This window comes from Notechis scutatus, chromosome 3, assembly GCF_049901735.1.
Source record: "Notechis scutatus isolate UNSWTSFEM ecotype Mainland chromosome 3, rNotScu1.2, whole genome shotgun sequence".
In the NCBI taxonomy this organism is placed as follows: Eukaryota; Metazoa; Chordata; class Lepidosauria; order Squamata; family Elapidae; genus Notechis; species Notechis scutatus.
The window spans coordinates 209,249,198-209,387,991 of record NC_142011.1 but is presented as its reverse complement, the minus strand read 5'-3'; the positions used below and the strand labels follow the sequence as shown (position 1 = coordinate 209,387,991).

General features: G+C 48.9%; 5 protein-coding genes across 18 annotated transcripts in view; 2 read left to right on the top strand and 3 right to left on the bottom strand.

Annotated features, from left to right (window-relative positions):
• CPSF1 (cleavage and polyadenylation specific factor 1) overlaps positions 1–26,213 on the top strand; it is a 45,088-nt gene extending 18,875 nt beyond the window's left edge. For 2 of the 4 annotated variants that reach the window (XM_087958912.1, XM_087958910.1), the window contains exons 16-38: positions 756–836; positions 1,329–1,424; positions 2,437–2,547; positions 3,467–3,608; positions 4,245–4,423; positions 6,227–6,363; positions 7,155–7,329; positions 8,730–8,936; positions 10,946–11,035; positions 11,252–11,395; positions 12,267–12,419; positions 12,661–12,777; positions 13,091–13,181; positions 14,513–14,597; positions 15,248–15,389; positions 15,709–15,861; positions 18,576–18,752; positions 18,874–18,940; positions 20,256–20,303; positions 22,078–22,233; positions 23,113–23,242; positions 23,354–23,492; positions 26,044–26,213. In XM_087958912.1, the coding sequence (XP_087815038.1) occupies positions 756–836; positions 1,329–1,424; positions 2,437–2,547; positions 3,467–3,608; positions 4,245–4,423; positions 6,227–6,363; positions 7,155–7,329; positions 8,730–8,936; positions 10,946–11,035; positions 11,252–11,395; positions 12,267–12,419; positions 12,661–12,777; positions 13,091–13,181; positions 14,513–14,597; positions 15,248–15,389; positions 15,709–15,861; positions 18,576–18,752; positions 18,874–18,940; positions 20,256–20,303; positions 22,078–22,233; positions 23,113–23,242; positions 23,354–23,492; positions 26,044–26,091 (2,868 nt within the window). In that variant the 3' untranslated portion in view covers positions 26,092–26,213. Of the gene's footprint in view, positions 1–755; positions 837–1,328; positions 1,425–2,433; positions 2,548–3,466; positions 3,609–4,244; positions 4,424–6,226; positions 6,364–7,154; positions 7,330–8,729; positions 8,937–10,945; positions 11,036–11,251; positions 11,396–12,266; positions 12,420–12,660; positions 12,778–13,090; positions 13,182–14,512; positions 14,598–15,247; positions 15,390–15,708; positions 15,862–18,575; positions 18,753–18,873; positions 18,941–20,255; positions 20,304–22,077; positions 22,234–23,112; positions 23,243–23,353; positions 23,493–26,043 lie in introns of all 4 variants that reach the window. The other 2 variants (XM_087958911.1, XM_087958909.1) reach the window with 1 other exon arrangement.
• A 3,546-nt stretch (positions 26,214–29,759) lies between these two features.
• Positions 29,760–66,540, bottom strand: ADCK5 (aarF domain containing kinase 5). Its single transcript, XM_087958893.1, has 15 exons — positions 66,457–66,540; positions 62,696–62,796; positions 61,405–61,554; positions 58,752–58,827; positions 57,609–57,809; positions 52,728–52,868; positions 50,670–50,783; positions 44,924–45,055; positions 43,561–43,644; positions 42,507–42,588; positions 37,837–37,915; positions 35,919–36,010; positions 34,650–34,908; positions 32,117–32,233; positions 29,760–30,332 (listed from the first exon to the last, which is right to left on the bottom strand). Exons 1-15 carry the CDS (start codon positions 66,520–66,522, stop codon positions 30,218–30,220), a joined length of 1,809 nt encoding a protein of 602 aa, XP_087815019.1. The 5' UTR covers positions 66,523–66,540; the 3' UTR covers positions 29,760–30,217.
• Positions 66,541–72,455: 5,915 nt separating this feature from the next.
• Positions 72,456–85,792, bottom strand: SLC33A2 (solute carrier family 33 member 2). 2 transcript variants are annotated; one of them, XM_087958899.1, is made up of 7 exons: positions 85,216–85,792; positions 84,380–84,416; positions 81,971–82,656; positions 79,852–79,999; positions 78,081–78,184; positions 75,610–75,719; positions 72,456–72,753 (listed from the first exon to the last, which is right to left on the bottom strand). In XM_087958899.1, coding segments are annotated over exons 2-7 (1,203 nt in total). In that variant the 5' UTR covers positions 84,382–84,416; positions 85,216–85,792; the 3' UTR covers positions 72,456–72,600. The 2 variants fall into 2 exon arrangements, with proteins under 2 accessions (XP_087815025.1, XP_087815026.1); XM_087958900.1 differs by lacking the exon at positions 84,380–84,416 and having other exon boundaries at positions 85,216–85,746.
• A 2,708-nt stretch (positions 85,793–88,500) lies between these two features.
• On the bottom strand, positions 88,501–121,754 carry RECQL4 (RecQ like helicase 4). Of its 3 annotated transcripts, none has more exons than XM_026689996.2 (25): positions 121,391–121,754; positions 116,849–116,958; positions 116,683–116,716; positions 115,783–115,892; positions 115,065–115,208; positions 113,003–114,063; positions 112,780–112,879; positions 111,613–111,742; positions 109,967–110,089; positions 109,639–109,785; positions 108,777–108,869; positions 106,919–107,055; positions 105,248–105,331; positions 103,766–103,954; positions 102,738–102,920; positions 101,634–101,832; positions 100,478–100,755; positions 98,812–98,949; positions 98,276–98,432; positions 97,388–97,517; positions 95,210–95,382; positions 93,803–93,989; positions 91,779–91,938; positions 89,895–90,003; positions 88,501–89,240 (listed from the first exon to the last, which is right to left on the bottom strand). In XM_026689996.2, the coding sequence occupies exons 2-25, from the start codon at positions 116,930–116,932 to the stop codon at positions 89,119–89,121; spliced, it is 4,272 nt and encodes a 1,423-aa protein (XP_026545781.2). In that variant the 5' UTR covers positions 116,933–116,958; positions 121,391–121,754; the 3' UTR covers positions 88,501–89,118. The 3 variants fall into 3 exon arrangements, with proteins under 3 accessions (XP_026545781.2, XP_087818416.1, XP_087818417.1); XM_087962290.1 differs by having other exon boundaries at positions 111,619–111,742; positions 121,391–121,509; XM_087962291.1 differs by lacking the exons at positions 109,967–110,089; positions 111,613–111,742; positions 112,780–112,879; ... (4 more) ...; positions 116,849–116,958; positions 121,391–121,754 and having other exon boundaries at positions 109,646–109,771.
• Positions 121,755–121,876: 122 nt separating this feature from the next.
• LRRC14 (leucine rich repeat containing 14) lies at positions 121,877–138,513 on the top strand. 8 transcript variants are annotated; one of them, XM_087962287.1, is made up of 6 exons: positions 121,877–121,925; positions 124,424–124,549; positions 131,063–131,337; positions 131,883–132,244; positions 134,827–135,462; positions 137,236–138,513. In XM_087962287.1, exons 4-6 carry the CDS (start codon positions 131,922–131,924, stop codon positions 137,804–137,806), a joined length of 1,530 nt encoding a protein of 509 aa, XP_087818413.1. In that variant the 5' UTR covers positions 121,877–121,925; positions 124,424–124,549; positions 131,063–131,337; positions 131,883–131,921; the 3' UTR covers positions 137,807–138,513. The 8 variants fall into 8 exon arrangements, with proteins under 8 accessions (XP_087818413.1, XP_026545777.1, XP_026545774.1 ...); XM_087962288.1 differs by having other exon boundaries at positions 121,900–122,144; XM_087962289.1 differs by having other exon boundaries at positions 121,906–122,021.
• Positions 138,514–138,794: the final 281 nt, after the last annotated feature.

The window sequence follows — 138,794 nt, the reverse complement described above, 5'->3', positions numbered from 1 at the left end:
GACCTTGGAGGTCCAACCTCCTGCTCAGGCAGGAAACCCTATGTGCCATTTCAGACAAGTGACTGCCCAGTCTCTTCTTAAAAACCTCCATTGATGAAGCACCCATAACTTCATGTGGAAAGCTGTTCCACTGGTTAATTGTCCTCACTGTTAGGAAGTTCCTCCTCAATTCCAGGTTGCTGTTCTCCTTGATTGGTTTCCATCAGTTGTTCCTTCTCTGGCCTTCGGGTGCTTTGGAGAATAGCTTGACCCCCTCCTCCTCTCTGTGGCAGCCCCTCAAATATTGGAAGACTGCTATCCTGCCTCCCCTGGTCCTTCTCTTCACTGTGCTAGCCATTCCCAGTTTCTGCAACCGTTGATCATATGTTTTAGCCTCCAGTCCCCTAGAAATAAGGGAAAAAATGGTTCATCACACAATCAGCCAGATGTTCAGTCTAGATTTGGCATTTTGGTCTACCTATCGAGTCCTTCCAGGGATCTGGGATGAGCAAATTGGATATTTGATGGTGTTATTATTTATTAAATTTATATGTTGCCCATCGCACGGTTCAAGGCGACTCTGAGGGGCTTACATTATAATATAATTTAGAGATATAAAAACGATACAAGTAAAAAAACAGATTCAAATTGCCAAAGATTACGTGTCCTTAAATGTCCCTGAGAAAATTGTGGAGGGCTTCTTGGATAAATGAGGGGGTTTGCTGTGTGAAACCCACAAGGGAGGCAGCCGGCTTAATGCAGCTTTCTTTCTCCAGTTCCAGAATAGTCCTGAACCTGATCTAGAAATTGTGGTGTGCTCGGGCTACGGCAAGAACGGTGCCCTCTCAGTCTTGCAGGTGAGAGGGGAAACATTTGGGGGGTCCCTGCAGACCTGTCCCAGGGAGGAAAGTCAGGGGTCGAGCCCCATTCACAGCACAGTTTAGGGCTGCCCCAAAGAACATTGGAGCATTGAGGGAATATTTATAACTTTGGGATTGAATTGTGGGATCCTTGGTGCTCTCTGAGTTTTGTGGGGTTTTTTGCAGACGTCTCATTACCCAACTAGATAGCATCATCGGTGCTAGAAGGAAACAGGGTTTTCAGAGGAGGAGGAGCAAGATAGGATATTGGGGGAAGGAGGAGGAGGAGGAGGATAGGGTCCTTAGTGTTCTCTGAGCTTTGTGGTTTTCTTGCAGATGTCTCATTGCCCAGCTAGGTAGTATCATCAGGGCTAGGAGGGTGTGAACCTCATTCCTTAAAGCCACGAATATCCTGACAGAAAATGTAAGGCGTCTCACTCCTGAGCAGGAGATGCTGGACCCCGATGTCTCCCTCTCCCTTCCTTGCAGAAAAGCATCCGTCCTCAGGTGGTAACGACCTTTGAACTGCCCGGCTGCTACGACATGTGGACCGTGATCTCACCCCGGAAGGCAGAGGAAGCCCCTGTACGTCCAACTTTTCCTTTTGGAGGTTTATGAAGTCAGTTGATTGGTTCTCCTTCCCAGTGCCAACGGAGGACAGATATGCAGGTTTTCCAGGACAAGGATGTTGGCTTGCTTGCCCAGCCTCGGTCTGTCCCAGAGTGTTGTGCTAGACATCCCAAAGGTGCTTTTTCAAGAGGCAACTGGACTTTCTGGTTTTTTTTTCCTTTGGAAGACCTTTCACTTCTCATCCAAGAAGCTTCTTCAGCTCTGAATGGATGGTGGGGAAGGGAAGGATTGATACTCCCTGCCAACAGCTGGTCCTTTGCATCCTTTTTTAGAGAGGCATTGAGGTCACCTGGAGGCAACGCAAATGAATGCAAATGACCATCTGTCTGCAAGGAGTATATCACTCCTTCCCTTCCTCACCATCATCCAGTCAGAGCTGAAGAAGCTTCTTGAATGGGAAGCGAAACGTCTTCAGAGAAAAACCAGAAAAGTCCAGTTGCCTCTTGAAAAAACACCTTTCGGACAACCATGATTTGAATGACTGAGAATATCCATAGACATTGTGCTAGGCATGTTTTGGGTTGTAGGTAGCTCACCCTTCAAGCCAGAGATAAAACAATGTCAGACCAGCACTCCTGGATGCTGAAGCCTAAAACCTGGGGGGTGGGGGATGAACAGGGAGGCATTTTATCTCTCTCTGACTGCTTGCTTGGTCAGAAAAAAATCTAGGTTCTTTTGGCCTTGGCTAGTGTCCTATTCACCTCCAGGAGGCCTCCAGAGATCCATGAAGAAGATTTGAAGATGGTTTGGTATTCTGATTCTCACTAATGCTGCCTCCCACATGAGTTTTGATTCTTCTGTCCTCAGTGGTCTCTGCTAGGCACAAAAATTGGGGCCCTAATTGTTTTTTTGTGGAGTCTTGTTAATACAATGACCTGGGCTGGTTCTCACCTCTGACTATGTCAAGTTTATTGATCTTGAGATGGAGTGTGGGCCCTGACAGCATCCTCCATGTCTTTTCTAGCAGGAAGAAGATACTCAGGAAGAAGGTACTGAGAAGGAGCCTTCTCCACCTGAGCCAGCAGATGATGGGAAGCGACATGGGTTCCTCATCCTGAGCCGTGAAGACTCCACCATGGTGGGTGCTTCTCTGTGGCTTGGCTTGGCTTGATGTGGGTTGGATTGGCTTAGAGTAGAGTGGGTTTGGATGGATTGGGTTTGGTTGGGTTGAGTTGGTTTGGCTTGGATTAGATTTGAATGGATTGGGTTGGAGAGTATTGGGTTGAGTTGAAGGGTTGAAGGGTTGACTTGAGTTGGATTGGGCTGGGCTGGGCTGGGCTAGGTTGGGTTGGAGTGGCTTTGTTTGTCTTGAGCTGAGTTGACTTGCCTTGGGTTTGGAATGACTTAGTTTGACTTGAGCTGTGTTGTGTTGGCTTGGCTTGAGTTGGGTTAGGTTTGAGTTGGCTTGGAATGGTTTAGTTTGGCTTGACTTGGGTTGGGTTGGAATGGCATAGCTTGAGTTGGGTTGGGTTGAGAAGTTGAATTGGGTTGGAGTAGCTTGTTTGACTTGAATTGGGTTGAGAAGTTGAGTTGGGTTGGAGTAGCTTGTTTGACTTGAGTTGGGTTGTGTTAAATTGGTGTAGAGTGGCTTGGCTTGAGTTGGTTTGGGCTGAAGTGGCTTGGTTTGATTTGAATTGAGTTGGCTTGGCTTGGACTGGGTTGGGTTGGGTTTGCCTTGGTGGACATGAACTCTCTGAGATGCCCTGACATACTGAGCATGTCCCTTCCTCAAGAGGTCCATGGCAGTCCAAAGATCCACCTTGGGCAAGTGAGGGGTTGACTGAAGGTTGTCAGCAGAAACAACAAAGACTGAGGACTGAATTGGGGGCGCATGAGGTGACTCTTGGCTAGGCAGGATGCTTTTGTAGAGAATCCATCTCTGCCAGAGTCACTGGCCATGTCCCTTCTCAGCAAGGACAACCAACCGCTAGTTCATCTGGCTCTCAGCTATGTATATTTGCCCTCTGTTCGTCTTCTCCCTCTCTCTCCTCTCTCAGATCTTGCAGACCGGCCAGGAGATCATGGAGCTGGACACCAGCGGCTTTGCCACTCAGGGCCCCACCGTATATTCCGGCAACATTGGCGAGAACCGCTACATCGTCCAAGTGTCCCCTCTAGGTATCCGCCTGCTGGAAGGAGGTGAGGGCAAAAATGCTACCTGGCTCACCTTTCCAGGTGGTCCCCATTTTGGAAGTCCAATAATTCAGAGGAGGAATTGTCTACACCCAGGGTTCTCAACTTCAACAACATTAAGATGTCTGGACTTCAACTCTCAGAATTCCCTAGCCAGTCATGCTGGCTGGGGAATTCTGGGAGTTGAAGTCCAGACATCTTAACGTTGCTGCAGTTGAGATCATGGTGTAGACCAGGGGTGTCAAACACAAGGCCGGATCTGGTCCACGATGTGGTGGGATCCGGCCGGTAGGACCATCCTGGGAAACGTAAGGAGCCAGCCAGCGTGGCTTTGGCCCGGTTTACCGAATGTGAAGATGAAAAATGCCAGCAGTTTGAGGAGTGGCATCAAGCTGGCCACTCCCACCAGTAGGCCACGCCCATCTGGCCCCCCGAGGTCAACCACAGTCCTGATGTGGCCCTCAATGAAATTGAGTTTGACACACTCCTGGTGTGGACAGTTCCACGCGCTACTTTGGAGAGCACCACACAGTTGGCATGAGGTGGCACCGTTCAGTCCCCCTTAGGAGCGTGGCATGTTCCCCTCAGGCTGAAGCACCACAACCCACCAATTCCTCAGCTGTCCGTGCCTCTTTCCCCCAGTGAACCAGCTACATTTCATCCCGGTGGACCTCGGCTCCCCCATTGTGCACTGTGCCGTGGCCGATCCCTACGTGGTGATCATGAGTTCTGAAGGCCAAGTGACCATGTTCGTGCTGAAGAGCGACACCTACGGAGGCCGGACGCACCGCCTGACCTTACAGAAACCGCAGCTGCACCACGTGAGTGAGAGACTTGGATCTCAGGGAGTTGTGCCCCGAGTCCAGTCATTCCAAGGTGGCTGGAAAGAAGTTGCCAAAGCAGCAGCAGCAGCTTCTGGCCAAGGGATGGATCACGCAGAAAAGAGCCCCTGGGCTTTGAGGGACCTCTTGAGTCCCTGTTGGCTGGCAAGAAGAAGCCACGTAAATGGTGTGCGGCTCAGTCACGTTGGCTCGGTTTCTATCAGGGGGCAGCAACCAGAGCCACTTGTAAATGGCTAGAGCAGTGATGGGGAACCTTTTTGTTGTGGGGTGCTGAAAGCGTGCACGTTTCGGCACCTACAATGCAATGCCCCCGCGCATGCATGTGCAACACCCACCCCGCCCCCTTACCTGCCCTGCGGATGCATGCGCCTCCCAGCTGACTTGCGTCCTGTTTGAGGCCGTTTCCGCCCTCCCAGAGGCTTGAAGGAAGCCTCTGCAGCCTCAGGAGGCCAAAAAAACAGGCCCGTTTTGGCCCTTCCGGTATTTCCAGAAGGCCTGTTTTTCAGGCTCCCGAGGCTTACCTCGAGCCTCCAAGAGAGCCAAAATGGCCCAAACGGGGCCAAAAATAAGCTGGGAGGCCTGTGCATGTACAGTGCAGGTGAGCTTGGCTGGGGCTCACGTGCCCACACAAATGCCAGAGGTTCACCATCAGAGAGCTAGAACAAACCACTTTATTGTTTTCTGCCTGAGTTACCAGAATCTGCTTGCCTTTCCATGGGAGGTTTCATGGGTCTAGAGGAGGGGTCTCCAGACTTGGTCACTTTAAGATTTATGGACTTCAACTCCCAGAATTCCCCAGCCGGCAGGGGTCTTATAAGTTGGCACCTTTAAGACTTGTGGACTGTGGACAGCATGGCTGGCTGGGGAATTCTGGGAGTTGAAGTCCACAAGTCTTAAAAGTGGCTCAATTTGGAGAGCCCTGCTATAGCGGGAGCTCAAGCTGAAGCATCTTGCGGCTTCACAAGGATTCCAAGCTGAGTCCCTTACTTGACGCCTCCTTCCAGCCTCTCTGGCGGTTTCCCAACTGTTTCCTTATTTAGGCTTCGGGGTGGGGGATGTTTAAGCATGCAAGACAGGCAGTTTGTTTAGATACGAGGTGACTCACCTTTGGGAGGTGGGTTGCAGGAGCGGTCAGTCTTGATGGTTGTTTGGATGAAGGTAGCCAAAGCGCTGGCAGATATAGGCCCCGTTGGGAAGAGGGTGGTGTTTTTAAAAGCAGAAGAGGAAGAAAGCGAAGGGCCTTGTCTTATATTTCATTTCATTTCATTATTTCATTTCATTCCATTTGATTCGATTATCTGTATTCTGTACATTCTATCCTATCCTATCCTATCCTATCCTATTTTCTATCCTATCTATCTTTTCTATTCTACCCTATCCTATATATTCTATTCTATTCTATTCTATTCTATTCTATTCTATTCTATTCTATTCTATTCTATTCTATTCCATTCCATTCCATTCCATTCCATTCCATTCTTATTTCATTCTATTCTTACTCCATCCCATTCCATTCTAATCTTATTTATTTTAATTTATTTATTTTTTATTGTACTATTTTATTTAGTTTAGTTTAGTTTAGTTTCCAGTTTAGTGATTGTATTTAAGAAGTGCCGGTCCCACTCACAGAGGGAGAGAGAGATCGAGATCGAGATAGATAGATAGATAGATAGAGAGAGAGAGAGAGAGAGAGAGAGAGACGGAGTTTCACCCCATTTCCCTGCTTGCCATCGCCCTCCCTTGGCGCTGACCCTCCGGCCCTCCTCTTGTCTCCCTTCCCAGCAATCGAGGGTCATCGCCCTCTGCGTCTACCGGGACGTTAGTGGGATGTTCACCACCGAGAGCCACTCGTCCAGCTCTCGCGACGAGCTCTCCGTGCGGAGCCAGTCGGAATCAGAGGCGCCCATCCAGGACCTCAGGTTGGGGGCACCTTTGGGAGGATTGGGAGGCGGTGGGGCAAGGAGATGCCCACTTCTTAAAAGCCCTCCCCTTGGCTTGCAACCCTCCCAGGTAGTCCTCGAGTTATAACCATCTGCTTAATGACCATTCGAAGTCACAGCGGCCCTAAACAAAGGGACTTCGGACCGTTTTTCACACTTGCCCCCATCATCGCATTCCCCCACAGTCACGTGATCAAAATCCAGACCTGCTTGGCAAAGGACGCCTATTTACGACGATCACAGTGTTCCGGGGGGCGGGAATGGTTTTACGACCTTCTGAAGAGCCAACTCAAGGGGGGGAGGAACCACTGTGGCAGGAAAGGTCGTAAAAGGAGGCACTGCTCACTTAGCAGCCGTCTCGCTTAGCAACACAAATGCCGGGCTCGTTTGTGGTCAGAAGTCAGTGCCCTCCCATATCTTCAATGCCGCAGGGGTCTCCAACCTTGGGAACTTTAAGCCTGGAGGACTTCAACTCCCAGAATTCCCCAGCCAGCTTTGCTGGCTGGGGAATTCTGGGAGTTGAAGTCCTCCAGGCTTAAAGTTCCCAAGGTTGGAGACCCCTGTTCAGTGGAGCCAAGAAACGTAACACCCTTGAGACCTGGAGCGTGGATCTCTATGGTCTTTGTGGGGGAGGAGGGTCAGGGGTCAAGCTTTCCCCCACCAATGAGCTTCCTCTCCTCCTTCTCTTCCCTCCCCTTGAGAGTGACCTGGAGGTAAGATGGCCGCTCCCGTAAACGTTATATAAATGCCCCAAACTCCACCCCCTGCAGCAACACGGTGGATGACGAAGAGGAGATGCTGTATGGGGACTCCAGCACCCTCTTCAGCCCCACCAAGGAGGAGCCACGGCGCAGCAGCTTGCCCTCGGCGGACAAGGACTCCCACCAGTACAAGGCCGAGCCAACCCACTGGTGCATGCTGGTCCGGGAGAACGGCACCATGGAGGTGAGCCTGGCAGCTCCACCGGCATAACACAGGGGGAAGGGGACCTCGGAGGTCTTCTAGTCCAACCCCCTTGCTCAGGCAGAAGATCCCATGTACCATTTCAGACAAGTGGCTGTCCAGTTTCTTCTTCTTAAAACCTCCAGTGACGGAGCACAGGGTTGGTGTAGCGTTGGGGTGGTTTCCGGTTCAACGTGTGAAGGGTGAAGGATTTGTGTTTGTGTTTATTTTCATGGTCATGATCATGATGTGCACTGGAGATGGTGTTTGATTTCGTTGCAATGACAATAAAGTAGAGTAAACCCACAATTTCTGGTGGCAAGCAGTTCCACGGGTTGATCGTTCTCATTGTTAGGAAATTTCTCCTTAATTCCAGGTTGCTTCTCGCCTGTATTAGTTTCCATCCGTTGCTTCTTGTCCTGCCTTGAGGTGCTGTGGAGAATAGCTTGACCCCCCCCCCTTCTTTGGAGCAGCCCCTCAAATACTGGAAGACCGCTACTGTGTCCCCACTAGTCCTTCTTTTCTCTAGACTGGCCAAACCCGATTCCTGCAACCATTCTTCATATGTCTGTGGAGGTTCTCAGTCATCCAGGTCATGGTTGTCCCAAAGGTGCTTTTTCGAGAGGCAGCTGGACTTTCTGGACCAGAAAATCCAGTTGCTTCTTGAAAAAGCACCTTTGGGCGTTCCTCATATGTTTTAGCCTCTGGCCCCCTAATCATCCTGGTTGCTCTTCTCTGTGCTCTTTCTAGAGTCTCAACCTCTTTTTTTTTTACATCATGGGGACCAAAACTGGATGCAGGATTCCCAGTGTGGTCTTACCAAGGCCTTATAAAGTGGCATTAACACTCCACATGATCTTGATTCCATCCCTCCGTTGATGCAGCCTAAGATTGCATTGGGCTTTTTGGCGGCTGCCGCACACGGCTGGCTCATATTTAAGTGATTGTCCATTAGGATTCCAAGATATCCCTCTCACAGTTACAACTATTGAGCCAGGTACTGCTCAATGCTGCCTTCAGGAGCCTTGGAAAATAGCTTCATCCCCTTCCTCTTTGTGGCAGCCCCTCAAATATTGGAAGACCGCTATCATGTCTCCCCTGGTTCTTCTCTTCCCTAGACCAGCCAGGCCCAGTTCCTGCAACCTTCCATCGTATGTTTTAGCCTCCAGTCCCCTCATCATCCTGGTTGCTCTTCTCTGCACTTTTTCATAGTGTAGTGACCAAAACTGTAAGCAGTACTCTAGGTGTGACCTTACTAAGGCTTTATAGAGTGGTATTAGTACCTCCCTTGATCTTGATTGTATCCCTCTGTTAATGCAGCCCAGGGCTGTGTGGGCTTTTTTTGGCAACTCCACCAAGCGACTTTGTGGGTTCCTTCGAGTGTCGTCTTGTCTTTCCCTCAGATCTATCAGCTGCCCGATTGGCGCCTGGTCTTTCTGGTGAAGAATTTTCCCATGGGGCAGCGGGTGCTGGTGGACAGTTCCTTTGGGCAACCCGCCAGCCAGGGGGAGACCAAGAAGGAGGAAGTCATGCGCCAGACAGAGATGCCGCTGGTCAAGGAAGTCCTGCTGGTAGCCCTGGGGAATCGGCAAAGCCGGCCGTACCTCTTGGTGAGTCTTGTTTGTTTTATTTTATTTTTAAATTTTTACTATATAAAGAAAGAGCAACAGTTTCAATGTCTATATAAGCAGTGTGTTGTCTGGTTACAGTTAACTCTTGGTGAGTCTTGAAGAGGGGCTGTTAGGGATATACACCTTAGCAGAACCTGCACGGCAGTCAGGCAGGCAGGCAAATATGTGAGACAAACGTTGTTGTAGCTTACACTCAGTAAAACAGATACACTGTGCTAGTTAAATAGTTTATTCCAGTAAGAGTTTTAGCATAGTCAAACAGTCCATATATCATTCACTAGTTCAGTCCGTCCGGGGATTATTCAGTTGCAAAGTCCAGTGTCGAAAAAGAGGTCATTAAACTTACAAATATCAGTCCAGTAATATATCTCTTCACAGTAGAGATATGAAGAAGTAAAACCTCCTTTCTTCCTTCACCAACAGCAGAGAACACGCAGTTAACAATCCATCATCGTCAGCAAGCAATCCAGTAAGCCAGCAATCAATCCAGTTCTCTTTTTCCCTCTTATGGCGATTTTACAGCCGCACCCAAAATTACAAGCTTTGCAGTTAAAGTGACACACACTTAAACTCACTATCATAGTCTATATATATTATTTTACCCAAACTACGTTAGGTAACCTATGTTATTCCTAACAGGGGCCTTCAAACTTGACAGCTTTAAGACTTGTGGACTTCAACTCCCAGAATTCCTCCTCCTCCAGTCATGTTAGCTCAGGAATTCTGGGAGTTAAACTTGCCAAGTTTGAAGACCCTTGGGCTTGAGGGTCGCTTGCCCTGAGGGATCCTGGCAGCTGTCGGGACCAAGTGAGGTTTCAGGTCTATAAAAAGCCAAATTAGAGTCAGGCGCAGAAGATCGAGCAGCCATTTCCGTGAAGCAGTGGCGCTATCAAAAGAATGTGCAGCCAAGATGACTTTGACAGAGGGAGGCATTAGATAAACCTTGCGGATTCCGTGGAGATTCTCCATCGTTCAGGTCACCGTTGTCCCAAAGCTGCTTTTCCAAAAGGCAACTGGAACTTCCTTGGTGTTTTTTTTTCCCCTTGAAAAGGTTTCGCTTCTCATTCCAGAAGCTTCTTCAGTTCTGAATGACTGAAGAAGTACTTCTGAAGAACTGAAGAAGCTTCTGGGATGAGAAGCGAAACCTTTTCAAGGAAAAAGAAACCAAGGAAGTCCAGTTGTCTTTTGGAAAAGAATCTTTGGGACATCCTAGGCAGGAGATAAGAGAAACAACTGGGCACAATAAGTTCTGGTCACACTTAGAAATTAACTTGTTTTGTTCAAGTTGTCCCGTTACGGCACCAGCTGGCATTTAAAGCTTGTCTAAGCTCTGATTTTTTAAAAAAAATCTAAGAAGGCTTTCAGAAAGTGAAACCGGGAAGACTCTTCCTGTAGAGAGCCAGTGGAGAAGGATCTGGGATCTGTGGTGATCTCTTTGTGGGTGACTTCCTTATCCACGAACACATCGCTCACAGGGGAACTCAGTCACTTCATTTACGCTCTTTATTTCTGTCCACTTTTATTATCTTATTTATCAGGTTTTATTTGCCACCCATCTTATGGTTGAAGCTGACTCCGAGTAGTCATTCTTATGTAATTCAAGGCATGCTCCTTCATCCTCCCATTTTCCCCAGAACAACAACCCTTTGAGGCAGGTTGGGCTGAGAGAGAAGAATGCCCGAAGTCACCGCCAACATTCATGCCTAAGGCAGGACTAGAATTCCCTGTCTCCTGGTGATTGGCCCAAAGTCACCCAGATGGCTTTCATGTCTGAGGCAAAACTAGAACTCACCGTCTCCTGGTTTCTAGCCTTCACCACTGGACCAAACTGGCTCTCCCTGTAACTCGGTCCCCTTGGGAACGGAGTTGAGGGAGGGCGGTTCAGACCAAGCACAGTTGGGTCGCCAGCGCCTGCAGCCCCAGAGCTGCGCCTTGCGAGCCCCGGGGTTGGAGTGTCTCTCAGATGGGCTTCCCGTTTCTCTTGCCAGGTTCACGTGGATCAAGAGCTGCTCATCTACGAGGCCTTTAACCACGACTCTCAGCTGGCCCAGGCCAACCTCAAAGTGCGATTCAAAAAGGTAACAACCTCCGCAGTTGTGACATCCCCACATCAGCAAAGGGGGGGGAGAGGGAGAGAGAGAGGGCAGCCACCTCCTTCCTCCATGTCTCGGTGTTACCTTACCAGGGAAGGGGCAGATCGGAGGGGCAGCCAGCGGGGGCTGCCATCCCACCCGTAGGCCACCTTTCCACTCTTCTTTCTTCCACACCTTTTCTCTCGGTTCTCCTCCAACCAGGTGCCCCACAACATCAACTTCCGGGAAAAGAAATTGCGGCCGTCCAAAAAGAAGTCTGAGAGTGCGGGGGGCGAGGAAGCGGGAGTCCCTCGAGGACGGGTCGCTCGCTTCCGCTACTTTGAAGACATCTACGGCTATTCGGGGGTAAGTGAAGAATTCTTGGGGGCACAGAGGGACAGGCCAGGAGGGGCTTTGGGAATTCTCTTAGGAGCAACTGAGGCCAAAGCGTTGGGGGTCTCCTGGTGGAGTGGGTCAGTGTGATGACCCAAAGGAGCGTGACACAAAAATAACCAAGACACAAAAATAGAAGGAAGCCCCTTGAATGCCTCCAACTCGGCCCCAATGTCCAATGATCCTCGGCAGGATATCAAACTCCTAAAGAAAACAGTTTACGTGAGGGAGTAAATGCCGTCCGCACCCAAAGTAAAGCTAATTCGAAATAAAAAACCCAACACGAACCACACCGAAGGAATTACTACGGCAGGCAAGGATGATGAATTGCAGACTTCTTCCAGATAACGCAGCAACCACAGTTGGGAGGAAGCCAAAACACAGATATAAGCTCCGACAACTTTGCCATGCACAATTTGTCCTTTTAAACAGTCCTCCCAGCTGCAGCCCATGAAGGGGATCAGGGCCCCTTCCTCCCACGTAGACCGCGCCATTCACATTTCTCCCTTCTCCGCTCCTCTCCGCGTGCCCTAGGATGAAGAAGGGATGGGCCTGGGTCTTCCTCTGAATGGCCATCCGGCCTGTGCCCTCCCCAGTTTCCTCCACAGCCACCGGAGCCACGCTCCCACTCCCTGTGGGCTGTTCCTCCTCTCCCTCGGAGTGAGACTCCAACAGGGGCATGATAGTCCGGGAAGAGCCTCTCTGGGACATCTGCTGAATAGGTCTCGGGGTGGGGGGTGGGGGACTGTGTACAGATCCGAAGGAGTCGAGAAGGCCAGCCTGGAGAAGCAGGGCGACTCTCACCATGCCTTGCACAAGAAGCACCTGTGTGTGTTTTTCTCAGGTGTTCATCTGTGGGCCCTCTCCCCATTGGCTGCTGGTGACGTCTCGGGGAGCCCTGCGCTTACACCCCATGACCATCGATGGCCCCATTGAGTCCTTTGCCCCCTTCCACAACGTCAACTGCCCCAAGGGCTTCCTCTACTTCAACCGGCAGGTAAGCCTCCTCGTGCCCAGAAGGTTAGAACCAGGAAGGTCCCTCTGGTTGGAACCCCTGCCTTGCTGAGTTCCTTAGAGCGGATCCAGAATCTGGTCTCTCCAAACCTGGAGACTTTAAGACTTGGGGGGCTTCAACTTCTGAGGAATTCTGGGAACTGAAGTCCACCAGCCTTAAAAGTTGCCAAGGTTGGAGACCCCCGGTGGTAGAGGGAGTTCTGACTTGTTGTTCGGTCCTGCAGGGGGAGCTGCGCATCAGCGTCTTGCCCGCCTATCTTTCTTACGACGCGCCGTGGCCTGTCCGGAAGATCCCGCTGCGTTGCACCGCCCACTACGTAGCCTATCACGTGGAGTCCAAGGTAGGGCTGAGTCCTCCGGGTCATGCTAGATTGGCTTGGAAACTGAATTGCTCCGGTCTCGTTTCCTCCTCTCTCGAAATTCCTGCATTTGTTTGCGACACGGGTTCAGATGACGCCCTGAAATGTTTCTACAATATCAAAAGACGTTTTGTTGCTCTCGTGTGACCGTCTTCAGGTTGTGGATTTCCAGATCCTCAGCCTGCAAAAGCTGCTTCACGGGATCTCACAGGAGGGGATCTCATTCTTCTTCCGTGCCACGTATTCCCGCCTCTCTCCCCTGAGGTTTGAACCGAACTCCCTCCTCCCTCCCTAGGTGTACGCCGTGTCCACCAGCGTCAACAACATTTGCAGCCGCATCCCCCACATGACGGGAGAGGAGAAGGAGTTCGAGACCATCGAGAGAGGTGGGTGTGAGGGGGGGGCCGAAGGGCGGCATCCTCCATCCAGGGGCCTTCCACGCGGGGAAGCCTTGCCCGACCTGAGGGTGACCCCTCCAGAGAGATTCTCCCAGGTGCTGCCCCGGGGAGGGTCTTTGGGATGAGGAGGAGCAGGGACGGAGCTTCGCCAGGCTGTCCACGGACAAGGGTCCCCGAGCTGCTGAGTTAGCGTCCAGGGAGTGGAGTGGGTGGTGGGCCCTTAAGTGGGGCAGGAATGGCTGGATTTCCAATGCAGTGACTCTCTGGGCTACACATGAATAATAGAGCGCCAAGGGCTCCCCGTTGCTCTCCTCTTCCTCTTCCTCCTCCTGCTCACTTGATGGTGTTCCCTAGTAGGGTCGTGAAACGTCTGCAAGAAAACCACCAAGCTCAGAGATCATGTCCTCCTCCTCCTCCTCCTCTCCACACACCCCACTCCCTTCTTGCATTGATGATGTTCCCTAGATGGGTCATGAAACGTCTGTGGGAAAACCTGAAGCTCAGAGAGCACCAAGAACCCACCCTCCTCCTCCTCCTCCTCCTCCCTCCTCCTCCTCCTCCTCCTCCTCCTCCTCCCTCCCTCCTCCTCCTCCTCCCTCCACAAACCTCACTCCCTAGATGGGTCCTGTGGGAAAACCTCCCAAGCTCCCAAGGAACCCACCCTCCTCCTCCTCCTCCTCCTCCTCCTCCTCCTCCTCCTCCTCCTCCTCCTCCTCCTCCTCCTCCTCCTCCTCCTCCTCCTCCTCCTCCTCCTCCTCCTCTCTCCACAAACCCCACTGCCTTCTATCACTGATGATGTTCCCTAGATGGGTCATGAAACGTCTGTGGAAAACCATGAAGCTCAGAGAGCACCAAGGAAGCATCCCCCTCCTCCTCCTCCTCCTCCCTCCTCCTCCTCCTCCTCCTCCTCCTCCTCCTCCTCCTCCTCCTCCTCCTCTCCACAAACCCCACTGCCTTCTAGCACTGATGATGTTCCCTAGTAGGGTAATGAGACGCTGTGGGAAAACCTCCCAAGCTCAGAGAGCACCAAAACCCACCCTCCTCCTCCCTCTCCTCCTCCTCCTCCTCCTCCTCCTCCTCCTCCTCCTCCTCCTCTCCTCCTCTCCACAAACCCCACTGCCTTCTAGCACTGATGATGTTCCTAGTAGGGTAATGAGATGTCTGTGGAAACCTCCCAAGCTCAGAGAGCACCAAGGACCCCGCCATTTCAACCCTGAGCTACAGATTCGCCCCTTTATTGGTACCAAGTCCGCCTCCTCCCTCTTGAAGTGGGGGCGGGGGGGCAAAGGCCAGACACCCCTCGTCCTTCTCTTCCGCAGATGACCGCTACATGCACCCCCTGCAGGAAGCCTTTTCTATTCAACTGATCTCTCCTGTCAGTTGGGAGACCATCCCTAACACCAGGTGAGAAGAGGGGGAGGGGTTGGGGATCCTGGGGGTGGGGGTGAAGCCCTGGGAGGATTTCCGGGTGGGGGGGGGGAGGTGTTCCATTGGCAGAGCCCCAAAGGGAGGATCAGGCCGTTTTGCCCCACTTGGTCCAGTGTCCCCCCCACTTCCTGCCTTCCTTTTTGTGGGTCGTGGGGATCAGAGGCTCTTTGTGCAAGGAGGGCAGGCAGGAAACCCTAACCGAAAGGCAGCTGACCGGTTCTCCTTGACTGACAACAGCTTCGTTTTAGTGACCATTCAAAGTTACGGCGGCCCCGGAAAAAAAGTTACGACTGTTTCTTTTTCCACACTTACCACCATTACAGCCAGGGGATCAAAATTTAGAGGCTTGGCAACCGACTCGTGTTTATGACGGTCATGGTGTCCCGGGGGGAGTGTCACGTGAACCCCTTTGCGACCTTCAGACGAGCCGAGTCAAATGGGGGGAGCTGAATTCACTTAACGACGGGGTTACTAACTTAAGTGCGGCAATTCACTTAGCGACGGTGGCGAGAAACTGGCTGAGCGAATTGCTCGTTTAGCAACAGACGTTTTGGGCTCCGTGGTGGTCCTAAGGCCTTCCTCTCCCCCCCCCCCCCCCCAAAAAAATCCCATCCTCTGCTCTTCAGGATCGACCTGGAGGAGTGGGAACACGTGACCTGCATGAAGACGGTTTCTCTGAAGAGCGAGGAAACGGTCTCCGGCCTGAAGGGCTACATCGCCGTCGGGACTTGCCTGATGCAGGGAGAAGAAGTCACCTGCAGGGGGCGGGTGAGACAACACACACATACACACACAAAACACACACACACACACACAAAACACACACACACACACACCCTCCCTGGCTGCTCTTTGAAGCTCTTCCCTGCCCCCCTGCTCCAATTCCCAAGCTGTGTTTGTCCCACACGCTCTGGAAGTTTGGTCACTGAATGACGGAGTTTGAAGAGGGGATCAGTGAGCAAGGGATCATTATAGGGTCTCCCGCCTGAGCAGGGGGCTGGACTAGAAGACCTCTGAGGTCCCTTCCGGCTCCTGTTCTGTTCTGACTCTGATGCTTCCTCCTCCCCCGTTGACCCTCTTTGGGCAGATCCTGATCATGGACATCATCGAGGTGGTTCCTGAGCCGGGCCAGCCCCTCACCAAGAACAAGTTCAAGGTCCTGTACGAGAAGGAGCAGAAGGGGCCGGTCACTGCCCTCTGCCACTGCAACGGCTACCTGGTGTCGGCCATCGGCCAGAAGGTGAGTCGCTCGGGGACCCAGAAAGGGCCAAAGGCCAGGCAGCTGCTGCTGCTGCTTCCCAGCTAGGCCTTTGGTTGCAGTAAAGGAGAAGATTTGTAGCTCAGGGTTAGAACAGGGGTGTGTGTGTGTGTCCTGGGTGTTCTCTGAGCTGGGTGGTTTTCTTGCAGACATCTCATGACTCAACTAGGGAACACCATCAATGCTAGAAGGGAGAGGAGGAGGAGGAGGACTGTGAGGCCCTTGGTGTTCTCTGAGCTGGGTGGTTTCCTTGCAGACATTTCATGACCCAACTAGGGAACACCATCAATGCTAGAAGGGAGGGAAGTGTGGGAGGAGGAGGAGAAGACAGACTGTGGGGTCCTTGGTGCTCTGAGCTTGTTGGTTTTATTTATTTATTTATTTATTTATTTATACAAAATTTTATTGGATTACATATTAAAATATTGGACAAAGTGTCACCGTCCTGGCATTGTCCCTGCCATACACACTAAAATATAAAACAATGCTAATTTTATACTATTGCCTTGCTAATTTTATACTATTATTCTATCCAGGATGTACGTTTATATTTACAGCATAAAAACTATTATTCTATCCAGGAGACGCTTATTTTACGGCATTTAAAAGGGCGGGGGGGGGTTTGTTTTGGGGGTGTTTTTTTGTGGGGGGGGGGGTGGGGGGGGGGATCAGGACACAAGGGGAGGAAGCAAGGCCTTTTATACTGCCATTTTATCCCTCTCTACTCCATTGAGTTTGCCTACCTAACCTCAGAGGTCAGTTCTACAGATCCTCTAACGGGTTGTAGAGTTATGAGAGAGGACAGTAAAGAGATACTCCTTAGGAGGAGAGACAGTAAAGAAAATACTAGTTTGTGCAGAAATGGACAGACTGAAGTTAGAACTTAAAGATAAAAGGAGAGAGAGAATATCATGAGGTAGGGAATACATTTTATCAGTGGTTGGAATTGAGAAGAAGGAGACGGAAAAGGAAACAATGAGCCCGTTGGTTTTATTGCAGACATTTCCTTACTCGACCAAGTATCCTCATCAGGGCTAGGAGAGAAGGGGCTTTGTCCCTTCCGGCAGTGATGAGGTTACCTAGTTGGGTTATGAAACGTCTGCAAGAAAACCACGGAGCTCTGAGCCCACCAAGGAGCCCTGGGACTTTGGGGAGGGGGGGCCTCTGAGGGATCCTGGGGGTTGATGCCTGGGTGGGTCAGGTAGAGCGGAGAGAAGCAGGAGGATCTCATGGGGAATCCCGGCCTGCTCCCTCCCTTTCCTCACCCTTTAATTGGGGTTGAGTAATTTGATTATTATTATTCTTATTCACTTCCTCTTGTGTACAGGCGTTGTCAAATTTAATCTTTTTAATACAGAGAGCCCTTGACTTAACAGCCACGATCGAGCCCCAAAATTTCCATTGCTAAGCCAGGCGCTTGTTAAGTGAGGTTTGCCCAGTTTTACAACCTTTCTTGCCACAGACGTTAAGCGAATCACCACAGTTAAGTGAGTCTCACACGGTCGTTAAGTGAATCTGGCTTCCCCATTGATTTCGCTTATCCGAAAGTTGCAAAAGGGGGTCTCACACAACCCCCTGGAATACTGCAACCGTCATAAGTCCATGCCAGTTGCCGAGCCTCTTGAATTTTGATCCAGGGAACTCGGGGATGTCGCAACGGTCACAAAGTGTGAAAAAACGGTCACAAGTCTCCTTTTTTCAGTGCCGTTGTAACTTCGAATGGCCACTAAATGAATGGTCATAAGCCAGGGACTCCCTGTATCGTAAACCGCCCAGAGTAGCAAAATGGGCAGTCAATAAATGTAATTATGAATGAGGATAGTCGGTGAGCCCACGTGGGAGGCGAAGGAGATCCCGCTGGGGCCCGTTGGGAAGAGCCGGCTCTTGCTCGAGATGTTGACTCTGGTGGCCAAGGATTGTCCTGCCCCTGTCGAGTCTGAATCTGAGGAGGAAGACGAGCAGCTGACAGGGAGCGGAAGTGTGGCTCCAGTGGCTGTGGAGGAAACTGGGGAAGGGCACAGTCTGGCTGGGCAGAGCAGGGGAGAGGGAGAGCAAGGGAGAGAGAGTTCGGAGGAAGACCCAGGCCCACCCCCTCTTCATCCTAGGACACGCAGGGAGGAATGGAGAAGGGAGCAAGGTGGGTTGCGTGGCTTATGGGGGAGGAAAGGGCCCTGATTCCCTTCATTAGCTGCAGTTGGGGACACAGTGTTTAAAAAGGGAAGCTGCGCACAGTAAGTTGTTGGGAGGAAATCGTGAATTTATCTGGTCTCGTCGTGGCTTATCTGGGTTCCTGGCATCTTCCCAATTGTGTGTGTGTTTTGCTGGCCTTTCAAGTCTGCAATTCCTTCTCCTGCCCTGTCCAGTTAATTATGTCAACGTGGTTTGTGTGGATTTTTAGTGACAGTTTGTGTGTACTATGTTTTTGGACTGAATTTCCTCCACTTAGAGGCTGTTCCTGGGAGAGTTTTTTTCTCCAGCCGAAGGTAACCTGGACATTGGGGGCAAAGTTGGAGACAATAAAGGGACTCTCCTTGCTTATCTGACTGGGTTGCCTTTGTGCCATGCCCCTTTGGGTCATCACAAGGATGATGGGACAGGTGGCTGGGAGGGGGGTTCTTCTTGGGGGGGGGGGGGGCGAATCCCAGAGAGCCGAGGCTGGCCTGCCCACCGGCCTGCCCGCTTGTCCCCTGGCGCAGATTTTCCTCTGGAGCCTGAAGGACAACGACCTGACCGGCATGGCCTTCATCGACACCCAGCTCTACATCCACCAGATGATCAGCGTCAAGAACTTCATCCTGGCTGCTGACGTCATGAAGAGCATCTCGCTGCTGCGCTACCAGGAGGAGAGCAAGACCCTCTCGCTCGTCAGCCGGGTGGGACCCCTGAGCACGGCAGGGAGGGCTGCCACTCTTCCCCCCCACCCCCACTTCCAGCCCACGTCCTGGGCCTCCTCTGCTGACCCCCCCTGCTTCTCTCTCTCTCTCTCACCCGCAGGACGCCAAGCCCCTGGAGGTCTACAGCGTGGACTTCATGGTGGACAATGCCCAGCTGGGGTTCCTTGGTATGTCCCGGGGGGGGGAGGGCTTGGGAAAGAGTGGGGGTGGCCGAGACTCAGGGGCCAGAGTTCACTCTGCACCCCAATGCCGGCCAAGGGATGTTGGGGGAGGGCAGGGAATGAGAAGGAGACCCATCCCGAAAGAACTGACCTGGTGTGCACGGAGAATCTGAAAATAACACGGGACTGGTTTGGTAGAGATCTGCTTATGTGGGACCGATTGGTTTAGATTGCAGGGGTGACCCCGAAATATAATTTCACCACATTTTATCTCGATCTAAAATCATTGGATTCTATTCCCATTTGATTTTAGACTCTTCTTGCATTCCCATTTCATTTTAAATCGTATTTTATTCCATCTCCATTTTAAATCATGTTTTATTCCCAATTCCATTTGAAATGGCTTTTATCAAACTTTAGTCATAATTTGTTTCTGGAACTCTGCGCTTTGAGAATGGCCCGAGGGCTAATCCATCAATAAAGAAGCCGCTAATATTGCAAAGGAAAAGGGGCTTTGGAGCAGGGATCAATCTGTAAGGAATGCCTGGATTCACCAGGGAGCTCTGCAATCCCAGGAAGATAACACACAGTCCTCAACTTACAATGGTTCATTTAGTGGCCTTTCAGAGTGACAGATAATCGGATAATCAGAGTTGGAAGGCACCTTATAGGTCATCTAGTCCAACCCCCTGCCCAAGCAAGAGACCCTGCACCATTGGTGACAGATGGCAGTCCAGTCTCTTCTTGAAAGCCTGCAGTGATGAAGCTCTCACAACTTCCAAAGGCAACTTCTGTTCCACTGGTTGATTGTTCTCCCTGTCAGAAAGTTTCTCCTTATTTCCTGCTTGAATCTCTCCTTGTTCATTTTCCATCCATTGTTCCTTGTCTGGCCTTCAGGCGCTTTAGAAAATAGCTTGACCCCCTCCTCCTCCTCTCTGTGGCAGCCCCTCAAATACTGGAAGACTGCTCTCCTGTCTCCCCTGGTCCTTCTCTTCTCTAGACTAGCCAGGCCCAGTTCCTGCAACCGTTTATCGTACGTTTTAGCCTCCAGTCCCCTCATCATCCTGGTTGCTCTTCTCTGCACTCTTTTTAGAGTCTCTAACATCTTTTTCATAGTGTGGTAACCAAAACTGGATGCAGTACTCTAGGTGTGGCCTTACTAAGGCTTTATAGGGTGATATTACTACTTCCCTTGATCTCGATTGTATCCCTCTGTTAATGCAATTTAGGATTGGATTAGCTTTTTTGGCTGCTGCTGCACATGCTGGCTCATGTTTAGCTGTTATGATGGCACTGAAAAAAAGTGACGTTTCTCTTGCAGTGTCCGACAGGGACCGTAACCTCCTGGTCTACATGTACTTGCCTGAAGGTGAGAAGAAGCAACGGAATTTATTATTCATTAAATTTATCTTCCACCGTAACCCCCCATGACTCTGGGGGAAGAGAGATGGACTGATATATTATCTCTTTTTCTAGGGAGATTTGGATCCAGTTTCACTTGCCTCTAAGGGTATTCTCTTATCCCTCAGGTCAGGGTTATCCCAAAGGTTCTTTTTGCAAAAGGCAACTGGACTTCCTTGATTTTTTTTTTCCCTTGAAAACTTTTTGCTCTTCCTCCAGGAAACTTCCTCGGTTCTAACTGACCGGTGGCAAACGGAAGAATGTATATTCTTTGCAATCATCTGGGGTTGAGGAGAATATAAAGAAGAAAGAATATAAATCTTTTCGTTCCCCCACCAGTCAGAAGCCAAGAAGCTTCTTGGAGGAGAAGCGAAACATTTTCAAGGAAGAAAAACAATCAAGAAAAGTTGAGTTGCCTTTTGGAAAAAGCACCTTTGGGTCACTTTTGCTTCCTGTCCCTGAGGATCCCCTCGGCCAGTCCCAGGCTCCTGTTGGAAGGATGCTAAGAGGCAGGAGCTGGGATTGGAGGCATCTCAGGGGTTAGGTCAATATCCAGCTTGAGTATCCAAGTCTTAGGATCATTTCAATTGCAAAAAGCTGTTACTGTTTGTCGAATATATCACGGAGGAAGGATATGAGGTAAAACAACCTTGAACTTCTAAGGCAATATTTAAATGATGAATTTCCCAGCCCGAAACACCCCCCACTCCCAGGTTCCACTTAGATCAGGGGTGTCAAACTGGTGGCCTGTGGGCCGGGTGTGTCATGCACAGGCCACACCCCCAGCTCCGCGAAGGAAAAAAAAAATGTCGCGATACGTGATGTGACAGCAACGTGGCACTGCGAGTTTGGCACCCGTGACCTAGAATCCTATAAACAAGTTCTCTTTCTTATGGGAACCATCTGCCGCCTTCTGCACACCTGTTGACCAGACCTTGAATGGTTCCCAGAGCCTCCCGAGCTCCGAAGGAACGGCAGAAGTTTCGTTTCTCCAAATGACCGTATTTTTCAGACTAAAAGACGCACATTTCCAGCCCCCAAAAGTGGATGGAAATGTCTGTGCATCTTATACAGGAAACGTTGCTGAAGCCCCAGCCACCCGCCCAACCCCCTCCCCCTCCACTTTGGCATCTGCCTCCCAGCCATTGGCCTCCTGGCAGCAAACACCGTTTCAGCTTCAGCACAGCCTGATTTAGCACGAGCAGCTGATGGTCAGTTGGATCGGCCTCCCGACGATCGGCTGTTTCAAGCGGCAGGAATTGCCATCGCCTTTTGCTGCCTCTGCCCACCAAATTTTCCACCCGTTCTGATCCCCGTTAACCAGAACGGGCCAAAAACGGGATGGGGAGGCCAAACACGGGGCCCGCAGAGGCGGGCGATAGGCGATGTTGATCCTTGCAGCCTGAAACAGCTGATGATGGGGAGGCCAATCCGACTATCAGCTGCTTGTGCTAATCAGGCTGTGCTGAAACTAAGACAAATTGAAACGGGCCGTTTGCTGCAAGGAGGTAAATGGCTAGGAGGCAGATTTATTTTTCTCTTGTTTTCCTCCCCAAAAGCTCAGTGCATCTTATACTTCGGAGCGTCTTATACGGCGAAAAACACGGTAATCCATTTGTAGTCAACATTCCCACCCTGCTTTACTCTAATGACAAGTTGAAAGGAAGAGGCCCATGTTTCACCTCTTAGTTCCCCCCCAAGCCTGCAGCAGTCCCCACCGTGGTCTTTGGCTTCCTCCGCAGCGAAGGAGAGCTTTGGCGGGATGCGGCTCCTCCGCCGGGCAGACTTCCACGTGGGCGGCCATGTCAACGCTTTCTGGAGGACGCCGTGCCGGGGAGCCCTGGAAGGGCCGGCGAAGAAGACCAACGCCTGGGAGAACAAGCACATCACCTGGTTTGGTGAGTGAGGGGAGGGGGGCAGGCAGGAGATCCTCGGAGACCCCAGGATGGGGCGCTCTTCTCGTCCCATTCACACAACCTTCCCGTGTTAGGCCGGGGAATCCTGCCTCTTTGGGAGCGCAGGCAGTCTTGGTGTGGTTCGCTGGCAGCGGAGATGGACAGTGGGGAAGGGAGGGGACCAGTCCGGGAGTCTGGAGAGGACTCGGGCGAGGGCCCTGCGTCCGATGCAGGGATGGCGCCAGGACCATCTGGGAGTCGGGTGCTGCCTCCGGAGCCTCCGGAGTCTGGCAGCAGCGAGGCAGAGGACCCAGGGGAGCCTGGTCCTCCCAGGGTTTGTATGCACAGAGCTGCTAGAAGGCGAGAGCAGCTGAAACAAAAGAGATGACTCAGGAGTAGGGCTGGGAGGTGATGGCCCCTCCCATAAGGGATAAAAGTCAGGCCAAGGTGACGAAACCTTTGCAGGAAGGTGGATGAAAGCCTCTGCAGCCCGAAAAACAGGCTCCTTTCGTTACTTCCGGCCGAAAAAGGCCTCAAGGAGGCCGAAAAATCAGCTGTGAGGCCCATGCAGGTGCAGTAAGTTTCCCTGCAGCTGGCATGCCGGCACCAATGGCTCCGCGTGGCACCTGTGGCTCACGTGCCATAGGTGGCACCTGTGGCTCACGTGCCAGGTGTGCCATAGCAGGAGGAGAGAGAATTAGAGACAGAAGAGAACAGAGGGTTGGAAGGGATCCTTCCACAGTGAGGAGGGACGAACATTGGAACCATTTTTGGGGATCTGTCGTAACTCCCCAACGGCTGCAAAGCGGCAGGTTGCCGATCCAGGGTTCCCTGGGCGCTGCTGCCGTGAGTCCTTGGACAGGTGTGGCCTTCCCTCCGCAGCCACCCTGGACGGAGGCATGGGGCTGCTGCTGCCCATGCAGGAGAAGACCTACCGGCGCCTCCTCATGCTGCAGAACGCCCTGACCTCCATGCTGCCCCACCACGCTGGCCTCAACCCCCGGGCCTTCAGGTACTCCCCCGGGGCAGAGGGGTGTGGGGGGGCCCTGAAGGGAATGTGGTGGTGGGGGGGGAGTGGGCAGCCTGGGCACACCGGCCACATCGCCTCCCGCCCTCCGCCTAGGATGCTGCACGTTGACCGACGCATCCTGCAAAACGCCGTCCGTAACATCCTCGACGGGGAGCTGCTCAACCGCTACCTCTACCTCAGCACCATGGAGCGCAGCGAGCTGGCCAAGAAAATCGGCACCACGCCGGACATTGTGAGCGGCAGGGGAAGGTCGGAGGGGAGGAGGGAGGAAGAGGGAGGGAGGACCCCCCACACACACACTTGGGAGGTGGAAATTGGATGAAACGCAGCCGGAATGGGATAACTTGCCACGGCCAAGTCACCGCGGGACAACTCAAGATAACAAAAACAAAAACAAAAACAATAATAATAATAATAATAATAATTCGATATAGTTCTTGAGAGTCCTTGGAAACAAACAGGCCAAGATCCTGGGGGCTTTTGGATCCAGACAGACAGACAGACACACATCTGGCCCACAACACACCTGACGTGGAAAAGAGAAAAAAAAAAAAAACCTGGTTCCTTGACCCAAAGGTGCTTTTTTTCAGGAGACAACGGGACTTCCTTGTTTTTTTTTCTTTTGAAGACGTTTCGCTTCTCCTCCCAGAAGCTTCTTCAGTTCCAACTGGATGAAGGGAAATGGAAGGATTGATACTCCTTGCAGACGGAGCTGGTCATTTGCGTCCTTTTAAAGGGTTGTTGAAGCCACCTGGAGGTTTGTCTGTGTCCTCAGGGCCAGAGGACAGATAATCAGAGTTGGAAGGGTCCTTGTAGGTCATCTAGTCCAACCCCCCACCCAAGCGGGAGACCCTACACCATCTCTGATAGATGGGAGTCCAGTCTCTTCTTGAAAGCTTCCAGGGATGAAGCTCCCACAACTTCCAAAGGCAACTTCTGTTCCATGGGTTGATTGTTCTCCCTGTCAGAAAATTCCTCCTTATTTCCAGGTTGAATCTCTCCTTGATCAGCTTCCATCCATTATTATTCCTTGTCTGGCCTTCGAAGTTGCCCTGGAAAAGAGCTTGACCCCCTTCCTCCTCCTCCTGTCTGGAGCAGCCCCCCAAATACTGGAAGGCTGCCCTCCTGTCTCCCCTGGTCCTTCTCTTCCCCGGACTAGCCGGGCCCAGTTCCTGCAACCTGAGCAGTGCAGATTTTCCGTCCCTTGAGGACCCAGACCAACCTCCAGGTGGCCTCAACGACCTTCTGAAAGGAGGCAAGTGACCAGCTGTATCTGCAAGGAATATCAATCCTTCCATTTCCTCACCATCCCGTCAGAGCTGAAGAAGCTTCTGGGAGGAGAAGCGAAACGTCTTCAAAAGAAAAAAAAAACCAAGGAAGCCCAGTTGCCTCCTGGGAAAATCGAAGCCCCCCCCCCTTGGGGGCCCCCCCTGACCTGGAGGACGGAGAATCTCCCTTCACTGACGTTGCAAGAGCAGCTGAGGCACCAATTGGAGAGGAACAGCTGGAAAAAGTCACCGAATAATATCGCAGTTGGCAAAACGGAAGCCGAGTGATTGTGGCAGGACAAATCCGCGGTTCTACCAATACAGGCAGTCCTCGACTTATGACAGTCCATTTGGTGGCCACTCAGTTACAAGGGTGCTGAGAAAAAGCGACCCCTTTTGGACACCTCCATTGCTTCAGTATCCCCGTGTTCAAAATCCAGGCGCCTGGCCACCGTCTCGGATTTATGACGGTCCCCGGGGGTTTCCTTTTGCGACCTTCTGACAAGGAGAATCCATTGGGAAAAATCAGATTCACTTCACAACCGGGTTACTAACTGAACAACTCCAACGATTCGCTTAACAGCGGGGCTTGAAAGGACGTTACCATGGGACAAAACTCAACGTAATTCTCCCTCTGCAGCATCACTTTGGGGCTCAGTCGTGCTCGTAAGTCAAGGACGGCCTGGAGTTGCCTTGCGTGAAGTTCTCCTGCAGGGAGGGGTCGCTTGGCAAGTTGTCCGAATTCCAGGAATAAAAAGGCCACGTCCCTGGGAAGAGTTGGGGGGGTGGAGGTGGGACCCCCCTTTCTCCTCTCTCTCTATCTTTCCCTTTCTCTCCTCTCCTTTCTTTTTCTTTCTCTCCTTTCTCTGTCCTTTCTATTTTTCTCTCCTCTTTTTCTTCTCTCTCCTCTCTTTGTCTCCTTTCTCTCTCTCCTTTCTCTATCCTCCTTTCTTTTTCTCTTTCTCTCCTTTTCTCTCCTCTCCTTTTCTCCTTTCTCTCTCCTTTCTGTCCTTTCTATTTTTCTCTCCTCTCTCCTCTTTTCTTCTTTCTCTCTCTCCTTTCTCCTTTTCTCCCTTCTCTCCCTTTTTCTTTTTCTTTCTCTCCTTTTCTCTCTCCTCTTTCTTTTTCTTCTTTCTCTCCCTTTCTCTTCCTTTCTTTTCTCCTCTCTCTTTTTTTTCTCCTTTCTCTCTCTCCTTTCTCTGTCCTTTCTTTTTCTCTCCTTTCTCTCCCTTTCTTTCTCTCCTTTCTTTCTTTTCTCTCCTTTTTTCCCCTTCTTTCTCTCCTTTCTTTTCTCCTCTCCTCTCTCCTTCTTTTTCTTCTCCTTTCTCTCCCCTTTTTCTCTTTCTTTCTCTTTCTCTCCTTTTTTTCTCTTTTCTCCCGTCTCTCTCTCCCTCTCTCTCTTTCTCCCTCCCTCTCTTTCTTTCTAAGAGGCATATCTTACCTCCCCCTTGGACCCCCTCGGGCCTTCCTGGCTCCTTCACAGCCCCGTCTCCTCTTCTCCTTCCCCCCATACAGATCCTGGAAGATCTCCTGGAGATCGATCGCGTGACCGCCCACTTCTAGCGGAGGCAGTTCGACGTTTTTCCCCTTCCTCTCCCCAAGACGCTGCATCGGCTCGTTGTGTTGTTGCGTTCGTTTTTGGTACACAATGTAAGATTTGTATAAAATGTTCCGGGTTTGTACAGAAACGACCAAAGTGCCGTTTGTGGGGCGAGACCAAGTGCTGGAGGGACCCCCGTGAATATTGTGGAGGGGGGGGAGGGGATGAACTGGGACCCCCCCACACACTCCCAGACCTAAATCTGCCCTCGAGGGGGGAAAAGGGTTGCAGTTCCACGGAGGGAAGGATTCAGTCCCAAAGGTGCTCCCCCCCCCCCCAAAAGCAAAACTGGACTGGCTTTGTTTCTCCTCGAAGAGGTTTCGCTTCCCATCCAAGACGCTTCCTCGCTTCTGACTGAATGGCGGGGATTTGAATATTCGTTCTAGATTCCTCCAGAACGGAAGAAGCTCCTGGGACAAGAAGCGAAACCTCTTCAAGGTATTAAAATAAGAGTCCGGGGGTGGGGGGTTGAAAAAAAGAAGAAGCATCTTTTGGGACCAATTTCCAGAGATAAATGTTCCGCCCCAGAATGGAGTGTCCTCATTTTGGACCTTGGGACAGGCGTCCAGTTGCGTGGGGCTGAGTAGCCCACTCGGGTTCAAGGAGTAAGAGCTGGGTTTACACCCAGGTTTACACAGCCAATATTGCTTTAGTAGGCCCAAGGGGCAGCTTCCCAGGGATGCCCCAAGACTGGTGACCGTAGTCAATAACCTCTAAGGCAGAGAGAGGGGTCCAACCTTGGGCACTTTTAAGACCGGTGGACTCCCAACTCCCAGAATTCCCCAGCCCGCACCGCTGTGCGGGCTGGGGAATTCTGGGAGTGGAGTCCACCGGTCTTAAAAGTGCCCAAGGTTGAACGACTCCCTTATCCTATCGAGGTGCCACACGGAAGGAACGTTGGAACCCCTTTAAAGGGGGTGTTGGAGCACGGAGGCGGGAGGTCTGGTGTCTCAAAGCGTGGGCGTGGCAGGCCCTTCTTTCCAGAAAGTTCTGCCAGGCGGCAAGAGAAACGGCTGCAAGGAGGCCGCCAGCACCTGGCACGCCTTTTTTGGTGGTGGTGGGGGTGTCTTAAGTCTCTCTTTTTCTTCTCACGATTGGCACCTTGAAGCCTGTCCAATAAACTGGGGCAAGGGGGGGTATTGCCCAGGTTTGGAGGGGTGGATTAGGGTTTGGGGGGGCAATATTGTAGGATCCATCGGGGAAGGGCAGCTGCTCTGTGCAGGGGAGGGCAGGGGGACCTCTGGGGGGGGGGCAGGGGGGGGCTTTGGGTATCCTCCTTTGTGCCAAAACCCCTGGCGAAAAGAGTTTTAGGGCGTTAAGGGGGTCTCCGGGGCTCTCTGAGCCTGGTTGTTTCCTGGCAGACGTTTCCTAACCACAGTAGGGAACATCATCAGTTCTAGAAGGGAATAATTGGGTTTGCAGGGAGGAGGAGGAGGAGGACAGTGGGGTCCTTGCTGTTCTCTTGAGCCTGGTTTTTATTTTCCAGGCGTTTCATCGTCCCCCCCCAAATTAGGTTAACATCAGCAGGGCTAGAAAGTGCAAACGCCACTCCTCCGTAGCTCTGATGACGTGACCTAGTTGGGTCATGAAACGTCTGTAAGGAGGCCACCAAGCTCAGAGAGCCCCAAGGACCCCCACAGGCCTCCTCCTCCTCCCTAGCACTGATGATGTTACCAAGGTGGGTCATGAAACGTCTGCAAGAAAAAAATTCCTGTTCAGAGGACCCCACATTTCTCTCCCTGCAAACCCCTCTCCCTTAAAGCACTGATGAGGCTACCTGGTTGGGTCATGAGATGCCTGCAAGGAAACTACCAAGCCCAGAGAGACCCCAACAGTCCTCCTCCTCCTCTCTTCCTCCTCCTCCTTCCGTCCTTCCTTCCTCTCTGCAAACTCCACTGATGAGGCTACCTAGTTGGGTCATGAAACGTCTGCAAGGAAACCAACATGCTCAGAGAGCACCAAGAACCCCCCCAGTCCCTTCCTTCCTCCCTCCTTCCCTTCTCTTCTTCCTTTCTTCATTTCCCCTTCCCTCTCTTCTTTCCTTCCTTCCTCCCTCCTCCTCCTTCCCTTCTCTTCATTTCCCCTTTCCTTCCTTCCTCCATCCCTCCTTCCCTTCTTCTTTCTTCCTTCATTCCCCCTTCCCTCTCTTCTTCCTTCCTTCCTCTGTCCCTCCTTCCCTTCTTTCTTCCTTCATTTCCCCTTTCCTTCCTTCCTCCCTCCCTTCTTTCTTCCTTCATTCCCCCTTCCCTTCTTTCTTTCCTCCCTCCCTCCTTCCCTTCTTTCTTCCTTCCCCTTCCTCTTCTTCCTTCCTTCCTTCCTCCGTCCCTTCTCTTTCTTCCTTCCTTCCTGTCCCTCCTTCCCTTTTCTTTCTTTTCCTTCATTCCTTCTCTTCTCTTCTTCTTTCTTTCCTCCCTCCTTTCTTCCCTTCTCTTCTTTCTTCCTCCATTCCCCCTTCTTCTTCCTTCCTCCCTCCCTCCCTCCTTCCCTTCTTTTTTCCTTCATTCCCCCTTCCCTCTTCTTCCTTCTTTCCTCCCTCCCTCCTTCCCTTCCCTTCTTTCTTCATTCCCCCTTCCTCTCTCTCTTCCTTCCTTCCTTCCCTCCTCTCTGCAAACCCCCTCCTTTCCAGCCCTGACGTTACCTAGTTGGGTCGCGAAACGCCCGCAAGGAAAACCCCCAGCCCAGAGAAGGCCCAGGCCCCCCAGATAAAAGCACTGCACGCCCGTTCCCTTCTGGGCCCCTGACGCCGTTACCTACTTGGGTCACGAAACGCCCGCAAAGGAGACCCCGTTCGGCCCCTATAGCTATAAATATTCTCCTTTATTGGTGGTTGCAGGGCAAGGAAGAAAAGGAAGCGCTTTGAGCCTTTTTTTCTTCTTCTTTGAAAATCCAGCCACAAGAGGAAATTTGGCTGGGCCCTGCGGGACCCTGGCTAGGCCCAGCTTAGCCCCTCCCCCAGTTGAGGGGGGCAACATGGTTTATCTCCTTCTCTAGTTATTGGAAGGGCCTCCACAGTGCCCCCACCCCCAAATATCCCACCAACTATCTCCCACCTAAACTTTAAAGCAGGGGTCTGCAACCTTGGCGCTTTAAGCCTGGCGGACTTCAACTCCCAGAATTCCCCAGCCAGCTTTGCTGGCTGTGGAATTCTGGGAGTTGAAGTCCCGCCAGGCTTAAAGCGGCCAAGGTTGCAGAGACCCTGATCTATATCCTATATGCTAGCTGTGGAATTCTGGGAGTTGTAGTCCTGCCAGGCTTAAAGCGGCCAAGGTTGCAGACCCCCTGATCTATGCTAGCTGTGGAATTCTGGGAGTTGAAGTCCGCCAGGCTTAAAGCGGCCAAGGTTGCAGAGACCCCTGATCTATATCCTATATGCTAGCTGTGGAATTCTGGGAGTTGTAGTCCTGCCAGGCTTAAAGCGGCCAAGGTTGCAGACCCTGATCTATATCCTATATGCTAGCTGTGGAATTCTGGGAGTTGTAGTCCTGCCAGGCTTAAAGCGGCCAAGGTTGCAGACCCCTGATCTATATGCTAGCTGTGGAATTCTGGGAGTTGAAGTCCGCCAGGCTTAAAGCGGCCAAGGTTGCAGAGACCCCTGATCTATATCCTATATGCTAGCTGTGGAATTCTGGGAGTTGTAGTCCTGCCAGGCTTAAAGCGGCCAAGGTTGCAGACCCCCTGATCTATATCCTATATGCTAGCTGTGGAATTCTGGGAGTTGTAGTCCTCCAGGCTCCAAGTAGCCCAAGTTGGAGACCCCTGCTTGAAGTGCAGAGCAAAATGGGGGGGTGGGCTCCAGGGAAATTTGCCCCCCTCCCCACAGATTTGGGGGAAGAGAGACCAACCCACCCACCCTCCCATTGTTTTTAAGGGCAGCACCGTTTTCCGGCCTTCGTCCGTCGGATTATTTTGACATTTCCCCCCCTTCCCCCCCCAAGTCAAAAGTTTCTCCGAAGGGATCCAAACGGCCCCGACAGGCTCCGCTCCAGGAAAAGAGAGGAGGGGGCTTCCCCGGTCCCCCTCGGACGTCCCGGTTTGCAACGCCCGTCCTCTGCGGGCAGGACGATGGCCCCCAGCTGGGCCCCTTCCGACTCAGGCCTGCAGGAGCTCGTAGATGCCCTCCGGCTGTTGGCTGGGCTTCAGGAAACCGACGTAAACCAGGAATCGAAGCAGGGAGCCTGTCAGCTTCATGGAGGTGACCTGGAATCTGGGTGGGGGGACACAAGGCAAGAGCATCGGGTGGGTGGGTGGGTGGGTGGGGGCTTCGTTGAAGGGGCCACTGACTGACTGGGAGGTTAGAGGGCAGGGCAGCCACTCCCGTTGGGGCACAGATAACAGATAAATCAGAGTCGGAAGGGACCTTGTAGGTCATCCAGTCCAACCCCCCGCCCAAGCGGGAGATGCAGAAGGACAGTTAGTCCTCGACTTACGACCGTTTGCTTAGGGTCTATCCGGTGTTATGACGGACTGGGAAAAACGCCCTGCGACCCAGGAGGAGCAGCTCACGACTTACGACTGTTTGCTTAGGGTCTATCCAGTGTTACGACGGACCGGGAAAAACGCCCTGCGACCCAGGAGGAACAGCTCGCGACTTACGACCGTTTGCTTAGGGTCTATCCAGTGTTATGACGGACCGGGAAAACGCCCTGCGACCCAGGAGGAGCAGCTCGCGACTTACGACCGTTTGCTTAGGGTCTATCCAGTGTTATGACGGACCGGAAAAACGCCTGTGACCCAGGAGGAGCAGCTCGCGACTTACGACTGTTTGCTTAGGGTCTATCCAGTGTTATGACGGACCGGGAAAAACGCCCTGCGACCCAGGAGGAGCAGCTCGCGACTTACGACTGTTTGCTTAGGGTCTATCCGGTGTTATGACGGACCGGGAAAACGCCCTGCGACCCAGGAGGAGCAGCTCGCAACTTACGACCGTTTGCTTAGGGTCTATCCGGTGTTAACGACGGACTGGGAAAAACGCCCTGCGACCCAGGAGGAGCAGCTCGCGACTTACGACTGTTTGCTTAGGGTCTATCCAGTGTTATGACGGACCGGGAAAACGCCCTGCGACCCAGGAGGAGCAGCTCGCGACTTACGACCGTTTGCTTAGGGTCTATCCGGTGTTATGACGGACCGGGAAAAATGCCCTGCGACCCAGGAGGAGCAGCTCACGACTTACAAATCGTTTGCGTTGGTTCAAAGTTACGTCGTCGCTGGGAAAAGTGACTTAACGACCCCTTGTCAGGCTTCCGGCCACTGTAATTGTGCCGCGATCAGAATCCAGGCGCTCAGGAAGTATAAAAAGTGACTTGAAGGACCGTTTTTCCCCACAGTTAACGGCCGTTCTGATCGTCTCACACACCCACAGGTCAGAATTCAGGCCGTATTGATGACAGTGGCAGCGTCCCCAGGTGCCCTTTGATGACCTTCTGGCAGGCGGAGGCCATGGCGGAGGCCAGATTCACTTAACGACCGTGTGACGAAAACTGTGATTCACTTAACAACAGTGGCCAGAAAGGCCATAACACGGGTCCAAACTCACTTGACCCATGTATCACTTAGGCTCCATTCTGGTCGTAAGTTGAGGACTAACTGTGCTGAAGGCCTAATTTTTCTCCTCACCAGCTTGGTCCCATGGCACAAATATCCTCATTTTTTTATTTAATTTTATTTTTATTCATTAAACTTACAAGCCGCCCATCTCATTGTTTGGGGTGACTTTATAGAGCAACGGTATCCAAACGTGGCCCCTTTAAGCCTGGCTGGGGAATTCTGGGAGTTGAAGTCCACCCTTCTTAAAGGGGCCACGTTTGGACACACGTCTTCGTGATCCCCAGCCAGCCACGGGGGCTCCCTTTAATGGCTGCGGGGGAAAAAACATGGCAAAGTCACATCCGCTGATTCGGTGACTCGCTTTACGACGGGCAGCATTGGGTGGTACTTGACAGGCTCCGTTGGGGTCGTTAAGTCGAGGGCCAGCTGTGTTTGGACCCTTACCTGAGAGTGAGCTCGAACACGAGGCCGTCCCAAAACGCCCGGATCCAACGGAAGAGGAAGAAGTTGGCCAGTGCTCCGGATCTCTGGCTGACCGTGCGACTCCAGCATTTCACCGCACTGGGGAGAGACAGACGGACGGACGGATGGACGGGTGGGTGGGTGTTCTTGGTGTGGTTGGCATGAGGGGGACGCGGCTACGAGACCCCGGCAGCACAGAGACCCTCGTCCCTGACCCGGCTGGCTTCCTGCCTCCCCTATGCCCATAATGTGGGTGCCACCCGGAGTTGTGGCTGCTCCATCTCTGGTGGTTTTTAAGAAGAGACCGGACGGTCACTGGTCTGGAACGGTAGAGGGGATCCTGCCTGAGAAGGGGCTGGACTAGAAGACCTCCAGGGCCCCTTCCGATTGTGATGGATTGAACTACCGTCTGGAACGGTAGAGGGGATCCTGCCTGAGAAGGGGCTGGACTAGAAGACCTCCCGGGTCCCTTCCGATTATGATGGATTGAACTACCGTCTGGAACGGTAGAGGGGATCCTGCCTGAGAAGGGGCTGGACTAGAAGACCTCCAGGGTCCCTTCCGATTATGATGGATTGAACTACCGTCTGGAACGGTAGAGGGGATCCTGCCTGAGAAGGGGCTGGACTAGAAGACCTCCAGGGCCCCTTCCGATTGTGATGGATTGAACTACCGTCTGGAACGGTAGAGGGGATCCTGCCTGAGAAGGGGCTGGACTAGAAGACCTCCAGGGCCCCTTCCGATTCTGATGGATTGAACTACCGTCTGGAACGGTAGAGGGGATCCTGCCTGAGAAGGGGCTGGACTAGAAGACCTCCCGGGTCCCTTCCGATACTGACTGAACTATTTGCACATAACTCCTGCCAGGGGTGGTGGTAGTAGTAGTAGTCGTAGTCCCTTCTCCCCATCGAAATAGGAGCAGAGTTGAACCCGGCTCGCCCGTTGTGCCATGGCTGAGCCCTCCATGCGGATGCATGGCCGCCGGCTGGGGGGGAATCCTGGGAAAGGAAGTCCCCAAGTCTTCAAGGGGGCCGAGAGGTTGGAGAGCCCTGCGCCAAGCGACACGTCCCAGGCGTCGCTTCACCAAGAGAGGAAAAGGGGCTGACGCGGCATCTGCTAATGCCGAGGCGTAAGGATCTGCCTCTCCTCCTAACTCAAGGAAGGGAAACACGGGCACAGCAACCTCTTCACCCCGGCGGACTGGCTGGATCCGCCTCCGGCTGGAGGGAGGGGTCTCCTCTGCCTTCATTCTCCTTGTCTTGCCTAAGGGGAGTCAGACCCTGCCTTGAACCTTCTGCTCAAGGCCTTTCAAGGCTCCTTTTCAAGAGTCTTCCCTTTCCTGGGTTAGGAGGAGAGGCAGATCCTTACACAAGGGGGCTTTCAAATAAAGTTGTCCTGCCCCTCCCCTCCCCAGCAGCTGACAGGGAGCGGGAGTGCGGCTCCATTGGCTGTGGAGGAAACTGGGGAAGGGCACAGTCCGGCTGGGCAGAGCAGGGGGAGAGGTAGAACAAGGGAGAGGGAGGAGTTCAGAGGAAGACCCAGGCCCACCCCCTCTTCATCCTAGGGCACACACAGGGAGGAACGGAGAAGGGAGCAACATGAGTTGTGTGCCTTACGGGGGAGGAAAGGGCCCTGATTCCCTTCATTAGCCACAGCTGGGAAGAAACTTTAAAAGAGATCCAAGCTGAGTGCGGCATCTGCTGGGAACAAACACGAGTTCATCTTGGGTTGACTGTGGTTATCTGCGTTCCTCTCATCCTCCCAACTGTGTTGAACTACGGCCATTCCTTCACGTCGGGAATTCCTGCCGGACTAATGACCTCCTCTTGCCTTGATTGGACTTATAGTTACAGTTTTGTGCGGTAGGCATAATATATCTTGACTTCAGCAAAGCTGAAAACAATACATAAAATAGCTGGCTGGGGAATTCTGGGAGTTGAAGTCCACCCGTCTTCCAGCCCCATAGAACAGGGGTCCCCAACCGCGGTCCACGGACCGGTACGGTCCGGAACAAGTCTTACCGGCCGCTGGTTGCTGGCGCCGCCATCTTTTTGATAAAAAAGTGCTTCCGGTGAGCTTTTCCGGAAAGCTCACCGGAAGCACTTTTTCATCAAAAAGATGGCGGCGCTCAGCTTCGGTGAGCTTTCGGTAGAAAGCCATTTCTACCCGGAAAAGCTCACCGAAGTGCTGGCACCGCCATCTTTTTGATGAAAAGTGCTTCCGGTGAGGTCACCGGAAGCACTTTTTCGTCAAAACAAGATGGCGCCCAGTTGATGCCGGTACCGGGCCGGCGCCAGCTGATGCCGGTACCGGCCGCAGCATAAAAAGGTTGGGGATCACTGCCATAGAACATAGAATAACAGAGTTGGAAGGGACCTTGGAGGTCATCTAGTCCAACCCCCTCCTCGAGCAGGAGCGTCTATTCCAAATATTAGCCTCTGCCTAGGATCGAACTCACAGCCTCCTGATTGTGTGGCGAGAGCTCCGCCTCTAGGCCACGGCTTCTGGCTCCCACCTTCTGGCCATGATGTAGTAGCGGTCCACGGGCACCCCCAGTGCCACGTTGATGCCCCGCACGGTGTTGATGTTCCGGAAGACGAGCAGCATGGCGCGGGGCAGGTCCCTCAGCACCCGCATGATGCAGTCGAAGTGGTGCTTGGCCATGTCGCGCATGTAGGCCTCCTCCTCCCGGGTCAACACGTTGGAGAGCGCCAGCTCCGCCATGTTGATGGGCCGCTGCAGCAGGATCTCGCAGAAGAGCAAGTAATCCTGGGCTGGGGAGGGAGGGAGAGGGGAGGGGCAGTCAGGAAGGGAGACACGCCCCCCCCAGACACACACACACACACGCCAGGCCAGAAATGAAATGAGGGGCAACTGGAAATGAATTGCAAGGGAGGGGCCCTTGGGGCCCTCTGAGCTTGGGGGTTTTTCTTGCAGACGCTTTCATGACCCAACAAGGTAACGTCATCAGTGTCCCTTCCTCCTCCCTCCCTCCCTCGAGAACAAGCCCCATTCCTTACTAGTATTGATAATGTTATCTAGTTGGGTCATGCAACGTCTGCAAGGAAAGAACCAAACTCAAGAGACCAGCAAAGACACCCCTCCCCGCCCAGTCCTCCTCCTCCTCTCCTTCCTCCTCCTCCTCCTCCTCCTCCTCTCCTTCCTCCTCCTCCTTCCTCCTCCTCCTCCCCTTCTTCCTCCTCCTCCTCTCCTTCTTCCTCCTCTCCTTCCTCCTCTCCTTCTTCCTCCTCCTCCTCTCTCCTTCTCCTTCCTCCTCCTCCTCCTCCTCCTCCACAAACCTTACTCCCTTATAGCAGCAATGATGTTCCCTAGTTGGATCATCAGCAAGAAAACTACCAAGCTCAAAGAGCCAAAAGGACCCCACAGTCTTCCTCCTCCTCCTCCTCCTCTCCACACACCCCACTCTCTTCCTAGCCCTGATGATGTTCCCTAGTCGGGTCATGAAACGTCTGCAAGAAAGCCGCCAAGCTCAGAGAGAGCCCCAAGGATCCCTCACAACAACCCTGAGCTCCAAATCGTCTCCTTGAAGAGTTGCAAGCAGGGCAGCCAATTCAGAAGGGAGACGGCTTGCACCCCCTCCCGATTTCCCCCCCCCCCACAAAAGGGAGACCCTTCCCCTCCTGGGCCGTGAGATTTCCAGGGAGGTGTAAACAAACCAACGCGGCTTGATCTTCAGTCCTCAAGGGGCTGGGCTGGTGCAATGCACTGCGTGGATCCAGCCAACTCCTGTTACTCAACCAACCGCAGCCGCCTCCTTACTCACCTTTTACACCCAGTTGCTGGGCGTGCAGCTGCATGGAGGCGTCGTCACGCAGGATAATGGCACGCCAGAGCTTGCAGAGAGCTTCTCGGTTCCTGGGGGGGGGGGGGCAAGAGGAGCTGTCAGCGGGGAGGGAAAGAGGGCAATGCAGCTGCAGAGCCTCAGGGGTCCCAGGAGGGAGTCCTCGAGTTATGACGGCCACTGGGAATAGAATGCCCACTAAACCAGTGGTCGGCAACTAGTGGGCCGGGGACCACTGGTGATCTGTGAGAAAATTTTGCTGGTCCGCAGAGAAATGTGCCCCCCTCCCCTCCAACCCAATTAATCCAGGCTGGGAGGGAACACAAGGCTGCGCCACCCACATGGCCCGTGGGAACACCAGGCTTGCGTCGCTTGCATTGCGGACAACACGAGGGAGTGAGGGGGGGAAGGGGGGTACTTGCCCCATGCGCTCCACGCACCTGGCCTGGCCACTGGGCTGCTTCTCTCCGCTTCTTCCTTCTTCTGCTTTTGGCTGCACGCAAGGAAAGCAGCAGAAGTCTTTCTTTCTCTCCCCCAAACTCCGCCAGAAATGAGTCTTTGGGACCCTGCAAGGCCTCCTGCTCCAAGAGGCTGCGCCGGCAAAGACTCATTCCTGGCGGAGTTTGGGGGAGAGAAAGAAAGACTTCTGCGGCTTCTGCTGCTTTCCTTGCATGAAGCCAAAAGTCTCTCTCTCTCTCTCTCTCTCTTTCCCCCTGAGAACGGAGCTGGAGACAACATCCTGCGATCCCAAATAAAGAACGATCGGTCGGTAGGAAAACGGGGTGGGGGATTTTCCTGAAAACTTTTCTTAGGGGGGGGATTTTCCCAAGGTCTCTGGTCCGCGGGATTTAAAATGATGAGTTTGGTGGTCCCTGAGGTCCAAGAGGTTGGTGACCCCTTATAGCGGGACCTCATGAGATCACATTCCTTAGCGGTGGCAGCCCTGTGTTGTGAAGGGCCACATCCTTCACAACTTCCTCCAACAGCCCAAGTCATTGGGGAAGCTGGCAGGAAATCGCCAATGCCAGGTGGATGTCGAGCATCCTGGCAGGCAGGTTAAGTTACAGCTAGTCCTCGATTTACAGCCACAGCGGAGCCCAGCATTTTCTGGCATTTTTTTTAAGCGAGATTTTGCCCCATTTTCCGAGCCACTTGTCGTTAAGTGAATCTGGTTTCCCCATGGACATCGCTCATCGGAAGGTCGCCAAAAGCGGATCGCGTGACCCTGGGCACACTGCGACCGTCATTAAACATGAGTGTGCTGTCCAGCCAGTTATAGTTAATGGGAATTGGTATAGTTAGTTAGGAATTGGGAGCTGTCCCCTTAAGGGAATGCATCACGGTAAATGTAGTTAAGGCATCCTGGGAAATGTAGTTCATATCATGTGGCCACATCTGTAATCCTGATTGGTCACTGAATTGACCCTTGGTTGGGTTGGGGGAGGTTTCTTCACTCTTGCTCTATCATTATTGGGGTGAGAAATTACCATTTTTTTACACCATAAAGTGCAGCTATGCAGAGAATTGGACATTCAGAAGAATCTCATCCTAACCGTGAGTTATGTGAGGATGCCCGATGAACCAATAAAAAGACTTTGTGTGGATGCTTTGTGAAGTTATTCCGTCTGCCTTATATTAAGAAGCAGAACAATGAGCAAGTTGCCAAAAGTCTTGACCACAGGGATGTTAGGTGGGGGGAAAAACGGCCGTAACTCGCTTTTTTTTCCCCATGCCGTTGTAACTTCGGTCACTAAAGGAGCGGTTGTTAAGTTGAGGACGACCTGTGGCTGCTGGTCCCTGAACGAGAGGTCGCTACTTGGGGAATGCTTGCACCCCACAAGGGGATCCTCCTGCCTGGAGAGCCCCCCCTCTCCCCCCCGTGCTCCCCCCGGATCCTTACTTCTCGTGAAGGACCTCGTAGAGGCCGTGATCCAGCAAGACCAGCTGGGCTTTGCCATCCGGGCCCTTCTGCACCAGCACTGCAAGAGACGGACGGGGATGCGGGTGAGAAGCAGCCCAACAACTACCTGGAGCGGAAGTATCTCCTCCCCTCCCCTGCAAACCTTCCCCCTCCCCCGGAAGTGTCCTTGACGTTCTGACTGAGGCTTCCCCAAATCACCAAGGGCAAACTCCTCGTCCCAATAAAACCCCTTTTTATTAGGCTAATGTGACATTCCTCTCATTCACGTCCAGCAAAGTCCCGGCAAACAGTCTTTTGAGAGAGTGGATTTACAACCACAGACCCTTATCAGGCTGGGAAGAGTTGCCAGGCCGAGAGCTTTCAAGCGCCACACTGGAGCAGACAATACTCGGCAAGGAGTCTCGGAGAGTCGCGGACAAATCTTCACACTAATGAAACGAACTAATTGTCTCCTGCAAACCCCTGCGGTGGGTCTGCCAGCGAAAAGTGAGCTTGGGAGGGCCACCCGCGGATCCTCCTAGGCTGCGTTTTCACTGGCAGGGGGCTGAGTTCTGATCGAGGCTCCCCAAGATCATGAAGCCGACTCCTCGTCCCGATAAAACCCCTTTTTATTCAGGTTAAAGGGAATTCCTCTCCAGCAAAGTCCCGGCAAACAGTCTTTCATGAGGTTTCTCAACTACAGACCTTGATCAGGCTGGGAGAGTTGCCAGGCTGATAGCTTCCAAATGCCACGCTGTAGCAGCAATGACTTGGCAAGAATGCAGGAACAGATCTTCCCCCTAATGAATTGGACTGTCTCCTGCAAACCCCACTCCTCTTTTGCTCCTCTTTTATTCCCTCTGGGAGGGGCCATTCACCATCCACCTGAGCCTTTACCCCCAAGTCGAACCTTGTTCCTTAACTGTTCCCTTCTTCTGGCAGCTCTGTGCATGCGCACCCTGGGAACAGGCTCCAGCTGTTCTTCTTCCTCACTGATTCTTCTGCCCCACTGATCTCCGACTCTAAAGGCAGCTGATAACAGTCGGACGGCCCTGGCCCCATCTCTGCCTCCGACGCAGAGCCCTCATCCGAGCCTTCCTCAGACTCCAGGACTGGCCCAGGTTCCTCCCCAACCTCCTCACTGTCCGAGTCTGCCACCAGCTCTGCTGGCCGCTGTCGGGCCAGAACACTTTAAACCCATCCTCCTTTGGGCCTGACTCTCCATCCGTCCGGGCTCTCCAGTCCGATTCCAGGCAAAACAGAGTGAGTTGCGTCTGTGCGGGATCTGCAGCCAGCAGCGTCTCCATCCCTTCCCTTTCCACCGTTCTGCCCCCAAACACAACTCTCTTTTCCTTCGATTCACACTCCGCTGCTCCTTTGGGGCTGACACCCCCCTCCCTGCCCCCAATTGGAGGTTCAGACAGTCGGGGGGGGGGCGGTTGCAGTCATGAGGAATCTCACAATCTTCCTGGACAGAATGAAGGGGGTCCCTGGTGCCCCCTGGAGCTTTGGTGGTTTTCTTGTAGATGCTTCGTGACCCAACTAGAGGACACTGATGATGTTATCTAGCTCGGTAAGGAAACGTCTGCAAGAAAACGTTGCCACAAAGGGGTTGCCAGAAAGAAGAGGTGGGGGGGGGGGGGGTCAAGCTATTCTCCGAAGCCCCTGAGGGCAGGACGAGAAGCAACGGATGGGAACTAACCAAGGAGAGAAGGAGCAACCTGGAACGAAGGAGAAAATTCCTGATACCGTACTTGGAATCATTAACCACAACCATTTGTCTGAAATGGTGTAAGTTTTCCTGCCTGAGTAGAGGGGGGTTGGACTAGAAGACCTCTAAGGTCCCTTTCAACTTCTCTTCTGCATTCTGTTCTGTCCTGTCCTGTCTCCTCTCCTCTCCTTATCCTATCCTAATCCTATCCTATCCTAAATCTTATTCTAACCTATCCTCATCCTATCCTTAACCCATTAATGTCCTATTCTTATCCTATCCTTCTTATCCTATCCTTATCCTATCCTCATCCTATCCTTATCCTATTATTGTCCTATCCTTATCCTATCCTTATCCTAAGTCTTATTCTATCCGATCCTCATCCTATCCTTATCCTATTATTGTCCTATCCTTATCCTATCCTCATCCTATCCTTATCCTATTATTGTCCTATCCTCATCCTATCCTCATCCTATCCTTATCCTATTCTCATCCTATCCTTATCCTATTATTGGCCTATCCTTATCCTATCCTTCTTATCCTATTCTCATCCTATCCTTATCCTATTATTGTCCTATCCTCATCCTATCCTTATCCTATTATCCTATCCTTATCCTATCCTCATCCTATCCTTATCCTATCCTTATCCTATCCTCATCCTATTATTGTCCTATCCTTATCCTATCCTTATCCTATCCTTATCCTATTATTGTCCTATCCTTATCCTATCCTCATCCTATCCTATCCTATCCTCATCCTATCCTTATCCTAATCCTCATCCTATCCTTATCCTATTATTGTCCTATTCTTATCCTATCCTCATCCTATCCTCATTCTATCCTTATCCTATTATTGTCCTATCCTTATCCTATCCTTTTTATCCTATCCTTATCCTATCCTTCTTATCCTATTATTGTCCTATCCTCATCCTATCCTTATCCTATTATTGTCCTATCCTTATCCTATCCTCATCCTATCCTTATCCTATCCTTATCCTATCCTCATCCTATCCTTATCCTATTCTCATCCTATCCTTATCCTATTATTGGCCTCTATCCTGATCCTCATCCTATCCTTATCCTATCATTGTCCTATTCTTATCCTATCCTCATCCTATCCTCATCCTATCCTTATCCTATTATTGTCCTATCCTTATCCTATCCTTTTTATCCTATCCTCATCCTATCCTTATCCTATCCTTATCCTATCCTTATCCTATCCTCATCCTATCCTTATCCTATTATTATCCTATCCTCATCCTATCCTTATCCTATTCTCATCCTATCCTTATCCTATTATTGGCCTATCCTTTCCTATCCCCCTCATCCTATCCTTATCCTTATTGTCCTATCCTTATCCTATCCTATCCTTATCCTATAATCTTATTCTATCTGATCCTCATCCTATCCTTATCCTATCCTTATCCTATCCTTATCCTATCCTTATCCTATCCTTATCCTATCCTCATCCTATCCTTATCCTATTATTGTCCTATCCTTATCCTATCCTTATCCTATTATTGTCCTATCCTCATCCTATCCTTATCCTATTCTCATCCTATCCTTATCCTATTATTGTCCTATCCTTATCCTATCCTCATCCTATCCTTATCCTATCCTTATCCTATTATCCTCATCCTATTATTGTCCTATCCTTATCCTATCCTATCCTTATCCTAAGTCTTATTCTATCTGATCCTCATCCTATCCTTATCCTATTATTGTCCTATCCTTATCCTATCCTATCCTTATCCTAAGTCTTATTCTATCTGATCCTCATCCTATCCTTATCCTATCCTATCCCTATTCATTACCACTCAGCTCAGAAAGCACCAAGGACCCCACAGTTCAACCCTGAGCTAGAAAGATTCCCCTATCCTTAGGAAGTGAGTCCCTGCCTTCAGCCTGGCCCAGTTCGCACAAGCCTTTCTCCTCCCAGGGAGTCCCCAGATTGACACTCCAGCCCAGTGAGGTTCCTGCCAGCGGAGCCCATCCCCCAACCGGATCACCCTCCCCCCCCCCCCAGCTCCCCTCGGTCTCAGGGCCCCCACTGCTGAAGGCCACGGCTTTCCACGGAGCCTTCGGTGCTTCGTTTCCTTGGCTCAAAATATAAATGGGGCACAGGCTCAGCCCCTCCTGGGGGCGGCTGTGGGGGTCCCACATCAAACTGTAGATCACATTGTGGCTGGTTGTAGGCTGAAGGAATCTACCAGTCCAGGATCTGATATATTTTTTCTTCATATAAACGATACTGCACTTCGATGGACATTGATACCTGAATACAGATCTTTATAGCACTCATGTTTTATTGTGATTTTTTTAAAAATCAAAGTGAAATCTCTCTCTATAAAAGCGAAATACCCCTTCATGCATCATCACAAAAACTCCAGACCCCGTAAGGCCTACAAACTTGAAATTTCCTCTTGGCTTCTAGGGGCTCACAAAGAAAGGATTTTTACAAATGACCCTCAGAGCATTTAGAGTATTTCCTGTATTATTATTATTATTATTAACAGGCTCGGATGCTAAGGAGTTCTACTCCCCCTCTCTGTCTGAGAAGAAATATCTTCCAAATGCAAAACACAAGCGGAGGAGTTTCCGTTTCAGTTTCACAGCAGCACCAAGCAGCTTTAGGGCAGAACAGTTGAGCTAAGCCCCGCCCAGGCTCCTTGCTGTCTCCTTCTTGCTCACACAGCAAATACTCTTCCAGTTTCCAAACAGCCCTCCACTCTGTCACACACTGACAAGGATGCTAGCCAGATGGATACCGATGGATGTTGGGAGGCAGAGGCAGAATTTTTCCCCTTTATTTTCCTCCCCAAAAACTAAGCCCGACCACATAGTTACATAGGAAAGGTATTGAGCTAGTAGTGTCAATATATATTGCAAGTCCCTGGATGTCACGACATAATAGTTGAACTAAAATCAATCAGTCCTCGGTTCTCGGCTGTGCCTCCTACCGTTTCCCGGGTGGGGATCCGCGTGGATGAATCCGGTGAAGAAGATCTGCTCGGCAAACATCTTGATCAGTTTCTCTGCTGGCTGGAGGGAGAAAAGGGTCTCAGGAAGGGGAGGAGGCAGGAAGAGCCTCCTTCTCCCTTGGCCAGCTGGGGGCTTCCCTGGGGCTCCCTGAGCCTGGTGGTTTCCTGGCAGGCGTTTCACGACCCAACTAGGGGACATCTCAGTGCTGGGAAGGAGTGGCATTCACAGGAGGAGAGGAGGACAGAGGAGGGGAGAGGAAGACCTGGAGAAAGGAGGAGGTAAGATTGAAGTCCTAGAAGGGGAGAGAGGAGGAGGAGGAGGAAGGAGGAGGAAGAGGAAGAAGGAAGAAGAGGAGGAGAAGGAGGAAGAGAGGAGGAGGAAGAGGAAGAGGAGGAAGAGGAGGAGGAAGAGGAAGAGAAGGAGGAAAGGAAGAGGAGGAGGAAGAGGAGAGGAGGAAGAAGAGGAAGAGGAGGAAAGAAGGAGGAAGAAGGAGGAAGAGGAGGAGAGAAGGAGGAAGAGGAGAGAAGGAGGAAGAGGAGGAGGAGGAAGAGGAAGAGGAAGAGAAGGAGGAAGAAAGGAAAAGGAAGAGGAAGGAGGAGGAAGAGGAAGGAGGAAGGAGGAAGGAGGAGGAGGAAGAGGAAGAGAAGGAGGAAGAGGAAGAGAGAAGAGGAGGAAGGAAGAGGAGAGGAGGAGGAGGAAGAGGAAGGAGGAAGAGGAGGAGGAAGAGGAGAAAGGAGGAAGAGGAAGAGAAGGAGGAAGAGGAAAAGAAGTAGGAAAAAGAGGAAGAGGAGGAGGAGGAGGAAGAGAAGGAGGAAGGAGAGGAGGAGGCCTGTGGGGGTCCTTGGGGCTCTCTGAGCTTGGTGGTCTCCTTGCAGGCGTTTCATGACCCAACTAGGCAACCTCATCAGGGCCAGGCAGGGGAGAAGTGCCGCAAGCAGGACCCATCCGAGCCGATGACCCCCAACCCACCCAACCAGCCTCCCGGGGCAGTCAGGACATGATGCTCCCCCCCGGGTTCCCCTGGCGACTCACGTCCTTGGGGCTCAGGCCTTGCCTCCGCAGCCCCTCCAGGTCGTTGATTTTGCAGGCCTCGTAGAAGTCGGCGGTCAGGACCCGCTAAGCCCAGGGAGGGAAGGAGAGGAGGTGAGACAAAAAGGGCCTGCGCACCAGCGCACCCGAGTTTCTGTTACTGCAACTGGTCCCCACATCGGTGAATGCGGCCCCTGAGCCCCAGACCCCCAAATGGCAAAGCAACCTCACAGCCGTATAGAACGCAAGCAGGCCTTCACTTAATGGCCACTTGCTTAGTGTCCGGGATGAGCCGGCACGGAGACCCCACAGGCAGCTGGCAGGGTTCAAACCGCCCCTTCATTGCTCCAAATTTCACCAAATGCATTTCCCACATTTCTGGCAAGTCCCAGAGCAAAACGCATCCTCCTCCAGCAGCCTCTGGCTGCCAATAGTCCAGCCCAGCACGGTGAGCCCCAAGGCTCCTGGGCAGTAAATCCAGCAGGGCCAATCGAGGAGTTCCGGAAGCAAAGGGTCCAGTCCAGAAAGCAGGCAAGTGTCAAGTCATAAAATAGTCCTATGTGGCAGTTTGGAAACCAAAAGCGCATTCCATAAATGTTTTCAAAGATAGTAACTAGGTGATCGAAGTTTCTGCTGCAATTGGAGAGCATGATGGATGACTCTGGGCTATGGAGGTGTCTCGTTGGGAGAATATGATTTATGATACACCCAGGAGGTAGGGGAGGAAAACCAGGGTCAAGGGTGACAATGAATGATGGGCCTCAGAGTCGGCTAGCTGTCCAGGCTCTGGTAGTTCCCCCCGCCATTGAAATCATGAGCCTCCAGCTGGATTTTCAAAGCTTAAAGAAGATTTATTAGGAGTAAACATGCCAGCACTGCCTGGGTGTAGCTGACTCCGAGACACATCATTCATTGTCACCCTTGACCCTGGTTTTCCCTCCACCCCCTGGGTGTATCGTAACTTATATTCTCCAATGGGACACCTCCATAGCCCAGAGTCATCAATCAGGCTCTCCAGTTTTGCGTGGCAGAAACTTCAGTCACCTAGTTACTATATTTGAAACCATTTATGAAGAGAGAGAGAGAGAGAGAGAGAGAGAGAGAGAGAGAGAATATGCTCCTGCATTCTTGCCTTCGAGTATTGCCTGCTACAGTGTGGCGTTTGAAAGATATAGCCCTGGCAACTCTCCCAGCCTGATAAAAGTTCTGTAGCTGTGAAATCACTCTTGAAAGACTCTTGGCCGAGACTTTGCTGGAGAGAATTCACTGTAATCTAAATAAAAGGTTTTTGTTTTTTTTATCAGGACGAAGAGTCGGCTTTGTGCTTTTGGGAAGCCTCAGTCACAACAGGGGGCGCCCTACCCACCTTGCTGCTTTTCTCCCAGTGCACACGAGGAACCACCACGAATCGAAAGTGCTTCAGCTCCTGGGCGCAACGCTCCCCGTTGTGGCCTTCGATCTCAAAGTCCAGTTCTTGGGCCAGGGTCCCCTTCAGGTCCTGGAAGGAGAAAAAGCGGGGAGTGGCAGGTCAGCCTGGCACCAGGCGAGGAGGACTTAGGGTGCCAAGCATGCTGGGTAAAACCCACCCACCCCAGAGACCCCCTAAGCAAGGCACAGAGGCGGCACCTCAAGTTCCTGGCGCATTTTGCAAACCACCAAACAAACCACGGCTTGTAGGGCAGACTTCCGGCAGCCCAATGGGCTTGGGGTTTGGAGGGCAGTGAGGAGAGGGGCTACTCTGCCAAGGGGTTGGGCTAGAAGACCTCCAAGGTCCCTTCCAGCCTTAGGAGCCTAGGATTCCTTTGGCAAAGGGGCATGCAGGTCTGCAGCGCGCAAGCAACTCAGGGAGAAACGTGGTGCGCACATTCAGGGCGGCAGGATGAATCGGGGTGTGATGATGTAAGAAGGACCTATTAAGGATGACACCTGCGAAATTGAGGAACCTAAGCAACGCCATATATTTATCCGATTTCTGACCTATGCGACGATTACTGGAATAATTACTGGACTACGATATAACTATCAAAATAGGTTTGTGACGTTCTGTAGAAATGTCAACTTTTGGGGCTAGAACATGGAAATGTAATATTTTTGGCAATAATTATATGTGAGAAGATTTTGGGTCATCCTGACCTAAACAGAACTGATAATTGATCTATTGCAGGGGTGTCCAACTGTGACAACTTGAAGCCTGGCGGACTTCAAATCCCAGAATTCCCCAGCCAGCTTAGCTGGCTGGGGAATTCTGGGATTTGAAGTCCGCCAGGCTTCAAGTTGTCACGGTTGGACACCCCTGATCTATTGTATTAAGAAAAAACAAACCCAGATGTTCAAAACCGGAAGAAGCAGCCATGAGAACGGGGGTTTCCAAGGGATGAAATTGTGGGTGGTGTTAATGGAAAAGTACTAGAGAAACCTAGGGATTCACCAAGAGAAAAACAGGACAAGGAGACAGATGTTATGCTACAATAGCGGTGTTGCATAGCTGGATATGTAGCTTGGATAGACTGTGAACCCAAGAACGGGGCAGAGACTGTATCTCTGAACCTGTATATAAACCCCAGCCTTCATGGGAACCAGGTCTTCCGCCCAAGGACAGAATTCCTTCATCATAAAGCTCTTTATATATTGTTCCCGTGTGTCCTGAACGGTTGATTTTTTATCACACGGGGGTATCAGTTCCAGTGAGGCTTCACTTCACCTCCAAAGCCTTGGGGTCTTCTCCCCATAATCTCTTTAACGTGTCCACCGAGATCCCACCACCCTTCGACCGCTTCCACCGGAGTCCAATCTTTGCTGCAGGGGTACAGGGTGGGGAGGGGAGGGGAGATTTCCAGGATCCACTTGTTGGGGCCTGCCAGCAGCTGACGGAGCCGGCAGCAGGGTTGGACAGTGGTGAGGAGGTTGGGGAGGAACCTGGGCTGAGCCTGGAGGCTGAGGGAGATCCAGAGGAGGGCACTGCATCAGAGGCAGAGTTGGAGCCAGGGCAGGCTGGCAGTCAGCGGCTGCCTTCAGGTTCGGACAGCAGTGAGGCGGGGGAGCCTCTGGAACCGGTTCCTAGCCTCAGCATGCAGAGGGCTACCAGAAGAGAAGAACAACTGAGAAAGCAGGGTCGACCACACCTCGGAGGTGATTGGCTCCTCCCATGGAACATAAAAAGAGGAGCGAGCGGGATGTGAGCTTTTGCAGGAAGCAATTATTTCATCCGGTCGGTTGCAAAGTTCTGTTTGTCTCCATGTCAAATTTGGCCTTGCCCTGCGTCCGGCAATTCGTCCTCTGGCCGCATGCCAGTGCGATCCGGTGGCTATTTATCAACATCCCCCTGAAAGACTGTTTGGGAAGCCTGTCAAGCCCAAAATTTGACAAAGGCGTAGCCATTTTATTTAGCCTTATTATATATATTCCTTTTTTCTTTCTTTCTCTTTGCTGGTTATGGGGGGAAGGGTTTCGGGCTTGCCACATTCCTAAGGTGGGAGGAGTGGAGATAGAGAGAGTTGTTTAGGTTAGGTGGTTCTCCTTTCCGTGGGAACAAAAGCTGACCCTGCTGAGAACTGGAAGTGGAGATTAATGTCACCAGGCAAACGTTGATTTACTTCTATTGGGGAATGTGACTTTTTGGGGGTTGTTTCTAACTTCCAATATTATGTGGTGTAATTCTGGGTTGTGTAAGATCCGGAATTACAACAGACTTTGCCAATTGGATGCTTTACCTAAATAAAATAAATTATTATGGAAGATGGACTTTGCTCTTTTCTTTTTAAATGGATTTCATCCCTTGGAAACCTGACATGAACGTAATTCACAGCCGTGGAAATAAAAGAGGTTTTTTTTGCCAGGATTAAGGTTTTGTTTTATGCTTTCTAAGGAATCCTAGGTCAGAACACCAGTCTACTCTTCTTAAAACGGGGCGCACCTGGCGTGGACCCCCCAGGAAGCCGTTTGAGGGAGCAAGAAAGACATTAAAGGGGGATCCTTTTAAACCCAAAATTGGAAATGTGAAAATATTCCCCCCCATGACTTCATGGTTATAAAGAAGACTTTGGAACGCGCAGAGGTGGACAGGTTGTCAATGGAACTTAAAAACAAAGAGGAGACAGAATACTATGAGATTTGGAATTTATGGCACAGTTGGTTGGAAAGTAGACATGAAATGAACGGAAGAAAGATAAGTAAGAAGGTATGATGGAAGTTAATAATATTCCTTGCAATTAGGTGTTATGTTTGTAATATATCAATTGGATGGAAATCTGTGTTATATATCCATGTAACAAATGTGAATGATTATGCATTCTGTATAACTTGAGAGAGGTCAAATTGAGTGAACACTGCCTGGCTCACATTGCAACAAGCAGAATTTTAATTGTGTAAATATGTTTAATAAAGTATTTTTCTAATAACAATAAAAAAGAGGGAGCAAGAAAGACACTGAAAGGGGATCCTTTTAAACCCATTCACACACACACACCCCAGCTTAACCTTGGCCCCTTAACCCTCAGTCCCTCCTTAGTTTAAAGAAATCAATAAAACGATGGAATTTTAAAAAGGTAGAAAGAGAAAACATTTTAATAAAATATTTCAGAAAAAAAATGGGATAATATATACAAATATTTCAATAAAATGGGATAATATATACAGGGAAAATATTAGTATACATATTAATAGAAAATGTAATTTAACAATAGAGTAGAATATAGGAATAAGAATAAGAATAGGAATAGAAAAGAAAAGAATAGGAATAGAATATAGGAATAGAATATAGGAATAGGAATAGGAATAGAATAGAATAGAATAGAAAAGAATAGGAATAGAATATAGGAATAGAATATAGGAAAAGGATAAAGGAAAAGGAAAAGGAAAAGGAATAGAATAGGATAGGATAGGATAGGATAGAATAGAATAGAATAGAATAGAAAAGAAAAGAATAGAATAGAATAGAATATGGAATAGAATAGAAAAGAATAGAAAAGAATAGAAAAGAATAGGAATAGAATATAGGAATAGAATATAGGAATGAGAATATAGGAAAAGGAAAAGGAAAAGGAAAAGGAAAGGAATAGAATAGAATAGAATAGAATAGAATAGAATAGAATGGAATGGAATGGAATGGAATGGAATGGAATGGAATAGAATAGAATAGAATAGAATAGAATAGAATAGAATGTATATTAATTAGAATAGAATAGAATAGAATAGAATAGAATAGAATAGAATAGAATAGAATAGAATAGAATTCTTTATTGGCCAAGTGTGATTGGACACACAAGGAATTTGTCTAATTTAATAATATAATCCAAATAAGTCAAAACAGTAGATGGGAATCTACGATTAGGTCATTAAACTGTATTATTAATATTAATAGTGTGTTAAAAGTATATTATGAATTTAAAATAATGAAGGACTAGAAACTGTGTGGGATTTTGAGATACCACTCCTGGGACTGATATAATATTGTCAATATTTAGCGTTATTATTAACCTTACACATTTGGACTACTGAAGTTATGGTGGAACTACGAATAATTCTTAGACAATATTAAACAGTATTATTTAGGGACTATAAATACAAGGCGCAAAGAAACGTTATTACCGTATTTGCCGGCGTATAAGACGACTGGGCGTATAAGACGACCCCCCAACATTTTCACTCAAAATATAGAGTTTGTTATATACTCGCCGTATAAGACTACCCCCTCTTCCACACACCTTCCACTTTTGCACTTTTTTTTTTTTTGATGCACTTTTCTGCTTTGGACAATTTTGAAATGAGCTAATCCAATTTTGAACCAAGAATATGCAAATAGCTATGGAGTTTAGAAATGAGTTTTAAAAATATTTTTCATTGCTTACCATTAAGCGTAAAATATGTTGTAAATAAAATGAGAACACAGGAAACGTTCTCTTCTCAATACAGCTGATCTCTCTCTCTCTCTCTCTCTCACACACACACACCAAAAACCCGGACACTGAAAAGGCTGCCAAGGAACAGTATATTCAATGCCTTCTCTTTAATCAAGAAACAAGGAATTCCTTAGAATCTTTTTTTTCCCCAAGTGGCCCTCTTTAAAAAAAAAAAAATGGAGGTAACACTTTCATTCAAAAAGTCTTCCAGTATCTGGAGTCGCTCAGACATATTGAAGTGAGGCAGGAGAGTAAGTGAAATTTGAAATGATCCAGCTACCGTTTTCTTCCCCTCCCGCCCGAAGGCCATTATCTCCACGTCAAAACGAACGAGGGGAGGCAAAGAAGCCAAACACGCTAAAAAGGATCTCTTTATTTTCCTACACAAGGTCACACCTACTTTTCCGCATTCAAAGGACAACCTCTCCTCACCACCACCACCACACACACACACACACACCAATACCCGCCAACAATGTTCTGGGCATTAATCACCATTGCTACATTAACCTGGTAAATTTATACCTGCCTCCCCAGTGTTGCTTTGACGGCAGGATTTCACACAGCGGGCGCTCGCTCGCTCTCTTCTCCGCTCTCCCACCGTTCGCACATGTTGGAAGCACCGTAAAACCTGATAACCCACCCGGGGCTCCCCATCCTTAACCTACAGCCGCCCGCATGCAAAACCTGCGTGCAAAAAGAAAAAAAAGAAAAAGAAAAGTACGCCGCACGTGAGGATCTTCGAATCCTCTCCTCCCACACCGCTAAGAAAGGAAGAGGGGGAAAGGTTGCGCAGCGCGTGGCGAGTGACACCCGCCCCACACACACACACACACACACACACACACACGCTCCCCCCAGCCTCCCTCCCGGCTGCAACTCAAGCTCGAAGTGGGAGTCGGAGTCCTCCCGGCGTATAAGACGACCCCCCACTTGGAGGCATGTTTTTCAGGGCAAAAAAGTCGTCTTATACGCCGGCAAATACGGTATGTCTAAATGAATTGATGGGAAGGTGAGAAACGGATTATGGAAAGAGATTAGCCCAATGGGAGCGGGACGATTAGAATATGACATATACCTATAAGTATCACTACTGTTTTTGTGGCTTAAAAAAGATTTGAACCAGGTAATGCATAAAATATGTATGTTTATATTGAAAATATAAAGCTTACTGGGGGGAGGGGTGGAAGGAACCCCCTCCCCAAAACATGATACCTGTAAGACCCAGCTGAAGCCAAAACTGGGGTGCATCTGCTCCACGATCCACAGCAGGAACTCCAGGGTGCGGATGTCCCCGTCAAATCGGTCCCTCAGGTCGATGTACTGCACCTGCACAGGTGGGGGGCAGGAGAGGGTGACCCCCTGGGGATCGGGGGGGTCCCCCAGAGGAGAGTTGTAGCTCGGAGCACCGGCACTGCCTCCCCCAGCCTAGAGGAAAGGAGGAAGGCAACCTGCGGCCCTACAAAACCCCCAACATCACCAGCAGCAAGGGATGCTGGGAAGGGTCGCTCGGCCATTCCCACGCCCCTCTGATCCTTCAGGCTGACAGTCTGTAGAAACTCTCCGTCATCCAGGTGTTGTCCCAAAGGTGCTTTCCCCCCCTCCAAGAGACAACTGGACTTCCTGGCTTTTCTTTGAAGACGTTTCGCTTCTCCTCCAGGAAGCTTCTTCACCTCTGACTGGATGGTGGGAAAGGAAGGATTTATATTCCTTGCAGACAGAGCTGGTCATTTGCATCCTTTGAGAGCAGTGGTCCCCAACCTTTTTGTACCAGGGACCAGTTTCACGCAGAAACACTTTTTCAAGGACCGGGGGAGAGGAGGAGTCGAGTTTGGTGGTTTGCTTGCAGACGCGTTTCATTACCTGACTAGTAACATCTGATGTTGTTACCTAGTCGGGTAATAAAACGCGTCTGCCAGCAAACCACCAAGTTCAGGAGCGCCAAGGCCTCCTCATTGCAACCCTGAGCGACAGATATTCTCTTCTATTGGGACATTTAAAACGGAGGGTTTCAGCTGCAGATTCAGGAACTGCGCCGGGCTGAGGAGCGCCTTCAAAACTGAGCGCTGGGCGGCGGCGGCCCACGGCTGTCTCCGCGGCTCAGGACAAGTCCCTGCAGGACGGCTGAGAAGCCCCGCCTCGTCCCTGCCTCCCTCAGCCTCATCCCTCAGGTGTCTCCCTCTCTCCTCAGCCTCATCCCTCAGGTGTCTGCCTCCCTCCCTCAGCCTCATCCCTCAGGTGTCTCCCTCCCTTTAATAACTATTTGCCTCTTTTTCTCAGCGAAGCTGCTCCGAAACAACCAGAAACGAAGGCAGGCAGGCAGAACGAGCACTGGATTGAACCTGGATTGATTGGCGGCGGGGTGGGGTGAACAGGCGCCCGGAGGAGCTGCGCCGACAGGAAAAGCCACCCCACCCCCGGCTTCTTTGAAGCAGTTTCTTCCTGGGCTGGTGGAGGAGCAGAGAGCGACTGAGAGAGGAAACCGAAGCCGCTGAGCCGGAGAGCAGGACAGGCTTCGGTTGCTTCCTCCCTCCCTTCTCTCCTTTGTGTTCTTGATCCCTGATCCCAGCAGCATTCACCGAAGGCGAAGAAAGCCGCCATTTTTATTTTTATTTTTTATTTTCTTTGCGGCCCGGTACAAAGTGATCCACGGACCGATACCGGTCTAGGGCCCGGTGGTTGGGGACCCCTGTTGTAGAGGGTCATTGAGGCCACTTGGAGGTTTGTCTGTGTCCTCAGGGTCACCTGAGTGGTGCAAATGGGGGTGTGGAGCCTCCTTGGAGCTGCAGAAAGGACTGTGTTGTAGTCACATTTGCACTACTCAGGTGACCCCTGAGGACACACAGGTAAACCTCCAAGTGGCCACAACGACCCTCTAAAAGGATGCAAATGACCAGCTGTGTCCGCAAGGGAGTATAAATCCTTCCGTTCCCCACCATCCAGTCAGAGCTGAAGAAGCTTCTTGGATGAGAAGTGAAACGTCTTCAAAAGAAACAAGAAAGTCCTGTTGCCTCTTGAAAAAAAAAGCACCTTTGGGTCAACCAGGTTTTTTTCCCTTTTCCACAATGTCAGGTGTGTGGTGGGACAGAGGTCTGTCTGTCTGGATCTTGACAGGATCTTGACCTGTTTGTTTTCAAGAACTTTGTCCATTTCAAGAACTATACTGAATAATAATTATTATTATAAAAAAAATATTATTATTTTTAAAAAAAGCCCCTTTGGGATTTCAGGCTGACACACCCTGGCTTCACCTGCCCTGCCCTCCCGACGAACCTTTACGGCCACTGGGGTGCCATCATGAAGCCAAGCCCGGTGCACCTGGGCCAAACTGGCCGCCGCAATGGGCTGGTAGTCGAACTCCAGGAAGAGCTGGTCTGCCCTGGCGCCGAAGTCCTCCAGGAAGAGATCGTCCACCTGCCGCCAGGAAGGGCCAGAAGAGAGGCGGAGTCAGCAAGGGCCGTGGACGAAGGGGAGGAGTCTGTCAGCCAATCCCCCACCCACCCCCCCGGTCAGGAAAGAAGGGAAAAGAGGGCGGAGCTACAGGTAGCCCTCAACCTATGACCTGTGTGAGATGTCACTTCAGGCCTGCTGTGCTCCGCTCTTATGCAGTGAGAGACTTGCCATGAACGGTGGGATGGGAGTCGCTTGGGAAATCGAAAGTAAAGGTTGTACCATCTCGAGAAGCTGCCTCAAGATCATTCAGCTGGGAGGAGGAGGGACTAACTGCTATGAAAATGACTTGATTGGTTACACTGGGGCGGGCAGCAAGGCGTCAGCTTTGGAAGCCATATTGAGATCTGAGGCCACAATTGAGCCGGGAAAGTGGGAGGAGGGGGGAATTCATCGGAGTATATCGAGTTAAGACAGTGGTCCCCAACCTTTTTGTACCAGGGACCAGTTTCAAGCACAAACACTTTTTCAAGGACCGGGGGGGGGAGAGAATCCGAGTTTGGTGGTTTGCTTGCAGACGTTTCATTACCTGACTAGGTAACATCTGATGTTGTTACCTAGTCGGGTAATAAAACGCATCTGCCAGCAAACCACCAAGTTCAGGAGCGCTCGGCCCTGCCTCCCTCAGCCCCATCCCTCAGGTGTCTCCCTCCCTCCCTCAGGTGTCTGCCTCGTTCCTCTCTCAGTCGCTCTCTCGCTGCTCCACCAGCCCAGGAAGAAACTGCTTCAAAGAAGCCGGGGTGGGGTGGCTTTTCCTGTCGCCGCAGCTCCTCCGAGCGCCCGTTTACCCCCACCCCGCCCGCCCGCGCCTTCAATGCACAGTGCTCCATTCTGCCTGCCTGCCTTCGTTTCGGAGCAGCTTCGGCTGATAAAAAGAGGCGAATAGTTATTATTCTCAGCGAAGCTGCTCCCAAACAACCAGACAGGCAGGCAGGCAGAACGGAGCACTGAACTGAAGTGCTGGGCGGGCGGGTGGGGGTGAAGAGGCGCTCGGAGGCGCTCCGGAGACAGGAAAAGCCCCCGGCTTCTTTGAAGCAGTTTCTTCCTGGGCTGGTGGAGGAGCGAGAGAGCGACTGAGAGAGGAACGAGGCGGGAGGAAACCGAGCCGCTGAGCCGGAGAGCAGGACAGGCTTCGGTTGCTTCCTCCCTCCCTTCTCTCATTTGTGTCCTTGATCCCGATCCCAGCAGCATTCACCGAAGGCGAAGAAAGCCGCCATTTTTAATTTTTTTTATTTGCGGCCCGGTACAGAGTGCTCCACGGACCGGGACCGGTCCGCGGCCCGGTGGTTGAGGACCCCTGAGTTAAGACATAATAAAATTCTTTTTCTGATTCAAGGTCATGTTCTGTTGCACCTAAGTGAGGGGAAGTCTCAAGCTGAGACGGTTGGAGATTGGGTGCATGTGATGTGATGATGGGTGCAGGGAATGGATTTTGTAGTTTTTGCTTATTGCAAGGAAGCCCGAAACTTTCAGATTCGGGATTCTCCAGTTGGGCCAGTTACTATCCAAATAAAAAGGAACTTTTGAGAGATGCCTGTCTTGGAGTTATTGGGTGGAGTATAGGTTTGGTGGAACGCTGACATAAGGGACAGTTGTCGGGAGGGGAGTAGAACTTAAGGATTTTGGTGCGCAATTCCTCAGGTTTGGCTGTGCAATGTTGCAATATACTTAACTTCTAATAAAACTGTATGTCATGCCCTTGTTGGAGTCTGACTCCAAGGGAGAGGTGGAACAGCCCACAGGGAGTGGGAGTGTGGCTCCAGTGGTTGTGGAGGAAACTGGGGAAGGGCACAGGACGGATGGGCATTCAGAGGAAGACCCAGGCCCATCCCCTCTTCATCCTAGGGCAAGCAGGGAGGAGCGGATAAGGGAGAAACATAAGTGGGGTGGTCTATGGGGAGGAAAGGGCCCTGATCCCCTTCATGGGCTGTAGCTGTGAGGACTGTTTAAAAGGGCAAACTGCGCATGGCAAAGTTGCTGGAAGCAAAGCATGCATTATTGTCGGAGGTTATCTGTGCTTTGGCTTCCTCCCGGCTGCGTTATCTGGTAGAAGTCTGCAATTCATCATCCTTGCCTGCCGTAGTAATTCCTTCAGTGTGGTTTGTGTTGGGTTTTTTATTTCAAATTAACTTTACTTTGGGTGCAGACGGCATTTATTCCCTCCATAAACTGTTTTCTTTAAGAGTTTGGTTTCCACCCGAGGATAACTGGATATTGGGGCCGAGTTGGAGGCATTCAAGGGATTTTTTTTCTATTTTTGTGACTTGGTTATTTTTGTGTCATGCCCCGGGTCATCACACTGTAGCTTTCTCAACCAATGAAGCTACGGATCGTTTCTATTTAGAGGCTTATGTTGTGGCCACTCGCTTAGCAAGTGTTCAAAGCGATGGCAGAAGCTACAGGTAGCCCAACTAACAACCGCAATTGAGCAAAAAGAGATCACTTGCTAAGGGTGACAATGACTGAAGTTTTGCTTCATTTTGCAACTTTCCTTGCCGTAGTTGTTAAGTAAATCATTCTACGGGTAGTGACCGTTCAAAATGACAATGGCACTGAAAAATGTGTTAGGACTGTTTGTCAGAGTTACAATTTTTACAGCATCTCCAGGATCACATGATCAAAAATCAAGACGCTTTTGGCAACTGATTCATACTTACAACCGTTGCTGTGTCCCCAGGGGTCACGTGGTCCCCTTTTGCGACCTTCTGACAAGCTAAGTCGATGGGGAAGCCAGATTCGCTTAACAACGGTGTTACTAACTGGAAAACCGTGGTGATTCCCTTAGCAACGATGATAAGAAAGGGGGCAAAATGGAGGCAAAACTCGCTTAACACGTCTCACTTAGCAACAGAACTCAAGCAGCTACGTCGTTCCAAAGAGGAAGCCTACAGAAAAGGTGACAGAATGCTATACAACCAGGACAGAAACGTATTAACAAGAGAGATCAGAGCAGCAAAAAGAAGCTACTCTGAAAAATTAAAGAATCAATTCTCAACAAATGAACCAGCAAACATGTGGAAAACTCTTTAAAACATCATCGGTTACAGCAAACCTCCGTCCCAGGCAGAAGGAAATCAGCAACTAGCAGATGACCTGAATGTGTTTTACTGCAGGTTTGAAAGGAAACTTCAGCCACCTATCTCCACAACTCACATCTCAAACACACCAACAACAGCCAAGCCTCCTACAACTGGCCCCAATCCATTGGGTTCACAACCTCTGGTGATCGGAGAAAAAGAAGTGCAAGATCTATTACACAGACAGAAGCCAGGAAAAGCACCAGGGCCAGACAAGATAACTCCTTCTTGCTTAAAAGTCTGTGCTGACCAATTGGCCCCCATCTTCACCCGAATCTTCAACAGATCCCTAGAGATGTGCTATGTTCCTTCCTGCTTCAAATGTTCTACCATCATCCCAGTGCCAAAGAAGCCCTCCATCAAGGAACTGAATGACTACAGACCAGTTGCTCTAACATCTGTCGTTATGAAAACCTTTGAAAGGCTTGTGCTGCCCCACCTGAAAACCATCACGGATCCGCTGTTAGATCTGTCTCAAGGTTGACTCAGCCTTCGGTCCTTCTGAGGTGGATAAAATGAGGACCCAGAGTCAGACAAGAGGCTGACTCGGTAAACCACTTAGAGAGGGCTGGAAAGCACTGGGAAGAGGTATAGAGGTCTAACTGCTAATGCTATAATTCATATTCTCCAATGGGACACCTCCATAGGCCAGAGTCATCAATCGTACTCTCCAGATGCAGCAGAAACTTCAGTCGCCTAGTTACTATCTTTGAAAACTATTTATGGAATGCACTTTCCAAGCTGCCGCACTGCTCTTTCAAACCCCTTTCCCTCCCCCTCCCTTTCTGTTGGCAACTCTAAAAGGACCATAGAAATATTTTATGAGTTGACACTGTGGCTGCTAACGGAAGGGACTGTCCCGACCCAGGCTTCGTCAAACGTAATTAAAGACAAACTTGTTTTAAAAGCACAACCTATTTTAATGCAACACTGGGAATTGCTTTCATTCCCAGCCAAAAGTAATCTTAAACAGTTTCCCAAGATAAGCACACGCCTTTCAGTGCTGTGGAATGCTGCCAAAAACAGAAGTATCCAAATTAATTATAACAGGAACCACCCAAAGTACCAGAAAAACAGAGAGCTGACCAGAATAGAGAGAGCTTCAAGGAGGACTCGGAATCTATCGAACGACTTTGCTTCCTGCATAGGTTTCTCTACCTTTGCCTGTCCTTTATACCTTATGGGAGGTGCAATCACCTCCCAGCCTTACTCCTGAGTTGCCCCCGTTGTTTCAGCTGCTCTCACCTTCTAGCAGCTCTGTGCATGTGCCCACTGGGAACAGGCTCCCACTGTTCCTCTGCCTCGCTGCTGCCAGGCTCCGGAGGCAGCACCCGACTCCCAGATGGTCGTGGCGCCATCACTGCCTCGGACGCAGGACCCTCGTCCGAGTCCTCTCCAGACTCCCTGACTGGTCCCCTCTCTTCCCCACTGTCCGATTCTGCTGCCGGCTGCACCGACGAACCACAACAGGGACGTCCCTTCCCTACTAAAGCTCAGCTCCCCTTCTCCGGGGCAGGCGACCGAAGGAAGAGCCCGTAAAAGAGGGAAAGACCTGCTGACACACACACACACACACACCGCAAGATCCCGGTCTGAAGCCGAAGCAGCCCCTGCCTGCCCCACTCACCTCTGAGTAACCCCGCCTGAGCGCCTGGTCCTCCAAGGAGCGCAGCGTGTTGATGTACTCCTTGGGCAGGAGGTGGTTGAAGGCACACAGGCCTTGGCCCAGCTTGATGTAGAGACCCCCGTTCTGGATGGCCCCGAAGACGATGCTCTCGGCCGAGCGCTGGTGGCACCTGGACACGGCGGCCACGTACTCCGGGCTGTTCTGACCACAGGGAAGATGGGCGAGGAAGGAGGAGGTGGTTAGATCCTTCCCAGCGGACCTCACGTCACCGCAGGTGCCGGCATGGGCAGCCTGTCAAGCTGTCCCCCCCTCTCCCCTTCCACTCCCAAGAAACAGGGGCGGGGCGGGAGAGAGAGAGACTATCCTGGGAGATCTGTGATTTTGGTCACCACACTATAAAAGAGATGTTGAGACTCTAGAAAAAGTGCAGAGAAGAGCAACCAGGAGGATGAGGGGACTGGAGGCTAAAACATACGATGGACGGTTGCAGGAACTGAACCCGCCTCGTCTAGGGAAGAGAAGGACCAGGGGAGACAGGAGAGCAGCCTTCCAGTATTTGAGGGGCTGCCACGGAGAGGAGGAAGGGGGTCAAGCTATTCTCCAAGACACCCAAAGGCCAAACAAGGAACAATTGGATGGAAACCGATCAAGGAGAGATTCAACCTGGAAGGAGGAATTTTCTGACAGGGAGAACAATCCACCCATGGAACAGAAGTTGCCTTCAGAAGATAACAGGTAATCAAGAGTTGGAAGGGACCTTGTAGGTCATCCAGTCCAACCCCCCGCCCAAGCAGGAGACCCTACACCATTTCTGACAGAGGGCAGTCCGGTCTCTTCTTGAAAGCCTCCAGGGATGAAGCTCCCACAACTTCCGAGGGCAACTTCTGTTCTATGGGTTGATGGTTCTCTCTGTGTTTCTCTCTCTCTTTTTTCTCTCGCTTTCTCTGTTTTCTCCCCCCACCCTCCCACCCATGTGCTCAATTGGCCCCTTTCCAAACAGCCTCCATGTTTCCAGGGTCTCTCTCCCCACCCCCCTTGGAACTGACCCCAGAGGGACATTTCTTCCAACAGGGATAACCACGACCTGGATTGTTCTCCAGACTTTAACAGGCCGGTTTTCCAAAGCCTGACAAGCAACTGTACCTCATCCAGGCCTCTCAAGACGACGTGGTTGGTCCACCAGTAATCCACGGAGATCTGGATTCCCAGCCGCAGGGACCTTTGGGAGGAGAGAATTCCGGGCTGAGGACTGTCCCTTCAGTCCACCTGCTCAGGGCCCGGTCTGGGCCTGGGGGGGTCTGGGGCAGACCCAGAAAGCAGTTCCATGCTCCTGGGCAGTCCCACAGGGTTGGAAAGTCCCTGGGTCAGAGATGTCCTATTTGTCTCCGCCCCCTGCCTTGTATCCCCAGAGCTAGGATGGGGCTTCGCTAGCAGCAGTGGCTCTTCCGTCCCAAGGACCGGCCCATAGATTTCCAGTGCTCTCCTCTCCTCGGCGAAAAGTTTCTCTCTCACTGCAGGCTAATAAATCTGTCCATCCGGGAGATGAGTAGTTGTCTGCCACATTTCTTAATCTCCACCCCCTGCCTTGTATCCCCAGAGCTAGGGTGGGGCTTCGCTAGCAGCGGTGGCTCTTCCGTCCCAGGGACCGGCCCATAGATTTCCACTGCTCTCCTCTCCTCTGCTTTCTGTGCTTCAGGCACCGGGCCCAGCTGTTCCTCCTCTTCCTCATCAGCCACCTCCAGACCTGGGGGCTGTTGACTCTCCATCCAAGGACTGACAGATGGCCAGGCCCCACCTCTGTCTTTCTCTCTCTCTCTCTCTCTCTGCCAGCTCCATTCCCTCTTCCCCCCTCGGAACTCCCAGGTTGCCTTGATGCTGACCCTGACTCCCACGCCGCCTCCTCCTCCTCCTCCTCTGATTCAGCTGCTGGAGAGGCCGATGGCTAACAGGTCACAACACTTTCACTTATACGTCTGCCTGGCTGGGAGATGAATAGCTGTCTGCCACACCTATTCATCTGCGCCCCCTGCCTTGTATGCCCAGAGCTAGGATGGGGCTTTGCTAGCAGCAGGTGGCTCTTCTGTCCCAGGGACCGGCCCATAGATTTCCACTGCTCTCCTCTCCTCAGCAAAAAGTTTCTCTCTCAACGCAGGCTAACAAGTCTGTATGGCCAGAAGATGAGTAGTTGTCTGCCACATCTATTCATCTCCGCCCCCTGCCTTTTATCCCCAGAGCTAGGATGGGGCTTTGCTAGCAGCAGTGGCTCTTCCGTCCCAAGGACCGCTCATAGATTTCCACTGCTCTCCTCTCCTCGGCAAAAGTTTCTCTCTCATTGCAGGCTAACAAGTCTGTCCATCCGGGAGATGAGTAGTTGTCTGCCACACTTCTTAATCCCGCCCCTGCCTTGTATCCCCAGAGCTAGGATGGGGCTTTGCTAGCAGCAGGTGGCTCTTCTGTCCCAGGGACCGGCCCATAGATTTCCACTGCTCTCCTCTCCTCTGCCTTCTGTGCATCTATGTATCAGGCACTGGGCCCAGCTGTTCCTCCTCTCCCTCATCAGCCACCTCCAGACCTGAGGGCTGATGGATGACCCAGGCTTCGCCACTCTCCCTCTCTCTCTCTGCCAGCTCCATTCCCTCTTCCCCCTCAGAGCTCTCAGGTGGCCTTGATGCTGACCATGACTCCCACACCTCCTCCTCCTCCGATTCGGCTGCTGGAGAGACTGGTGGCCCACAGGCCACAACAAGAAAGGGGCCATGAAAGGACCCAAGTTCTCCAGAGCTCGGTCAGACCCAGAGTGTCCCTGGCTTCATGAGTGCAGCTGTGGTTCTCTAGAGCAGGGGTGTCCAACCTTGGCAACTTTAAGCCTGGAGGACTTCAACTCCCAGAATTCCCCAGCCAGCTTTGCTGGCTGGGGAATTCTGGGAGTTGAAGTCCTCCAGGCTTAAAGTTGCCAAGGTTGGACACCCCTGCTCTAGACCAAGGGTCTCAAACCTTCCCGATTAAGCAGATGGACAGAAGTGGCAGGAGAGGGATGGTTTCACAGAGGTGGGATTCAAAATTTTTAACAACCGGTTCTGTGGGCGTGGCTCATGTTATTGGCTGGGCGTGGCCAACTCAACATCACTCACAATGAGGCACGCATCTCCTCGCCTGGCCTCTCATGACTGTGGGCATGCTGCAACAGTTGTAAGTGTGAAAAATAGTCATAAGTCACTTTTTTCAGTGCCATTGTAACTTTGAATGGTCACTCCACACAAGCAAAGTACCAGCAAAGGAGGAAAAAAAAAACTCCAGAGAAGTTCCAGAGACAGGAAGTCTAGTCCTGCCAAGAATGTAATAAGGGTTAAACGAGAGGCAGTTTCTGTAAGCAACACCAGAATGTTTCCTTCCTGCCTTCCTTGCAGGATTAGCCCAGTAATTTCTTCTAACAACCGGTTCTCCGAACTGCTTAGAAAGTTAACAACTGGTTCTAGCGAATAGGTGCGAACGTGTAGAATCCTACCCCTGGTTTCACATATGCAGTCCACTTTCACCAATGTAGCTTTGCATACAACACACGTGCTCGTTCACCACTTCCATGGCCCGATTCTGAATGGCCTGCAGCCTGGCCACGGACCCCGGGGTTGGGAACCCCTGCTCTAGACTTGCTGGTGGACCCACTAGAAAACCAGCAACACCTTGCAGCCACGGTTGGGCCGGCCTTTGTAAGTAGGGGGTCGCGACTCTCCCTTCTCCAAGCCACCCCCCGCTTCCCCAAGAAAGGGCCAAAGAGACCCTCCGGGAGCCACCCCACCTGACAAAGCGCACCACGCCGCCGGCCAGCAACCTCATCTTCCTCTGGTCCTGCTTCTCTGCCAAGCCGTAGTAGATGCCTGTCGCCAGGGGAAAGGCCACCGCTGTTCCCAGTAAGGTCCTCTTCAGCAGCCCCCTCTGTCTGGTAGAGCTACAGGATGGAGGGAGAAAGACTGTGGAACTAGCAGAGAGGGGACAAGCCCCCGCCCCCAGCCCCTCGTCTCTTCCTGGCCGACCCGAGGGCTGCTGTGTGTGAACACCCGTCATTCGCTCCCTCTCCTGCCTACCCAACAATCTGAATGTCAACTCCTAAAACATTTTGTAGACACGTTTTATAGCTGTCAACAGAAAGAAGGGGGGGAGTTTCAAAGAGCAGGCGGCAGTGTGGAATCGAAAGTACATTCCATTCATATTTTCTTCAAAGACTGATTAGATGACTGGAGCGTCTGCCAAGCAAAAATCTTAATTGGAGAGCATGATTGATGAGTCTTGGCTATGGACGTGTTTCGTTGGATGATACACCCAGAGGGGTTGGGGGGAAAGCAGGATCAAGGGTGACAGTGAATTACGTATTTCAGAGTTGGCTACACCCAGGTAAATGCCTTTGAAGTTTTGGGAGTTTGGCTCAAATCTAATGATTTAATTGGGGTAACTGCCGGAATCCTGACACTGAACAGGGTGCAAAGCTTAAACAGGTACCACTTTGGTGGGCTCATTAATGGGGGACATGGAAGGAGACCCACCCTCAAACGGGGCGTCTCCTGGGCAACGGTGATGTCACTGGCTAATCCTTTGAACCCGGAAGCACCTCGGTGCTTCCAGCACGGAAGCAATAAGGCAGCTGGTCCTCGACTTACAATCCCAAAGGGAGCCCAAAGTATCTGCTGCAAAGTGAGGCGTTGGTTTAAGTGGGCTTTGCCCTCATTTTGTGACCTTCCTTGCCACCGTGGTTAAGTGAAATCACGGCAGCTGGCAAGGTTGTTAAGTGAATCCGTCTCCCACGTTGACCTCATCAGAAGGGTCACAAAAAGGGATCCAAGTGACTTCGGGACATGGCAACAGCTGTAAATATGAACCGGTTGCCAAGCGCCTGAATTTGGATCGCCTGTGAAGGTCGTAACTGTGAAAAAACGGTGATGTTTCAGCGGCTTCAGTCCCTAAATGAGCCGCTGTTAAGTTGAGGACTCCCTGCAGTAGCCCCAAGGGCCCAACCCAACCCTCCCCGAAGGCTCCGTAGGCCAGGAGGAGGAAGCCCGACGTGGCCCAAGCCGGCCTTGACCCAGCCCAGCTACCTGGACGACTGGGCCTCACTGCGCCACCGGCAGGCTGGAGAGACCAGCCAGGGGCTCCTCTTGCGCTGGAGCAGGTGCTGGTGGAAGCGACACACCTGGAGCTGCGGGGAAGTAGAAAGGAAGGAAAGGAGGGTCAATTTCTGGGAAGCCCAAGTGGGCGTCACTGTGGAGGAGAGCGGAAGTGCTGGAGCTCAGGATATGGGGGCACTAAGGGGTCAGCCCTGCCTTCCCCTTGTAGAAGGTGAGGAAGAGGGCAGAGATGGGAAGGGAAGGGCCAAGCACAGGGGCCAAGCAGAGGATTCAGCAGCTGCTCCGATTGGGAATGGGATGAATAGAATAGAAAGTAGAATAGAATAGGAAACGGAGAATGGAGAATAGAGAATGGAGAATAGAGAATATGAAAGAATAGGGGATAGAACATGGAATGGAATAGGAATAAAAGAGAATGAGTAAAACAGAATAGAATAGAACAGAGAATAGGGAATAAAATAGAAAGTGGAACAGAATATGGAATAGGAATGGAATAGAATAAGAACGAAGAGAACAGAATAGAATAGGAAGAGTAGACTAGAATAAAGAGTAGAATAGAAAAAGAATTACAATAGAATAAATAGACAATAAGAATAGAATTTAGAATAGAATTCAGAACAGAACAGAACAAGTGAGAGAATAAATAGAAGAGAAGAGAAGAGAGCAGAGCAGAAGAATAGGAAACAGGACGCAGAATAGAGAGTCTGGAATGGAATGGGACAAAGAAGAGGACGTTTTATTTGGCCCAGTGGGGTTAAATGCGGAAGGAATGTGTCTCCGGCAGGGAAGCAATTGGTGTACTTGCAAAGCAAAAGAGAGAAAATAATAACCGTATCAACGCAGGCAACCCAAGAAGTGGGGAGGAAGAGATAAGGAAAGGACAAGCCACGTTGCAGCCCCTGGGTGGCTTATCTGGGGAGCCCTGCAGGTGTCCCAGCCTTCCCTGGTGGACAAGGGCAGAGCAAAGGGGAGGGGTGGGTGGGATAGGAAACGCCCCCACACTGGCAGCCCCGAGGGGGCGGAGGGGGCCTGGAGAGAGGCCAAGCGGAGGGAGGAGGGAAGGAAGGAGGACCTCTCCTCGCCCCCCCAGCCCCTGGAACAGCTCCTGCAGCTGGCAGGCAGGCAGGGCAGAAGCCTTGACCCGCCGTTCCAGCCCGGAGGGGGCTGCCAAGGTCTTGGCGTGGGTGGGGGGCCTTATCTCGGAGGACATCTGCCGGACAGCTGAACGGGGGCAGCCGGGGTCAAGGAGGGAAGAGTGCAGAAGGGAGGGGCTCTCTGGAAGGGCTCCTGGCCCAGCCTCCCCACAGAGCCTCCCCTTACCCAAACGAGGGATCGATGGGGGGCTTCTCCCTGCCAGGAAACCACCAAGAGCCCCAAAGACCTCCTCCTCCTCCCTCCCTTTCCTTCCTTCCTCCTTCCCTCTCTTCCTTCCTTTTCTTTTCCTCCCTTCCGTCTCTTGTGGGATCAGCACACCTTACTAGCACTGATGATGTTCCCTAGTTGGGTCATGAAACGTCTGCAAGGAAACCAACAAGCTCAGAGAGCACCAAGGACCCCACAGTTCTCTCCCTCCCTCCCTCCCTCCTTCCTTCCTCCCTAAGGTCAGCACACATCATTCCTTACAAGCACTGATGATGTTCCCTAGTTGGGTCATGAAACGTCTGCAAGGAAACCAACAAGCTCAGAGAGCACCAGGGACCCCACAGTTCTCCCTCCCTCCCTCCTTCCTTCCTTCCTTCCTTCCTTCCTCTTTCCCTTTATCTTCCTTCCTTCCTTCCTTCCTTCCTTCCTTCCTTCCTTCCTTCCTTCCTCCCTTCCTTCCTCTTCCTTCCTCCCTCCCTCCCTAAGGGTCAGCACACATCACTCCTTACAAGCACTGATGATGTTCCCTAGTTGGGTCATGAAACGTCTGCAAGGAAACCACCCAGCTCAGAGACCCCCCAGGGACCCCTCCTTTCAACCCTGAGCTACGATTTCCTCTCTTTGGATTGGAAACAGCGCCTGAGCTTGAAGCGAGAAACGCAGAGCCAGGCGCTGCTGGCCGAGCGCTGGAGGAGACACGCCTGGCAACCGGCAGCCCCGATCTGCCGCTCTTCAGCAGGATGGGCAAAGGTTGGCTTCGATTGGGTTGCCGGAGCCCAGGGAAAGGCAGGGCTGCCCTCCTCCGCTCACGGAGGCCTCCCTCCCCCTCCCTCCCTCCCTCCCTGGGGAGCATGCCAGGGGGCCCGGCGCTGCTTCTAACTCCCACCCACCCCTGAAGGCCAGGGCGGGGACCCAGAAGGGCCTCACTAGGACAACACCCCCCACACACACACAATCACAACACCGCCAGGGGAGGCCCAACGATTCCCAGCTGGATGCCAGTCTGAAGAGTTGTGCTGGAAGAAGAGCCGGTCCAGAAGGGGCGAGGGAAACTGGGGAAGGCCAGGAGGGGAGGGGGCTGCACAGCTAGCCTTGGCTCAGGGGCCCCCCAGGCTTTGTGCAAAAGGGGCTCAGAGACAACGCCCCCCCCCATGGGAAAACAGGAGGGGTGTGTGTCAAGCAGGAGCCTCGGATCTAATTATGATCTAATTATGCTAAATGAGTCACACCCAAGCAGACACTTGCCCAGGAGGGGGAGGAAAGGAAGGAAGGGGGTCTCCCCCTGAGGAGTGGGGGTGCTCCTGCCACAGAGTAGGGGTCTGGGGGGCGCGTTTCCATGCTCCACACAGGCAAAGCCTGGCTGGCATAACCTGAACCCAAGCTGGCCCAAACTCCCTCTCCATGGGGCTGCTCTGGAGGTGCCCATGCCAGCCTGCCCCCCCAGGGAGCCCTGCCAACCGGCCACCTGCAGAGGGAGTGGATGATGGGTTGCGGGCTGAGGCCACCTGGGTGGCCCACCTTTTGCACCTGCTGTGTGTGTGTGTGTGTGTGTGGAGAAGGGAGAACCCCCAGCCCAAAACACAGCCGGGATGGGATGGACGTGTGAAGGGAGAGATTCCCCAGGGATTGAAGTTGGGGAGCCCAGCCCAGCCCTGGGGAGGGGAAGGGGGAGGAGGGCAGACACCCCATTGGGCAAAGTGGGGGCGGGGGCAGCCCCAGGTGGAGAGGATCCCCCTTTCCCAGACAGTGGGGTAAGGAGGGGCAGGGAGGGCCAAAGAGACCCCTCCCCAAGGACCCTCTGAGCCCCCTCTCATTCCCAGCAATGGAGGGTGGGGTTATTGAGGGCCAGTTCTTTGGGGGTAAGCCCCACCCCCAAGCAGGGAGGGGCAGGGAGGGCCAAAGAGACCCCTCCCCAAGGACCCTCTGAGCCCCCTCTCATTCCCAGCAATGGAGGGCGGCGCTGCTGAGGGCCAGTTCTTTGCGGGGGGAAGAAACCCCCAGGCAAAGAGGGTGAGGGAGGGCAAGAAGGCCCAAAGAGACCCCTCCCCAAAGACCCCCCACCCCCACCCGCAACGGAGGGCGGAGGGCTCCTCTGGGGAGCCAGGAACCCAAGCGGGGGGAGGCTGGGAGGTCACGATCTCCCAGTGTGGGGGGTCTTACCCGAGCGGGGGCGCTCAAAGAAGGCTCTCCCCTCCCCACCTGCCCCTCCTTCACTCCCGCCCCCGGGGGAGCGGACCCCCTCCCCGAAGCCCCCTCAAGCGCCGCAGGGATACCGCGGGGTCTTAAGGCCCCTGGGGGCCGCCTCGGAAGCGTGTGGCGGGGGGTCCGCGGGGGAAGGAAACGGGCGGGGAGGAGGAAAGGGGTCTCACCGTCCGCCTCAGCTCCATCGCGGCAGCCGCGCTTCTCCTCTGACCCAAAGGCCCCGCCCCCTCCATCCCGGGGACCCGCCCTCCCGCGCGCGCGCACGAGAGAAAGCGCGCCGATTGGCCCCCGGACCGAGGCCCCGCCCTGCCCGGCGCCTATTGGCCCGCCTCGCCACCCGTCGTGGAGAGTGGCCAGCCTCCAGGGGAAGCCCCGCCTCTTGGCCTGCTCTGGCCGGGGCGGACGGTGAGTGAGGGGGGAAGGGGGAAAGGAGGGGGTTCGGGGCTCCTCCCCCTGCCGGCCTCAGGGGAGGGGGGGAGGGAGGGGGAGAGGGGAAAACCCTTGAATGAGGGTCTCCAACCTTGGCCACTTGAAGCCTGGGGACTTCAACTCCCAGAATCCCCAGCCCGGGAATTCTGGGAGTTGAAGTCCTCCAGGCTTCAAGTGGCCAAGGTTGGAAACCCCTGCCTTGGAGTGACCTTCCCCCCTCAAACAACCTTATCTGGGTCCGACTCCGATGCAGCGTTTGTGAATTGGAAGAGGGCTGGACTTCAACTCCCAGAATCCCCCAGCCCAGCTTTGGTTCCTGGGGAATTCTGGGAGTTGAAGTCCACCCCTCTTCCAGTGGCCCAGCTTGAAACAAGCCTTCTTAAAAGACTTAAAATCACCATTGGGTCGGAAGCCAATTATTGAGCTGGTTCCTCCTTGGCGACGTCAGGTGGGCGGCCGACTCGTCCAGTGGCAAGGAGTTTGGCAGGCTCTCTATCGCTCCCGGTCCCAGGGGAAGACAGCCTTAAAAGCCTCCAGTGAGGGAGCTCCCACAACTTTTGGTGGCAGGCAGTTCCACTGGTTAATTGTCCTCCCCTTTAGGAAGTTTCTTCTAAATTCCAGGTTGCTTCTTCTCTCCTTGATGAGTTTCCATCCGTTGCTTCTTCTCCTGCCTTCTTCAGGGGCTTTGGAGAATAGGGATTAACCAGTGGAACAGCTTGCCTTTAGAAGTTGTGGGTGCTCCATCACTGGAGAGTTTTCAGAATCAGAATCAGAAGAGAGCTGAAGAGGACCTCAGAGGCCTTCTAGACCAACCCCCTGCTTGGGCCGGAGACCCTAGACCAGTGATGGCTAACCTATGACACGCGTGTCACTCGTGACACGCCGAGGCACTTTGACTGACACGCCTGTTGGTGTGGGGAAAACCTGCACATTTAGAGGCTGCCTGTGCTCTGCTCCAATCCCTGCTCCCTGCTTGTGGCGTGGAGGCGTGGTGTCACCGCTGCCGCAAAGTCTTTGCAGCAGAGAGCCAGTTTTAACCACCATAAACTGAGGTTTGTCAGTTTCATTACCTCAGGAACGCTGCAGGAGGAAAGGAGATCCATGAGGTTCACAGCCCTGTAAGGTGGCCTTCCGATCCCCACCTCCTGCACCTGCAGCCCTGAGACCAGGGAGACGAGTTTCACAGCCCTGTGTGATCACCCCAGCCCAGTCCGTCATAAACCAAATTATTGATATTTCTTGAAGTGACACACGACCCGAGGAAGGGTACACTTTTTCCCGATTTTCGACACACCAAGCTGAAAAGGTTAGCCATCACTGCCCTAGACCATTCCAGACAAGTGGCTGCCCAGTCTCGTCTTAAAAACCTCCAGGGATGAAGCCCCCACAACTTCTGATTCCAACTGGAGGGGGGACATGATAGCACTATTCCAGTATTTGAGGGGCTGCCACAGAGAGGAGGAAGGGATCCAGCTTTTCTCCAAAGCACTTGAGAAGAAGCAACGGATGGAAACTAATCAAGGAGAGAAGAAGCAACCTGGAATTAGGGAGGATTTTTTTGACAGTGAGAACAATTAACTAATGGAACAGAAGTTGCATCCAGAAGTTGTGGGTGCTCCATCACTGGAGGTGTTTAAAAAAGGAAGTGGACAGCCACTTGTCTGAAATGGTAGAGCAGGGGTCCCCAACCACTGGGCCACGGACCGGTACTGGTCCGTGGATCACTTTGTACCGGGCCGCAAAGAAAATAAAAAATAAAAATAAAAATGGCGGCTTTCTTCACCTTCGGTGAATGCTGCTGGGATCGGGGATCAAGGACACAAATGAAAGAAGGGGAGGGAGGAAGCAACCAAAGCCTGTCCTGCTCTCGGCTCAGCGGCTTCGGTTTCCTCCCGCCTCGTTCCTCTCTCAGTCGCTCTCTCGCTCCTCCACCAGCCCAGGAAGAAACTGCTTCAAAGAAGCCGGCAGGGTGGCGTTTCCTGTCGACGGCGCAGCTCCTCCACCGCCGCTCGTTCAATCCAGTGCTCCGTTCTCACCCCCAGCCCCCTGGTAGTTTCGGAGCGCCGCTGAGAATAATCAATACTCAGCAGGTTCAATCGAAGGCAGTGCTCACTGGATTCTGCCTGCCTGCCTTCGCTCGAAGAGCTGCGGACGAGCCACCCTTGCTTCTTTGAAGCAGTTTCTTCCTGGGCTGGTGGAGGAGCAGAAAAAGAGGCAAATAGTTATGGGGATGAGGCTGAGGGGAGGGAGACACCTGAGGGATGGGGCTGAGGGAGGGAGGGCCAAGAGGCGGGGCTTCTCAGCCGTCCTGCAGGGACTTGTCCTGAGCCGCGGAGACAGCCGTGGCCGCCGCCGCCCAGTGCTCAGTTTTGAAGGCGCTCCTCAGCCCGGCGCAGTTCCTGAATCTGCAGCTGAAACCCTCCATTTTAAATGTCCCAATAGAAGAGAATATCTGTCGCTCAGGGTTGCAATGAGGAGGCCTTGGCGCTCCTGAACTTGGTGGTTTGCTGGCAGACGTTTTATTACCCGACTAGGTAACAACATCAGATGTTACTAGTCAGGTAATGAAACGTCTGCAAGCAAACCACCAAACTCGACTCCTCCCCCCCCGTTCCTTGAAAAAGTGTTTCTGCGTGAAACTGGTCCCTGGTACAAAAAGGTTGGGGACCACTGTGGTAGAGGGTTGGACTAGAAGACCTCCAAAGTCCCTTCCAGCTCTATTCTGATTCTGATTCTCTCTTTTTCTCCTGAAGCCAATTTCCCCCATGAATTGGCTTCCAAAACCTCTCTTTTTCTTTGAGTGTGTGTTTCTCTTGTTTTTTTTTTCTTTTGAAGACATTTCGCTTCTCCTCCAAGAAGCTTCTTCAGCTCTGACTGGATAGTGGGGAAGGGAAGGCTGGATACCCCCTTGCAGACACAGCTGGTCATTTGCATCCTTTGAGGGGGTCCTTGAGGCCACTTGGAGGTTTCTCTGCGTCCTGAGAGTCACCTGAGTGGTGGAAATGGTTCCTGTGGTCTGCAATTTTTTCCCCTCTGGAAATCCGTTCCTACTCCCACACCATTCCGAGGCTGTTCATCCCAAATTGTGTGGCTAAAAGTCTGTAGAGATTCTCAGTCATCCAGGCCCTGGTTGTCCCAGAGGTGCTTTTTCAACAGGCAACTCTGGATTTCTGGATTTTCTATGAAGAACATTTCGCTTCTCATCCCAGAAGCTTCTTCAGCTCTGACTGGATGGTGGGAAATGGAAGTGTTGGAAGTTAAAACCCACTCCTCTCCCAGAAAATTGAAATATCCTAGGAAATATTTAAAAAAGGCAGAATATTTCCCCTAAAAAAAAGAGTAGAAACTCAGAAGCAGCAACTCAGCCCCACCACCTTTGCTCATGGGCCATTATTCTGGGCCTAGGCCAGCCTATTTTACATAACAAAGACCTACTCCGGGTCGAGCCATAACAGGAATTGCCCAAAGCCCTTTCATTTTACATCACCATCCAGCGAGGCTCAGCCAAGCCTGGCACTCGGGACAGCCTACAGAGTTGCTCCCGCACGGCCCCATGGGAGTCTGACAACCAATCAGAAGACAAGCTCCAATTCAAATGGCAACAGAGGGGCTAAAACCCAGGGGCTCTCCAGCATCTCAGCCCTTCCTCCTTTGGAGCTCCAAGCCAGGTGGTCCTGTCCACCATTAAACCATCTTTCCAAACAGCCTCTTTTTTTCCCCCCCGCTTGGAACTGAACCCAGAAGGATAATTCTTCCAACAGGAGGATTTCTGCTCCTTGCAGACGGCTAGTCGTTGGCATCCTTTTAGAGGTCCGTTAAGGTCACCTGGATGCGGTGCAAATGAATTGAAATGACCGGCTGTCTCCAAGGAGGATAAATCCTTCTGTTCCCCGCCATCCAGTCAGAGCTGAAGAAGCTTCTGGGATGAGAAGAAAAACATCTTCAAAAGAAAAGAAAAGCAAAAAAAAAAAAAAACCCCAAGGAAGTCCAGTTGTCTCCTGAAAAGGCATCTTGGGGTATAGGGAAAGCATCTTTTTCCATTCCAAACATCTAGCAAACCTATCACCTGAGCGTAGGGGAGGAGAAAGCCCATTGCAGAATACTCTCTCCACAATAAGAAGGCAGTCCTCGTTTAGCTGTCTGCTTTAGTGACCATTTGCAGTCACAACAGCCATGAAAAAAAGTTAACGTTACAGCCAGTTATCCTAACCAACTGAAACGTTTTCAACAGGAGGGGGGGGGGAAAGAAACTCCGATTTCCTTTTAGGGGGGGGAAGGGGAAGCACCTTTGGGACAACCTTGAACCAGATGATGGAGAATTCTTTCCAGCCAATTTTTCACATTTACGACCTCCGTAGGTCAGAGAAACCGAAGGAAGGTCATAATCGCATTTGAGATTTCGCTTTGTGACTGGTTTCGTTAATGACCAAGTTGCTGGTCCCTGTTGTGGTCACAAAATAGCAATAGCCCTTAAGACTTATAGACTGCTTCACCGTGCTTTCCAGCCCTCTCTAAGCAAATTAGAGGGGCAGCATTTTGCCCCCAACAATCTGGGTCCTCATTTTATGACCTCGGAAGGACGGAAGGCTGAGTCAACCTTGAGACAGTCAGGATCGAACTGCTGGCAGTGGGCAGAGTTAGCCTGCAATACTGAATTCTTACCCCTTCCTTCCTTCCTTCCTTCCTTCCTTCCTTCCTTCCTTCCTTCCTTCCTTCCCACTTAGCACTAGCGCTTAGACTTATATACCGCTTCACAGTGCTTTCCAGCCTTCTCTAAGTGGTTTACAGAGTCAGCCTCTTGCATTGAGCCAGTGAAAATCGATCACCTAGCTGTGGGCAGAGTTAGCCTGCAATACTGCATTCTAAGTGGAAGGAAGGAAGGAAGGAAGGAGGGAGGGAGGGAGGGAGGAGAGAAGAAGGAAGGAAGAAGAGAGGGAGGGAGGAAGGGAGGGAGGAAGGAAAAAAGCAATAGCACTTTGACTTATATACCGCTTCACAATGCTTTTACAGCCCCCTCTAAGCGGTTTACAGAGTCAATCTATTGCATTGAGCCAGTGAGAATCGAACTCCTGGCTGTGGGTAGAGTTAGCCTGCAACACTGCATTCTAAGCGGAAGGAAGGAAGGAAGGAAGGAAGGAAGGAAGGAAGGAAGGAAGGAAGGAAGGAAGGAAGGAAGGAAGGAAGGAAAGGAGAATAGGAATAGGAATAGGAATAGGAATAGGAATAGGAATAGGAATAGGAAAGGAATAGGAATAGGAAGGAAGGAAGGAAGGAAGGAAGGAAGGAAGGAAGGAAGGAAGGAAAGGAAAGGAAAGGAAAGGAAAGGAAAGGAAAGGAAAGGAAGGAAAGGAAGAAGGAAAAGGGAAAGGAAAAGGAAAGGAAAGGAAAGGAAAGGAAAGGAAAGGAAAGGAGGAAAAAAGGGAGGAAAGGAAGGAAGGAAGCAAGGAAGGAAGGAAGGAAGGAAGGAAGGACCCTTAGACTTATATACTGCTTCACAGTGCTTTTACAGGCCTCTCTAAGCGGTTTACAGAGTCAGCATATTTTACCCCAACAATTTGGGGTCCTCATTTTCCCACCTCGGAAGGAAGGAAGGCAACCTTGAACCCTATAGGAGGACGACCTGAACTCTGCACAGCCACCTCTGTTGCCCACCTGACACGCCCGACGTGGCTCATGGGAGGGATACGGACTCCCCCTTCCCACCCCTTATCAAGGAGGACTGGCCAGAGAAGCAGTCGGGTGAGGCGGTTGCTTTAATGAAACGCCCGTTGTCTTTCATGGGCTTCTCCTTGAGGTGACCTCTCTCTTTCTCTCTCTCTCTCTCTCTCTCTGGCCAGCGACACTGGACGGCTCCTGGTGGAACAGCGGCTGCCCACCCTGGCTTACACCGTGTAGAGCACGGAGGCAAATGAGAAGGCGAGGAAGACGCCGAAGGCGTGAGGAAAGCCCAGCCAGTCCACCAGGCTACCTGCCACGGTGCTGAAAGCCACTTTACCAAGGACCTCGATAGCGGCCAAAAGGCTGTAGTGGGTGGCCTGCGGGGAGAAAATTTGCCATGTGTCACAAATGGTGTTTAGTTTTAGTTTACTTTATAGTCATTGCACCTGGTGCAACAAAATTAAATGCCATCCTCAGTGTATGAAAATAAAAAACACACACACATCCTTCGCATTCTATACCAAGGGCCTTCAAACTTGGCAAGTTTAAGACTTGGGGACTTTAATTCCCAGAATTCCTGAGCTAACGTGACTGGAGGAGGAATTCTGGGAGTTGAAGTCCACAAGTCAAGCTGTCAAGGCCCCAGTTCTATACATTAAACTGAAAACCCTACTCGTTGTAGGATACCTTACGCCACCAGACTTGAAATTCTAGACCTAGAAAACCTTGAATTAGGCTGCCTTCGGTCCGATCTAAGTATGGTATATAAAATCATACATTGCAATGACTTACCTGTCAATGAATACTTCAGCTTCAAGCATAACAATACAAGAGCACACAATAGATACAAACTCAAGGTTAACCGCACCAAACTTGATTGCAGGAAATACGACTTCAGCAATAGAGTGGTCAATGTCTGGAATCCTCTACCTGACTCTGTAGTTTCTTCCCCAAACCCCAAAAACTTTAACCTTAGACTGTCTACTGTTGACCTCCCCTTTCCTAAGAGGTCTGTAGAGGGCGTGCATAAGCGCACCAACGTGCCTACCGTCCCTGTCCTATTGTTTCTTTTATATATGTACCCATTTCATGTATTCAGAACTATGTTTATACTTATACCTGTTATCTTATAATCGCTTGACAAAATAAATAAATAAAATAAATAAAAACCCCTTGATATTGCATGAATATTGCACTTACAATGATTCACGTAGTGACCATTCAAAGTTACAACATCATTGGGAAAAAATGACTGATGGCCGTTTTGTTCACATTTACGTCCATCACAGCATTCCTGCGATCAAAATTCAGACACTTGGCCCTCGACTCCTATTTATAACGGTCGCAGCGTCTCGGAGACCCCGTGATCCCCTTTTGCGACCTTCTGACCAGCAAAAAAAGTCCAAGGGGAATCCAGATTCGCTCAATTGTCCGTGGGACTAACTTAACGACTGCCGTGATTCACTTAACAATGGTGGACTGAAAGGCCGTAAAAGGGGGCAAAACTCACTTAATAAATGTCTCGCTTAGCAGCATAGATTTTGAGGTCAATTGTGGTCCTGAGCTGAGGACTACCATGTACCTGAATTTGGTCATAATATGTGTTATACCCGTTAGAATCTGACTCCGAGGGAGAGGAGGAACAGCCAACAGGGAGTGGGAGTGGCTCCAGAGGTTGTGAAGGAAACTGAGGGAGGGCACAGGCCGGCTGGGCAGTCAGAGGAAGACCCAGGCCCATCCCCTCTTCATCCTAGGGCACACAGGGAGGAGTGGATAAGGGAGAAACATGAGTGGAATGGTCTATGGGGGAGGAAAGGGCCTTGATCCCCTTCATGGGCTGCAGCTGTGAGAACTGTTTAAAAGGACAAACTGCGCATGGCCCAGTGCTGGAAGCAAAGCGTGAAATAATTCTAGTCTGTCTGTTCTTATCTCAGTTTTGGCATCCTTCCCAGTGTGTGTATTTTGATATCTGTGGACTTCTTCAAGCCCTTTTCCTGCCTGGTCTCCTTAATTGCTTCAGTGTGGTTTGTGTTGTTTTTTCTATTTATAATTTATATGTATTTTGAGTTGGAACGGAATTTCTTCCTTTTTGCAACTGTTTGTGGGGGAGTTTTTTCTCCAGTCAGTGATAATCGGACCTTTGAAGCCAAGTGGAAGGAATTGAAGGGACTTCACCTGGTTTCGTGACATTGTTGCTTTTGTATCCCACCCTGGGTCCTCACAATATGCCAGTATGATTGTCAACTCATAAAACATTTCTATGCCTGTTTTCTAGTTGTCATAAACAAGGGAGTAGACAAATCTGAAGGAGCAGCACTTGGCAGTTTAAAACCAGAAGTACATTCCACGCTTATCTTACAAAGATTGTAGCCAGGCTACCGGATCTTCTGCCCACACAAAGATCCTCCATTGGAGAATGTGATTGATGACACCCAGCCTGTGAATGTGCTTCATTGGAGAATCTGATTTATGACACACTCAGGGGGGGAGGGGGAGAGACAGGGTCAAAGGTGGCTGTAAATTACATAGGCCAGAGTTGGCTGCATTTAGGTCAATGCCGGCATGTTGATCCTAATAAACCTTTGGAGGTTTTTTTTTGAAGCTTGGCGTGAGGCTCATGATTTAATTAGGGCAGTGGTGGCTAACCTTTTTGGGCTCCTGTGCCCAAAAGTGTGTGCGCGCTTGCGCACTTGCATGCCAGCACCCAGAAGGCAATGTGCGCGCCACCCCCGTTGCCTGCACTGCGCTTCCCAGATGATTTTAGGCCCGTTTGAAGCCTTTTTGGCCTTCCAGAGGCTTCAGGAAAGCTTTGTAGCCTTTGCAGGCCGAAAAACGGGCCCGTTTCGTCACTTCCGCTATTTCCGGAAATACAGGAAGTGACGAAACGGGACTATTATTTGGCCTGCAGAGGCTTTTTTCAAGCCTCTGGGAGGCCGAAAAAGGCCTTAAACAGGCCGAAAATCAGTTGTGAGGCATGCACGGTGAGGTAAGTTTGCCTGTGGCTCGCATGCCGGCACAAATAGCCCTGGGTGCCACCTGTGGCATGCGTGCCAGAGGTTCGCCATCATGGAATCAGTGCAATTGCCGGAACCCTGACCCTGGTATTTTCCAATCAAGTTATTCCTTGAAGGAATCCACCTTCCTCGGAGTTTTTGCTTGCAACGGATCGATTCCCTGGCACTCTTGACATCCTGTTGTGCGAAGGCTCGCGACTCCGAAAGTAGAACACCCACCTGGATCTTTTCTGGGGCTTTCTGAGTGCAGAGCATCATCTTGCTGAAGACCAGGGTGGTGATTTGGCCCCCGATGAAGTGCTGGATGCACATGCTCAGCACCGCGGCCACTGCAACGAGAGGCCAAGCCGGTCAGGCCCAGGCGCAGGACAGGCGAAAAGCTCCTCGACTCGGAGCCACAAGGAAGAGATGCAGCTTTGAAGCAGGAAAGGTAGCACCCACACCCCCACCCAGGGATAAGACGGGACAGCGATTCCCTACGTTGCTGTTCATCTAATGCAGGGGTGTCCAACCTTGGTAACGTTAAGCCTGGAGGACTTCAACTCCCAGAATTCCCCAGCCAGCAAAGCTGGCTGGGGAATTCTGGGAGTTGAAGTCCTCCAGGCTTAACGTTACCAAGGTTGGACACCCCTGATCTAATGCATCTCTACTGCCACAACCCCACAACCCTGAACAACAGTCTGGCCTGCTGGCATACCTTTCCAAGACAAGCCTTTCCTTTTGGCTACCTCTTTCCTCCCCTCCCACTTTCGGATCAACCTTCCCATCGTTCTGCATCTTTCTTCTTCCCAAGTGGGACCTAGGGACCGGCTGGTTCTGACCGGTTCTGCAGAACCGGTAGTGGAAATTTGGAGTCGTTCGGAGAACCGGCCGATCCCCCCCTCGGACTGGCCCCGCCAACCCCCCATCTCTTATCTGCCTCCCATTGAGTCCCAGCTGATCGGCTGGGTGTCCTTTGGTTGCCCTGCACAGGAGGACGGAGCTGGAAAGCAGGTCAGTGGGGTGGGGAGGGAAGGTTTTTTTTTGCAGTATATCCTTCCTCTGCCAAGCCCATCAAGCCACGCCCACAGAACCGGTAGTAAAAAAATTGGAATCCCACCACTGATAGATAGATAGATAGATAGATAGATAGATAGATAGATAGATAGATAGATAGATAGATAGATAGATAGATAGATAGATAGATAGATAGATAGTTGGATAGATAGATAGAAAGATAGAGGAGGGAGAGAGAGAGAGAGAGAGAGAGAGAGACATGATAGATAGATACCCTGTTTCTCCAACAATACGGCCTCCCCCAATAGGAAGTCCCAGCATGTTTTATAGGCATGAAATGAAATTAAGCCCCTCCTCCCCAAATTAAGGCCTATATTAAAACATGCGAAATGGTGGGGGGCTTGCCGTTAGGAAGTACTTTTGTTGCACACCCAGATATGGTGCTGCCTGCGTTGACCCGATGCGAAGTGCCCCATCAACGCCGAGGTCAACATCCAAGCCGCCGCTGCCCGCCCGCCCGAAGATGCAAGGGGGGAATTAAGTCACCCGAAAAGACGGCCTAGCCATTTTTCGGGCTCAAAAAAAAAAAAAAGACCTGGCCTTATTATATGAGAAACACGGTAGGTAGGTAGGTAGGTAGGTAGGTAGGTAGGTAGGTAGATAGATAGATAGATAGATAGATAGATAGACAGACAAATATAGATGATAGATAGATTAGATAGATAGATAGATAGATAGATAGATAGATAGATAGATAGATAGATAAATAGGTAGATAGATAGATAGATAGATAGATAGATAGACAAAGATAGATAGATAGATAGATAGATAGATAGAAATAGGTAGATAGATAGAAGATAGATAGATAGATAGATAGATAGATAGATAGATAGATAGATAGACAGACAAATATAGATAGATAGATAGATAGATAGATAGATAGATAGATAGATAGATAGATAGATAGATAGATACATAAATAAATAGATAGATCGATAGATAGATAGAAAAATAGATAGATAGACAGACAGATATAGATGATATAGATAGATAGATAGATAGATAGATAGATAGACAAATATAGATGATATAGATAGATAGATAGACAGACAGACAGACAGACAGACACAGACAGACAATATACATAATGATAGATATTCATTAACAATAGACAGATAGAAATAATAGACAGACAACATAGATGATCGACAGACAGACGATGATAGATAGATATAGATATATATATTCATTAACAATAGACAGATAGAAATGATAAGTAGATATAGATCAGAGGTGGGATTCAGCTGGTTCTGACCAGTTCCAGAGAACCGGTAGCAGAACTTTTGAGTAGTTTGAGAACCAGTCAATGCCACTCTGACTGGCCCCGCCAACCCCATCTCTTCTCCGCCTCCCATTGAGTCGCAGCTGATTGGATGGCTCTCCTTTGGTTGCCCTGCCCAGGAGAACAGAGCTGGAAAGCAGGTCAGTGGGGTGGGGAGGAAATTGAGGTTTTGCAGTATATCCTTCCCCTGCCACGCCCACAAAGCCAAGACACGCCCATAGAACCGGTAGTAAAAAAAAAAAAAATTGGAATCCCACCACCGCTGGGGACTCCTGCATGCCGAAGGCCCCCCGCCCCCCGGTTCTGGAGCCAGTGGACCAATGGCTACTGCCCTGGATGGGACCCGACCCACCTTCAAAGGCAGCCGCGCGGTCGGTGTAAGCCAAGATCACCCAGGTCTGGAAAAGGAGGTTGCAGAAGCGAAGGACCAGCAAGGTTCGCAGAGAATCGGAATGCCTGGTGGGAAGAAGCCAGAGAGGTCAGAACTGGAACCGGACGAGCATCCAAGGGGGGAGGCCTAAGGACGATGGGGCAGGGAAGGGGGTGGGGAGAGAACCATTCTTAGAATTTGCACCCAGGACCCAAGAAAGAGAGCCCTCCGCCTGGAAACCGGAAGGAAAGAGGGTGTCACCAAACCCTGAAACCAGAAGGGAAGTTGAGAGTTTTTAGTTATTCTGCGGGAATTTCAGAGCATTTCCCCCACCCCTCTTTGTTCTGGTTTTTTTTGGTGGGGGGAGAGGGAGGGGGAAGAAACAAATTCCCATGATTCTCAAAAGAGGGCCCCTGAGCTTGGTAGTTTTCTTGCGAAAGTTTCATTACCCAACTAGTAACATCATTAGTGGGAGGAGGAGGAGGAGGAGGAATTGCTTGGGGCTCTCTGAGCTGGGTTGTCTTCTTGCAGACTTTTCATGACCAAACTAGGTAACAGTATCAGTGCTAGAAGGGAGTAGAGTGTGGAGAGGAAGAGGAGGAGGAGGAGGATCCATAGTGCTCTCTGAGCTTGGTTGTTTTCTTGCAGACATTTCATTACCCAAGTAGGTAACATCCTCAGTGTTAGAAGGATTGGGATTTTTGGACGGAGGAGGAGGAGGAGGAGGAGGAGGAGGAGGAGGAGGAGGAGGGAGGAGGAGGAGGAGGAGGAGGAGGAGGAGGAGGAGGAAGAGGAGGAGGAGGAGGAAGAGGAGGAGGAGGAGGAAGAGGAGGAGGAGAGGGGGAGGAGGAGGACTATGCGGTCCTTGGTGCTTTCTGAGCTTGGTTGTTTTCTTGCAGATGTTTTGTTACCCAACTAGGTAACATAATCAGTGCTAGAAGTTGGGGGATTTCAGAGAGGAGGAGGAGGGAGGAGGAGGAGGGAGGAGGAGGAGGAGGAGGGAGGAGGAGGAGGAGGAGGAGGAGGAGGAGGAGGAGGAGGAGGAGGAGGAGGAGGAGGAGGAGGAGGAGGAGGAGGAGGAGGAGGAGGACCATGAGGTCCTTGGTGCTCTCTGAGCTTGGTTGTTTTCTTGCAGATGTTTTGTTACCCAACTAGGTAACATAATCAGTGCTAGAAGTTAGTGGGGATTGCAGAGAGGAGGAGGAGGAGGGGAGGAGGAGGAGGAGGGAAGGAGGAGGAGGAGGAGGAGGAGGAGGAGGAGGAGGAGGAGGAGGAGGAGGAGGAGGAGGGAGGAGGAGGAGGAGGAGGAGGAGAGGAGGAGGAGGAGGAGGAGGAGGAGGAGGAGGAGGACTGTGGAGTCCTTGGTTCTGAGTTTGGCGATTTTCCTGCAGACGTTTGATTACTCAACTAGGTAACGTCATCTGTGCTAGAAGGGACTGCATATAAACAGAGAGCCGTCCCCACTCCCTTCTAGAATGGATGGCGTTACCCAGTCAGGTAACGAAACGTCTGCAAGGAAACAGCCAAGCTCAAGAGAGCACCAAGGACCCCTCACGCCAACCCTGAGCTTGTAAACATTCCCCTTTATTGGAAAAGAGGATTCAGGCCTGCTGAATGTTCCCCCTCCCTCCTGGGCAGCTGTCGAAGACGAGAGAGGGAGAGAGGGATGGTTTAAGAAAGGGGACCATTCTTGCCGGATTCTAAACCCCGCCATCCCAGCGAAGAGAGAGGTTGAAGGCTTCTCACGGTTTACCTGCCCTCGGACATCAGCTGGCCCCCCAGGGATGAGCCTGCGATGGAAAAGGTGGTGGCCACGATCCCGTTCCAGAAGCCCAGCTTCTGGGGAGAGAAGCTGTGATCCAGGAGGAAGAGGGGGAACATGGAAACCGAGCCCTGTTCACCTGCAGAGAGAAGGGAGGTTCAGTTCCTGGCGAGGCCCCTGAAGGCCAGACAAGGAACAATAACGGATGGAAACGGACCGAGGAGAGAGATTCAACCTGGAAATAAGGAGGAATTTCCTGACAGGGAGAACAATCAACCCGTGGAACAGAAGTTGCCTTCGGAAGTTGTGGGAGCTTCATCCCTGGAGGCTTTCAAGAAGAGGCTGGGCTGCTATTTGTTAGAAATGGTGTAGGGTCTCCTGCCTGGGTGGGGTGGGGGGGGTTGGACTAGATGACCTACCAGGCCCCTTCCAACTCTGTTAACCTGATAGATAGATAGATAGATAGATAGATAGATAGATAGATAGATAGATAGATAGATGATAGATAGGTAGGTAGGTAGGTAGGTAGGTAGGAAGGAAGGAAGGAAGGAAGGAAGGAAGGAAGGAAGGAGTGAGTTGTGGAAGCTTCATCCCTGGAGGCTTTCAAGAAGAGACTGGGCTGCCATCGGTCAGAAATGGTGTAGGGTCTCGCTGCCTGGGTGGGGTGGGTGGGGGTTGGACTAGATGACCTACCAGGCCCCTTCCAACTCTGTTAACCAGATAGATAGATAGATAGATAGATAGATAGATAGATAGAGAGAGAGAGAGAGAGAGAGAGAGAGATAGGAATAGATAATAAATAAGCGAGAGAGAGAGATAGGAATAGATAATATAGATGATGATAGATAGATAGATAGATAGATAGATAGATAGATAGATAGATAGATAGATAGATAGATAGATAGATAGATAGATAGGAATAGATAATAAATAAGCGAGAGAGAGAGATAGGAATAGATAATATAGATGATGATAGATAGATAGATAGATAGATAGATAGGTAGGTAGATAGGTAGGTAGGAAGGAAGGAAGGAAGGAAGGAAGGAAGGAAGGAAGTTGTGGGAGCTTCATCTCTGGAGGCTTTCAAGAAGAGACTGGGCTGCCATCTTTCAGAAATGATGTAGGGTTCCCTGCTTGGGCAGGGGGTTGGACTAAATGACCTATAAAATCCCTTCCAGTCTTGTTATTCTGAGGCACACAGGAAGGAATCTGGGCAGGGCAGCCCAGGTGGGGGACTCTGAGAAAGACTGTTGTGGCCCGCCAATGGCCAGCAGAGCTGGAGGCTAGGACAGTGAGGAGGTTTGGGAAGAGCATGGGCCAGTCCTGGAGTCTGGAGAAGGCTCTGTGTCAGAGGCAGAGATGGGATCAGCGCCGTGGGACAGTTATCAGCTGCCTTCGGAGTCGGATATCAGTGGGGAAGAAGAACAGCTGGAGCCTGTTCCCAGTGTGCGCATGTGCAGAGCTGCCAGAAGAAGGGAACAGCTGAGGAACAAGAGGTAGAGATGGGGCCAGGGCCGTCCGACAGTTATCAACTGTCTTCGGAGTCGGAGATCAGTGGGGAAGAAGAACAGCTGGAGCCTGTTCCCAGTGTGAGCATGCACAGAGCTGCCAGAAGAAGGGAATAAGCTAAGGAACAAGGGCCAACTCGGGAGTAAAGGCTCAGGTGGACTCAGAATGGGCTATACCCAGGCAGTGCCAGACATGTTAACTCCCAATAAATCCTTTTAAAGTTTTGGAAGTTTGGCTCGAGACTCACGATTTAAATGGGGGGTAACTGCCGGAATCCTGACAGCTTTCATGTCACCCATTAATGAGCCCACCAAAGCGGTACCTATTTAAGGTTTGCACCCTTTTCAAATTCTTAGGTGGGCAGGAGCAGGAGCTCACACACAGCAGCCCTCGGGTCTCGAACGCTCGGGGCTGACAGGAAGAGTTGGGGGGGAGCGTTGTCCCCTCTCTGACATAACAAGAGTGGCAGGGACACTTGTAAAAGAGGGTGAACCTGAACGAGCGTCCCACTTAGGCGCAGAAACGTTGGGCTCAACCGTCGTCGTAAGTCAAGGACTACCTGTGTTAGCAAGGTTCTTCCTCGCTTTGGGGAAAGACTCACCCAACTTGTAGATGAGGACTAAGCCAGCGGTCCACAGCGTGTCCGGCACAAGGAGGAGCTCATGGAAAAAACCCAGAAGGCCTAAATTGCTCTCCTTGGCCTGGCTGTCCTGACGAGAATCCCTCAGGTGAAACTTGGAGGTGAACCCAATGGCCGCAGCGTAGATGACAGCCAGGTAGACGAAGAGGGCTCCCCAGCCCAGGTGATGGAGGAAAGTGAGCAGGCCGCCTCCAGCCAGGACGGAACCCAGTTTGTAAGCCACGACCTGGATGCTGTTCCCAAATCCCACCTCCTCTGGCCTCAACAGCTGGATGGCGATCCCATCGGCCGCCACGTCCTGAACGGAGGCGAAGAGGTTCATGAGCAGCAGGACGACAGCCACGCCCAGGAAGTCCTCCCCTGGGGTCAGGAAAGAACAAGCCAGGCAGGTGAGGGCCAAGCCGCACATGGTGAAGATCAGCCAGCTTTTCTTGGAGAAATACCAGTCCACAAAGGGGGCCCAGAACACCTTGAAGAACCAAGGCAGGTAAAGAAGCTTGGTCAGGCTGATCTTGGTGAAGGAGAGGCCCACGGTGCGGAAATAGATCGGCAAGAGCCCGGACTGCAGCCCGTAAGGGATTCCTTGCACGAAATACAGCAGGAAGAGGAGCCAGTATTTGACACTCATCCTTCGGTCCTGCTCCACCCTGGGAAAGAAAGAAAGAAAGAAAGAAAGAAAGAAAGAAAAGAAAGAAAGAAAGAAAGAAAGAAAGAAAGAAAGAAAGAAAGAAAGAAAGAAAGAAGGAAGGAAGGAAGGAAGGAAGGAAGAGGAAGGAAAGAAAGAAAGAAAGAAAGAAAGAAAGAAAGAAAGAAAGAAAGAAAGAAAGAAAGAAAGAAAGAAAGAGAAGAAATCGGTGGACCCCGGAGAGCCTCTGTACAGGTGGTCCTTGACTTATGACCACAAGAGAGGCTAAAATTTCTTTGGCGAAGAGAAATGTCAGGGTTCCGATGGATGCCCTAATTAATTCAAGAGCCTCAAGTTTCAAAATAAATCCAATTATTTATTAGGAGCAACATGTCAGCACATTCCCAAGTGCTGTCCGGCTCTGCCCCATGTAATTTACCGCCCACCTATGACCCTATTTCTCCCCTTCCTCCCAGGGTGTGTCATAAATCACTCTCTCCAACGGAGCACTTTCCCCAGGCTGTAGAAAACACGCCTCTCTGGCTGGCTCTGGTAACCTGGGATACAATCTGGAGAAAGGCATGCATGGAATGTGCTTCTGGTCATAGGAACTGAACTCACACACACACACACACACACACTTCTTATGGCAACTCGAGAGCAAGCCAGGAATGCTTTACGAGTTGTCATGACACTAAAATATAAACTGTAAAGATTCAAGCATCAAGGTTATAGTTATAAGCGGGAGGAGATAGGTAATAGGAAGGATGAGAAGAATAATAGTAATACCGTCTTAGTGAATAGTTTGATAGTGTTGTGGGAATTAGTTGTTTAGCAGAGTGATGGCATGCAGGGGAAAACTGTCCTTGTGTCTAGTTGTTCTGGTGTGCAGTGAAGAAGGCGTTAGAAAGAAAGAAAGTCTCTTCTTTTACTCTACTTGCTTTCCCCATTATTCTTGATACAATCGAATGCCATCCTAAATAGCTTTCACAACATCCCAGCAAATAGGGGGGGGGGGAATAAAACCTTAAACTGCCCCAAAGGAGCTGCTGATGCAGTTCTACAGAGGAATTATGGAGTCTGTCATCAGCACCTCTATAACTGTCTGGTTTGTTCTGCAACCCAACAGGACAGACCCAGACTCCAGAGGATAATTAGGACTGCAGAAAAAACAATTACTACCCACCTGCCTTCCATCGAGGACCTGCATGCTGCACGAGTCAAAAAGGGGGCTGTGAAAATATCTACAGACCCCTCACATCCCCACATAAACTGTTTCAACTCCTACCCTCAAAACGATGCTATAGAGCCCTGCACACCAGAACTAGACACAAGGACAGTTTTTTCCCCTAATGCCATCACTCTGCTAAACAAATAATTCCCTCAACACTGTCCAACTCTCTACAAAGTCTGCACTACTATTACTATTAATCTTCTCATCACTCCTTATCATCCATTCCCTCCCACTTGTGACTGTATTACCGTAACTTTGTTGCTTGTATTCTTACGATGTATATTGACTGTTTCCTAGTATGATTGATTACTTATTGTACCCTATGACTATTATTAAATGTTGCACCTGATGATTCGTGACTCTTGATGAATGAATCTTTTATTATGTACACTAAGAGCATTTGCACCAAGACAAATTCCTTTTGTGTCCAATCACACTTGGCCAATAAAGAATTCTATTCTATTCTAAAATAAAAGTATCGTGAAATAAAAGTACAGTGAAAAGTAATTACATTATTGGAAGCCAGCTTCTGGTGATTGCAGGATTCCCTGTGTAAAAGAAGGGTGGGGAGGAGAGAAAGGGTGAGAAAAGACTAGCCAGCCAACAAGACCCCCTCTTTCCCTTTGACTGCATTCGTTAAATTAAATTTATTTATTTGGTATATTTACAGTTAATTGATTCAATAAACAAAATAGAAAAACCAATAAGGCTGGCCTTCACTGGTACACCTCAACCTACGACAGTTCAATTTAGCACCCGTTCAAAGGGACAACGGCATCGACACCACGACCATGTTGCACACTTACAACCGTCAAATGATCAAAGATTGAGATTGGGCGGGGGGTTGGACTAGATGACCTACAAGGTCCCTTCCAATTCTGATTATCTGTTATGTTATCTGAGATGCTTGGCAAGGGACTCCTACCTACAACGGTTTCAGTGTCCTGGGGTCACTTTCTTGACAGGCTATTATTGCAATGATTCACTTAACGACGGTGGCCAGAAAGGTGGTAAAGTGGGCCAGTGATCAATGGACAGGTGTCTTGCTTAGCCACATAAATGTTGGGCTCCATTGTGGTCATTAAGCCGAGGAGTTCCTGTATTTAAGACAGGGTTTGTTCAAACTGGGCAATTGGAAGAGGGATGGACTTCAACTCCCAGAATTCCCCAGCCAGCAAAGCTGGCTGGGGAATTCTGGGAGTTGAAGTCCACCCTCTTCCAATTGCCCAGTTTGAAAAAATAAGTTTTCCACAATTCTGCCTGGTTTCTAATGAGCCCCCAGTGCTGCCTCTCCGCCCCCCCAAAAAACCGGGGCCGGGGTCGCATTGAGCCTGCGGAACTCCTTACCACTGGAGGAGACGGCCGCCCAGCTGACGTCTCCAAGGGAGGAGCCGGCCCCACTTGGGTAGAAAGGCCCTTCAGGGGCTGCTGCTCAGGGCAGGCCAACCCAGCTTCCCCAACCTGGCGCCCCTTCCAGCAGGCGCCCCCATGCTTGTAGCCCCCCGACGGTTGCCACGGCAACTCCGCTCAAAAGGAGGTCTTTCCGCGCTGCAACCGGCAGGGGGCGCTGGGCGGAGGAAAAGCGGTCTTCTTGATGATAAAGAAAGCGGAAGTGACGCAGGGGACGGCAGGCTGGAACGGAAAAGAGTAGGCCCTGCAGGCCGCCTGGGCCCTTAGAGACATAGACTGTCACCCATGTTGATTCAGTCCGCCGGGAGCCTAGAGGAAAAAAAAAAGAAGAGCAGAATTCTGTGCAGTGGAAGCCTTCCGAGCCTTCCGATCCTAGAGGGGCGCTCTGAACTTCATCTCTCTATGTTAAATGCCCAATGGGCTGAGAGAAGTACCGGAAGAGGTGGGCAGAAAGCCGGAAGGCGAAAGCCGCCCCTGGCGGGCAGCGTAAATATACTGCAAAGGCTTCTGGTTCTCTGCTCCGGCGGAGAAATCAGTCCGGGAACAATAGTTCCGGCTCAGCGCTTTCCCCCCGTTGCCAGAGTCTTTGAGCCCCGAGCGCAAACGGGGAAGCTGGGAATCTCCCTTCTGAATGGGGAGCGGCGCTTGCCAAGCTCTGCAACCGCACCTGGGTGCTCCGGGGTCGCGGCTCCATCCCCATTCCCTTGGGTTTCCTCAAGGGTAGGGCCGGAATTCTTCTACCTGAATATAAACTGAGAGCAACTGATGATGTTACTTAGTTGGGTGATGTAACGTCTGCAAGCAAAACAAAAAACCCCGCATTCTGAGAGAACTAAAGACCCCATAATCCCTTTCCCTCCTCCCCCTTCTCTGTGTAAACCCTACTCATAGCACTGAGGATGTTTCCTAGTTGGGTAATGAAATGTCTGCAAAAATAATAACCAGGCCCAGTTCCTGCAACTGTTCTTCATATGTTTTAGCCTCCAGTCCCCTCATCATCCTGGTTGCTCCTCTCTGCACTCTTTCCAGAGTCTCAACCTCTTTTCTATAGTGTAGTGACCAAAACTGGATGCAGTACTCTAGGTGTGGCCTTACTAAGGCTTTACAGAGTGGTATTAGTACCTTCCTTGATCTGGATTGTATCCCTCTGTTAATGCAGTTTAGGATTGCATTGGCTTTTTTGGCTGCCGCTGCACACGGCTGGCTCCTATTTAGCTGGTTGTCCACTAAGACTCCGAGATCCCATTCCCAGTTACTTCTATTGAGCCTGGTTTCACCCAGTCAAGCACCCTTCTGAATTAAGGGAAAACATCATCCAGCCTTATTTATCCCAGATGTCTGTCTAGGTTTGCTCAAATACATCGAGGGTTTTTTTTCCCCCATGGAGACCATCAATCAGAAATTTGGAGGGAAGGAGAAACGACGACTTGTCAACTGATAAAAATTTAACAAAAGATCGACACGGGCCTCTTTCCCTAGAATGTAGGATTGTCTTTCCAGTGGGCTGCATTGCTTGTTGATAGATGAGCCGTGCAGCTGCCTGGCAGGAAGCCCAGTGTGGGGTGAGTGAAGAACAGGTAGCCCTTAACATCCTCACTGGAGTTATGTGTGGAAAGGGAACTTCATGAGGACAGTGGTGACACCCAAGCAGGAAAAACCCAAAGGGAACATCAGGCCAGCCATAAAACAAACTTGCATAGGAAAAGAGATTTAATAAAAGGTATTGAAAGAAGCCCCCCTAGACAAAAGCCAAGTAATTAAGAAAGCTAGGGAAACAAGAAAAAGAAATCCCTTACAAACAACAGGTCATGCCAAATCAGCAAAACAAATAGACAAAAGACAGGAGATTGCCACAAAACAAATATAAGAAAACATTAGGAAACTGATAATCCAATCAAACTACCCTGCAAAGTTTGCCTTCTGCACCCCACAGAGTTTACCCTCTGGCAGAAATGAAGACAACCCCTGACAGGATTTAAAACATTAAGAAATACAAACACAAGCACTCACACACAAAAGGAGAAAAAGTATAAAATTCAGGGGTTTATTATACAAAGAGAGCTAGCTCCAGGAACGCAGACTTCTTGCTATCTCTCGCCTTCCTGAAAAATAAAATAAACCTGGCTTCCAAGTAGCTGTCTGAATCCTTGCACCAGAGTATTCCCAGCAGGAAAATCGAATCCTCAGAAGAAAGGCATTTTCCAGCCTTTCAACATATGGAAAAGTCAACTTTAGGGACATAACGACTTAAAACTGGAATCAGTTGGATAGTGAAAGCCATGGCTAAGGGGTGGGCATGGGGCTGTGTTAGGAATGCTTTAATTCCTGCAACCAGCAAGGGGTTGGGCTCCATGACCTCAAAGACCTTTTCCAGCTCTCAGATTGTGTGATTTAGAGCAGTGGTCGCCAACCCGCCAACCGGTGGGCTGTGATAAAATTTTGGTGGTCCACAGAGAAACGTCACCCCCCAAGCGGGAACACAAGGCTGTGCCACCCACAAGGCCCACGGGAACACAAGGCTTGCGTCGCTTGCGTTGCGAACATGAGGTAGTAAGGGGAGGGGGGAAAGGGCGGAGGAGGGGGAACTTGCCCCACTCACCCCCTGTGCCTGGCCTGGCCATCGGGCTGCTCCTTTCCGCTTCTTTCATCTTCTGCTTTTGGCTGCATGCAAGGAAAGCAGCAAAAATCTCTTTCTCTCCCCCAAACTCCGCCAGAGATGAGTCTTTGGGAGCCTGCAAGGCCTCCTGCTCCAAGAGGCTGCGCTGGTGCGACAAGTCCCACAAAGACTCATTTCTGGCGGAGTTTGGGGGAGAGAAAGGAAGACTTCTGCTGCTTTCCTTGCATGAAGCCAAAAGTCTCTCTCTCCCCACCCCAAGAACAGAGTTGGAGACGGTATCCTGCGATTCCCAAATAAAGAACGATCGATTGGTAGGAAAATGGGGCGATGGATTTTCCTGCAGACTTTTTTGGGGATTATCCCAGGGTCTCTGGTCCGTGGGATTTAAAATGATGAGTTTGGTGGTCCCTGCCCTGAGGTCCAAAAGGTTGGCGACTCCTGATTTAGAGAATATATCAAGGAATGAGTCTCTTTACCCTCCCTCCCCCTTCCTGGCCCAGTTTTATACAAAACTTTAATGCCCCACTCAAATGAGAAAGATTAAACTTATTTTAAAACTCCATGCTGTTTATATAGTAAAGAACAGAAGAGGCAAAAGTGATGTGTTAGATTAAGTAAAAAAGATCTGCTTTATTCAGGCTTGAGTTTTGCCAGGGAAAATTCTATAGTGCAGTACAAAAACATTCCTCTTTTTACTTAGAGGTCTTCACTTAATACTGCCTGGTGTAGTTAAGCAATATGTGAGCTCATTGTCCAGTTCAAATGTCAGAAGGCAAATCAAGATTTCTAACTCTCCTCAGAAAGAGGAACTATGGGTTCTTCAAAAAAATACCGAAGACTATAAATCAACGCCTTATCCTAAATCCTCAGTCCAACCCCATCATTGCCAGAATTCTGGAAGGGAAAGCCATGAGGTGAAGGAAAGCTCTTTTGAGATTTTGCCAAATATGTAGGATTTCATGTTTTTGGAGTGAATTTAAGATTTTATTTTATTTTAAAAAGGAACACCCGATCGACTTCTGTTTAGGCCAAGAGAGCTTTCTTCAGTTCCTCCACCTACTTTGTAGAAAGCATGGGACAATAGCCCAGGGGGAAATCTGGCTGCCAGAGACCTTCTGGAAATGTAATGCTTGCAGGGTGGCTATCTTCCTTTTCATAGCCGTGAGGGAACAAGCAGCTGTGCGCGATGGAGCTTCGCCTCTTCAGATTCTGCCCAGCTCAATTCATTTCCAACGGACAATCTCCCCTGTAGCCAAGCGCATAATCTTATGGAAGTCAAAGTGAAGGTACTTTCTCCAGAAGCGACGGTCTCGGCCATAAATCTGAGCTGGGTAGCATGGACTCCCTGTGCAGAACAAAGCAATGAAACAAGCACGGCGACAAAAATTAACCCGGGATCTGCAGTAGCAAAGCTATAGTAAAGAGAGGTGAGCTTTTACACTAGCATTCTTGGGCGCATCGGTGTATAGTTAAGTCAACCATCCCACTGTATTAAACAGCAAAAGAAATTTCTGGAACCTTTTTTCTCCAAAGGCTATAACTTTACTGAAAAGCCATGGGGGTGCAGAAGTAGAAAAGCCAGCTCTGGCGCTTTCATATGCAAACAGCATAGGACAACTTCTCCTCCTCTGGACCTCCCATTGTCCACCAATCAGTTGCACCTCCTTCATTCTGGAAACAACCTGTCTGCCTCGAACATTCCCAGGCGATGATGGCCTTGGGGTTTGGCTTCCAGACAGCACACTTGCATTCCAGAGTTCCCTCCCAAACCCCCCTTACATGAGTTCATAAGTCAAGAAAAATTGGACCTTGTTAGTCCTGGATTAAAAAAAACAACCCTTCAAACTAGTTCTATATTGTTGCCCAGAAAACCACATGCATGTGACAGTATTATCGCCTTCACCCTTTTGTTAAAAAGACTGAACAAAAACTCACTAAGAGACCTATGCATCTCTGTGTAATTCCGCAGAGGGCAGATTCCCTATTAGAGGAAGCTTACCAATGCCATGGAAAATCCTAGCCACAGCCCTGCCAGAGAACTTTTCGTCTTGACGGATGGAGAGGAAGTGGCGAATGTCACCTTGGATTTGCTGTTCCCATTGCTGAAACTGTAATTGGGAAGAAAATTCCAGGGAAAGTGAAATTAGCGTTAAGGGGGCTCTGTAGCAATGCACAATTTCAGACGAGGGTCAAGTTTTCAGCTTTCGTGCACATGCTGTTAAATTTTAAAAATAGGCCGCCGGGAATGAATGTTTCCGACCAAGTCCGACTTTAAGCTGCTCCAATTAAACTAGGATGGCTTTTTACCACCTGCATAATTTCAGCGCCACTCTGTAAAATTTTACAGAGATGCATGAATATTCATTTGGACTTTGACACCGCTTTACATCAAGTTAGCCTGCAGTTTTTGTAGCATGTTAGCCAAAACATTACTCACTGTGATTGGCAGTGGCTCTCCTTAAATTGTTGGGGAATTATCCCTAGTTTCAATTAGAGGTAGAGAAGAGCAAGCAAGCTTGTTCTCCAGAAAAGGAATGTCTTTTTCTATAGGATGCTGAAAGTGGCTTACTATGGCCTCTGAATGAAAATTCCTTGTGTGTTACTGTTTCCCCGAAAATAAGACCCTGTCATATATTTTTTTTTGCCACCAAAAAAAAGGCACCAGGTCTTATTTTCGGGGGATGTCTCTTCCACTGACTAACCTCACTTGCATGCGTCACCCCTGGCCTCCTTTTCGCTGTCAGAGGCCTTCAGGAACTTCTTCTTCTGCAGCTAGCAAGGCTTTCCTGAAGGCCTCTGCAGCCAATAAGGGAGCTCTGGATCGATCCTGAGCTTTGTTCTCGGGGCCTTCAGGAAAGCTTTGCCAGCCTTGCCGGCTGCAGAAGAAATGGGCTGGCAAGGCAGGTGTTGAGGTGTGCCAGGCCTGGCTACAACTGTCCACAGGTAAGTAGTAGGGCAGCTCCACCCCTTCCTAGCTTAATTTTTACTTGTGCACTCTGGAGTGAGCGGGTCTTAGTTAGGGCTTATTTTAGAGGGGTAAGGCTTATTTTGCAAGCTAGGACTTACTTTCAGGGTAGGTCGTATTTTTGGGAAAACATTTAGCAAGGGGCAGAGAGATTAGTTTCTCCTAATAACAGCTCTGCAGGATGTTAGACAGAAAAAGGCACGTTTGGTCACCTGCTCCCTAACCGTTTTAACCAGAAATTTCAAGGATTAAATCGATTAAGGTATTGAATTTGAGAAGACATCAGGAAAAGAAATCATTTTTTCCCCTGTGAAAATGTACTGCTTAATAAGAGTCAAATTATGTAAAAAAAAATCCTTAAGATGTGTAATATAAAATATATGAGAGAGTCCAAATATTTAAAAGGGAATGGCAATATCGGCAGTGCCTGACGACACACAGAAGGGTAATCAAACCAGACGGAGGCGGTGAAGTTTCAGAAGCTTTTCAGGACATGCACAAGGCAAAGGCAGTGAATTTCCACAAATGGTGCCTGCTTGGGGCATCTAGAAAGCTGCCTTTTAAACCAGGGGTGTCCAACCTTGGCAAGTTTGAAGACTCCAACTCTGTCCGAGACTGGTGGACTTCAACTCCCAGAATTCCCCAATCAGCCACGCTGGCTAAAGAATTCTGGAAGTTGAAATCCACAAGTTGTGCAGCTGCCAAGATTGGACACCCCTGCTCTAAATAAATAAATCTCTTCCCTTGGATCGACCACCCCCCTCGGGGGCCGTTCATATGCATCAGGAAACACATGCAGACAAACCACACAGATCCTTAGCACAGCCGCCAACCTGCAGAAGGCCAAGGAGGCCAGAATCTTGTCAGCATTCGTGATTTGGCGCCAAGAGCTGTAGACCAAGAGCTGGATGTTCTCACCTGAGCGTCCTGGAGGTGATCAGCCCCACGCTCTGCACCCATGGAAGGTTCATCCGGCACTGGCTGCTTCTCAAAATAAGCCACCAGCAGGGACTTCAGCTGGCTGCTCCTCTCCTGGTCTGCATGGTCGCAGCACGAGGCGTAAGTAGGGAAGGCCGCGCTGTGGAAGGACAGACACGCAAGGGGAGGTGAGACCAGTGGAGGTCCAGCCGTACAGGTAGTCCTCGACTGACGGTGATTCTTTTAGTGACTGTTCAAAGTTACAATGGCACTGAAAGAAAAAGGGATTTACAACCGGTTTTAATATTTTATAGGACCATCCCCAGGATCACACGATCAACGTTCAGACATTATGGCAACTGACTTGTAACTTATGACGGCTGCAGTGTCCCTGGTTGTGATGGGATTCCCGTTTGTGACCTTCTGACAAGCGAAGTCGATGGGGAAGCCAGATTCGCTTAACAACCCCAAATCTCTGTTGCTAAGCAAGGCATTTGTTCAAATGAGGTTTGCCCCAAAGGTTTACAGCCTTTCTTGCCAATGGTTGCTAAGCGGATCGTTGCGGTCAAGTTAGTAACACAGTTGTTAAGCGAATCTGGTTTTGCCGTTGAGTTTGCTTGTCAGAAGTTCGCAAAAGGGGAATCGTGACCCTGGGACACTGTCATGCCCAGGGGTGGGATTCAATTTTTTAACAACCGGTTCTGTGGGCGTGGCTTAGTTGGTGGGCATGGCTGGGTGGTCATGTGACTGGCTGGGCGTGGTCAGCTCAACATCACTCACATCAAGGCACGCATCTCCTCGCCTGGCCTCTCATGACTGTGGGGATGCTGCAACAGTCGTAAGGGTGAAAAAGGGTCATAAAGTCACTGTTTTCAGTGCCATTGTAACTTTGAATGGTCACTCCACACAAATAAAGTACCAGCAAAGGAGGGGGGAAAAACTCCAGAAAAGTTCCTGAGACAGGAAGTCTAGTCCTGCCAAAAATGTAATAAGGGTTAACGGAGGGGCAGTTTCTGTAAGCAACACCAGAATGTTTCCTTCCTGCCTTCCTTACAGGATTAGCCCAGCAATTTCTTCTAACAACCGGTTCTCCGAACTGCTCAGAATGTTAACAACCGGTTCTACCGAATAGGTGCCAACTGGTAGAATCCCACCCCTGGTCATGCCCCTGTTGGAATCTGATTCGGAGAAGGAGGCCAAGCAGCTGACAGGGAGGCCAAGCAGCTCTGATGACTGTAAAAGAAACTGGGGAAGGGCAAAGTCCAGCTGGGCAGAGCAGGGGAGAGATAGAACAAGGCAGATGGAATTCAGAGGGAGACCCAGGCCCACCCCCTCTTCATCCTAGGCTAGGGCACACAGGGAGGAATGGAGTAGGGAGCAATATGGGTTGCATGGCTTACGGGGGAGGAAAGGGCCCTGATTCCCTTCATTAGCTGTAGCTGGGAGCACAGTGTTTTAAAAGGGAAGCTGCACACAGCAAGTTGTTGGGAGCAAATCGTGAATTTCTGGTATCATCGAGGCTTATCTATGTTCCTGGCGTCTTCCCAACTCTGTGTGTTTTGCTGGGCTTTCAAGACTGCAATTCCTTCTCCTGCCCTGTCCAGTTAATTACTGCAGCGTGGTTTGTTTGGATTTTAGTTACAGTTTGTGTGTCCCTTGTTTTGGACTGAGTTTCCTCCACTTAAAGGCTGTTCCTTGGAGAGCCTTTCTCCAGCCGAAAGTAACCAGGACATTGGGGGCAAAGTTGGAGAAAATAAAGGGACTCTTCTTGCTTACCGGACTGTGTGCCTTTGTGCCACGCCCCTTTGGGTCATCACAGACACTGCAGCAGTTTTAAATTGTGAGTCAGTTGTCAAACTTCCAAATATAAATCACGTGACCATGGGGATGCTGCAATGGTCACTTTTTTCAGTGACCTTGTAACTTTGAATGTACATTTAATAAACTGTTGTTAAGTCCATATTTTGTCAGAATCCACTCAGCCTCTCGCGGGCTTTTACAGGCCCTTCTCTGCAACAGCCCACCTCTGAAAAGCCTGGAAGCAGACTTGGAGCTGCTGGAGGGCTGCCTTTTCTCGACTCGTGACCCGCTGGTGCAGGAAGTCACACACCCCGTCCAGCTCATCCTCACTGAGATCGCCGTAGGAGCGCAGGTGAAAAGACAGCTCCCTGAACTCCACCAGGATCTCGCTCTTCCTGGAGCCTTGGGAACCTGAGCAGGGAGACCAAAAAATGGCGGACAATGTCTCGACATAAGCAGCGGGTTGGACTAGAAGGCCTCCAAGGTCCCTTCCAACTCTGTTATTCTATTCTATCCCCAGATCCTCCAGCATGTTCTGAATCATTGTCTCTCGGCGGGGAAAAATGCTCCCTGAAATGCAGCTGACTGTGAGTCCTAAAGGTGCTTTTTTCCAAAAAAAGGCAACTAGACTTTCTTGGGGTTTTTCTTTGACATTTTTTCTCCTTCTCATCCAAGAAGCTTCTTCGGTTCTAACTGACTAGTTGGGGGATGGAAGGATTTATATTCTTTACAGTCGTCTGATCGTTTGCACTCAGAGTCATTGAGGCCACTTGGGGGTTTATCTGTATCTTCAGGGTCGCCTGAATCAAGAGTGCAAACAGGTCTGGAAATGTCTTGGGACTGCCGAAAGGACCGTAGTTGGTAAATAGGAGACAGTAGTATCATACCCCTCCCCTCTGTTGAGAGAGGGCTATCCAAATTTAACACAGATCCATTTTAACATAGATAATTTTGAAGAGTCCTTGGTGCTCTCTGACACTGGCTTGTTTCTTTGCAGACGTTTCATGACTCAAACTCAGGTAATGAAATCATGCTAACACTGATGATATCACCTAGTTTGGGTCATGAAAGGTCTGAAAGAAAACAAGCCAGCTCAGAGAGCAACAAGGACCCCATAGTACTCCTCCTCCTCCTCTTCTCCATAAACCCCACTCCCTTCTAGTACTGATGATGTTACCTAGTTGGGTAATGAGATGTCTGCAGGAAAATCAAGTTCAGAAAGCACCAAGGACCCCTCATTTCAATCCCGAGCTACAAATGTTCTCCTTTATTGATAGATAATTTTAACACAGACATTCCATTCCCCACTGGTCAGTTAAAACTGAAGAAGCTTCTTGGATGAGAAGTGAAACGTTTCCAGATGAAAAAAAGAAAAAACAAGGAAATCCAGTGGCCTTTTGGGAAAAAAACACCTTTGGGACCGCCATGACCTCGATGATTGAGAATCTCCAGAGATATTTCACTGACCACAAAGGAGACCTCTAGTGCCGTAGAGGTAAGGAATGTGTGACAAACACTACGCAGGGACTGTGCTTCTTTTATGGGCCATGACCAAGAACTAACTCAGATAAAATTCTCCCCACAACAGCCTCCCACTCCATGTTAGTTGACCAAGCTCCCCGCCGGCTTACCGTTCTGCCATGAGGTGTTCCACTGCAGCTGTCGTAGGGCGCGCTTGACTGGCAGAACCTCCCAGCCCATGGAATCGGCCAGTGCAATGACATCGAACTCCACAGAGCTGTCCTGGGTGGCTCTGACCCCTTTCAGGCGCTGCTGGGCCAAGCAGACCGCAAGCGGAGGGCATCTGGAGGCAGGGAGAGACAACAAGGGAGGAGTCGACCCTCTAGGCTTACCAACCAAACTTGGCTGCAGGAAAATGAAACAAACCGATACTTTTTCTATACCATGTTTCCCCAAAATAAGAGCTTACTGAAAAAAAAAAAAGCCCTAGCAGGATTTTTCAGGATGCTTATAATATAAGCCCTACCCCCCCAAATAAGCCCCAGTTAAGATCATCAGCTAGATGGAGGCATTTACCGTATCTCCCCCAAAATAAGCCCTAACTGGAAAATGCATCTTGTGGGGACAAAAATTAATATAAGACCCGGTCTTATTTTCGGGGAAATACGGTACCTCCCTCTGGGAAGGAGACGGGCAGTTTCTAAATCGGACCAATAAAATAATAAATATGGCAACCTGCAAAACCCCCAAACGTTTGGGCACCAGGGACCAGTTCCATTGAGTGTTTTTCCGTGGACCAGAGGGATATGTGGTTCCATGTGCTGCCTGCATCTCGCAGATGGGGCTCTGCTTGTTTGCGCGGACCAGTTGCTGGCATGCCATAGCTCAGTGCTGGTCCGTGGACCGGGGGTTGGGGGTTGGCCATTGCCACAAATGGACAGCAATGAACGCCTGGTCTAAAGAGTCAGCTTTGACTGGAACGGCTTATAAACCTCTAAAACAAATGATAAAAATGTTGCCAGGGTGGAGGAGAAATGGTTAAAAAGTCTGACCTAGGCGCCTTCTTGGCTGCATGTTTGCACACAACAGCAATATCATGGTCAAGCCAAAATGCCCAACTGCAGCAAAACTCCCTCCTGCAGTAAAACGGGTGCTCTGGTGTTCTAGAAAGAGTCTGTCGCGTTTGGTGTTTATTACGGTTGTTTTTGTCCAGGTTGTTATGCTATGTGGTTGTTTACAATGGTTTTAAATTGCACGCTGGGCATTTTAAGATGACTAAACTTTTCTGGACAGCTACAACGAATCATCCTCATTCACATTCCGAACCCACAACTCCGCGCGCTAAATTTTTGGCCTGCAAAATTAAATAATGGCCCTCACACTTACAATGATTCATTTAGTGACCATTAAAAATTACAACGGCACTGAAAAAGAGAGGATTATTGTTCGGAATATAAGTCACCTAACAGGTATTTGGGTTAGAAGTATATAAACCAGGATAAACATTTTGAAACTGTATCTTTAAGAAAATGCAAAACTGTAATTAGGTGTGGTTTCTCAAATGGCCATAAGATGGAGCCAGAAACCTGGTTTGTCTTAGTCTGAGTCTCAGAAGAGAGTGTGAGTGTATCTCTGTTTCCTTCTGTTGGAAAGTATTGCCGTTCCTCCATTTTTCCTAATTGACTGCTATTTCTGGATTTGATGTAAGTCTGATACTGAACTGTTTTTGAACTGGAATTTGTTATTGGATTATCCCTGGATTGAAAAACTGACTGATTTACCTATGAATGACTTTGGACTGCTTATCTTGAACTTTGCTTAAACTTTCCGGAAGTAAAAACCTACTGTACAGTGTATCTGTGTATTGTGTATCTGTGCATTGTACAGTGTATCTGTGCATTGTGTGTGTATTATTCAAACACTACTTTCTATACGTCTCCCTGTATGCGCTCATTCTCCTAAAGGGGAATTACCTCAACAATTATGACCATTTTTCACACATACGACCCTTGCAACATCCCGATGGCCATCTGATCAAAATTCGGACGCTTGGCAAGTGGTTCATATTTATGATGGTTGCAGGGGGTCACATGATTCACTTTAACGATGCACGTTACTAACTTAGCAACTGCAGTGATTCACTTAACAGCGGTGGCAAGAAAGTTTGTAAAACGGGACAAAATTCGCTTCACAACTGCCTTGCTTACCAACAGAGATTCTGGGCTCCAGGGTGGTTGTGAGCTGAAGACAACCTGGAGCAGTGGATTTGAGCCACCGCTGTCAAAGAGCCTTGTTTCTGAATTTCCTCTTACTGGCCTGATCCTTTCCCTCCTCCTTCCTTTCCTCACCTTCGAGAAACCATCCGCAGCTGCTGAGGGCCTTTATAGCACGAAATCCGGCATGAAGAGAAAGTGGGGTGCAGCAGCTCCACCCAGCGACAGGGGTGTAATTCCAGGTAACACAGAAGCGTCTCTATGCCTGGAAAAAAAACAAAACACTTTTGGCTAAGTGGACAAGAACAAGGCTTGCCAGGTCAATTTGAGAACATTCTTGCTGGTGCTTTCTATTCATGTTTTTGGAAACATTCCTGCCCTCATCCAATTTCCACAATCAGACCTGTGCCATCTGTTGACAAAGGGAATCATTTTGGACTGATGCCAAAACCTTAGGACAACTGAAAACCAGTTAGACTCAGAATAGAATGGAATAACAGAGCTGGAAGGGACCTTGGAGGTCTTCTAGTCCAACCCCCTGCTTAGGAAGGAAACCGTGTGTACCACTTCAGACTTGGTTATCCAACCTCTTCTTCAAAACCTTCTCAAGCCATTCTGAACAGCCAGATGTTTGTTTGTTTTTTAATTTTGATTTTATTTTAGATTTCCTACCCTGCCTTTATTACTTTTATAACTAACTCAAGGCAGAGGACAAACATAATACTTCTTCCTCCTCCTATCTTCCCAACAAAACAACCCTGTGAGGGTGGGTTGGGCTGAGAGAGAGAGAGAGGGAGGAGGGAGAGAGAGAGAGGAGAGAGAGAGAGAGAGAGAGAGAGAGAGAGAGAGAGACTGACCCAAAGAACCCAGCTGGCTTTTGTGCTGAAGGAGGACTAGAACTCCTAGCTTCTAGCCTGATGCGTTAGCAACAAACCCAACTACCCATCCCCCTCCTTCCTTCTGATTAGTTTTATTTCACATTTAAAGCTTCAGGAAGACAGTTCTCAACTCTTGATTCCTCACCTTCTTCTCGGAGGTCCAGCGCTTCCACAGTCTGTTGAATAGGGATGGCTCTCTCGTGTTTATAGCATATCCGCAGCTCTTCCTGTTCTGGGTCAGCGGGCTTTCCTGAGCTTCCTTCTAGGGCAGTCAGCATCTCTGCATCCTCCACTTCACAGCCCTGGGATTAAAAAGGGTTTGGTCATGTCCAAGAGTTATGGGGTGGGCAGAGGCCAAAGTTCTCGTCTCAAGTTCTCTTCAAGTGAGGGATGGGGCTAACCAGAGAGCCAGGCAGTCCTACTTGGGCTTGTATCTTTTGCGCCGGGATTCCTCCTTATTTCCAGGTTGAATCTCTCCTTGGTCAGTTTCCATCCGTTGCTTCTTGTCCTGCTTTCTGGTGCTTCGGGGAACAGCTTGACTCCCTCCTCTCTGGGGTAGCCCCCCCCCCAATATTGGAACACTGCTATCATATCCCCCCCCCCCCAGTCCTTCTTTTCATTAAACAAGACAAACCCAATTCCAGCAATCGTTCTTTATCTGTTTAAACCTCCAGTCCTCACCTTGTTGAGTTCCTGCTGCTTCCGATGAAGCTCTTGGCATTTGCAACGTGGGAAAACCGTCTGCACGAGCCTTTTGATGGTGAAGCGGTCAACCATGTCTGCGTAAATATGGCGCCTCAGTTCATGCAAATCCTCGCCCTGGCAAGGAGAAGGTCAACTTCGTGAATGGCGGAGAAATAGGCATCACTATTATTTATTACCTAGGCCTGGGCATGACTGTATCATTTTCTCCTCCCTCCCTGAAATATACAGTATAAATAGGAGTGCCTCCGTTTATTTGTAGGAACCCCTTGCATTATTTCTTGGGGGGGGGGGAGAATTCCTCCAGTGCATACTGTTAAAATAAAGAAAATACTACAGCGAGACTCGATTATTGGTTTGGGGCCCTGCAGTTTGATCCCACAAGATGCAGTGCTGCAAGTTCCATCCGCGAGCATATTAAGGTATAAGAGAAATCCGAAGGGACCTTGGAGGTCTTCTAGTCCAACCCCTTGCTTAGGCAAGAAGCTTTGCCTATAACATTCAGACAAACGGTTGTCCAGTCTCTTCAGTGATGGAGCACCCATAACCAGGGGTGGGATTCAAATGTTGTAATAACCGGTTCTGTGGGCATGGCTATGTGACTGGGGGGGGGGGGGGGGGGCAGCATAGTGTTGTGGTTCGCTTGGCAGCAATCAGGAAGGCAACTCGGGAGTAAGAATGCTAATTAATGGCCCCTCCCTCTAGGGAATATAAGCCTGGTTTCAAATGGCTTTTGCCTTTACAAAAGGCGAAAGTTCGAAGGAGTTAGTGTGATGATTACAGACTCTGATTTATTGGACTAATTGGCTGCAAGCCACCTGTTATCTACAAAGAGGGTTATTTGTGGAATAAAGCCGTGAACGTTTCAGTGTTCGAGTTTATCTGTGTTTGCTTTTGGAAACTTCGGCTGGGACAGAATACATGGTTGTTTGTTTGTTTGTTTGTTTTGCAGCACCCCCTCCCCCGTTTTTGGGGCGTCCTGGGGGGGCTTTTTTGCTCCCAGGCGGCTTCCCTGAGGCCCAGGAGGCCCAAAACGGAGTGCAGGGGAGGGGGGCGCAGCACACACACACCCCTTTTTGCCTCCTGGGCCTCGGGGAAGGCTCCTGGGCAGAGCAGTCAAACAGTGAGGGGATTCCCAGCACAGCTGATCATGGGAACAGCTGATCGTCGGGAGTGGGAGAAAAGAAATACCTTAAGGAGTGACTAGGCGGGGAAGGACGAAGTCAGCAATGTCAGGTATGTGTGCAATTTTGTGCATGCACGATAAGGACTGACTGGGAGGGAAGGGGAAGGCGGAGAGGGGAGGGGCACAATTTGCCGGTTCTCAAAAACTGCACAGAACCATAACAACCGGTCTACGGAATCCTACCCCTGCCCACAATCTCTGAAGGCCAGCTGTCCCACTGGCTATTTTCCCACTGTCAGGAAATTTCTCCTTAGTTCTAAGTTGCTTCTCGATGAGTTTCCCTCCTGTTGCTCCTTGTCCTGCTCTCTGATGCTTTGGAGAATAAATTGACCCCCCCCCCTCTTGTTTGTGTCAGCTCTTCATATATTCGCAGCCCCTCCCCAAAGAAAAAAAATGTGATGCCCAAACTTGTGGCTGGTTTCCTCTGAATTAAACCCCCCAAAACGAGCCGTACTTTACCTCCGGGTTGAGGAAGAGATGACACTGGGCGGGTTGGCCGTCCCTCCCAGCCCGCCCGATCTCCTGCACGTAGCTCTCGAAGTTCTTGGGCATGTTGTAATGCACGACCCCGCGCACATCCGACTTGTCCAGGCCCATCCCAAAGGCCACCGTGGCCACCACCACTCGCAGCTGGCCAGACATGAAGCTGTTCTGCACACGGCGGCGTTCGTGGGCGGACAAGCCCGCGTGGTAGGCATCAGCCACCCATTTCAGAGGGCACCGGATGCTCTTTTTAGCTGGGGGGAATGAGAGGAGGATGAAGGGGAGGCTCACTGCAAGCCTGGCAGAAACATCAAAGGCATACAGGTAGTCCTTGACGTACAACCGCTCTGTCAACTCAAAAATATTTCTCTGGTCTTTTAGAGTTGACAGCAGAAAAGGAGTGGGGGAAGTAGTGCATTCCTTAAATGCTTCAGATAATAGCTAGGCAGCCAAAGCTGTTGGCACACAAGATTATTACTGGAGAGCCTGATTGATGACTCTTGGCTATGGATGTGTCCCATTGGAGAATATACATCCAGGGGTGGGGAGGAAGACCAGGGTCAAGGGTGAAATGAATGATGTGTCTCAGAGTCAGCTGCACCCAGATAACGCTGACATGGTCACTCATAATAAATCTTGTTTGTTTTTTAACTTTGAGAGATGTGGCTAGAGACTTAGAATTTGAATGGGGGAGGATGCTGGAGCCTTGACACGTACATTCAGTGACGGTTCAAAGTTACAACGGCACTGGAAAAAAAGTGACTTATGACCTTTTTTCACGCTCACGACCCTTACACCATCCCCTTGTCATGTGATTAAAATTTGGATGCTTGGCAACTGTCTCATATTTACGACGGTCGCAGCGTCCCTGGGGTCACCTGATCCCCTTCTGCGGGGATACCAGATTCATGTAACCACCATGTGGCTCACTTAACAACCATGGCAGGTTGTAAGATGGGGGAAAGCTCACTTATCAACAGTCTTGCTTAGCAACAGAAAATGTTGGGACTCAAGGACGGTCATAAATTGGGGACCAAAAGAACAATGCTTTTGAGTTTCTGCCACATCCCTTATTCCCTACCCAGCTGTTTCCCCAGGTCTGTTCTGCCCATATTGGCCAGTCAACAGCTACCTTTGGCTTTCTTCCTTTTTCCGGGGAGATGGACCTCTCCTTCTGGCTCTCCTTCACAGGGGGGGCCTCTCAGCTTCACCCCCTGCAAACAGGTGCGGATGAAGGCTGCAATCCGTGCTGTCTCTTCCCGGCGCGTGCAGTACACGATGACTGAGTCCAGGCTTCCAAATCTTTCCCCTTGCAGCAAACTTACGAGAGCCTGCAATAGTTCATAGTTTTTCAACAGAGATTGTTCTGGATACGTTAGGAAAAGAGGGTTGTGTTTGTTAGAGAGGGAAGAAAGCCATCAATACCCAGCAGGAAAACATTTCCTACCTGGGGAATTGTTTGTGGTGTTTTCAGCCTGATGTTCCTCTCAGTTCTAGGAGATTGATCTCAAACAAATACCCAAAGGTGCTTTTTCAGCTCTTTTGAAGACAGCAAAGTCCACATTTTGGACAGAGAGGACGGCTGGTTTGAACGAGGGATCCAAGAGGCCATCTGTGTCCAAATTGAACAGCCCTCCCTCAACAGGGGAATATGACTTCATTCATCTCCAGTCTACAACGCAGTCCTTCCAGCAGTTCCAAGAAGGCTCCACACTCATTTGCACCACTCAGGTGACCCCGAGGACACAGATAAACCTCCAAGTGGCCTCAAGGACTCTCTTAAAAAATGCAAAGGACCAGCTGTCTGCAAGGAATATAAATTCTTCCATTCTCCACCATCCAGTCAGAGCTGAAGAAGCTTCATGGATGAGAAGCAAAACCAACAAAGTCCAGTTGCCTCTTGAAAAAAGCACCTTTTGGATAACCATGACCTGCATAGCTGAGAATCTCCATAGACATCCCAAACAAATTCTCCCAGAGGAGTGGATTTCTGAATTCCAGAACTCTGGCTACTAATACTGGAAAAGCACTCTAAAGGTGTAGCAACTTCTGGACAGGAAGTACAAAGCACAGCAGAGCCGGTTGAGGGAGAAAGCCTGTTTTCTTAGAAAAACCTTAAGATTCAACCTTGTGAGCTTCTGAGTCAACATACACACCTGGCAACGTTCTTAAAGACTCTCACCCACCTCCCAACGGCTCTCTAATATGGAAACACCTGGCTGGGCTCCAGACTTACCTGATCCTTGTCTCTATCTGTAGAGACAGAGAGACACAAGTTTGGAGGAACTGCAACGGAACGCACAGCCAGCCCTTCGCCCTCTGGGATGCCCAAGTGATGGGCCACGTCCTGTGCTGTTGAAACGGTGGCGGTGGCTGTCAGGCCTAACAAACACCGCACACCCAAGCGTTCTCGAAGAACCTGCCAGGAAAGAAACAGTGAGGTCCTCTACTTCGGAAAGCAGAAGACGCCAACTCTCTTCCAGCCGTGGGGCTTATCTGTGCCCAGCTGGACCAATAAAAATGCTGCCCTTTACACAACGTGTGTTGCTCTTCCCAATTGGAAAAGGAAAGTTTTGATGAGAGAGGAAGGGAGGGAGGGAGAGAAGAGAGATGGACAGAAAAAAAATGAGACAGAAAGAGATAAGCAGTGTGTGAGAGAGACAGAGAGAATAAGAGAATGATAGTGAGAAAGAGAAAATGCGTGTAAGAGAATGAGAAAGAATAAGTGTTAGAAAGATAGAGAAAATGAGTGTGAGAGAAACAGAGACAGAGAGAATAAACAAAAGAGAATGAGAGTGTAAGAAAGAGTAAATGAGTGAGAGAGAATGAGAGAGAGAGTGTGCAAGATTTTAATCTGCTTCAAAGGGAAATATAAACCCCCATACTCATCATTAGTAGCAATAAATGAGGTCAGTAGGCCAGCCTTCCCAATGTCGGGCCATATTTAGATTATCACATGGAACCGTTTTAGAATTATTTTAATTATATGGCTTGGCAATTTCCAAGTATATGGATTTCAACTCCGAGAATTCCGCCGCCAGGACAGCCACTGCTGAGAATTGTAGGGATTGAAGTCCACTCACCTTCAATTTGCCAAGGGTTGGGAAAGGCTGCTCTAGGAAAACTTTTGAGGCTGATTTAAGAGCACAAGAGGACTGTTCAGATGCTAACTGCTCAGGGTCTTCGACCCTAGCTCCCCCCCCTCAAAAGCCCCTCCTCCCTGCAGCACCCCGACCCATGCTTCCACTCCTTCGTCCCCAGTACCTTACAGAGCCGGAGGTAGCAAGGGCGGAAGTTATGCGACCACTCGGACAGACAGTGCACTTCGTCGATGCAGGCAAAAGCCACGGGGGGCAGCTGGTCGGCGGGAGGGAGGCAGCTGCTGCTCGAGAGTCCCCCTCCAACCAAGGCCTCGGGGGAGAGAAGGAGCACCTGGACTTTCCCGGCCTTTACCTGCAAGCAGACAAGCTTGGTTGGTCAGGGACACAGGCTTTCTGTCAGAACTGCCATCTTCAGCTTTGTGCTGTGCTGGCATCCTGTCATAAACTGTTAGGGGGAGAAGAGGAGAGAGAAAGGAGGCAACTGGCATGTGGAGAGTAGAGAGGTGTCTGTGTGTCTGTGTGTGTATGTCAGGCTTAATACCCTGTTTCCCCCAAAATACGACCTACCCCGAAAGTAAGTCTTACTTAGCTTGATTTTTTTACATGTGCGCCCAATATAAGCCCTATCCCCAAAATAAGCCCTAATTAAGATCCCGCCCACTCCAGAGTAGACGGGTGAAAATTAAGCTAGGGCGGGGATAGGGGTGGAGGAGCTGCCCTACTACTTACCTGTGAACAGTTGTAGCCAGGCCTCGTACACCCCGACACCTGCCACTGGCATTTCTTCTGCCACCGGCAAGGCTGGCAAGGCTTTTCCTGAAGGCCTCTGGAGCTGAGAACAAAGCTCTGGATCGATCCTGAGCTCTCTTATCGGCCGCAGAGGCCTTCAGGAAAGCCTTGCCGGCCGCAGAAGAAGAAGTTCCTGAAGGCCCGACAGTGAAAAGGAGGCTGGGGGCAAGGCGCACAAGTGAGGTTAGTCAGTGGATGAGACATCCCCTGAAAATAAGACCTGGTGCCTTTTGCGGTGGCAAAATATATATATATATGACAGGGTGTTATTTTAGGGGGAGCGCGGTAGAAACCAGAGGTCTTCAAGGACACCTGGTCTGGGAAAAGAATTCAAATTGCACCAAGCGGCACTGTTCCCCAAACACCTCTACAGCACACCATTGGACAGAGACGGACGGGTCAAGGGAGAAGGCCAGGGAGAAGGAGAACATTGGTAACACTTTGCGCAGGAAGTCACTTGATAACTGTTCTCACTTAGCATCAGCAATGTTGGGCTCAGTTGTGGTCGTCAATCGAGGACTACCTGTCTTTACTGTGTAAGTTCAAAGGTGGAATGCTCTTTCCGTTGAGCAACCTGGTCTACCCAATTATGGGACGCAGCATAGACAGAACAGAGAGAAGTAGATCTATACTAGCCTCCCTTGATTTCTTTATCGGTAAACATAAATTCAGTTCAAGGCTGGAGGCTGGCAGGAGCCCAACACACCTGACACTACCCCAACCGAGACCACCAATCCCACAATCCTTAGACCGCATGGGAGTCAGGGGCTCTGCAGGGCAATATGACCTGGGGGATCCTAGTTAAGACAGTTCTTGGTGACCTCGAGGTAGTTTCGCCCTCATGCAGTTGGCTCACCCGCTCCATGGCAGCCTCCCGCTGAGCCTTCGACATGCTGGAGTGGACGCAGACTGCTTTCAAGCCCTGAGGGAGGCCAGAGACCTGCAAGGGATACAGATCGCGCCTCGTTCAGAGTTAGCCAAACACGGAGCTACCAGCACCGTCTCCAGGAGACAAACAGGAGTCAAGTCCCCGCTGCCTTTTTCCTACTGCTGCAATTTTGGCTCCAGAAAAATAATACTGAATTGTGAATTTTGGCTCACCCTACCTGTCCCAACACAGGAGCCATGCTTGCAGGGGCTCTAGGACAGGGGTGTCAAACTCAAGGCCTGAAGGCCGAATCCGGCCAGCGGTGGGATTCCAAATTTCCCCCCACCGATTCTGACAGCACGTTTTGCACGCGCAGCAATGAAAAACCAATCTCTGTCAGTGCTGGTGAGGTGAGCTGTTTTTTTAGCTCAGCTGAGGCGCAGCAATCCGCTCGCACCAGTGGGGGTGCGTAGGTGCGCACATGCTTGCCTGCCACTTCAGCGGCCCAGTTCTGAAAGGCTCATGGCCCAGTAGTGGGCCACGACTGCAGCACTGGGGACCCCAGGCTTATGCATTAAAAACATTGAAACCATTAAAAAAAGAAGTTTTTTCTAAAACAATAAAAAGGATAGTGACAATGAAAAATAAATTATGGTTATATAAATTATATGTGAGGGCAGTGGGGCCGGCTCTTCGTTCATCCACCACCTCCAGGGTGATGCTGCACCATTGGGGTCCCAGGCCACGGGGCAGCCAGGTCTTCAGGCCCTTGTGGAAGGTCAGGAGGGTGGGAGTGGACCTCACTGCAGGGGGGAAAGGTGTCCCAAAGGTGACCCAGCAGAGAAGCCTCTTCTCCTAGACCCTGCCAGGCAGAATTCCTTGACTGATGCAGCCCGCAGCATGGCTCCTCTGCCAGTCCCAGTGGGGTGAGAGGGTCCCTCGAGTGACCCATGCCCGGCAAGGCTTTAAAGAGGGTGCACAATTTGGGTTGTTTTTTTTCCTGTCCTCAAAGCTCAAAGAGCAGGTGGCAGCTGTGACCAGGAAGGCCTTCTTCACCTGGTAAGCCAGTTGCGCTTCAGTCAGCCAGCTATGGCCATCTCACAACTCTCTACATGGGGCTGCCCCTGGAGACCACCTAGGACAGGGGTGTCAAATTCAAGGCTCATGGGCCGGATCTGGCCAGCAGGGTGCTTAATCTGGCCCACGGGGCCACCCTGGAAAGAGCAAAGGCTGGCCCACGGGGCCTCTGCCCGTGCAAACAGAGCTCGTGAGGGCCGCACGCAGTCCCCCCACACTCCGTTTTCGCTGGCAAGAGGGTTGCAGGATGCCACCATAGCTGAAAACAGAGCTTAGGAGGCCCTTCTCGCTGGCAAAGCGCTCAGGCCACCACAGGAGCCCCCAACATGGGTGACATCGAGCTGGCCATGTCCACTCTGGCTACGGTCCCCCGAGGTCAAACACAACCCTGATGCGCCCCTCAATGAAGCTGAGTTTGACACCCCGACCTAGAAGCTTCAACTGGTCCAGAATGTACCATCGTATGCAGTGATGTTAACACCTCTGGTTCTCTGAACGGCCGGATTGCTGGTTTGCTTCGCAGAATGCGATTCGAGGTGTCGCCCCCCCCCTCCCAAACCAAGGGCACGCATCCCAGCTTACTTGGTCGTCCATCAGCGAGACCAAGGGAGAGATCACCAAAGCGATGCACGGGGACCGCTTGCTGTACAGATAGGCAGGGAGCTGGTAGCAGAGAGATTTCCCCATTCCTGTTGACAAGACCACCAAGGTGGAGAGCCCTGTAAGAGAGTGAAGCCAGCAGAGTCGGCCTCAGAAGTGGCAGCCGCGGGAGCCTTCCCCGGTGCTGGCCCTCGGCCAGAAACTGCAGTGCTAGAAGGACATCTAGCCCACCCCCTGCTCAGTGCAGGATTCACTACGACAGCTAGGACAGAGGATCACTGAATTCCTATATGAAGACCTTCAGGGTTAGTTAGTTTACTTTATTGATTAGCCCTTGGGCCATATCAAAGTGCAGAGTTCCAGACACACATTATTACTAAAATCTGATAAAAACAATTTAAAATGGAATTGGATAAAATACTTTTTAAAACGAAATGGGAATAAAACACCATGATTTAATACATAAATAAAATGTGATAAAATTATATTTCGGTATCACCCCTACAATCTACCCTAATCAGTCCCACATATGCCGATCTCAACCAAACCATTTTGCTCAAGGACTGGGCTGTGTTAAGTGTTATTTTCAAACCCTGGTCGCACATGAGGTAGGTTGTTTTGATATGGGTGAAGACCTTCAGGGAAAATCTCCCCCGTACAGCTGGCAGCCTGTTTCACTGACTGACGGGTGATACGTTTAAAGGTTCCTAACATGTAGCCTGAATCTACATTTGCTGAAGTTCAAAAAGGGTTCCAAGAGATATTGTGAAGGCATGAAGAGGAATCTCCAGGTTATCAGAAAACAGTAGAGCCAGGTGTCCTTTCCTGATAGCTCCAGTTCAAGTGTTGCTAGCAGGGAACTAGTCAGTCTAATGAATTTTCAAATTGTATTTATGTTGGATGTTTTTATTGTTTTTGAAGTGCTTTTTATTGGTTTTTTTTTTTGTAATTTTGGAATTGTAAGCCACCCATTGACTGGGCAGTTATAGAAATTGAAAGAATGTATGAAAGTATGAACGAATGAGTTGAGATGCACAGTGCCTATTCATATACTAGAGCAGACATGGCAGAAAACACAAATTTCATCCGATGTCTGTGTGGAAGGGATCGGGGAATAGAGCCAAAGCAGAGGAGGTAACACACCACGTTATATTTCTCCTTCCGTTCATTTTGCCATCACGAAATCGTGCTTCCTAACACAAAACGTGCATTTCCTCTAGGCCCCATTGAGGAGTGTGCTCAAGAGACAGGAGGAAGCTTCAGGTAAGATGGAGACTCGCTATGGGGCAGACCTAACTTCTCTTGTGTGTAGTGGCACAAGCTCCAGGAAAAAAAGGAGACACTTGCCAATGTTACCTCACCAGGCTCTGTCGGGAGACTAGGACAAACCGAAGCCGACTAAGAACCACTGCTTGTCCTTCAGAAGTTCCCGCTGCCTTAAGAAAGTTCAAAACATTCTTAAAGATCCATCTTAACCTGGGCGCCCTTGTTTCGAACTATTACAGTCTGGCAGATGGTACAGGGTAATAAAAACAAGGACAAATAGGCTAATAAACAGCTTCTATCCCAGGGCAAGAAACTATACTGAATTCTACTGCATAGTGCAATATTAATGCAATATCAGGGTTTTTTAATTCAATTGTATAGAATGTGAAGAAGGATGTGTGTTTTTGTTTTTATTTCTATAGTTTTCTTATGTATAACGTACACCGAAGATGGCATTTAATTTTGTTGTATGAGGAGCAATGACAATAAAGTATAAGTGTTGCCTGAAATACCTGGCCATCACAACAACTGCCAAGATCCAAGCAAGTTAAGGGTTTGTTTCTTTACGCCTTACCTGAGAGTATCCTCATCACTGCTGTTTCCTGTCCTGGCCGGAAGGAAGTATAACCCAGCTCAGCCAGTGCTTGGAACACTTCAGGAGGTGTACCTGGACAAGATACAGTGCACAACCCGCAGTTAGGGATGGCTGTTCCCCAGGGAAGACTCAGCAGAACGGTCTGAGCAGACGCCTTCAGCATGGCCTGTTGCCGTTTCAGCTATAAACATACAGACTCTTTACAAAAGATTACAGATTTTGAAGAACTGAAACTTTAGCAGGGCAGGACAACTGAGGACTTCAAAGCTGCCTCAATTAGCATACATTTGTCAGAAATAGTGTAGGGTCCCCCGCTTGGGTAGGGGGTTGGACTAGATGTCCTATAAGGTCCCTTCCAACTCTGATTATCCGTTATCTGTTACATTCCTCCTATGTTTCCCAGAACCATAACAGAAAAACAGAGTTGGAAGGGACTTTAGAGGTCTTCTAGTCTAACCCTCTGCTCAGACAGGAAACTTTATACCATTTCAAACAAATAGTTGTCCAGTCTCTTCTTAAAAACTTCCAGTGTTGGAGCATCCACAACTTCTGGAGCCAAGCTGTCCCGCTGGTTAATTGTTCTCACTGTAAGGAAATTTCTCCTTAGTTCTAAGTTGCTTCTCTCCTTGACGAGTTTCCATCTATTGCTTTTCAAGTGCTTTGGAGAATAGCTTGACCCCCCTCTTCTTCTTTGTGGCAGCCCCTCAAATATTGGAAGACTTCTATCATGTCACCCCTGATCCTTCTTTTCACTAGACTAGACATACCTAATTCCTGCAAGTGTTTTTCAAACGTTTCAGCCTTCCTCCAGAACTTGTTTTCCTCGCGGCCCGAATCTTACCTCTCACCTTCTTATCTGGCCCCAGTTTGTAGAAAGGCTCTATCGGTGCAGGTGGAGTGAACGTTTCAGGTGCGGGCCTTCCTATTTGCAGGTAACTTTCTTCCTGAGCAGACCTCTCCGGGGTTTCTTGGCTGTTCTCACTCTTTGCTGAGGAAGGAGAATTGAGGCTGAAATTCTTGTCAGAGGGAACACTGTGATTAACAGCCTTAATAGCAACCCAACCCAACTTCATGGTTGATGCTACGCTTTATCTTCTGGTTTGAGACAAACCAGAAACGATTCTGGAAGCAGATGCTCTGGCATGGCAGAGGTAGGTCTTGTCTCTTACTTGAAATTTTCGTGTAAGTCGTATTGGTCATCTGAGCCACTTCCTCCAGAGTCAGCAAAGGTACTTCCTCTTCAGCAGCACCGCTCTTGTCCTCCAGCTGGGCACTGGTAGCAGGCCGTTGATCTGTAGGGACGACACCAAAGGAATGCAAAAGTTTTCTGTTACGTAGTTCAGTGATGGTAAGTGTCAGTGCTGCCATCCTTCTTCACCCCATTGCCACTTTGCTGATGCCAGGCTGCCATGAACCATGTATGGGGGGGAGGGAGCTATTGGGTGGGTGGGTGGGGGGAAAAGACAAGAAAACGGTTCCAAGTGCCCATTAGAGACATCGGCTAACCGACCCAAAGGCCACGAGCCTGGGAATGGAATGCAGACCATCACCGAGCCCACCAAGCACCAGAACTGTTACCAAAACAATATGCTTGAATTCTATTGGACACCAGGGAGATAACGGGGAAGGACCTGGGAAAGGGGACAGTAAATAGGCAGTTTTGGTGGGTGAAATCTCAGATCGGGCTTTTTCTATTTTGTAACCACTTGGCTTTAGTAAAAGTCACTACAAATGCAGTCGAAGACTTTTCTTTTCTAAATGACCAAATCAGGACAAGTCCGACAGCATGTTTCTGTGATGTTTATTTTGGTTTTGATATTTCTATCAATGTTTTTTTTAATGTCTCCACTACTGATGAAGCCTAATTAAAACTGGGAAATTGACCTTGAGAAATATTTGATTTATGTCAGTTAATATGTTCGGAACAATTTGATTATTCTTTGAAATGCATTGATCAGCGGAATCAGGAAAGAAAAATGGGAAATTATTGGCTCACAAGCAAGAAAAGCAATGCAATTTTACATCTGGAATTCAAGCCAACGATAGTCAGTTATGTAATGAGGCAGGGGTTATTAATTACCAGTTTAATTATTTTAATGCTCAGTTACATTCAGATAAGACATGTGTAACTGAATAGTAAATAATTAATTTATTGGGAAATGCTGAGTTGGAAGAAATCTCTCAGGAAGATTTAAAAACACATGACAGAACCAATTATACTGCCAGAAATAATGGTAGAAATTTAACAATAAAACAATAAAATATATGAAACTTGTGAAAGCTCTGATCGCAGTAAATTCAGTTGAATGGTATAGAACTTAGATAGATGTAAGTGGTTTATGATTAATCGTTTATTTATGTAAGGTACTCCTTAATTCCAGGTTGCTTCTCTCTTTTGATTAAGCATAAGGACTTAATTAATTCTGTACTGTTACTGAGTTGACAGAATATAGGTTTTTTTCTTAATCACTTTATTCTTTTTTCTCATGTTTATTTTAATCACTACCAATGCATATAGATTTTTTTTCTCATTAGGTAACCACCACCCTGCTTTCTGTTGGTGGTGGTGTTTATATTCCACTGTTATAGTTTTTTTTAAAAAAAAAAACTAGATAAACCAGGTAAGTAAGGTTCTTTTGGGGTTTTTTTTTAACTGTTTCTTTGGCAGGAGAGACCATTGCCTCAATTTCAGAACGGTCTTTTTAGTTCAGTACAGTGTGTCCCTCTGTGGGGGACTTCAAGGCAACCTTTGCTAACTGACCTGGATTCTGTCACCAGGCTTTCCGGTTTGATATCGTCAACCTGCCAGACCCACCTTCACCTTTGCACTGGGAAGACCAATGGCCGCGTCCCCCACATTTGAAGCAAGTGTCAGAACTTCGGTCCATGAGCCTGCCACCTCCACCAAACTGCTGCCCCTTTTTCTGCCACTTCTGCTTCCACACCTAGGCAGGACCAAAATACAGATGAGGCGAAGAGGGCCTGGTTCATCCTTTCCTTCGTAGCTGGTCACTTCAGGGGATTGTCCGAGGAGCCATCTTGTCCCAGTGGGACTAGCCCACCCCACTTGCTCCACTTGTGCTGCTGCAGAACCCATCGGCCAAGGAATTCTGGAAGGCAGACTCAAAAGAGAAGAGCCATTTCCACTGTGGACCCCGCCCGGTGGAACATCCTGCCACTGGAAATGAGAAGTGCTCCCATTCTTTTGGCCATCGGAAGGGTATCAAAATCTGGTTTTGCCAAGAGGGACCCCCAAGAGGGACGCCTTCTGCTGGAGGTTGTTGATGGGGTAAGAAGATCCCCCTGCTATCTATTTCCTTGTTTTTATATAGCATTGCAATAGTTTTTATGTTAATCTTTTTAAGGCTTGTAAGCCGCCCTTGTCAGTGAAAGGAGCAGCATACAACCTTAATAAACAAGTTAAGCAGAAGAGAAATTGGGCTAATCTTGCTTGCTCTTTCAGTAAGACCTGTGGTTTTAACTTCTAATACAGGTAGTCCTCATCTTACATTCATTTAGTGACTGTCTGAAGTTAAAATGGCACTGAAAAAAATGACCATTTTTCACATGACCATTGTAGCCTCCCCAAGGCCACCTGATCAAAATTTGGAGGCTTGGCAACTGGCATGTACTTATGATCAGTTTCAGTGTTCTGGGGTCATGTGATCCCCCCCCCCCCCTTTTACAACCTGACAAGCAATGTCAATGGGAAGCCAGATTTAACTGTGTGGCTAACAATTGCAGTGATTCACTTAATAACTGCAGCAAGCAAGGCTGTAAAACGGGACAAAACTCACTTAACAACTGCCTGGCTTAGTAATAGAAACTGTGGGCTCAATTGTGGTCGAAAGTTGAGGACTGCCCGCAGTCAATTTTCCAGCATGGGGGGGGGAAAAAGATGATCAAGCATGAAATGTGAGAACCCGTTAAAAGCTCTTAAATGTGTTGACTCACTATGCAGGTTGGCCACAAGGCAACTTACCTGCTTGCGAAGGTGTTTTCCCTTCAAGGAGCAATGCTTTACGTGGGATTTTGTTTTCATATTGAGACGGACAAAATTGCCACATTTCTTTGGTGGCAGCCTGGGGAAGAAAAAACTCCTATCAATAAAAAGCCAGGAGTATCCAACCTTGGCAACTTTTAAGACTTGAGGACTTCAACTCCCAGAATTCCCCAGCCTCACTCCAGGTAAAGGTGAGGGGTACCTGCAGCTTGGCATGCTGGGCTTCCCACTCCTCTTAGGACGATTTTCCTCAACCAGGTCCCCAAGTATATTTTCAGAAAGAAGTGGAACCCTCTCCTTCTCCTCCTCTTGCACTTTGGCAGCGTCTTGGTCAAAGTCGTATTCATCCTTTCGTGGCTTTTGGCTGGCAGGATGCAGTTTTTTGACGTGGCTGTCCTCAACCAGCTCCTTAGTCCTTTGGCGCTTTGTACAAACGCCAGGTTTAGAAACGCCTGGAGTAACTTCATCGTCAGCTGCAGGATCCAGACGCCTTTTCTTGCTTGGCATTTTCCCTTTCTTGGTGGGGGGAATCTGTCCATTCTGCCCATCACATAAAGCACCCCTCAGCCGAAGGCTGCCATCTTTTCTGCCAGTCTCCAAGTTCTGCATCTGCTCAGTGGTGAGAATTTCAGCACTGGTTTCACTGGATGCTACGCTTACCCTTTCTTTGTCTGTCTCTGGATTATCCCCTGTGCTCCGTGTACTCAGGCCTTCTGGGCTCTGGACCACGGGCTGGCTCTCTAACATGTCCTGCTGACAATTTTCCTGGGGAGATTGGCCATCTTTCTCCCATTTTCTTTTCCCAGGTTGGAAAAACGGGGTCTGTGCTTGGACGGAAATGCTTTCTGGCAATCCTGGGCATGGCCCTGCCCCATTAGCTACATTTAAACTATAGTCTTCATTTTGTTCCTCTCTAGTTTCCAATTTTGTCCCTTGGCACCTGTCTAGCCACCCAGCATCCAAACTGCTCAATCGTTTCGTTACTGTCTGCTTTTGCCACTGAAACCGATCCGATGATGGCAGCCTCGGTTTCGGACCAGGAAAACGGAACTGAGTGCCAGCCAGGTTTGGAAATGAAGTAGGAAGGAGAGCTGTAACTTCCTTGGCATTAGAACCAGGCAAATCACTGGGATTAGTTTTTAATGAAGGAATTTCAGGCGATGGGAAAGACGCAACTTTTTCAATCTGAGCTCCATCCTTCTGTGCTAATTGAACTGGTTTGCTTTTCGGAGTGAGGGATCTCCTTAAAGTTATAGGACATTCCTGGGATCAAAAGTAAAATAACACACAATTAGTAGAATCAGAAGGATATCACTGCTGAAAACTAATACAATATTCTTAGCTTCTGAAATCTTTTATTTTTGCTGTTTTGTTGTTGCCTGCAATCTCCTTGCATGTTTTATTTATGCAATTTATAAGACCATCTATCTATCCAAGAAACTCTTGACAGTGAATATATTCTTTCATGCCATAAGGCAAGAGAAGAACTGAGTCAATTTAAAATTGGGGCTCATTTAGCAGGTTTGGGTAGAAATGTGGGGCCTAATTTTACCCGCCTTCCTCCCCTATCCTACTTATGTCAGAATTATATGTTGGGTTAATTCAAGTATAAATTATGATAGCCTTTAAAGTTATTCTTGCTTACTCATATCAGAAAGTTATATTTAAAATAAGAGATACATTGGGTCACTAGGCAAGCGTGCAATCTGATCTTTTTATGAAAAACCAAAGAAACATTGGGGAAAACTTCCTTTTAATTTTCCCTCTGCATTCTAATTCTCTGGTTTTTCTTGAGATTTCTCTGTGTTTTGGGACTAGAGTAATACATCTGTAGAAGGCTACTTTTCTAATCTTTGTTCATTTGATTTGATTTTCTTATTTCTTTAGTCACAGTCACACTGTTACTTTAATATATTAAGGAAGTGACACATAAATGTAGACTTCCCCTTCAGATCAAACGTTGCTGAACAGAGTTATTAGTAGCTATGGGCCCAGATAAATACTATGGTAGGTATCTAATTAACTCAAAATGAGATGCAAGTCTCATGTTTGTTGACAATAGAGCAAGGATGAGAAAGAAATTTTTACAGAGAATTGGTCCCTTTGATTCTTCAATGACTTTCATCCTCCAAAAATCAAGCTACAGTACCTTCTACATTCAAAACAACAATGTTTTGCACAATATATAATTGCATTGTATAAACTCAGTAAAATACAACAATATAGCAACTATACACTTCTCAACAACCACAAACTTTTCAGACCTTAATTTTTGCACCTAAGTTGCATTTCAGCTTCATCCCGAAATGCTGAGCTGAGGCCTGCAAGGCTTCTGGATTCTGCTGGGTCACTTTAGAAATCTTCTGCCCTCGATTCAGGTGTGATCCCCAGGAACCAAAATCAGGTGCCTTAGCAAATGGACCCAAGCAAAGAGGAGACAGAAAGACAACTCAGTTGTTAATATCAGACTTTTTCAAAAAGACCCAGGTGGAGCCACAAACTTGACCATTCTTTTTGGGTTGCCCTCTTGTGTGAATGCAGCGGGTGTGTTAACTAATAGCTTACACTATGCAGATCATGACAGTTGGGTTAAATGGGTAAATTAAATGATTAGGTAAACTAGAGTTTGGATATTGTGCGGACACAACCAGTGAATTTTGGATGCTGTGTATAAAAGGAGTGAAGGAAATGTTAACTCGGTGTAAGAAATTTCAGGAAAACTGATGTGTTCCTATAACTCTCTTAACAAGTCAATTAAAGTGACTGCATTCACAAGGCACATAAGTATAGTTTTAATGTGAACCCATAAACTATTGTAGTAACTAGGTTTAGCATGTTGTACAAACCCAACAGCTGAAATGTTGGTGGTGTTTAAGCAAGTTTTGCTTTAAACTAAAGCAAGAAGGCGAAATGATTCCTCTCCCCACTTTCAGGGCTCAGACAGAACAACATATTTGCAAAACATGGTGGCTCTTTCATTACCTTTTCTGGTAGTACAAGTTCCTGATTTTCTTGCTGGCAGGTCATGGCAGATTCAGGGCGATCATGATGCCCCTTGGATTCTTTTAGAGCTTTGTACTCTCTGTACAGTTCTGTGTGCAAATGAGATTTTTGAGCTGAGAATCATGTGGCCAAATTAATTCTGTAGTCCCTCAAATGTACAGTCTTCTTTAGGTAGGTTATCCAAATGTTCACTTTGCACTCAAAAACAGTTTCACACTCAAAACATGAGGACAAGGGAGAGGAGGTTTGTGAAACGTTGCCCTCAGAGTAAAATGTTTTGCACATCCCAAACAGTGAAGAATCTCTTACTATTCTTAGTATTACTATACTATTACAACTCAATGAAATTAGAGTTGCAGAAGTCCGAGAATGAAAGTTGTAGCTATTGCTCTTCTAAACGAATGAAACTTTCGCTTCAATCCATAAGAAAAACAAATCATAGATTTCCAAAATTGTGACAGAGTTTGAGCTGAGAGGGACTGGCTAAGGGTGGACCTGAACAAGTTTGATCGATGCTAGTCAACACAGTGTCCTCATATTATATTTATGACTCCCTTGATGCCATTCACATTTTTGCTTTTCTCATAGTAAAAAGTTAAAGACTAAGAAGTGATTTTTGACAAAATATATACCAATGCAATTAAAAGGAATATCAATGTATTGTAAAATCATTGCAATTAGCATCTAATTAAAAAGTTTTAGACACAGATTTCTTGTCTTCCTTACCTATTTTCTGATGAGAAAATGATCAAAACGTAGCATTTTAAAAGTTTGCAAAGAACTATCATGTTCCACTGATCAAAACTGTATTCTATCACATCTACTACTGCACCTCCATACACAGGACTGTAATATATTGTATAGAAGGATCATGCTTACTTTTTATTTTTTCAGGAGCATCCAGAACATCTGTCTGGAAAACAAACACAAAGAAATAATTTCGGAAATCTGCTTGATTTCAGTCGTGTTGAAAATGATTTAATTAACCTAAACAATATAACGATGAAACTTATGATAATCCGATATTAAATTGCATTCAAAATACCTTGCTGGGCTTCCTCTGCTGCTCCTGAAAAAAAGAAGTCTCCCATTTTTTCAGAAGGACTTTAATTTTGTCCAAAGGGTCCATAGTTCCATTCAACAATTTCCCGAAAACTGTACGAAAAGACAGAATGTCAGGTTAATTAGCTCCAAGAAAACTCCATCAGAAGATTTAGCAAGAAATGCCATGAGAAAACACAATACAAACAGGACAATACCCAAGTCCTTGACACAAACATCAATCATTGCATAATATTCTGGTTCAGATTTTGATGGACAACTCCTCAACTTTAAAATTCCAATTCCAACCCTGCAATTTAAGCATACAGAATTATGTATGTATGTATGTATGTATGTTATTCAGCTTTGTTCGGGTATTTTCCCAGGTCATTGTAGTTGTGCTTTTAAAGTTGTAGTGACGTTTCGGCAGAATCTCATCTGCCATCATCAGGCTCCTGTATTGTGTTCGTCTTTGAGGCAGACTTTTACAGCCGTTTCTGTTTTAAATTTGGTGCTAGCCTACTGCTGTGCCAGAATGTTTTTTTCTTCATCCTGATTGGTTGGGAGTCTTTGTCTGTGTTTATTGGTCTTGGACACCCCAACCAGGCACCCAGATGAAACCTAGCTTCCTAATAAATGATAGCCATCCGTTTACCCGAAGCCAAACCACACTAAAAGCCTCCAATAAAGGAAACACAATGTTGCCAGCCAATCAAGACAGATAATAGATAGATATAATACATGATAATTAGATAGAATAGATAGAATAGACAGGTAATTAATATACAGAATAGATAAATAGATATAATAAACAGATAATTAATAGATAGAATAGATAGGATACAAATAATACTGTAGATATATAATAGATGATAGACAGATAATAGAGCTAGATAGATATATTAAGCTGTTCAATACCACAGACAATACTGCTACCCTACAAAAAGATCTTGACTATGTATCAGAATGGTCTAACAAATAGCAACTTCAAATCTCAACAAATAAATGCTCTGTCCTACATATTGGCAAAAAAAATCAGAAAATAAAATACAAGCTGAATAGTCAAGATCTTGTTGATGACCCAAGCTCTGTAAAGGACCTTGGAATACTCACCTCTAATTTATTTATTTATTTTTATTTATTTATTTGATTTGCCAATTGTTTACAAGATAATAAGTATAAGTGTATACATAGTTGTGAATACATGAAATGGGTACATATAAGAAAAATAAAAGAAGAATAAGAGAAACAATAGGACAGGGACGGTAGGCACGTTGGTGCGCTTATGCACGCCCCTACAGACCTCTTAGGAAAGGGGTGAGGTCAATAGTAGACAGTCTAAGGTTAAAGTTTTGGGGTTTGGGGAAGAAACTACAGAGTCAGGTAGAGTATTCCAGACATTGACCACTCTATTGCTGAAGTCGTATTTCCTGCAATCAAGTTTGGTGCGGTTAACTTTGAGTTTGTATCTATTGTGTGCTCTTGTGTTGTTATGGTTGAAGCTGAAGTATTCATTGACAGGTAGGACATTGCAATGTATGATTTTATATACCATGCTTAAATCAGACCGAAGACGGCGTAATTCAAGGTTTTCTAGTTCTAGAATTTCAAGTCTGGTGGCATAAGGTATTCCACAACGAGTAGAGGAGTGGAGAACTCTTCTTGTGAAATATTTCTGGACTTTCTCAATTGTGCTAATATCAGATACGTAATGTGGGTTCCAGACTGATGAACTGTATTCGAGTATTGGTCTAGCAATGTTTTGTATGCTCTGGTTAGTAGTGTGATATTACCAGAGAAAAAGCTACGTAGGATTAGGTTAACAACTCTTAATGCCTTTTTGGCTATGTAGTTACAGTGGGCTCTAGCACTCAGATCATTAGAGGTGAGTATTCCAAGGTCCTTTACAGAGTTTGGATCATCAACAAGGTCTTGACTATTTAGCTTGTATTTTATTTTCTTATTTTGTTTTGCCAATATGTAAGACAGAGCATTTATTTGTCGAGATTTGAAGTTGCCATTTGTTTGACCATTCTGATACATAGTCAAGATCTTTTGTAGGGTAGCAGTATTGTCTGTGGTATTGAACAGCTTTACATCATCAGCGAAAAGAACGCAATTGCTCTTAATATGATCACAGAGGTCATTTATGTAGAGTATGAAGAGAGTTGGTCCTAGAACACTGCCTTGGGGGACACCACTATTGACAGGTACAGAATTTGATAGGACGCTCCCAATTTTGACCATTTGTTGTCTGTTTGCCAGGAATGCTTCTATCCAGTTATTCAGTTGTCCAGAGATACCATAGGATTTTAGTTTTAGGAGTAGTTTGTCGTGGTACCACTGAATCAAAGGCTTTACAGAAGTCTGTATAAATTACGTCTATTGCTTTGCCCTGGTCGAGTTGTGTCGTCCATATGTTTTTGCAGTGTAAGAGTTGCAGATTACAGGATAGTTTTTTTCTGAAACCAAATTGTTTATTGGAGAGTAGGTTGTTTGTCTCTAAGTGGAAGATGATGGATTGGTTAATAATTGATTCCATGACTTTACAGGTGACGCAGCATAAGGAGATTGGTCTGTAATTTTCAACTAGGCTGGGGTCTCCTTTTTGAAGATGGGGATGACTGTGGCTTGTGACCATAGGTTAGGCAAGGAGCTGGTCCTGAAAGATTTTTCAAAGATTATGCTTAGAGGTTTGGCTATGGCAGTGGATAGCTTTTTTAAGAAGTAGGCACATATTCCATCCGGTCCAATAGATAGAGATGGTTTTAGATTGCGTAGTGCTTTTTCATTTTTCACTAATGATCTAAGTGCTAGAGCCCACTGCAACTACATAGCCAAAAAGGCATTAAGAGTTGTTAACCTAATCCTACGTAGCTTTTTCTCTGGTAATATCACACTACTAACCAGAGCATACAAAACATTTGCTAGACCAATACCGAATACAGTTCATCAGTCTGGAACCCACATTACGTATCTGATATTAGCACAATTGAGAAAGTCCAGAAATATTTCACAAGAAGAGTTCTCCACTCCTCTACTCGTTGTAGAATACCTTATGCCACCAGACTTGAAATTCTAGAACTAGAAAACCTTGAATTACGCCGTCTCGGTCTGACTTAAGCATGGTATATAAAATCATACATTGCAATGTCCTACCTGTCAATGAATACTTCAGCTTCAACCATAACAACACAAGAGCACACAATAGATACAAACTCAAGGTTAACCGCACCAAACTTGATTGCAGGAAATACGACTTCAGCAACAGAGCGGTCAATGTCTGGAATACTCTACCCGACTCTGTAGTTTCTTCCCAAACCCCAAAAACTTTAACCTCAGACTGTCTACTATTGACCTCACCCTTTCCTAAGAGGCCTGTAGGGGGCGTGCATAAGCGCACCAACGTGCCTACCGTCCCTGTCCTATTGTTTCTCTTATTCTTTATTTTTCTTATATGTACCCATTTCATGTATTCACAACTATGTATACACTTATACTTATTATCTTGTAAACAATTGGCAAATCAAATAAATAAATAAATAAATAAATAAATAATAGCCAAATAAGATAGATAAAAATAGAGGTAGATAGAATAGATATAATAGATGATAATTAGATAGAATAGAATAGAGATAATTAATATATAGAATAGATAATAGATATAATAGATAATTAAGATAGAGCTACATATAATAGATTAGATCATAGAGCTAGATATAATAAACAGATAATTAATAGATAGAATAGATAGAATACAGATAATACTGTAGATATATAATAGATGATAGATAATAGAGTTAGATATAATAGCCAAGATAGATAAAATAGAGGTAGATAGAATAGATATAATAGATGATAATTAGATAGAATAGAGATAATTAATATATAGAATAGATAATAGATATAATAGACAGATAATTAAGATAGAGCTACATATAATAGATTAGATCATAGAGCTAGATATAATAAACAATTGATAGAATAGACAGATAATTAATATATAGAATATATATAATAGACAGATAATTAAGATAGAGCTAGATACATATAATAGATTAGATCATAGAGCTAGATATAATAAATAGATAATTAATAGATAGAATAGATAGAATACAGATAATACTGTAGATATATAATAGATGATAGACAGATAATAGAGCTATAGATATGATAGCCAAATTAGATAAAATAGAGGTAGATAGAATAGATATAATAGATAATTAGATAGAATAGAGATAATTAATATATAGAATAAATAGATATAATAGACAGATAATTAAGATAGAGCTACATATATTAGATCAGAGCTAGATATAATAAACAGATAATAGATAGAATAGATAGAATACAGATAATAGATATATAATAGATGATAGACAGATAGTAGAGCTAGATAGATATAATAGCCACATAATAGAGCTAGATAGATAAAATAGATATAATAGAAAACATATAATAGAGCTAGACAGGTAGATGTGAGGAAACCGCCCCCTTTTCAACAATGGACTTATAAGTAAATGAATATAAGCAAGCAAATAAAGACCTTCTCCCTTTTCACAGCAGTAGACTTGGGCTCCTAAAGGCCGCCTGGTGGGACGGGGAGGAGGAGGAGGAGGGGGCGGCAGCTCAGGGAAGGCAGCTCTGAGGGGGCTGGACGGGGGCGGGGGGTCCCGCGGAAGAAGGATGCAAAAACCGGCTGCAAAATCTCTTCAATTCCAGGGTTGGGACGCTGCGCCCTCCGGTTCCCCCGCGAAATTGTGACTGCCACTGGCTTGACTGGGCTGAAGCCTCCCGAGGAAGGTGACACGCGACGACGAGGAGGAGGAGGAAGAAGAAGCCGGGCTCCCGCTTTCCCCCGCTGGATAAACCTACAGGAAAGCTCGACGTCCCAGGCCGCCGCCGAGCCTGACAGGATTTCCCGCTCCCCGAAGCGCCGACCAATCAGGGAAGCGCACGTGCCCCGCTCAGCCAATCAGCGCCCATCTCCCGTCCGAGCTTTTTTTCCCCCCCTGGAAAAGTGGACCGCGAAGGCGCGTGCGCGGGAGAAGTACGGAGGCCGCCGCGGGACTTCTTGTCCGGTCGGAGCGGGGCTGAGGGGGGAGGGGAGAGGCTCGGGAATGGGCTTCTTTGGTGGGGGAGGGGAAAAAACGCGGGCCCGACGGAGCGAGGCGCGGGTAAGGGCGGGGTGGTGGTGGTGTCGCGGGCCTCTCGTTGCCATGGAAACAGCCCCTCAGACTCTGAGGAGCGTCGTGAAGAGAGGCCCGGGAGCGGAACAAGGCCCCAAACCCCGCGCCCCGGTAGCCGCTGAGGGGCATTTCTCCGGGCCTTGCCTGCGAAGGAAGGGCGCTTGGCAGCCGTTAGGCCGGCACGTGCCGCGGCTCCATCTATGGGAGGCCTCTCCTTTTGTCTTATTTTTTGGGAGGGGGGTTTCCTAGGCTTCGGGGTGGGGAGCGCCCAACAATTTGGGGGGAACGCTGAGGGAAAATGAGGGTCTCTCAGGGGATTCTCATGGGGGGGCGACGAGCTTGGCAAGATTTGAACGAGGGAACATGGGGGGGGGTATTTAAAAAAAAACCCACCCTAAATGCAGGCTGTCCTCGACTTACGACCGCAGTTGAGCCCAAATTTCCCATGGCTAAGATGGAGTAAGGTTTCCCCCCCCATTTTACGACCTTCCTTGCCGTGGTTGTTAAGCGAGTCACGTGGTTGTTAAACGAATCTGGCTTTCCCATTGTCTTTGCTTGTGGGAAGGTCACCAAAGGATCACGTGACACACCCCCACCCCACCTGGGAGGCTGTGACCGTCGTAAATACGAGTCACCTGAATTTTGATCAGGGGACCGTGAGGAGGCTGCGACGGTCGTAAGTGTGAAAAATGTCTGAAATGATAAAAGGGTCTCCTGCCTGAGCAGGGGGTTGGACTAGAAGACCTCTAAGGTCCCTTCCAACTCTGTCATTCTATGATTCTGTAAGGGTCTTCCTGCTTTTAGCAGGGGGCTGGACTAGAAGAACTCCAAGGTCCCTTTCAGCTCTCATTCTATCATTCTGTCTCCTGCCTGAGCAGGGGGTTGGACTGGAAGACCTCTGGGGTCCCTTCCAACTCTGTTATTCTGTACCACTGTTTATTCTGTTCTGTATGGCTGCAAGTTAAGGATACCTGTATTTCTTTGCAAGTTTCTCTGACCTTTCCTCACCTGCAGGATTGGTTGGTTGCAAGTTTATTTTTTGTCTTTTCTATTTTAATTTGTTTCTTTTAATTTCTCACATTTTTTTAATCCACCACCTCCCTCCCTCACAGAGGGAAAGGCATCATATCTGGTCCATAGACTGTGGATTGTGCATTATTTTACTGCCACACTGTGCCAGGTTTAAAAGTACCTCCGTACTAAGTTTGCCAGAAAACTGAAGCATATACAGATGGTCCCTGACTTACGACCGCAATGGAGGCCAAAATTTCTGTTGCCAAGCGAGACAATTGTTAAGTGAGTTTTGCCCCGTTTCATGACCTTTTTTTGCCAGAGTTGTTGAGTGACTCGCTGCAGTTGTTATGTGACACAGTCATTAAGTGAATCTGCCTTCCCAATTGACTTCGCTTGTCGGAAGGTCACAAAAGGGATCATGTGACCCCAGGACACAGCAATCGTCATAGATATGAGTCAGTTGCCAAGTGTGTGAATTTTGATCACTCAGCCATGGGGATAAAAAAAGTGACTTATCGTTTTTCACACTTAAGACCGTTCCAAGATCCCCCTGGTCACGTGATCAGAATTCAGATGCTTAGCAACTGACTCACATTTATGACAGTTGCAGTGTCCCAGAGTCATGCGATCATTTAACAACTGTCTCGCTTAGCAACAGAAATTTTAGGCTCAAAATCGAGGATTTACCCATAGTTTTTACTTTTATGTCACTGTGGTTGTTACGTGGATCACATGGTGGTTAAGCAAATCCAACACAGTCAATGAGCATTTGCTGTTTTCTGCAGAGCGAGGAATCTGGTACATGGGATCCTTTGTTGTAGTAAATGCTGAGGGGCCAGGACTGGGCCAGGCCCAGGGATCAATGTCAGCCCTTTGTTCTTTTGCACAGACTTTGATGGAGGCATTCTTAGGATAATTAGTTGACAATTGGGCATTTAAGTTTGGCTCTGACTTGAGGCAGATGAACTCAGACTCACATATCAGAGAATGGATCTGGTTCCTCTTTGCATCTTATTTTCTTTCTTATTTCCTGTGAGGATCCGTTTAAGGTTGGCTGGCTGGTTGGCTGTGTGTCTGGTGTGGTTGCCGTCTATTAATAATGCATTTGAATGTCTCAGGCTGTGGATTTCTAGGTGTCAGGAGAGGTGTTAGCTGATTCTGTTTCTGTGAACTGTCTTTTAATAGGTCCTCTCTAGGGATAGATCTGGCTCTGTTGATTTGTCTCTTGATTGGACTAGATGGGTCAGTCTGTCTTCTGAATGCCTCCCAAATGCCTGAATTCCCTCAGTTGAGCATCTCGGTCAGGTCGGTCAGAATACACAGGTAGTCCTCAACTTATAACCACAATTGAACCCAACATTTCAATTTCATTTCAGGAGCCTCTGTGTTGCAGTGGTTAGAGTGCAGCACTGCCAGCTACTTCTGCTGCAGCCAGCTGCCTACAATTTGGCAGTTCAAATCCCACCAGGCTCAAGATTGACTCAGCCTTCCATCCTTCTGAGGTGGGTAAAATGAGGACCCAGATTGTTGGGAGCAATAGGCTGACTCTGTAAACCACTTAGAGAGGCCTGTAAAGCACTATAAAGTGGTATATAATTCTAAGTGCTATTGCTATTTCTGTTTAGTGAGACATTTTTTAAGGGAATCTCCCCCCCCCCATTTTACGACCTTTCTTGCCACAGTTGTTAAGTGAATCACGGCAGTTGATAAGTTAGTAACCTGGTTGTTAAGTGAATCTGGCTTCCCTATTGACTTTGCTTGTCCGAATATCGCAAAAGCAGATCATGTGACCTTGGGAAACAGCAATTGGCTGTAAGTATGAACCGGTTGCTAAGCGTGTGAATTTTGATCACATGATCATGGGGATGCTCAAAGGTCATAACAAAAACAGCCCTAAGCCACTTTTTTCAGTGCCTTTGTAACTTTAAAAGGTCACTAAATGAACTGTTGTAAGTTGAGGACTACCTGTATCTCTGTCAGGTCAGTCAGAATATATAGGGTTGAACCTAGCTGTAGATGATGCCGTAAATAAGATGATGTGTTTCCGGGTGGAAGCTGCAAACATACAGTCTGGAGATTTCTCATATTCTATAATATTTTCATATACCTAACATGGTAGTTTTACCCAAACACCAAGGAAGCGGACCTCTCTTTACCTCAGAGGTGTCCAACTTTGGCAACTTTAAGACCTGTGGACTTCAGAATTCCCCAGCCAATGGGGACATTTGCAAACTACTGTATGTTTCTAACCACGGATTGTCAGAAATAGTTCATTAATTACTTCTAAGTAGACTGGCTGGGGAATTTTGAAAGTTGAAGTCCACAACTCCTATAAAATTGCCAGTACTATTTACATGGCTGGGAAGAAATTGCTGAAGACATGATAGAATTTGATCTTTATGTATCATGAGTGAATCTCGAGTAAAGGAGGGATTTTAGATGATGGGAATTGAGAAAGCCATTGTTCTTAGTCAGTCTTGAAAATACTGGCATATTATCTTACGCCAGGCATAAAAGTCAGCTAGGTGACTTTGGGCCAGTACTCCTTTCTCAGCACAGTCTTCAGGATTGTTGTTGTGGGGAAACTAGGAGCAGGCATCTTAGATATGTTTGCATTATGCATTATAAGGGGCTGAATATAGGTCAATGGCTGTGCCACTGATTTGGTGCATATTATTGCCAGATGATGTAATGGCTTCTGGAGGAGGTATGGAAAACTGAAGGCAGATCGGATGACCACGGCAAAAAGACCAAGAAACTAATGAATAGACCAGTTCTTTGGCACCTCTCCAGGTAAGGAAAGGAGAGGAGACCACAGGACAACAGTGTTTTCTGGGTCTGAGCACTGGGAGAAGTGGAATTAACCATCTTGCTCACAACCACACAAGGGCCTTATAAAAGATACATTTGCAAACCTCCTTTTCTAATCACTGATCACTAGAAATAGCTCATTAATTATTTTTAAATTATTAGGGATCTTGGCATGACAGGTGTGAAAATGATAGGAGACTCTAGATCTTTAATCCTGAGTGAAAGAAAACCATAAGCTTAAGATTTTAAAGAATCTGATATAAACAAAAAACCATAGAAGATTTTTGATCTTAAAAAGTGGACTAAGGGTACAGGTAAAATTGAAACTTAAGCTGAAAAAATGTTTTTGGAATTCATTATAAAGCACCGCTTGTTCTGTTTTGGTTTTCACAAAACATAACATGGAGGTATACTTTCATGATTTAAAAAATGAGATACTAGAAGGAAGTAAAGATTTTTAGTAGAGGAAAATGCACAAGCCTGCAACATGTTACAGCAATAAAAATATTGAAGACTTTTGAAGAATGAAATCAGAGAATAATAGTCAAGGTATCAACAATCTGAGTAGTGATGTCTGCTTCTGTGATTAGTCTGTGTCCAAAATATGTCATTAAAGAAATGTCAGATGTAGAACAAATTTTATCTGAGAAGATAAGAGGTGGTATCAAAAGTGGATTTACAACTGGCAAGCCAAACGTAATTGACAGGTAATTTTTTCCTTAATGGATTTATAAAAGAGACTTTTATAAGAGCCTTGGAATGCTCTGTGTGATGGGACAAAGAAGAAATGAAAAGAAATAAAATATGGCAATATTTGAATAAATATTAAGAATGTAAAATGCAAAAGAAAGGAATATAAAGTTACTTTATTTGATCAAGGTAAAGATATGTTACTACTTCTAGCTACACTTTCTAATCTAGGCTATCTGCTGGCACCAGGACTGAAAAGATGATGTGGATTTGTTTATAGACACATGAAAAGATAAATATAATTTTAGAGAGTATAAACCCGCGATGGCGAATCTATGGCATGCATGCCACCTGTGCCATTTGTGTCAACATGCGAGCCGCAGGCAAACTACCTCACTGCGCATGCATGTGTGCCTCACAGCTGATTTTCGGCCTGTTTGAGGCCAGTTTGGTCACTTCCTGTATTTCTGGAAATACCAGAAGTGACAAAACGGGCCCATTTTTTTGGCCTGCAAAAGCTGCAGAAGCTTTCCTCAAGCCTCTGGGAGGCTGAAAAAGGCCTCAAATGGGCCGAAAATCAGCTGGGAGGTGCAGTGCAGATAAGGGGGTGTGTGTGGGTGGGCGCGCACATTGCCTTCTGGGTGCTGGCATGCAAGCGCATGCACAGTTTTTGGCACAGGAGCCCAAAAAGGTTAGCCACCACTGGTATAAACAGTACTAACTTTGTTTATATTTAGGATGAAGATTGGAAGTCATTCTACACCTTTTTCCTTCTTAGAGTCATTTCACTTGCACTTTTTACTCTTTTTTCCTTTTAGTTTGAATTAGATTTTATCTTATAATCGAAATTTTTAGCAACGGTGAAGTAGTTCTCATCGGCAAAGAGAAACTCAGTCACTGTACAGACTCACATTGGTGAGCATAAACTCACACGTGCCATACTGTGTTGACATTAATGGGGATGATCCTGACGGCTTGAAGCCCATATTTGTGAGAAGGTGGTTGTATGACACTTCACCATCCATGGCAGCTAAGTGATTATATCCCAGGGGTGGTCAATAGATTTCAGTCTTCTTTGGAAATCTCTGGTGTCTCTTAGGAGAGTGCTGGTGACATAAGATCTGGGAAGAGTTGCTTGGCCTCAGCTTCTTTGATTATGATGTCATGGTGAGTCTCTTGAGGCCTTGGATGGCATCTGGCTGCGCTCTGCTGAGATTGTTATGTAAGATTTTTCCCCCCATTGATGATTGTGTCTTGAGGTTGCTGGCAAAAGCACTCAGTATCGAAATCCAGTTCACTGTTACATCCATCAAGGGGTGGGGTCCATGATTTTTTTAGGATTTGATGAGCAGTTGCATCCCGGATTATGAGGGCTATATCTCTGAGCCTGGTTTCTTTTGTTAAAAGTATTTCTTCAATCTCACATCTTCAAGTCCCCAGAGAATTGCATATTTTTGGTGGGTTGGGAGGAGGAGGAGGAGAGAGAAGCATCATCCACAAACAGACCCTCCAGCTTGGTGGGGTCTGTAGCTGAATGGGGTTCACAATATTTGGGGGTAAATCTGTGGAGTCCTCCAACTACATTGAGTGCATATAAACTTGGACTGCTTGTTTTCTTTCACCCATAGTTTAATATTGCTCTCCAGCTACACCTTTAACTAAGAAGACATTTCAATAATCAGGGTAAGGAAATATATGATGGCTCTTCTGTGAGGAATCCTTGTTGCCCTCTGAGCTTGGTTGTGTTCCTCCAGACGTTTCATTACCCAACCAGGAAGCATCATCAGTGCTAGTAAGGAGTGAGGTTTGCATTCTGTTTATATGCTACTGGCTTGCCCTGTCAATGTTGGTATTTCCTTGATTAGGCTGTTTACTATGGACTTGTTTATTTGCCTTGGTAGTACCTTGATTGGGGTTTCCTTCTTGATGGTTTATCTAGTGTTAATCTTGGTGCTAACCTGCTCATATAATTGCATCTGATTGCTGGTGGGGAGATAGTTTTGGCCATTTTGTTCCAGTTTTTGGCTTGTGGCTGGTTTCTTTCACATATTCTGTGGATATTATTTATGTCTGTGTATCTATTTGTGGTCGATTGTTAATTCCCTAACATTTTTGGATTTGGCTTATGGTCACAACTTCCCAGTTGAAACTATGGTTAAATTTGTCCATAGGTTGTGCAATTAAAGAGTTTTTATCACGTCTTCTGACTGCTAGTTGGTGCTCATTTCATCAAGGCGAAAGTGGTAGAGATAAAAGGAAAGAGGAGAGGAATTGTGTAGAGAGGCTTTTTTTGTTCTTCCTAATTCAGACTAGCAGTTTAAGCAATGACAATGCTTTATAAAATAATTGTCCTCATTTTCTGAGGGTAAAGTGGCATTTCAGCTTGTTGAAGAATCTTTGGTCAAATGTAATAAGTTTTATATGTTAAACCTGTGCATTGGTTAAATGGAGCTTTCTCTTAGGTAAGAATAAGAGGTGATATCCTGTTTCTCCTTCCTGCCTCTCCCAGAAGGACCATCCTCTCAATTCAGTGGAAATAATGCGAATCACTAGCCTTAATAACCAAACCCAATTTTCCATCCCCACCCAGACTGTTCTTTGTTGTTATCGGGGATAGGTGGGTAGATTTATATTCTGCCTCTTCTCAAGACACAACTATTTACGGGTTAGCCAGCTGCAAAATGCTGTGTGGGATTACAGGTCCCTCTGAGACTGTCTAGCTGAGGTTGTCTCCCCCTCCCTTTTTGACAAGACCAGGGTCTTTTTAGGTCACTGAGCAAAAAAAAAAAATAGCTGTTGCTTCATCCAGCCATGGGATGAACAAGTTATGGAGCCCAGTCACATTTGTTTGAAATAAAGTTGCACCTCTTTAAGGCTAAAATTCTTTGGGAGTTTTATGCACAAAGTACATCCCATTGAAATAAAGAGAAAAAAATAACTCTTGATGATCAACTACATATTACACAATTACATACGTCAACATTAATGTAACAATAATGTTAAGTGTTAACAGTCATTTCAAAAGTAGGAATTCAGAGGCAGCTTAATGCTGCAACACTTTATGAAGATCAAAATGGCTTTATAAGAGCCTTTAAGAAGGCTGGCCATCATCTACCACTTTAAAGGAATAAAGCATAATTGGAACGCTGCTACAATGGAGCACAGATTGTTCTCTTGAAACCACTCGCTGTATTGCAAGCCAAAGAAATGCTTCCTCCTGAATCATTTAAAATAGCTCCTGACATTCTCCCCCCCCCCCCCTTATAGCAATAGCACTTAGACTTATATGCCGCTTTATAGTGCTTTCCAGCCCTCTCTAAGCAGTTTACAGAGTCAGCCTATTGCTCCCAACAATTTGGGTCCTCATTTTGCCCACCTGGGGAAGGACGGAAGGCTGAGTCAACCTTGAGCCTGGTGAGATTCGAACTGCCAAATTGCAGGCAGCTTGCAGTACTGCACTCTAACCACTGTGCCACAGAGGCTCCTAATTATAGCCATACTTCTGGTCAGGCAAGTATCTACAAAATACAGGTAATCCTTGACTTATAACCATTCATTTAGTGACCATTCCAAGTTACAATGGCACTGAAAAAAGTGACCTACGACTGTTCTTCACACTAGAGACCATTGCAACATCCCCCCACGATCATGTGTTCAAAATTCAGAGGCTTGGCAACTAACTCATATTTATGACGGTTGCAATGTCCCCAGGTCACAGGATCACCTTTAGCGACCTGACAAGCAATGTCAACGGGGAAGCCAGATTTTGTCACTAGCTTAACAAGTGCAGTGATTCACTTAACAACTATGGAAAGAAAGGTCATAAAATGGGGCAAAACTATTTAACAACTGTCTTACTTAGCAACAGAAATTTTGGGGTCAATTCTAATTGTGAGTAGAGGATTATCTGTATATCTACGGAGATTCTCATAGACATATCTGCTGTCTTACCTGTGTGCCTGCTCCTAGGATAGGGATAGGATAGGATAGAATAGAATAGAATAGAATAGAATAGAATAGAATAGAATAGAATAGAATAGAATAGAATAGAATTCTTTATTGGTCAAATGTGATTGGACACACAAGGAATTTGTCTTTGGTGTAGAAGCTCTCAGTGTACATAAAAATACATCATGAATCATAAGATACAACACAGTGATAATCATAGGATACCAAATTAAGCAATCAAATCATACTAGGAAACTAAAACAATAGAAATAGTAAAGATACAAGCAACAAGGTTATAGTCATAAGTAGGAGGAGATGGGTAATAGAAAGGATGAGAAGAAGAATAGTAATACTGTCTTGGTAAATAGTTTGACAGTGTTGTGGGAATTAGTTGTTAGCAGAGTGATGGCATGCAGAAAAAACTGTCCTTGTGTCTAGTCGTTCTGTGTGCAATGCCCTATAACATCGTTTTGAGGGTAGAAGTTGAAACCATTTATGTCCAGGATGTGAGGGGTCTGTAAAAGCTCCATTAATTTGTTAGTTATGCTCGTGTTTTTCTGCCTCAGATTTAGTCATGGAGGAATCCGAAGAGAAGCGTTTTGAAGAGGATACAATATAGAAAAGCTGCATCTCCTGAGGAACTCATTTTGGATAGCTCTGCCGATCCAGTCAGAAGAAAAAGCAGAAATCAGTTGGAAGTGCTGAATTTGCTTTTTTTGATATAGTGGGAATCCGTGACCACCTTTCCCCAAAGAGATATTAGAGTGTCATCAGAGCAGCTATCTCTGGAGAAAAAAAATCCCTTCTCTTATCTCAAGACATCAGAAAACTTCCAGGACCTGTAAGTCTGTAAAAGGGGATCATTTATCATAGAGTTTCATCTCTTGGAGGACCCAAAAGGCTTGTAATCCTGATTTAACTAGGCAGGGATTTCATGTGCTTTTCTTCCGTTGCGGTCAGTGGAATGTGATTGAAATGCCGGCTGGCTTCAAGCCCTTCCTTAACTTTGACAAGAGTGAGGCTTGTGGCCCTTTCAGGATTGTTTATCTGCCATCAAGTCATTGTCAACTTTTAGTGTGCACATAGTTATTCTCCATGACAGTCAGTCCCTCACAGTAGGAGGAGTGGCAAAACTTGGAGGCAGAGTATAAAGAGGAATCAGCCTCGAATCCCTACATAGCCACAAGCGGACTCAATCTAACCTTTTTTGACTGCCATTGACCATTCCTTCTTTGCAGGAATGTTGTGGCTTTTGTTTATAAAGTGCATTATGTATGTCAATTTCTCATTAGATGTTTCTTGAAACTGAAGGTTTGAACACTTAGATGAATGTTTTTTGAGACAGACTGCAGAGAAAGTATCTAGTAATATTATTCTTTCCCATAGCAAACTTCTGGCTCGCAGCCCCTCCATCCAGTTGCTGCCATGTATTCCCTGGTCTTCCTCTGTGCCCAGAAGGTTGTCTCTCACTACACAACTCTGCAAGAGGCCCTGGGCTTCCTCCCAAAGGAGCTGTATCCCGTCCTATTCAAGGCTGCCTTCATGGATAAGAGAACTCCGTCGCTCCAGCAATTGGTGCAGACCTGGCCATTCCCTGTCCTCAGTTTCCAGAAACTCTTGCGCAAATGTCAGCATTGTGAACGGGCCCTGATCCGGGAGAAACCAAACAAGTTGTGCATTCAGGCCATTATTTTGGGAGTGGTGACGTACCTCATGAAGATGCTGGAGGATCGAAAGGGTAGTAAGAGGTATGTGTACCCCTTCCTTCTTTTCTCTTGTCTTCCTAAATGAAGCACACAGAATGTGCATCTCCACCGAGGCCAGAAAAATAAAGGCAGTCCTTGACTTGCAACAGCTCAGTGAGTGGCCATTCAAAGTGTCATAAAAATAATTCCAGTAAAAGAAACAGGAAACAGCAATACAATAAACAATTCTTACGTTAAGATTCAGAGGTTTTATTTCATGAGCAATTTGGAGCATAAACGAGCCCTCGTAACACAACTTCTATCAATACCCCATTGCCACGAGGTGGTCCATGACATAGCTGAGTCCAGCAAGGAACAGCTACATAGCTGGTGGTCCTGAACTCAGAGCCCAAGACATTATTTTGATACTTTTCTGCCTGCAGTTTCACAACTTAAACTTCCTTGTCTTTCCTTCAGACAGACCGTCTCCACATACACCCCTGGACATCTCAAACCTCTCTCCCTCGGCTGCTTTCAGTTCCTTATTTCTTGCGGTTTTCAAAACTGCATACTTTGCACAATCACATTTCATAGCAACAGCTCCGCAGGATTAGAAATAGTTCTGATACACTTTGAAATCTTTCTTGTCTAAAACTTTGGTTCATGTAGCTTTTTTGGGAGGGCCTGCTATCCTTCTGAGACCTATGGACTCTGGTGCTCCAATAGGCTATTTTTCTGCTCCTCACAAAAAGTTACAAAGGCACTGGAAAAAGTGACTTAAGGCCATTTTTCACACTTACGACCATTGCAACAGCCCAATGGTCAATTCAGATATTTGGTAACTCACTCATAATTATGACAGTTGCAGTGCCTGACGAGCAAAGTCAACAAGGAAGCCAGATTCACTTAGCAATTGTGTGACTAACTTTAACAATTGCAGTGATTCACTTTAACAACTGTGGCAAGAAAGGTCATAAAATGGGGGAAAATATCACTTAACCGTTGTTTTGCTTAGCAACAGGAATGTTGGGCTCAATTGTGTTGTAAGTCAAGGACTACCTGTATTAAAACCAGGATTCCCTAGAATTTCTAAATTTGTGATGCATCTCACCTGGCTTTTTCATTTTAAGTTGTATCCCACACTTAAACTTTTCTCCAGCCTTTTTAAGACTTGTTGACCCTCTTATCTATCTGGAAGGTCATTTTTCATTACTAGCGATTCCTACACATTGCTGTTAAAACCTTTGCATGTGAAGATAAAGATCGGATTCTCACGCCTTAGGTTCATTTTATTTGCCCGGTCACTACCTTGGATCCTTTGCCCTAAGATGCCCAGAATACCAAGTTGTACACCAGGAGTCCCCAAACTTGGCAACTTTAAGACTTGTGGACTTTAACTCCCAGAATTCTCCAGCCAGCTATGCTGGCTGGAGAATTCTGGGAGTTGAAGTCCACAAGTCTTAAAGTTGCCAAGTTTGGGGACCCCCTGCTGTATTTAATAAGTCAGTCCAGTAGTAACGCTATTTTTCTCCAGGGATGCTGGAAACACTTTAAGAAAAGATCACAGCGAGCACAAAGGAATCCTATTTTGTTTCTAGTCCCATCGGAACACTATTATTTAGGCTTGTGCAAAGGGTGACCTCTAGGAAGGCAGACCAGTCAACTCTGTGGTCAGCTGGAGGAATGCTGATGAACTCTGTTCTTGCCGCTGCTACCGCTGCTCTCACTGTTTTGCCAGTTTCAGGTGTGGCTTGGTCCAGGTATTTACCTCAATAAGCTTTACATGTTTACTCAGCTGAATAAAGACAGACCTCCCTTAGCAAAGGAGAACCTTGACACTCTTTATTCATACGTTTGCTACCTTGTCCACTTCTCCACCCAGAAGCATTGGCCCACCCCACCCAGACAAGCTGGCACACTCTAGATCAGGGGTGATCAAACTCACGTCGTCACGTGACGTATCACAACTTCTTTCCCCTTTGCTAAACCGGGGGTTTGGCCAGCACGTGACGCATCCACTCCGCGTCCTGCGAGTTTGACACTCCTAGTTTAAAATAAGTATAGAAATAGCCACCCACCACTCTTGGAGGATCTCCAAAGGACACAGAGTGTCATCTCAGGGACTTGGGGTGTTTCCTGAAGAACCTTGCAGGACCTCGAAGGCCTGCAGAGGCAAGGGTGACATCGGCACCTATGCTCCTTCCTCAAGACTTTCAATAGAACACCTTAGATTCCTGGTCAACCTAATGTCAGCTTTGGAAGCCAAATTGAGATCTGAGGCCACAATGGAGCCTGGGAAAGTGGGAGGGGGGAATTCATTGGAGTAGATCTAGTTAGACATAATAAAATTCTTTTTCTGATTCAAGGTCAGGTTGTGTTGCACCTAAGTGAGGGGAAGTCTCAAGTTGGGACAGATGATGATTGGACCATGTGATGTGATGATGGGTGCAGGGAATGGATTTTGTAGTTTTTGCTTATTGCAAGGAAGCCCGAAACTTTCAGATTCGGGATTCCCCAGTTGGGCCAGTTACTATCCAAATAAAAAGGAACTTTTGAGAGACGTCTGTCTCAGAGTTATTGGGTGGAATGGAGGTTTGCTGGAAAGCGGACCCCTAACGGTTTTCTTTTGTCGCTCCTCCGGCCAGCAAGGGGCAGCGTTTGCAGATCCTGGACATGACAGGCCTCCAGGACGAAGGGCATGGCCCCGAGAGCATGAGCCTGTGGTCCCGGACGGTCACGCTGGCCAAGGCTTGCCTGGACGTCTCCAAGCAGCAGAGCAAGTGCCTGAAGCGCTCCTCCAAGCGGAGGAAGGGCCCCTACAGCAGCTCAGTGGCCCTGCCGGCACCGCAGCCTGTGTCCGTGGATGTCTGGGTGGACCTTTTTGTCAACAGCACCTCCTACGTGGTGCTGAAAGACGCCCTGCAGATCAACAGCGGCAACGCCCTGCGCCTGCGCTGCCGGGACTTCCGGGCAGAGGAGCTGTCCATCGCCAGCACCGTGGGGCTGCTGGAGTTCCTAGACCCCGCTGGGGTCCGGCAGGTGGACCTGCGGTTCAACAACCTCGGGCTCTCTGGCCTCAGGGTGGTCCTGCCGCACCTGACCAAGTTCACCAACCTGGCCAGCCTGAAGCTGCCCTACAGCAACATCGATGTCCGGCGCCTGACGGTGGGCATGGAAGGGAGCCTGCAGTACTTCGCCACCCAGCTCAGCCGCCTCACCTGCCTCAAAGAGCTGAACCTGGGCTCCTCCAGGCTTTCAGGCAAGCTGCGGCAACTCCTGGGGTAAGAGAGCAACAGAGACCAGCGGTCCCCAACCTCTGCGGCTTGGCAGCCCGGATTAGCGGGGGGGAGAGGGGAACCAGGCCTGACACGTACGAACGCGGCTCCCATCCCACGCCAGCATGCCACTCTCACGAGTTGAGCTGCGCATGCACCAGCCCACTTCTCAACGTGGCCCGGTTCCAGATAGGCCACGGCCTGGTAGGAGACAGCAGCCCAGGAGTTGGGGACCCCTGACCTAGATCTAGGGACAGATTTACTGACAGTTAGGACAATGAATCAGAGGAACAGCTTCCCTCCCGAAGTTCCATCCCTGGAGGTTTCCAAGAAGAGACTTGGGCAATCCCTTGTCTGAAATGGGAAAGGGCAGGGGAGTCAAACGCACATCGTCACGTGGTCACGTGATGTATCCTTGAGGAGGGGGTGGGACTAGAAGACCTCCCGGCTCCCCCCCAGCTCTGTTAGTCTGCATTCTGTACAGATCTGGGAAACCTCTTTCTTTTTTTTTTTTTCCTGATAACTTTTTAAATAATTTGTCCAAATATAAAATACAAAGAAAAATGAGAATCATGGGGAAAATAAGGAAGGAGAAGAGGAAAAAGCATAGGCCAGGCGTTTGTGGGCTTAAAATGTACTTTTCCCTTGTTTTTTGTTTGTTTAATTCTCTTCTGTATCGCCTTTCACTTCTTAAAAGACCCCTTAAATGGGCGACACACAATCTTGGGCCTTGGCGTAGGGTCAGCCCTCTGATGAAGCCCCAGGGCATGTTTTGAAATGTAATTTTCAGGTTGACCAAAAAGGAGAGGAGAAAACAAGTCATGGTTTGATTCATTACTTCTAACACAAACCCCCAGGCCAATGAAATACATTGTATTTTGCATCCATTTTTTATTTATTTTCATTTTATTACTTAGGGTCAAGTATTTATCTTTTATATTATTTAATTCATATTGCGCATAGGTTTTGTACCGTGTTTCTCCAACAATACGGCCTCCCCCAATAGGAAGTCCCACCATGCTTTATAGGCATAAATAGGTGTGTGTGTGTGTGTGTGTGTAAAGTGAAATTACCACTCACGCGTCATCACGAAATCTCCAGAACCGTAAAGCCTGAAATTTTGAAATTTGGCATGTATGTTCCTCTTGGCTTCTAGGTCCTTGCTAAGAAAGGTTTTTTTCAAAATGACCCTCAGAGCATTACTATTTCCTACATTATTATTAACACGCTCTGATGCTAAGGATTTCTACTCCCCCACCCCACATGAAAAGAAATCTGTTCCAAATGCAAAACCCAAGCAGAGGAGAGGAGTTTCAGTTTCAGTTTCACCGCACCAAGCAGCTTTAGTACAGAACTGTTGAGCTAAGCCACGCCCAGGCTCCTTGCTGTCTCCTCCTTGCTCACACAGCAAATACTCTTTCAGTTTCCAAACAGCCTTCAACTCACTCTCACACACTGACAGGACACTAGCCAGATGGATACTGATGGATGCTGGTAGGCAGAGGCAGAACTTTTATCCCTTTATTTTCCTCCCCAGAAACTCAGCCCAGCCACATAGTTTTGTAGCGAAGCACAGGTATATCGAGCTAGTTTAATAATAAATAACAAATAACACCGGTGACCTTTTGGCAGTTCATCCCTGGTGCCTGATGGATGGGCCGAGGGTGGTGGTCCTCCTCCTGAAACCACCGCACAGCTCCTATGTCCCAGCACGAGGGGTGGGGAGGGAGGGGCCCCCCGCCGGTCCTTAACCGGCCTTCTCTTTTGCCCTACCTGCAGGGACCTGCGAAGCCCTTTGGAGAGCCTGGAGCTGGCCTTTTGCTACCTGCTGCCCAACGACTTCGCCTACCTCTCCCAAAGCCTCCACACCTCGGCCCTGAAGAAGCTTGACCTGAGCGGCAACAACCTGTCCGACAGCCTCCTCCAGCCTCTGCAGGGCCTGCTGACCGAGGCCGCCTCCTCTTTGCTCCACCTGGACATCATGGAGTGCCGGCTGATGGACAGCCACCTGAACCTGCTCCTGCCCGCCCTCTGCCGCTGCACCCGCCTCCGCTACCTGGGCGTCTTCGGCAACCCCATCTCTGCCAAGGGGGTGAAGAACCTGCTCCACAAGACGGTGGGCCTCTTGGACTTGCGGCTGGTCATCTACCCCTACCCCGTGGACTGCTACGGGGACGACCTGCCCTGGCCCCCCACCTCTTCCAACCTGCTCAACGGTTCGGTGGATGAGGAGAAGTTCTCCCGGGTCAGCAACGAACTCCAGCAGATGCTGCTGAGCGCCAACCGGGGAGACGCCATCTGGACCACGAACCTCTGTCGCCACAACAGCCTCGACTATTTCAGTTTATAGCCCCGTTGGGCGTTGGTACTCTTCCGCACCTAAATCTGGAATAAAGCCCCCCCCCCTCCCTTCTTCTTCTTCCTCTCTTGTCGGTGATCTGAGCCCACCTGGCAGTCCCGGTGGGTGTAAAGCCAGAAGCCACGCCCGGCTTAACCCCGCCAGCAGCCGATGGAAGAGCCTGCAGGGAGGTTTTCCCGAAGTCCGGAAACACGCTCTGCCAATTGTGCTGGGCCCTCAAGGTTGCCAGTGAACGGGAGCCACCTGGCAGGGATGGGTGGAAGGGGGCACACAGCTGGGGTGGGGTGGGGGGGCTTCTGCTGTCTTTCCATCCCTGCTGGAGGTAGATGCCAGCCCAGGATGTCTGTCCCAACCATGTTTCCCCCCCCCAATTGCAGACCATTTCCAGTGCATGTAGCAATGGGAGGGAGGTGGGGGGGGGGTCATGTTCCCTGTTGTTTGATTATTATTATTTTTTACTTCTATACATCAGAAAGTAGCGTTGTGTTGTTGTGGGGTCTGAGATAAGAGAGCGCAGGTGGGCGTTTTTTCACCTGTCGTTCGCCCTCTCGCGTTGTCGGATAAGGTGGGAGGAGGCAAGTTTTGGATCTCGAGTTTAGAGGGAAACCTCGTTTTACGATGGGTTGGCGGGAGGGGGGAAGATGACGACACAACAGCTTTTATGTTGAAATAAAAAAAACGATGCCTCTCAGAGCAAAGTACTAGTATCTGTCATTGACTTGTGGGAACGGCTGGAATCTGCCTGCGACACGAGCCGTCTCCAAGGAGCGTCTGGAATTAAGTTCAGGTTGAAGTTGAATTAGAGATGAGTAGACAACATTTCAAATTTAGAGCAGCGTGGCGCAGTACTGCAAGGTAACTCACTGTTTACTCCAGGGTGTTCAGTTCTGACCAGCACATGGTTGACTCAGCCTTCCGTCCTTCCAAGGTGGGTAAAATGAGAACCCAGATTGTTGGAGGAAAGAGGCTGACTCTGGAA

What these genes read in the sequence shown, in the direction of transcription:
- ADCK5 (XM_087958893.1), bottom strand. Translation starts at nt 66,522, where the DNA reads ATGGAGGGGGCGGGGCCTTTGGGTCAGAGGAGAAGCGCGGCTGCCGCG. An exon ending in GCACCCCAGTGGCCGTAAAG is followed by an intron (nt 50,784 to 52,727) that starts GTTCGTCGGGAG and finishes CCACCTGTGCAG; the next exon opens with GTGCAGTACATCGACCTGAG. An exon ending in GTGTTCGAGCTCACTCTCAG is followed by an intron (nt 30,333 to 32,116) that starts GTAAGGGTCCAA and finishes CCCCCCACCCAG; the next exon opens with ATTCCAGGTCACCTCCATGA.
- SLC33A2 (XM_087958899.1), bottom strand. An exon ending in CCGCGCGGCTGCCTTTGAAG is followed by an intron (nt 75,720 to 78,080) that starts GTGGGTCGGGTC and finishes CTCTCGTTGCAG; the next exon opens with TGGCCGCGGTGCTGAGCATG. An exon ending in AAGCCCCAGAAAAGATCCAG is followed by an intron (nt 72,754 to 75,609) that starts GTGGGTGTTCTA and finishes TTCTCCCCGCAG; the next exon opens with GCCACCCACTACAGCCTTTT.
- RECQL4 (XM_026689996.2), bottom strand. Translation starts at nt 116,932, where the DNA reads ATGGACCCTTTGGACAAAATTAAAGTCCTTCTGAAAAAATGGGAGACT. An exon ending in AGCAGAGGAAGCCCAGCAAG is followed by an intron (nt 116,717 to 116,848) that starts GTATTTTGAATG and finishes TTTGTTTTCCAG; the next exon opens with ACAGATGTTCTGGATGCTCC. An exon ending in TGCTTCCAGGCTTTTCAGAG is followed by an intron (nt 91,939 to 93,802) that starts GTGGGCTGTTGC and finishes GTCCTTCCACAG; the next exon opens with CGCGGCCTTCCCTACTTACG.
- LRRC14 (XM_087962287.1), top strand. Translation starts at nt 131,922, where the DNA reads ATGTATTCCCTGGTCTTCCTCTGTGCCCAGAAGGTTGTCTCTCACTAC. An exon ending in GATCGAAAGGGTAGTAAGAG is followed by an intron (nt 132,245 to 134,826) that starts GTATGTGTACCC and finishes TCCTCCGGCCAG; the next exon opens with CAAGGGGCAGCGTTTGCAGA. An exon ending in AAGCTGCGGCAACTCCTGGG is followed by an intron (nt 135,463 to 137,235) that starts GTAAGAGAGCAA and finishes CCCTACCTGCAG; the next exon opens with GGACCTGCGAAGCCCTTTGG.